At 40.4% G+C, this 144179-nt stretch overlaps 1 protein-coding gene across 4 annotated transcripts; it reads right to left on the bottom strand.

Moving 5' to 3' along the window:
• Window positions 1-54454: 54454 nt before the first annotated feature.
• On the bottom strand, window positions 54455-143282 carry dync2i1 (dynein 2 intermediate chain 1). 4 transcript variants are annotated; one of them, XM_059971883.1, is made up of 25 exons: window positions 143157-143282; window positions 139845-139898; window positions 137374-137881; window positions 132800-132888; window positions 117594-117950; window positions 110162-110232; window positions 102415-102460; window positions 99054-99125; window positions 95247-95321; window positions 92541-92745; window positions 91860-91962; window positions 90532-90661; window positions 90056-90167; window positions 88507-88598; window positions 87642-87771; window positions 86983-87155; window positions 85655-85817; window positions 83708-83818; window positions 82569-82630; window positions 73555-73606; window positions 71967-72024; window positions 65563-65662; window positions 63496-63627; window positions 57134-57357; window positions 54455-54778 (listed from the first exon to the last, which is right to left on the bottom strand). In XM_059971883.1, exons 1-25 carry the CDS (start codon window positions 143169-143171, stop codon window positions 54607-54609), a joined length of 3306 nt encoding a protein of 1101 aa, XP_059827866.1. In that variant the 5' UTR covers window positions 143172-143282; the 3' UTR covers window positions 54455-54606. The 4 variants fall into 4 exon arrangements, with proteins under 4 accessions (XP_059827866.1, XP_059827865.1, XP_059827867.1 ...); XM_059971882.1 differs by lacking the exon at window positions 143157-143282 and adding an exon at window positions 140621-140836; XM_059971884.1 differs by lacking the exon at window positions 143157-143282 and adding an exon at window positions 140514-140598.
• Window positions 143283-144179: the final 897 nt, after the last annotated feature.

Here is a 144179-nt window from a genome sequence, read left to right as displayed (position 1 = left end):
ACAAGAGAAAACCAAGAAAAAGGCCATAAGACCATAAGACATTGAAGCAGAATTAGGCCATTCAGCCCATTGTGTCTGCTCCGCCATTCCATCATGGCTGATCCTGGATCCCACTCAACCCCAAACATCTGCCTTCCCACCATATCTTTTGATGCCCTGATCAGTCAGAAGACTATCAACTTCCACCTTAATTATACCCACAGACTCGGCCTCCACTGCAGTCTGTCGCAGAGCACCCCACAGATTCACCACTCACTGGCTAAAAAAATTCCACCTTACCTCTGTTCTAAAAGGTCACCCCTCAGTTTTAAGGCTGTGCCCTCTAATTCTGGATACCCCCACCAGAGAAAAAATCCTCTCCACATCCACCCTATCAAGTCCTTTCAACATGTGGTAGGTTTCAATGAGATACCCCTGCATTCTTCTAAATTCACAGTGAGTACAGGCCCAAAGCTGCCAAACGCTCCTCGTATGTTAACCCCTTCATTCCCAGTATCATCCTTGTGAACCTCCTCTGGATTCTCTACAATGACAACACATTTTTTCTGAGATATGGGGCCCAAAACTGTTGACAATACTCCAAGTGCAGCCTGACTCATGTCTTCTAAAGCCTCAGCATTATCTCCTTGCTTTGATATACAATTCTCCTTGAAATAAATGCCAACATTGCAGTTGCCTTCTTGACCACAGACTCAACCTATAAATTAACCTTTTGGGAGTCTTGCACAAGGACTCCTAAGTCCCTCTGCACCTCTGATGTTTGAACCTTGTCCCCATTTAGATAATAGTCTGCACTTTTGTTCCTTTTACCAAAATGCATTACCATACATTTCTCGGCTCTGTAATCCATCTGCCACTTCTTTGCGCATTCTTCCAATCTGTTTAAGTCTCACTGCAATCACATTGTTTCCTCAGCACTAGCTACCCCTCCACTTAATTCCGTATTATTTGTGAACTTTGCCACAAAGCCATCAATTCCATTATCCAAATCATTGACAAGCAATGTGAAAAGTAGTGGTCCCAATACTGACTCCTGAGAAACACCACTAGTCACTGGCAGCCAACCAGAAAAGGCTCCCCTTATTCCCACTCACTGCCTCCTGCCTGTCAGCCATTCCTCTATCTATGCCACTGTCTTTCCTGAAATACCACAGGACTTTATCTTGTTAAGCAGCCTCATGTGTAGCACCTTATCAAACGGCTTCTGAAAATCCGAGTAAATGACATCCACTGCCTCTCTTTGTCCACCCTGCTTGTTATTTTCTCAAATAACTCTAACAGATTTGTCAGACAAGATTTCCCTTTCCAGAAACAATGCTGAATTTGACTTAATTTATCATTAATTTTCAAGTACTCATAGCCTCACCCTTAATAATAGACTCCAACACTTTCCCAGCCACTAAGATTAGGCTAACTGTCCTTTCTTTTGCCTTCCTCCCTTCTTAAAGAGTGGAATGACATTTGCAATCTTCCAGTCCAATCGAGCGATTCTTGAAAGATTATGACCAATGCATCCATCATCTCTTAAACAACCTCTCTCTGGGATGTAGTCTATCTGGTCCAGGTGACTTCTCCACCTTAAGACCTTTAAGTTTGCCGAGCACTTTTTCCTTTGAAATAGCAATGGCACTTGCTCCAGCTCCCTGACCTCGGGCATACAGCTAGTGTCTTCCACAGTGAACACCGATGCAAAGTACCCATTAAGTTCATCTGCCTTTTCTTGGTCCCCCATTACTACCTCACCAGCATTATTTTCCAGTGGTCCAATATCAACTCTGATCTCCATTTTACTCTTCATATAACTGAAAAAACGTTTAGTATCCTGCTTTATATTATTAGCTAGTTTGCCCTCCTGTTTCATCTTTTCCCTCCTTACAGCTTCTTTTAGTTGCCTTTTGTTTGATTGTAAAAGTTACCCAAACATTCAACTGTCCACTCACTTTTGCTACATTAAATGCCCTTTCCTTGGCTTTTATACAGTCCTTAACTTCCATTGTCAGCCACAGTTGCCTAGCCCTGGCATTTAAGAACTTCTTCTATCCTTCATCTTAACTTCTTCTATCCTTCTATCTTAACTTCATTAAGAACATGTCTATCCTCCGCTTGTGAGCTATTCCCAGAAAATCTGCCACCTTTGTTCTTCTGGCACCCCCGCCACTATCCCCCTCCACTCCACCTGAGCAAGCTCCTCTCTCAAAAGAGTGAAGAAGGGGGAGAGGAAAGGAAAGACTGTGAGTAAGAGAGAAGGAAAGAGAGAATGGTGCAAAGGAGAGGGGGCAGAAAAGCAAGAGAGGGTAATGCAAGGGAGAGAAGCACGATGTTAAAGGAGAGTTTCAAGGACGTCATCTGTCAGTGTCAGTGCAAATGACACAAAGGAACATCAGGATGTCTTAGAAAAGATGTATAGAGATCAAAGGAATTAAAAGAATGAGCTGGAATGTTAATTAATCAGCAATAAGTGGGCTAAAGTAATGAAAGCGAAAGAACAGATGAGACTAATTGGCTGAATGAATAAATGAATTCTATAATCCTGTGAGCTCTTGGTCTTAATTAGCAAAATTACAATTAATTCTGCATGTAGGCTATTACATTTTTCACATATGTGGTTCTCTAACTGTGTCGAAAAGCGGAAAAAGGGAAAAGCGACTGCAATGGTTTAACAGAAAATAAGCAGCATCGGTTTCATCAGACACAGCACTAAAGGACAGGATTTAAATAAATTTAGTAATGAAAACAATGATAACTACTACTGAGAAGGAAGAGTAGCAAGAGCTGAGAATCTTATGTAAAAAAATGAAAATAGCTGGAAACAGATTGCAGACCTATTTATGTCTAGCTTAGGATGGTTGGGCAATGTCTCATTTAGATACCCTTTGTCAAATACAAGATGGTGTATTCATCTTCAAACCAGGTATAGGAAGGTAATTAAACACGAGATTCTGCAGATACTGGAAATCCAGAATAACACACACAAAATGCTGGAGGAACTCAGCAGGTGAAGCAGCATGTATGGAGAGGAATAAAGAGTTAATGTTTCAGGACACGACAGTTCATCAGGACTCACTGCTCAGGACTAAGGTATATTAATATTTGTGTCTAGAGCAGGCTGCCAGGGGTAGAGCTGCAGGCAGATATGATAATAGAATTCAAAAGCTGTTAGATGATTGGTCCTGTTCAACATGTTGACAATACTCATTTACATAGAAGTTAAATTCACTTTCAGCTACTAATACTCTATCTGTAATCTCAATTGTTTACTTGAGAGATCAATGGTGATTGTAAGTAATGGAATTACCGAAAAATAGATGCAGCAAACAGTAGGTTGCACAATAGAACACTAGAAACTGCAGATTATGGAAATCTGGAGCGACACACAAAGGAGATGAGGAGCTCAGCAGGTCAGATAGCATCTATGGAGGGAAATGGATAGTCAATGTTTTGGAACGGGAAATAAATTTTGGAAAATAAATTTTCTCTGTACTCTTCCAATTTTAATCACATCTTTCCTGTAGATAGGTGACCAAAACTGCACACAATACTCCAAATTATGCCTCACCAACATCTCATACATATTCAACATAACATCCCAGCCCCTGAACTTAATACTTTGATTTACGAAGGCCAATATGTCAAAAGTTTTCTTTAATACCTTATCTACCCGGTGATGCCTCTTTCATAGAATTATGGACCTGTATTCCCAGATCCCTTTGTTCTACCACACTCCTCAGTGCCCTATCATTCACTGTGTAAGATCTGCTCTGGTTGGTCCTATTGAAGTGCAACACCTCGCTGTTGTTTGCATTAAATTCCATCTGTCCTTTTTCAGCCCATTTTCCCAGTTCATCCAGATCTCTCTGCAAGCCATGATAGCCTTCCTCGTTGTTGAGTCAACACCTCCCTTTGCAGCTGGATCCTTGACTTCCTGACCAATAGACCACAACCTAACGGCGACTCCTTTGCTTGCATTTTCGGAAACAGCTCTGTTTCTATCTTTAATATCTCTATTTTTCCCTTTCTGGGTTCTTTTGAAGACCCTGACCTGGAGCTACACACTGACTATGGTTCCTTATGGGAGTGGGACCCACTCGCGGGGTTGCACAGATGTCCATTATTCGGCACACCAAGGGTGCAACCTAGCTTGCCTTTGGAGAACCGAGATTCCGTGGCTCTGGAGACAGGGGATCAGAGGTTAGTGTCCAGGCAGGAGATCGGGATGTTGTGGGAGATGGAAGATCTAAGGCTGTGTGCCCAGAAACCAGAGATCTTTGGGCACAGAGTTCAGAAAAAGCGACGCATCGGGCATTTAATATTGTTAACCAGCAAGTTGGTTTGTTATGTCTCCCCTCTCGCTGTGAAACGGAGACACCTCTTTCTCCCTTATTAGGGGCAGAGAGAGCCTGTGGTATGTCAAATACTGGATGAACAAGTGCTAGAGGTATTCCTGCCTATCTTATTGATTCAAAGGTTTCAAAGGTACATTTAATGTCAGAGAAATTTATACAATATACATCCTGAAATGCTTTTTCTTCACAACCATCCACAAAAACGGAGGAGTGCCCCAAAGAATGAACGACAGTTAAATGTTAGTACCCCAAAGTCACTCCCCAGCTTCCCTCCCTCCTGTGCGTAAGCAGCAGCAAGCAACGAGCTCCCCCCCCTCCGCTCTCCGGCAAAGAAAGCATCGGCACCCACCACCGAGCACTCAAGTGTGAGCAAAGCAACTGCAAAGACACGGACTTGCAGTTACCCCAAAGACTTTGCATTTCATCCAGTACATGACATACCATACCTAATAAGGGAGAAGGATGTGTCTCGGTTTTCCCAGTGAGTGGGAAGACATAACAAACAACTTGCTGGTTTTATGATATTAAAAGTCTGTTATGTTGCTTTTTTCAAGCTCTGTGCTCGAAGGTCTCCAGGCACCCGGCCGCAGATATCCCGACTCCCCCAACGACACACGGGTCTCTTGCCGTGACACCGACCCTCGATCTGCCCGTCTCCAGAGCCCTGAGATCCTAGGCTTCCAAATTTGAGCCGGACTCTTATGCCGAGCCTTTGGCGTGCCAAACAACAGCCGGTTGTGAAACACCGAGAGCGGGTCCTATTCCCAAAAAGAACCAAAGTCAACGTGTAACTCCAAGTCAGGGTCTTCAATAGAACCCTGAAAGGGAAAAGTAGAGATATTTAAGATGGAAATAGAGCTGTTTCCAAAGACGCAAGCAAAGGAATTGCCTTTTTGCTCCATTACTCCACTCTGCCTCTTCCTAATCATTGATATATCTGACAAATGGTAGACCAAACACCAGCACCTGCTGTACACCACTGTTCGCAGGCCGCCTTCCACCAAACCAATTTCATATGCAGTTCTCTAGTTCACCCTGCATCCCATGTGATCCTATGGGAATCTTCCAGACCACCTTACCATGTCAAAGTTCTGGTAAAAATGGACTTCATCGCATGGGAACTGCAAAACAGGGAGGTACAAGTTATATTTCATTGATTCTAATACAATTTTACTTAATGCTCTGAGCACTGCTCTTCAGGAAGATTAACTCCATTCTGGAGATGGTTTAGGACAGCAATGGGGACTGAAATGGTTAAGTGTTATTGAATCATAAAACCGGATAGTCCTAGTGAAATAATTGATTAAAGGGATTTTTTTTGCAGTTGATGGACGCTATCCCTTCTGGTGATGTGACCATTGTGGACCACCAGCATCTCCACCCAAAGTTTCAGTCCAACAGTACTTGCATAAAGGGAAAGGAGGGATTTTAAAAGGCTGACAGCTATAAGCAGAGTGGCCACTTTAAGAGGTTGAAGTGTAAGTGGAATGGCTTTGACAGGGTGTGTCGGGATAAGATCTTTCCTTTTATTTCTTCCTTTTAATCCAATACTCATTTCAGAGGTAGAAATGTTAGTCAGTGATATGCTCCTCTTGTCACATGTGGGAGATCAGGGAGAGAGTAAGCTATATTTGTGGGAAATGTGCCCACCAGAAGCTTCTCTCAACCCACATGGAGCAGCTGGAATAGCAGCATGGGGAGCAAACAGGAGGCAGAAAGTGCTACAGGTAGGAGTTTCAGAGCAGTAGTCACACTGCAGATTCAACCAGTTGGACAGGTGATCACTAGGAGAGGAAGGCAGGTAGTGCGGGCTATTCCCCTCTTTCACCAAGATACTGCTTTAGACATTGTTGGAACGTGCTTCACACGGAAATAGTCAGGCTCAAGGACAGCAACATCACATATTCTGTCTCAGTAGCCAACAGCATGATCATCAATTTCTCCAACTTCCAGTAATTTATCCTTCTCTCCGTTTCCATTCCCCATTCTTGTGACCCTCTCACTGCTTCTCATCTCCTCACCTGCCCATCTCATCCACCTGCTTCTCCTATCCATGGTCCACTGTCCTCTCCTATCAGATTCCTTTACACCTATCGTTTCCCAGCTTCTCATTTCATCACCCTCACCCACCTGGTCTGACCTATCACCTGCCACCTTGTACTCCTCCCCCTCCTCTGACCTTCTTAATCTGGCTTCTGCCCCCTTCATTTCCAGTCCTGCTGAAGGGCTTAGACAAAAAATGTCAACTGTTGATATCTCTCCATAGGTATTGCCTGACTAGCTGAGTTCTTCCAGTATTTTGTGTGTGTTGATCAAGGACAACATGAGTACAAGGAACAGCAATAAGGGGATGCAGAATAAAGGGTCTGTTCAAATGAGTTGAGCCATACCTCTTACATCAACTATCTGAAGCTGAAGGTTAAGGGGCAAGAAGCAAGGTTCTCTCCTCAGCACAAATATTGCTAAGTCCAGCACCCAATGTGCTGGAGTTGAATCTCGGAGTCCACTTCCCAGTGGAATGAGTCAATGCACAGTCTCAGAATCCAGACAGGAGCTGAGTGGTGAGCAGGAGCCATGGAGACAAAGTACAGAAACAAACCCTTCAGCCAATGAGAACATTGAGTACCCATTTATACCTCTCCACCCAATGACCTACCCCTCAACTACACAATTTACGGCAGGCATTAATCAATCAACCTGCAAAACGTTGTGATGTGGGAGGACACCATGGTCCTCGGGGAGAACATGCCAATTCCAGAGCTGTGACAGCAGAGATCAGTATTGGTTCCAGGGCTGCTGGTGCATTAAGGTAGCAACTCTATCAGCTGCATCACCATATAGTCCTCAGTAGTGTAGCTAATATTGCAAATTCTCTCTCCTGCATTATAAACATGCGATTTCAAATGCTCAGTAACTTCCAACTATTAAAATCCACTCTCCTTCCTGCAATGACAACAATTATTTACAGTCCTTTAATCAGAATTTTGGGCAATATCAAAAACTTCAAAAGTACACATTTACTTTACAGATCAAATTCACAATGTAATTAGTTTACAACTTCACATGACCTCAGAAAAAGTTCGGCAATGTTTATACGTTATTCTCATTACTCAAGTGTAAAATCCTTTGAACTATAATCAAGACATGGACTCCAAATCATTCCAGAATCAACAAGATCATGTGACAGATGGAGAGAAACTTCAGATGATAAAAGTTTGGGCAGTGATGAAGAATAATGAGTGTTTCTTGATTGTCACATTATATATTATATTCTGTGAAGCTTGGGAACCAGGGTTTCTGGCTCAGCTACACATCAGACATTTTATGATTCTGGCATTGGCTGTCCCACTTATCGCTTTAGGAAGAAAAACATTCCTGGAGCTTGTCTCACGGAGTTATAAAGTTATTGTTCAGACCATCGACCGATGCAATGAAAATTGGGTAAGGAAATTTCAACTCAGTCATGGTTTTCTAAAATGTTGGCCCGAAACGACGAAAGCTGCCTGACCTGCTGAGTTCCTTTACCGTTTTGTGTGTGTTGCTGATGGTTGTCCAAAGCTCTCTAGATCAAGAAATCAGGCCTGTGTGCTGTAAATTGCAACTATTATCCCATAGAAAAAGAGTCAGATGTGCGAGAAACAGACTTAACCACTCATTCTCATGGAATACTATGTAAATGAAAGGAATGCTAGCATTCATTTCAAGAGGACTGGAATATAAAAGCAAGGATGTAATGGTGAGACTTTATGCAGTACTGGTGAGGCCTCACTTGGAGTATTGTGAATAGTGTTGGGCCCCTTAACTTTGAAAGGATGTGCTGAAACTGAAAAGGGGTCAAAGGAGATTCCACAACAATGATTCCAGGATTGAATGGCTTGTTGCTTGAAGAATGTTTGATGCCTCTGGGCCTGTATTCACCAGAATTCAGAAGGATAAAGGGTGACCTCATTGAAACCTATCGAATCATGAAAGGCCTTGATAGAGTGGAAAGGGAGTGGATGTTTCTTATGATGGGAGAGTCTAAGACTAGAGAACACAGCCTCAGAATAGAGGGGCATCTTTTCTGATGAGGAGATGAGGAGGCATTTCTTTAGCCAGAGAGTGGTGAATCTGTGGAATTCTGTGCCACAGGCAATATAGAGGCCAAGTCTTTATGTATACTTAAAGCAAAGGTTGATGGATTTTTATTGGTCAGGGCATATAGGGATATATATAGGATATAGACATATAGGAGAAGGCAGGAGATTGGGGCTGAGAGGAAAATTGGATCAGCTTCGATCAAATGGCTGAGCAGACTCGATGGGCTAAATGGCCTAATTCTGTTCCTATATGCTATGGTCTTATTGTCTTATGAACTAAGTCAATAAAGTTAGAAATAATATCCAATAAGTCAAAATCAGATTTATTATCGCTGACATATGATGACAGCTGCACAGCTCAAAGACACAAAAGTCCACTGATAAGTAACGGAATAAAAAAGAACAACAAGGTATTGTTCATTCATTCATGGACCATTCAGAAATCCATTAGTGAAGGGATTGAAGCTACTCCTAAATCACTCAATGAGCATCTTCTGGCTCCTTCACTCCCCCCTGACAGTAGTAAAAGGGAGGAATGGATATCAAATAAACTGGAATGTTGCTTTGAATGTAATTGAAAACCAAACAAAAAAACTTTTATAATTTTTCTATTTCTCAATAATACCTTTAACCCTCATGTTTCCACTCAAAGTCAGCTGAACATTAGTAAACAAAGTTTGGCTTAAGCCAATCCATTTGGGCACCAAAGTCAAAGTCAAATCATTAACAAAGTACAAATGTGTCACTATTACTATCTTGCGATTCATTTTCTTGCAGGCGTTAACAGGAAAATAAAGACGAACAATAGGATTTATGAAAAACCATACAAAAGGAAGACTTACAAACAACCATTGTGCAAAAGAAGACAGATTGTGCAAATAAATAAGTAATACTGAGAATCTGAGTTGTAAACTTTTTGAAAGTGAGTCTGTAGGGTTTGAATCTTAAGAAGTAGTTGCTTCACCAGTCTTAGTATTCTTGTGTCCAGGGGAGTGTGCAAGTGGGGAGATCAAGGATAGGACTGGTTTCCCTCAATAACAACTCTGCACATTGGGACATATTCATGATGCATCTGAAAGCAGTTGAGCTTAACTTCCTGTGCATAGCCAAATGCACCCAGTTTAGTTTTGCAGTCTACCGAAAGTCCCATGAATAAATGTAATTACTAGAAACATGCAAAAGTGATTCATTCTAATTGGGAGCAAGGTCAGTTTCTATGCACTGCTTTTCAACCTGACAAAGGGATCATGGAAAGTCCATAAGACCATAGGACATTTGAGCATAATTAGACCATTCAGTCCATTGAATCTACTTGTCATTCCATCCTGGCTGATCCCAGATCCCACTCAACCCCGTGCAGCGGCCATTTCATCCTTTGATGCCTGACCGATCAGGAAACAATCAACTTCTGCCTTAAATATACCCACGGGCTTGGACTCCTCCACAGTCTGTGGCAGAGAATTCCACAGATTCGCTACTCTCTGGGTAAAAAAAATTCTTCTTTACTTCTATTCTGAAAGGTTGCCCCTCAATTTTGAAGCTGTGCCTTCTAGTTCTTGATACCCTCCACTATAGGAAACATCTTCTCCATATCCACCCTATCAAGTCCATTCAATATTGGGTAGGTTTTGATGAGATCCTGCCCGCATTCTTCTAAGTTCCAGTGAGTACAGGCCCAAAGCTGCCAAACGCATCTAATATGTTAACCCCTTCATTCCCAGAATCATCCTCATGAACACTGTCGGACTCTCTGCAATGACAATACATTCTTTCCGATATATGGAGCCCAAAACTGTTGACAATACTCCAAGTGCGGCCTGACTAGTGACTTATAAAGGCTCAGCATTATCTCTTTGCTTTTATATTCTATTCCCCTTGAAATAAATGCCAACATTGCATTTGCCTTCTTGACCACAGATTCAACCTGTAAATTAACCTTCTGAGAGACCTGCACACAAATTCCTAAGTCCCTCTGCACCTCCAATGTTTGAACCTTCTCCACATTTAGATAATATTCCACATGATTGTTCCTTTTACCAAAATGCATTATCATACGTTTCCCAACACTGTATTTCATCTGCCACTTTTTTGCTCCTTCATCCAATTTGTCCAAGTCCTGCTGCAGCCGAGTTGTTCCCATAACACTACCTACCCCTCCACCTGTCTTCGTATCATCTGCAAACTTTGCCACAAAGCCATCAATTCCATTGTCCAAATCATTGACAAACAGTGTGAAAAGTAGCGGTCCCAATACTGACCCTGAGCAACACCACCTCTCCTGAGGTCCTTTAACATCTGCCGGACGATGCCGAGGATGTTCTACGAGTCTGTGGTGGCCAGTGCTATCATGTTTGCTGTTGTGTGCTGGGGCATCAGGCTGAGGGTAGCAGACACCAACAGAATCAACAACCTCATTCGTAAGGCCAGTGATGTTGTGGGGGTGGAACTGGACTCTCTGACGGTGGTGTCTGAAAAGAGGATGCTGTCCAAGTTGCATGCCATCTTGGACAATGACTCCCATCCAATCCATAATGTGCTGGTTAGGCACAGGAGTACCTAACCAGAGACTCATTCCACCGAGATGTAACACTGAGCATCACAGGAAGTCATTCCTACCTGTAGCCATCAAACTTTACAACTCCTCCCTCGGAGTGTCAGACACCTGAGCCAATAGGCTGGTCCTGGACTTATTTCCACTTGGCATGATTGACTTATTATTATTTAATTATTTATGGATTTATATTGCTATATTTCTTCACTATTCTTGGTTGGTGCGGCTGTAACGAAACCCAATTTCCCTCGGGATCAATAAAGTATGTCTTTTTTTTATTTATTAAATTTTTAAGAGAATTACACAAAATGAATTTAATATTAGAATAGAGAAAAATTAATATTAACCCTCCCCCTCCCCTTAACCCTTCCCCCCCTTAGATCCCTATCTGAAAAAAAAAGAAAAGGAAAAAAAAGAAAAAAGAAAGAAAGAAAGATTGCCTGGATATCGGAGGATCCCCACATGCTCCATGGAATTCAAAATAACTTTAGTTTTTATTTTCCTCAAATAACGTATAGTTTTATCTTCAAAGGACCTATATATTTAATCCTATCTTTTGTAGATAGGGGTGCTAAATTTTCAAAAATATATCATATTCATTTCTTAAATTATAAGTAATTTTTTCAAGTGGAATGCAGCTATATATTTCATTATTCCAACGGTCTGTAGTTAAATATGAATCTGATTTCCAAGTAACTGCAATAGCTTTTTTGGATACTGCCAATGCAATTTTTATAAATTTTTTCTGATATTTATTCAATTTAGGTTTCGGTATTATCCCTTCAATATCACCTAATAAAAATAATATTGGACTATGTGGAAGTTGTATTCCAATAATTTGTTCCAGTAAAAGTCTTAAATTTATTCAAAAAGGTTGAATTTTAAAACAAGACCAAGTAGAATGTAAAAAGGTACCAATTTCTTGATTACATCGAAAACACTGGTCAGATAAATTTGAATTTAATCTATTTTCTGTGGTGTTATATATAGTTGATGTAAAAAATTGTATTGTACTAATCTAAGTCAGACATTTGTTGTATTTATCAAACTATCAAGACGTAGTCTTGACCAATTTTTTTCATCAATTTTAATATTCAAATCAGTTTCCCATTTTTGTCTTGACTTATGAATTCCTGGTTGAATTGTCTGCTTTTGTATCAAATTATACATACAAGATGTAATTTTTAAAATTTTTCCTTTTTGAATTAAGATTCCTATTTCATTAGGTTTTGGCATTAACATTGTTTGACCCAGTTTATCTCGTAAATAGGCCTTTAATTGAAAATAACAGAAAAGAGTGTTATTTGATATTTTATATTTATTTTTTAATTGATCAAATGACATCAATATACCTTCTTCAAAACAGTCACCTATGTATCTGATCCCTTTTTGAAACCAGTTATATAAAAGTTGATTATCCATTGTAAAAGGAATAAGCCTATGTTGAATTAGGGTTCTGTTTGCTAATAAGGATTTCTTTATCTCATCATCCATATTTACCTTATTCCATAAATCAATCAAATGTCTTAATATAAGAGATTCTTTCTTTTCTCGTATCCATTTGGATTCCCATTTATATATAAAATCTTCTGATATATTTTCTCCTATCTTATCTAGTTCTATTCTAATCCATGCCGGTTTTTCTTCATCAAAAAAACATGCAATAAATCTTAGTTGATTTGCTTTGTAATAATTCTTAAAATTTGGAAGTTGTAACCCTCCTAAATCAAATTTACTTGTCAATGTCAATTTTCCCAACGATATTCTTGACATCTTACCTTTCCAAAGAAACTTCCTCACACATTTATTCAATTCTTGAAAATACTTCTGAGGCAGTTGTATTGGTAATGTTTGGAATAAATATAGTAATCTAGGAAATATATTCATTTTTACAGCATTAACTCTACCTATTAATGTTATTAGTAACATCATCCATTTATCAAGATCTTCTTTTATTTTTTTCAATAATGGCAAATAATTTAATTTATATAAACTCTTTATATCATTATCAACTCTTATACCTAAGTATTTTATACGATTTGTTGGCCATCTAATTTGAGTTACTAGTCGACATTGACTATAATCTCCTTTGGTAAGGGATAAAATTTCACTTTTATCCCAGTTTACTTTATACCCTGATATTTTCCCATAGTCTTCCAATCTAAAAGATAATTTATGCAACGATTGCAATGGGTTTGTTAAATAAATCAGAACATTGTCAGCAAATAAATTAACCTTATATTCTTCTTGGTTAACTCTAAAACCCACAATATCTGATTCCATTCTAATTATTTCAGCTAATGGTTCTATCGCCAATACAAATAGGGCAGATGATAATGGGCAGCCTTGTCCAGTTGACCTTGTTAAGTGAAATGATGTTGAAATTTGACCATTTGTCACTACTTTAGCTTGGGGACTAGTATTTAAGGTTTTAATCCATTTTATAAAAGATTTTCCTAACTCATATTTTTCTAATACCTTAAATAAAAAATCCCATTCCAATCTATCAAACGCTTTTCTTCATCCAAAGCAACTGCCACACTCATTTCCTCTCTCTTTTGTGCCAGATGAATTATGCTAAGTAATCAAGTTACATTATCCGTCGATTGTCTATTTTTAATAAAGCCTGTTTGATCCATATGTATTAATTTTGGTAAATATTTAGATATTCTATTAGATAAAATTTTTGCTATTATTTTATAATCTGTATTCAACAAAGAGATAGGCCTATATGATGTTGGTTTTAAAGGATCTCTATTTTTTTTTGGCAATACTATTATGATCGCTGTCGAAAATGATTGTGGGAGTTTATTCATTCTTTCCACTTGATATATTAACTCCATAAAAGGAGAGATTAATAAATCTTTAAATTTTTTATAAAATTCAGGCGGAAAACCTGGGGATTTATTACTCTGAAGTGATCCTAAAGCTTCTTCAACCTCTTTTAATGTAAAGGGCATATCTAATCCTTTCTGTTCTTCCAAAATTAATTTTGGAAGAGTTATTTGTGATAAAAAAAATTTCTATCTCAGCAATCTCATTTTGTGATTCTGATTGATATAATGCGGAGTAAATTTTTTTAAAGATTCATTAATTTCTAAAGGTTTATAAGTAATCTTATTTGCACTTGTTCTAATTGCATTTATTGTTTTGGAAGCCTGTTCTGTTTTCAACTGCCAAGCAAGAATCTTGTGTGATCTTTCACCTAATTCGTAATATCTCTGTTTAGTTCTCATAATTACTTTTTCTGTTCGATATGTCTGGAGTGTATTATATTGTAATTTTTTATTGACAAGTTGTCTTCGTTTTTCTTCTGTCGTATATCTTTGGGATTCCTTTTCTAATTTTGTAATCTCTTTTTCTAATTGGTCTATTTCTACCATATATTCCTTCTTAATTTTAGAAGTATAACTTATTATCTGACCCCTCAAATATGCTTTCATCACTTCCCATAATACAAATTTATCCACAACTGAATGTGAATTTGTATCCAAAAAAAATTGGATCTGTTTTTTCATAAAATCACAAAAGTCTTGACAATTTAATAAAATTGAATTAAATCTCCATCTATAAATCAATTCCTCTTTATCCATCATTAGCATTGTCATTATCAAAGGAGAATGATCTGACAGTATTCTTGCTTTATATTCCACACTTTTCACTCTACCCTGAATGTTCTTTGATAATAGGAAAAAATCAATCCTTGAATAAGTTTTATGTCTATTTGAATAAAATGAATAATCACTTTCTCTTGGATTAATTTTTCTCCATATATCAATCAGATTTAAGTCTTTCATTAATGATAAAGTTAACTTTATTACTTTTGATTTTGTAACAGCTTTAGTTGACCTATCTAGAACTAGGTCTAAACAAAAGTTAAAATCTCCACCTAGTAATATTTTATCATGTGCATCAGCCAAATTCAAAAAAACTTCTTGTATGAATTTTGCATCATTTTCATTTGGTGCATAAATGTTCATAAGAGTCCATAATTCTGAAAAGATTTGACAATGTATAATCACATATCTCCCTACAGAATCAATTAATACATTTTGTATTTTAATTGGTAAGGTTTTATTAACCAAAATTGCAACCCCCCTCGATTTTGAGTTAAATGAAGCTGCAATAACACTTCCAACCCAATCTCTCTTTAATTACTGATGTTCTGTCTCTGTTAAACGTGTTTCCTGCAAAAAAGCTATATCTCCTTTCATTTTCTTAATATATGTTAAAACTCTTTTTCTTTTCACAGGTCCATTAAGCCCATTAACATTAAAACTTAAAAAATTAAGTAAATTAGTCATTCATAATACCTTGGGGAATCTCTTTAAAACACTCCATGTTGCTTTGTGTCTTCTCCCCCCCACCCCCCAATCATCCAGGCAAAAAAAAAGAAAAATAGAAGATAATTGATATAGAAAAAAAATAACAAAATAACCTCCCCACTAATGCTGTGAATGAAAAGAAACACATTACCCCCCTCCGTTTTACGTGTCATGGCAATCGTCATGATTACACACGTGAATCCCGCAGCCATCAAACAGAAGCTCCTCCAGCTCCCCCGCAAATAAAAGAAAAGAGAAAAAAAAGATATGGAATATCTTTTATATGGAATATATGGAAAAAAAGATATGCTAATGGAATGTTGGCCTTTATTACAAAGGGAATTGAGTACAAGAGCAAGGAAATTCTTTTGCATTTGTACAGGGCCCTGGTGAGACCACACCTGGAGGATTGTGTACATTTTTGGTCTCCAGGGTTAAGGAAGGACATTCTGGCAATTGAGGAAGTGCAGCGTAGATTTACAAGGTTAATTCCTGGGATGTCCGAACTGTCTTATGCAGAGAGGTTAGAGAGACTGGGCTTGTACATGCTGGAAGTAAGGATTTTGAGAGGGGATCTGATTGAAACATATAAGATTATTAAGGGATTGGACAAGATAGAGGCAGGAAATATGTTCCAGATGCTGGGACAGTCCAGTACCAGAGGGCATGGTTTGAGAATAAGGGGTAGGTCATTTAGGACAGAGTTAAGGAAAAACTTCTCCCAGAGAGTTGTGGGGGTCTGGAATGCACTGCCTCGGAAGGCAGTAGAGGCCAATTCTCTGGATGCTTTCAAGAAGGAGCTAGATAGGTATCTTAAGGATAGGAGAATCAAGGGATATGGGGGCAAGGCAGGAACCGGGTATTGATAGTAGATGATCAGCCATGATCTCAGAATGGCGGTGTAGGCTCGAAGGGCCATATGGTCTACTTCTGCACCTATTGTCTATTGTCTATTGATATATACAAGTGAAGAAGAAAAAAAATTATGCCTCTACTCCCAATTAATGTTCCTCAATTATTTTTTTTCTTGTTCCCCTTCTATCATATACTTAAAGTATATTTATGTTCTTCTACTCATAAATGTCCATCAAGTCCGATCCCTATCTCAATCTTCATCTTTAATCCATTTCATTTCTGTAATTCTTTACCGCGTCTCACGAATATTAGGGAGTTCTTGTACAAATTCCTCCACTTTCTGATGATCAGTAAAAAATCTTCTTTCTTCATCATCCAGAAAAATTATCAATGTTGCTGGGTAGTTCAATATAAATTTATAACCCTTTTCCCATCAGGATTTTTTCACTGAATTAAATTCCTTATTCCTTCCGCCTCTTCAAAAGGTCATAACTTATGTCAGGATAAAAAAGAACTTTTTCCCTTCTATCATCAATGGCCCTTTTCTCTTTCTGACACCTTGAGCAGCTGCCTTCAAGATCTTTTCTTTATCTTGATATCTTAAACATTTTATCAAGATTGATCATGGATTTTGATCTTGTTGAGGCTTTGGTCTTAAAGCTCTATGAGCCCTTTCAATTTCAATTAGCTGACTTCCCTCTTCCATTTCCAAAGTTTCCGGAATCCATTTTTGAAAGAATTTTATTGAATCTTCTCCCTCTATACCTTCTTTAAGACCAACAATTTTAATATTGTTTCGTCTGCTAAAATTTTCAAGCCCATCTACTTTTTCCAACAACCGTCTTCTTTCTGATGTCCAGGCAAGAATATTATCTTCCATCTTATCCGTTCTTTCAGTGTTGTCTCCCATTTTTTTCTTCCAACTTTTTAACTTCCTCGTCCATCTTCTTTTGTTTTTCCACCACCTTATCAAGCGTAATCTTCACATTTCTAATATCTGTTTTTATTACTTTTAATTCATGCATTATTTATATCAGGACTTCTCTTATGTCTCCAGAAAGTTTTCCACCTTTAATTTCCTCCTGTTCTTCTTCTTCTTCATCTATTTCTTCATCTGTGTTTTCCAGAGAGTCTGATTCTACTTCCAGTTCACATTCATTTTCACTTCCAGTCGCAGATGGAACTTGTAGTTTTGTTTGCACTTGTTTGTGCACACTCATTTCTTCACGCGTGCGCAGCTCCAGCTATTTCTTCTTAGGGACCGTTGATAGTGCCGCAGCCTCCTGCCCTGCACCATCGGAGGGGACATGTACTTCGCCAGGAAGAGATCCAACTTGAGTACAAGGCTCCGCCAAGACGGCCGGGCCTCTTTCCCCGCCAACTCACGCTGTCTTCAAAGTAGTACTTCTCTTCTGTTTCTCTTTAGGAGGCATATCGAAAGATAATCCTGAGTTGTTTATAAGTAGTTTCTAAAAGGTACTTATTAACTCTTCTTCACTTAAGCTTTGTTTTATTACTTTTTACGGGAGAGCTGGATTCCCACGTCTCAATCCTACGTCATCGCGTGACGCCCTCCCCAATAAAGTATGTCTGTCTGTCTGTCTGTCTCTGATACTCTCACTTCCCTCTCCTGATAGTCTCTCATTTATCTGTCTCCTGTAGCCTTGGGGTGACTACCTCCCTGTAGCTCCTGTCTACTGCCTCACTTGTCCTAACAAGCCGAAGGTCATTGAGCTGCAGTTCCAGTTTCCTAATACAGCCTCTAAGGAGTTGCATCTCTATGCACCTGGCCCACATGTGGCCATCGGGGAGGTTGAAAGTCTCCTGGAAATCTCACATCTGACACCCAGAGCTGAACACTGGCCCTGTAAGCATACCCACTATTCTCTCAAGATTTAAATAAGAAATAGGGAGTGAACTTAGCTACATACCTTTCCTCTGCCTGCTCTCGCTGAGGCCTTGTTGAACCAAAGCCTTACTACACTCAGACTGCTCCGACAATGACCGCTCTGCTAGGCAGTACCTCTCTTTTATAGAGACTGGGCTTTTTAAATCTCTTTGCTGGAACTCCGCTGGAACGTTTCTGCTGCATCTGTGCACAACTCCAATCTGTGCTGAGTGTAATTTGCATTGAAAATTCTATGATTTTTTGCACCAGTTGAACAAATTTCAGAGGAGAAATGTTGCTAGAACAGGATCAAGCCTACAATATTTTGAATAAACTTTCCCAGGCAAAACTGGATGGTGATTGTCTCACAAACACATAAGATTCTGCAGTTGCTGGAGATCTTGAGAAACACACAAAAATGCTGGAAGAACTTAGCTGGCCAGGCAGTATCTATAGTGGGGAATAAAATGTCTCAGACCAAGACCTGTCAGCAGTATAATGCCTTATTCCCCTCCATAGTTGGAATTTCTGGAAGCAATTTGGAAGGCACAGTATATATCCATCACTAGGAGGAAGAAATCTTCTAAAGAAAAGATGACACAGCCATTGCTGACAAGAGAAATCAAAGCCAACATAAAAGCCAAAGAGAGGGCATATACTGGAACAAAAATTGGTGGGAAGTTTGAGGATTAAAAGCCAACAAAAGGCAACAAAAGCATATTAGAGAGGAGACCAAAAGTTTCTTCAGATACATGTAGAGTAAAATAATGGCTATTGGACCCCTGGAAAGTGATGCTTGTGAGGTAGTAATGGAGGACAAGGAAATGGCAGATAAATTGAACAAGTATTTTGCATCAGACTTCACTGTGGAAGACACTAGCAGTATGGTGGAAGTTCCAGGTGTCAGGGATCATGAAGTGTGAAGTTACCATTACTAGAGAAGAGGTTCTTGGGAAAACTGGAAGGTGTGAAGGTAGATAGGTCACCTGGACCAGATGGTGTCCACGCCAGAGTTCTAAAAGAGGTGGTTGAAGAGATCATGGAGGTATTAGTAATGATTTTACAAGAATCACTAGATTCTGAAATGGTTCCAGAAGACTGGAAAATTACAAATGTCATCCCAGTCTTCAAGAAGGGAAAGAGGCAGAAGAAAGGAAATTATAACCCAGTTAGTCTGACCTCAGTGGTTGGGAAGATGTCGGAGTTGATTACCAAGGATGAGGTTTCAGGGCACTTGGAGGCCATGATAAAGTAGGCTGTGTTCATCATGGCTTCCTCAAGGAAATATCTTGCCTGACCGATCTATCAGAATTCTTTGAAGAAATAGCAAGCTGGATAGACAAAGGAGAGTCAGCTGATGTTGTGTACTTGGATTTTCAGAAGGCCTTTGACAAGGTGCCACACATGTGGCTGCTTAACAAGCTACGAGCCCATGGTATTACAGGGAAGATTCCAGCATGGAGAAAGCAGTGGCTGAGTGGTAGGAGGCAATAAAGGGAGCATTTTCCGGCTGGCTGCCATGACTAGTGGTGTTCCATAGGGTTCTGTATTGGAGTCAATTCTTTTTACAGTGTATGTCAATGATTTGGATGATGGAATTGATAGTTTTGTTGCAAAGTTTGCAGACAATATAAAGATAGGTGGAGGGACAGGTAGTTTTGAGAAAGTTGAGTCTATGGAAGTACTAAGATTAGAAGAATGGACGAAGAGATTGCAGATGGAATATAGTGTTGGGAAGTTTATGGCTATGCACTTTGGTAGAAAAAAATAAAAGGCATGACAATTTTCTAAATGGAGAGAAAATACAAAAGAAACAGAGGCACAAAGGGACTTGGGCGTCTTTGTGCAGGATTCCCTAAAGGTTAATTTGCAGATTGAGCCTGTGGTGAGGAAGGCAAATGCTTTTCAGCATTCATTTCAAGGGGACTGGAATATAAAAGCAAGGATGTAATGTTGAGACTTTATAAAGCACTGATGAGCCCTCAAATTGAGTATTGTGAACAGTTTTGGGCCCCTTATCTTGGAAAGAATGTGCTGAAACTGGAGAGGATTCAAAAGAGGTCCACAAAAATGATTTCAGGATTGAATGGCTTGTCATATGAAGAGCATTTGATGGCTCTGGGTCTGTATTCACTGGAATTCAGAAGAATGAGGGGTGACCTCATTGAATCCTATCAAATGGTGAAAAGCCTTGATAGAGTGGATGTGGAGAGGATGTTTTCGATGGTGGGAGAGTCTAAGACCAGAGTACACAGCCTCAGAATACAGGGGTGTCCTTTTAGAACGAAGATGAGGAGGAATTTCTTTAGTCAGAGAGTGGTAAATCTGTGGAATTCTTTACCAAATGCAGCTGTAGAGGCCGTCTTTATGTATATTTAAGGAAGAGTTTGATAGATTCTCAATTGGTCAGGACATGAAGAGATACGGGCAGAAGGCAGGAGATTGGGGCTGAGTGGAAAAATGGGTCAGCTGTGATGAAATGGCAGAGGAGACTTGATGAGCCAAATCGCCTAATTCTGCTCCTATATCTTACGGTCTTATGGTTTTATAGTTGAGCCCTGACTAAGGGTCTCAGCTCAGAATGTATTATTTTTCCTTATAGGCGCTACCTGACCTGCTGAATTGCTCCAGCATTTTGTATGTTGATTGACTCTCTCTGTGAATATGAATACAACATGAACAAACAATCATATGAGGACAGGGACACAAACTGCTGCAGACGCCAGAATCTGGAGCAAAATATAACATGTCTGAAGAGCCCAGTGGGTCAGCCAGCATCTGTAGATATATGGCTGATGTTTTGGGTTGAGACTGAGAGAAAGGTAGTCAGTATATACAGAACAGATGGGGAAAGGTGAGATGGGGCTGGTAGCTGCTAGGCGGTTGAGCAGAAACAATGAGCAAACAGAGCCAGGTAGGGGAGTTTGGGACTAATGCAGAGTGAGAGGAGTGGACACATTCCAAACAGACAAAGCAATATCAGCAAATGGAAATGAAAACAGTGGCACGGTAGCATAGCACTTAGTGAAACACTCTTAGAGTGCCCGTAACCTGCATTCAATTCTCACCGCTGTCTATGAGGAGATTGCACAGTGACCTGGGTTCAATTCCCACCGCTGTCTATGAGGAGATTGCACGGTGACCTGGGTTCGATTCCCACCACAGTCTGTGAGGTGTTTGTACGGTCTGAAGTGATGGAGGAAAGGGAGGTTGGCTCACAAATAGAGAAAGCTTGGAGACAGTGCAAGAGGGAGGATAGGCAGGTGATAGAGAAGGGACATGCTCAGACCGATGGTTTGAGATGTGTCTATTTTAATGCGAGAACTATCATGAATAAAGCCGATGAGCTTAGAATGTGGATCAGAGCTATGATGTTGTGGCCATTCCAGAGACTTGAATGGTGCAGGGGTAGGAATGGCTACTCCAAGTGCCGGGCTTTCAGAAAGGACAGGGAGGGAGGCAGAAGAGGTGAGGGCATGGCGCTGTTGATCAGAGATAGTGTCACGGTTGCAGAAAAGGTGGACGTCATGGAGGGATTGTCTACAGAGTCGCTGTGGGTGGAAGCTAGGAATAGGAAGGAGTGTTTTTTATAAACCACTCAATAGTAACAGGGACATCGAGGAGCAGATAGATAGATAGATAGATAGATAGATACTTTATTCATCCCCAAGGGGAAATTCAACATTTTTCCAGTGTCCCATACACTTATTGTAGCAAAACTAATTACATACAGTATTTAACAGTATAAATATGATATGCATCTAAAATCACCCTCCCAAAAAGCATTAATAAATAGCTTTTAAAAAGTTCTTAAATAGTTTACTAAAGTGCATTGAGTGGTAACTTAAGCTCAGATAGGGAGACATATTCTGGAAAGGAGTAATAATAACAGGGTTGTTGAGATGGGGGATTTTAATTCCACAAATATTGATTGGCATCTCCTGAGAGTGAGAGGTTTAGATGGGGTGGAGTTTGTTAGGTGTGTTCAGGAAGGTTTCTTGACACAATATGTAGATAAGCCTACAAGAGGAGAGGCTGTACTTGATCTGGTATTGGGAAATGAACCTGGTCGGGTGTCAGGTCTCTCAGTGGGAGAGCATTTTGGAGATAGTGACCATAATTCTTTATCCTTTATCATAGCATTGATGAGGGATAGGAACAGACAAGTTAGGGAAATGATCAGTTGGAAAAAGGGGAAATTTGAGGTTATCAGGCAGGAATTTGGAAGCATAAATTGGAAACAGATGTTCTCAGTGAAAGGTACAGAAGAAATGTAGCAAATATTCGGGGGATATTTGCATGGGGTTCTGAGTAGGTACGTTCCAATGAGACATGGAAAGAATGGTAAGGTACAATATCCATGGTGTACAAAGGTTGTTGTAAATCTAGTCTAGAAGAAAAAAAGAGCTTAAGAAAAGTTCAAAAAACTAGGTAATGATAGGAATCTAGAAGACTATAAGGCTAGCAGGAAGGAGCTTAAGAGGGAAATTAGGAGAGCCAGAAGGGGCCATGAGAAGAGTTTGGTGGGCAGTATTAAGGAAAACCCCAAGGCATTTTACAAGTACATGAAGAGCAAGAAGGTAAGACACGAGAGAATAGGACCAGTCAAGTGTGACGGTGGAAAAATGTGTATGGAACCGGAGGAAATAGCAGAGGTACTTAATGAATACTTTGCTTCAGTATTCACTATGGAAAAGGATCTTGGAGATTGTAGGGATGACTTGCAGTGGACTGAAAAGCTTGAGTATGTAGATATTAAGAAAGAGGATGTGCTGGAGGTTTTGGAAAGCATCAAGTTGGATAAGTCACCGGAACCAGATGAGATGTACCCCAGTCTACTGTGGGAAGCAAGGGGGGAGATTGCTGAGCCTCTGGCAATGATCTTTGCATCATCAATGAGGACAGGAGTGGTTCTGGAAGAGTGGATGTTTGCGGATGTTGTTCCTTTATTCAAGAAAGGGAGTAGGGATAGCTCAGGAAATTATAGGCCAATGAGCCTTACTTCAGTGGTTGTTAAGTTGTTGGAGAAGATCCTGAGGGGCAGGATTTATGAACATTTGGAGAGGTATAATATGATTAGGAATAGTCAACATGGCTTTGTCAAAGGCAGGTCATGCCTTACGAGCCTGATTAAATTTTTTGAGGATGTGACTAAACACATTGATGAAGGTAGAGCCATAGATGTAGTGTATATGGATTTCAGCAAGGCAGTTGATAAGGTACCCCATGTAAGGCTTTTTGAAAATGTAAGGAGGCATGGGATCAAAGGGGACATTGCTTTCTGGATCTAGAACTGGCTTGCCCACAGAAGGCAAAGAGTGGTTGTTAATGGGTCATTTTCTGCATGGAGGCCAGTGACCAGTGGTGTGCCTCAGGGATCTGTTCTGGGACCCCTACACTTGGAGATTTTTATAAATGACCTGGATGAGAAAGTGGAGGGATGGGTTAGTAAATTTGCTGATGACACAAAGGTTGGGGGTGTTGTGGATAGTGTGCAGGGCTGTCAGACATTACAGTGGGACATTGATAGGATGCAAAACTGGGCTGAGAAGTGGCAGGTAAGTGTGAAGTGGTTCATTTTGGTAGGTCAAATATAATGGCAGAATATAGTATTAATGGCAAGGCTCTTGGAAGTGTGGAGGATCAGAGGGATCTTGGAGTCCGAGTTCACAGGACACTCAGAGCTACTACGCAGGTTGACTCTGGTGGTTAAGAAGGCATACAGTGCATTGGCCTTCATCAATCATTGGACTGAGTTTAAGAGCCAAGAGGTAATGTTGCAGCTATATAGGACCCTGGTCAGACCTCACTTGGAACACTGTGCTCAATTCTGGTCCCCTCACTACAGGAAGGACGTGAAAGAGAGGGTGCAGAGGAGATTTACAAGGATGTTGCCTGGATTGGGGAGCATGCCTTATGAGAATAGGTTGAGTGACAGAGCGATGAGAGGTGACCTGATAGAAGTGTACAAGATGATGAGAGTCATTGATCGTGTGGATAGTCAGAGGCTTTTCCCCAGGGTTGAAATGGCTAACACAAAAGGACATGTTTTAAGGTGCTTGGAAGTAGGTACGGAGGAGATGTCAGGGGTAAGTTTTTTACGCAGAGAGTGGTGAATGCGTGGAATGGGCTGCAGGCAGTGGTGGTGGAGACAGAAATGATAAGGTCTTTTAATAGACTCCTGGATGACTACATAGAGCTTAGAAAAATAGAGGGCTATGGGTAAAGCCTAGGTAGTTCTAAGGTAGGGCCATGTTCAGCACAGCTTGTATTTTGCTGTAGGTTTTCTATGTTTCTATGTTCTTCGCATGACCCTGTGGGTTTCCTCCAGATTTATTTAATCATTTAGCCCAAGCCACCCAGCAGTCCCCCGATTTAATCCTGACCTAATCACGGGACAATTTACAATGACCGATTAACCTTCCAACTGGCACACCTTTGGACTGTGGGAGGAATCGGAAGCATCCAGAGGAAAGATGGAGAATGTACAAATTCCTTATCGGCAGTGGTGGGAATTAAACCCAGGTTGCTGGTCCTGTGCTAAGCACTACAATACCACACCAGCCCATAACCAGTTGCTCTAGTTTCCTCCCACATTCCAAAGTCATGGGTTAGTTGGTTAATTGGTCATCTGGGTGTAATTGGTTGGTGTGGGTTCATGGGGCACAGCTGCCTGTTACCATGCTGTATCTCTTAAATACAAAATAAATCAGAATAAATCTTATTTCAGCCTCTGCCACAATCCCAGCAGTGCATTCCAGGTACCTGGGTAAAAAAAACTTACTTCTGACATCTCCTCTAAACTTTCCTCCACACACCTTAAAAGGATGTTCTTTGGTATTAGCCCCTGTGGGAAAAAGTCCACTCTATCCATTCTCTTACAATGTTATAGACAGAGTCGTGGTTAAACTCAGCCTGCTTTGAACTGATGGGAATGCCTTCTGATTGAAAACCTGGAATTGGCCCAAAATTCTTCATTCTCCTGTGAAGCCTCTGTCGTCCTGGTACTTAAAAGAAATACGAGGATGTGTTAGTGACGTGGGCAGAGGCAGTAAGAGAATGCAACATTCATCAAGATCTCAACTGAGCCAGCCAAGGGCTCAACATCAACTGTCACATCTCAACACAATGTTCCAGCCAGAAATTCTTCAAAACTCACTTTTTTATGGCATAGGACTGTTGGCAAAGGTGTTTCAGCTTTCAATTAATATCACATGAAACACTGCACTTTTGGGAACTATTCCAATCAACCTGATGTGATGAATTTTATAGACGGAGGTATTAGCTCAGGTTTGGAATCGTCTGCTTGTTGATAATTTTCCACACATGTTACACCAATGTTTTGAAGATAAGTTGTTACTTGTACTTCCTTCTCTGTGCCAAATGTTTCCTGCAGTGGATTTAACCTTTTCATCAAATACTGTAAGCAAAAATTACTTTAGTAGGAAATGTTTGTTGTTCACCAAGCCTGGAGATCAGGCTGCAAACGTTTTGTCACCAGTTGAGGTGACATCATCAGTGCGCAATTGAGTGTTGTTTCTGCCGAGTGCTCGCATTTATATTGGTCCGACTTGTTGTTCTGATTGGTTGGCTGTTGTGGCTCCACTGGGTCCCAGCCAATCAGATCGCTGAGTGATCTCCACTGGCCCGTATCCCTGGTTATCGGTCGTTGTGAACGTTGGTTCCTCGGATGTTCACTGCTCACTCTTCAGCCCTGATCCTGCAGGCACATAGGCCTGTAAATTGTGTCCAGTTTAATATGCTTGTTAACAGGGTCTTCCGTTGAGAACCAAGCCTCTAAGAATTCTCGTGATTTCTTGTTTTGTGCTTCTGTCAGGATTTTTGTAGTTCCCAGTTGAACTTTTATCCTTGGTCTTCGCGTACTGAGATGAGTGACATAACGTCTTCTTATGGCAACGTAGTCTCATAGACAGTTCTGATGTTTTTTGTCATTCATTCTTTAGGCTTCATGTTTTGTGGAGGTCTGTGAAGAACAAGAATTTCAGGTTGTATACTACATACATTCTCTGACATTAAATTGAACCATTTGAAACAACTGAAAGAGAAGTAGGTACTGTTTCAGACCTGGGGCCTTCCTTCAGAACTCAGACTACGGAATACTGACAGTAGAGAGATACAGCAGAGAGATCTGAGCATGATTCCACATCACGGGTGCGTGAAGAGAGCTACTTTTTAATCAGGGCGGCAATCCAGATTTTGAAGGCAGAGTTTCGCAGCAGTTTTTCTGATTTGAGGAGTGACCATTCGGCAAGAGGGATTCATTAGAAAGGGCCAATAAGTATCATTCAAGTGCAAGCCGAGTGGCCGTTCTATTGAATGGCTTTGACTCATCAGGCTTGGGTGAGATAGACTGGCTTACTTTCTCTCTGTCCTTAATTATTCATTCATCGTCTGTAGATTAGCGAGAATGGCTCCAGGGGCAGCGTTCTGTACCGCGTGTGGGATGTGGGGAGTCTGGGAGAGTCCGAGTTGCAGCTCCTGAGAGAACGTATTAAGGAACTGGAGCTGTAGCTCGATGACCTGCGACTCATACAGGGGTGAGGTGATAGACAGGAGCTATAGGGAGGTAGCGGGAGACAGGTAGCGGGAGACAGGTAACTGGGTGACTGTCAGGAGAAGGAGGGGAAATGAGCAGCCAGGACAGAGTACACCTGTGGTTGTTCCCCTCAATAATAAATATATAACTTTCGGTAGTAGGAAACAACCTACTGGGTGGGAGCCACAGTGACCGGGTCACTGGCACCAAGCCTGGTGCTGTGGTGCTGAAGAGCACAGAGGTGAAGAGGACAGCCGTATTGATAGGAGATCCCTTAGTCAGAGGAACAGAGATGAGCTTCTGTGGATACGATAGAGACACCGGACGATAAGCCGCCTCCCCTGGTGCCAGGATCAGGGATGTCTCGGATCGTGTCCATTGCTTTCTCAAGGACAAGAGTAGCCAGAGGTTTAGGTACATATTAGCCAGGAGGTGAGGAGGTCCTGAAGAGAAACTTTAGGGAGCTGGGTAGAAAGCTGAGAAACTGGACCTCCAGGGTAGTAATCCCTAGATTGTTGCCTGTGCCGCATGCCAGTGAGGGTAAGAATTGGATGCTTTGGCAGATGAATGCGAGGCTGAAGAATTGCTGCAGGGGGCAGAAGTTCAGATTTATGGATCATCGGAACCTCATATGGGGAAGGTGTGACCTGTACAAAAGGGATGGGTTACACCCGAACCAGAGGGGTCCAATGTCCGTGCGGGCAGGTTGGCGAGAGTTGCTCAGATGGGTTTAAACTAATTTGGTAGGGGGATAGGAAATGGAGTGATAGTGCTAAAGATGAGGTAGGTAATTTACAAGCGGGGCAATGTGTAGTGAGGCTCCTGACAAGGAGAGGCTGATAATAGGACAAAATTGCAGTCAACAGAATGAGTTGCAATGTAAATAGTGGGAAAAATCAAAAAGGTGAATATAGGACTGAAGATGTTATATTTGAACATGTGGAGTTTTTGGATTAAGGTCGATGAACTTGTAACACAGTTACAGATTGCCCAGTATGATATTGTAGACATCACTGAATCATGGCTGAAAAATGATTATAGCTGGGAGCTTAATGTCTGAGAATGCACATTGTCTCGAAAGGGCAGGCAGGAAGGCAGAGGGAGTGGTATGGCTGTGTTGGTAAAAAATGAAATCAAATCATTAGAAAGAGGTGTCATAGGGACGGAAAGTATTGAATCATTGTGGTCAGAGCTAAGGAACTGAAAGACCCTGATGTAAGTTATATGCCAATCCCCCCAAAAAGGATGTGGTCTGCAAGTTGTAATGGGAGATAGAAAATGTATGTCAAAAGGGCAATTTTACAATAGTTTTGAGGGATTTCAATATGCAGGTAGACTGGGAAAATCAGGTTGGTGCTGGATTCCAAAAGGAAGAATCTCTATAGTGTCTATGAGATGGCTTTTTAGATCAGCTTGTGGTTGAGACAACTAGTGGATCGGCTATTCTGGACTCGGTGTTGTGCAATGAAATGGAATTGATTAGAGAGCTTAAGGTAAAATAATCCTTAGGGGAAACTGACCATTATATGATTAAATTCACCCTGAAATTTGAAGAGAAGCTGAAGTCATATGTTTCAGTATTACAATGGAGTAAAGGGAATTACAGAGGCATGAGAGAGGAGTTGGCCAGAATTGATTGGAAAAGAACACTGGCAGGGATGATGGCAGAGCAGCAATGTCTGGAATTTCTGGAAGCAATTTGGAAGGCACAGGATATGTACAACCCAAAGAGGAAGAAGTATTCTAAAGGCAAGATGGCATAACCATGGCTTACAAGGGAAATCAAAGCCAACATAAAAGCTAAAGAGAGAGCATGTAATGGAGCAAACATTAGTGTCAAGTTAAGGGATTGGGAAGCTTTTAAATACCAACTGAAGGCAACTAAAAAAATTGTTAAGAAGATAAAGATGGAATACAAAAGAAAGCTAGCCAATAATATGAAAGAGGAGTGTAAAAGAGAGGCAAGAGTGGAAATTGGATTGCTGAAAAACAACACTAAAGAGGTAGCAAATGGGGAAAAGGAAATAGCAGATGAGCTGATTGAGTATTTTGCATCAGTCTTCACTATGGAAGACTCTAACAATATGGAGGAAGTTCCAGGCGTCAGAGGTCATGAAGTGTGTGAAGTTACCATTCCTAGAGAAAAGACTTGAAAATTGAAAATGTCACTCCACTCTTCAAGAAGGGAGAGAGGCAGAAGAAAGGGAATTATAGGCCAGTTAGTCTGAACTCAGTGGTTTGGAACACACACAAAACGCTGGTGGAACGCAGCAGGCCAGGCAGGTACAGGAAGAAGTACAGTCGACGTTTTGGGTCAGGTCAGTCCTGATGAAGGGTCTCAACCCGAAATGTCAACTGCACTCCTTCCTATAGATGCTGCCTGGCCTTCTGCGTTCCACCAGCATTTTGTGTGTGTTGCTTGAATTTCCAGCATCTGCGGATTTCCTTGTGTTCAGTGGTTGGGAAGATGTTTGAGTTGATTGTTAAGTATTTGGTTTTGGGGTACATGATAAAATAGGCTGTAGTCAGCATGGTCTCCTCAAGGGAGTATTTTGCCTGACCAATCTATCAGAATTCTTTAAGGAAATAACAAGCAGGATAGACAAGGGAGAGTTGGTCAATTTTGTGTAAATGGATCTTTAGAAAGTCTTTGACAAGGTGCCACAAATGAGGCGGCCTAACAACCTATGAGCTCATGGTGTTACAGGGAAGATTCTAGCATGGAGAAAGCAGCGGCTGATTGGCAGGAGGCAAAGAGTGGGAATAAAAGGAGCCTTTTCTGGTTGGCTGCTGATGACTAGTGGTGTTCCACAGGGGTCTGTGTTGGGACCGATTATTTTTACATTATATGTCAATGATTTGGATGATGGAATTGATGGCTTTGTTGAAAGGTTTGCAGATGATACAAAGATAGGTGGAGAGGCAGGTAGTTTTGAGGAAATAAAGAGGCTACAGAAGGACTTCAGCAGATTAGGGAAATGGGAAAAGAAGTGGCAGATGGAATACAATGTCAGGAAGTGTATGGTTACGCACTTTGATAGAAGAAATAAAAGAGTTGGCTATTTTCTAAATGGAGAGAAAAGGGTTGAGGTGCAAAGGATTCTGGGAGACCTTGTGCAGGATTCCCTGAAGGTTAATTTGTAGGTTGAGTCTGTGGTGAGGAAGGTAAATGCAATGTTAGCATTCATTTCAAGAGGACTAGAATATAAAATCAAGGATATAATGTTGAGACTTTATAAAGCACTGATGAGGTCTCACTTGGAGTACTCAGTGCATTTCTGGGCTGCGTATCTAAGAAAGGATGTGCTGAAACTGGAGAGGGTTCAAAGGAGGTTCACAATGTCACGTAACACAACCCTGTAGCAGTATCAGCAGCATTAGGAACACCCGGAGTCTGGTTTTGCTGTTAAAAAAAACACTATTTTATCAGTAACTACATAATATAGTAACTTAAACCAGGTAAAACACGAGTTAGCGATGTTATGCATACATAAAGTTCCTAAACTTATACAAGCTCAGGTGGCATGAGTTACAGTCTTACGATGGTATGTAAGAAAAGTTCAGTTCAGGTGCACGAGTATTGAAGTGAGAGAGAGAGATATTTGTAATCTGAGTAATCAGGTGTCGTCGATCCTCCTCAATGTCCTCCAAATCTTCCAAGTCAGCCAAACGTGACCAACTGAAGAGTGCCGTCTCCAAGTGATAATCTACCAACCCAGGCAAGGGTTAGACACACAGGTAGATTCCACAGGGTCGCCCTTTACACGCTCCGATAGTCACGGATTGATTCCTCTCAATCGATCCTCAGCCCTACTCTTTGTGGGTACTTAAAATTTCACTGGCAATTTCCACCTCCAGTCTTCGTGCATCTGCGTGTCCTGTGAAACAAGCAGTGAGGCTCGTTTAAATATCATTGTGCTGAACACCAGCTGTCCATCATGTCGCTCCTTTTCTCTCTCGCTCTCTTTCCCTCTCTCCCTCCCTTTCTCATCCTTTCTCCCTCTCCCTTTCTCCCCCTCTCTCTCCCTCTCCCTCTCTCTCTCTCTCCCTCTCTCTGTTACAAGCTGCTTGCGCTGCATCCAGTCTTCCAGGTTCACTCGTCTCTCTCTCTCTCTGTTTACTGTCAAGGCTCTTAAAGGCAGAGTTCATAATGAATAAAACTTAAGATTCCATCATAACAAAAGTGATTCTAAGATTCTTGTCATATGAAGAGTGGCTCTGGGCCTGTAGTCACTGCAATTTAGAAGAATGAGAGGTGACCTCATTGAAACCTATCGAATAGTGAAGGAGTGGATATGGAAAGGATGTTTCCTATGGTGGGAGTGCCACACAGCCTCAAAGTAGAGGGGCATTCTTTTAGAATGGAGATGATGAGGAATTGCTTTAGCCTGAGAGTGGTGAATCTGTGGAATTCTTTGCCACAGTCAGCTGTGGAGACAAAGTCTTTATATATATTTAAGACAGAGGTTAATAGATTTTTGATTGGTCAGGGCATGAAGGGATATGGGGAGAAGGCAGGAGATTGGGGCTGAGAGGAAAAATGGATCAGCCATGATGAAATGGTGGAGCAGACCCGATGGGCCAAATAGCCTAATTCTACTCCTGTATCTTATGGCTGTATGGTCTAAGAAAAAAAAACCTCAGGGTTGTATGTAGTGACATGTATGTACTCTGATAATAAAATTTACTTTGAAATTTAACTTTGAACTTTGAAGAGTAGACCAAGAGTGGCTCTGATATGAGTCAACGGGATTAGCTTGGATGGGTACAGAACAGCAGTCAACGTAGATATGACGGGGCAAAAGGCCTGCTCCTATGCTGTCTGTCTCTGCGAGCTAAATCAGGATACTCGACAGAAATTCAGTCCAGCGTGAGTGGTGTTGAGTCCTGAACTATCTTATTTTCAGATGAGTTAGTGCCAGTAGGACTGAAGGAGACGGGTTTGATTAATGCACGTTGCAGTGTAAATCAATGTCTGGAAAACCAAAGGAAATCTTTGAAAACTAGAAAAAAAAATCAATCTATCTGCAGCTCTGCAGTACACTTGGCTGCTTACTCTCCAGATTCTGGGAATTATCCAGTTGAATTCAGTTTTTCCATTAATCAGAGAAGATGCCTTGCAGAAATTTGCCAAGGTTTCTTCAATGTCAATTCCAAAACCCACGTTGGCTGTCACCGAGAAGGGTGAAGGCAGCGAGCACTGTGACGTCCAAGTTCAATCCAAGCCGCACATCATTCCAATGTGGAAATACGATCCCCCATTCCTTTCTCACTGCTGTGCCAGAATTCTGGAACATTTCAGCACCGCACCCCGCAGACTGCGCCATGCAAGATGCAAAAGCCAAGAATGAAGATTCAAGATTCAGATCTGCTATTGCCTTAGGGGTAAAGGAGAACAAAATGATTGTTACTCAAGATCTGATGCAGCATTATAAAAAACACATGATGAGCAGAAACAATACAATATAAGCACAATAAATATAAATACATATAATTAGCTGATATATGTGGACATATTGTATGTACATAAGGTGATACTGGGCACAGGAGTGTCTGTACATACACTCAGTGGCCACCTTATCAAATACACCTTTACACCTGCTCATTTATGCAAATATCTAATCAGCCAATCATGTGGCAGCAACTCAATGCATAAAAGCATGCAGACATGGTCAAGAGGTTCAGCTGTTGTTCAGACCAAACATCAGAATGGGGAAGAAATGTGATCTAAGTGACTTTGACTGTAGAATGATTGTCAGTGCCAAATGGGGCATTTGAGTATCTCAGAAACTGCTGATCTCCTGGGATTTGCACCCACAACAGTCTCTGGACTTACAGAGAATGATGCAAAAAATCAAAAGAGGTCTGTGAGCAAAAATACCTTGTAATGAGAGAGGTCAGAGGAGAATGGTTAGACTGGTTCAAGATGACAGGAAGGTGACAGTAACCACTGTTACAACAGCAGTGTGCAGAAAAGCACCTCTGAATGCACAACACGTCAAAGAGGGCGGCGTTTAGGATGCTGGCGCTAAATGGCGATTCCTTTCCCTGCATCTTTGGAAACAGCCCTATTTCTATCTTTGATATCTCTAATTTTCCCTTTTGAGGTTCTTTTGGAGACCCTGGCCTGGAGTTAAACCTTGGCTTTGGTTCCTTGCGGGAATGGGACCCGCTGTCAGGGCCTCACGACTGGCCACTTTTCGATATCCCAAAACGTGGCCTGGAGGACTAGCGCGTGTTCAAGGTGCCGGATTTTCAGGGCTCTGGAGGCGACTGACTGAGGCGTCGTGGGAGAACCAGGAAGATTGGACGCAGCGGGCCTGCTGCTGGCTGTGCGTCCAGAGGCACGGAGCTCAGAATAAAACGACCCAACAGACTTCAATGCCATAAATCAGCAAGCTATTTGTTATGTCGCCCCTCTAGCTGTGAAACAGGGACACCTCTGTTTCCCTTATTAGAGAGAGAGAGAGAGCCTGTAGTATGTTGAATTGTCAGTGAATAAGTAGTTTTTAAAGATCTGCATCTTTATTGGTGCTTCGCTGCACACTTGAGTGCCTGGTGGAGGGTGCCAATGCTTTCTTACTGGTTGGGGAGGGTGGGGGTCATTTGCTTGCAGCTGCTCCTGTGTAGGAAGCAGGAGTTGGGGAGGGGGTTCTTTGGGGTTCTAACATTTAACTGTCTTTCATTCTTTGGGATGTTTGTTGAATACATTCCTCTGACACTAAATGTATCTATTGAATCCTATTGAAACCTTGAAGTGGATGGGCTACAGAGGCAGAAGACACAAAGCTACATTCAGTGGCCACTCTATTAGGTAGGTACAAGAGTGGTGGTGGGTGGGTAAATGGGTGGGGGCATTGATCAGCCTGATGGCTTGGAGCAAGTCACAGTTTATGAGTCTGGTGTTGCTGGCAATGACCTGACACCACCATTTATCAACAGTAAACAGTGAAAAGTAACCAACAGTGGTCATGTTGGTAATGCTCAACACCTGTGAGCAAATAAAAATAGACCTGTTTGTTTGAGTTCCCAAATATTGAATCATATAGCCCAACATCATTTGTAATCACTGATTTGTTTGTATCCCTATGAAACACAAGTTAAACAGAATATTTGATCTTGATTCCAATGATGTGTGAACCTGCTTGTCTAACCTAACACTAAACCAGCACTGGTGAGGCACTGGGCATATTTTAGACCTCTTCTCTAAGGAGTTGCCTGGGACTGTCCTCGCTGGAATTCAGAAGAATGAGAGGAGATCTTATAGAAACATGTAAAATTATGAAAGGGATAGATCAGGAAAGTGGTAGGTGAGACTAGAACTAGGGGGCATAGCCTCAAGGTTCAGGGGAGTAGATTTAGGAAGGAGATGAGGAGGAACTGCTTTCCCCAAAGAATGGTAAATCTGTGGGATTCTCTGCCCAGGGAAGTAGTGGCGGCTACCTCAGTAAATATATTTAAGACAAGGTTGGATAGATTTTTGCACAGTAGGGGAATTGAGGGTTATGGGGAAAAGGCAGGTAGATGGAGATGAGTCCATGGCCAGATCAGCCATGATCTTATTGAATGGCAGAGCAGGCTCGATGGCTCAGATGGCCTAATCCTGCTCCTATTTCTTATGTTCTTTTGTTTCCTACACTACAAGATGGACAACATTTGAGAAGTACTTTGTTAGGGTCAAAAAGGTTTGGTCAGTAAAGTGCTATGTAAATATAATTTCTATCTTTTGATGTTTAATAATTGGCCAGATCTACAAGGGTAGTGCAATCATTCAAGTCATTTATGATGTTCTCCTAAGGAGTTATCTATTGGTGGTCCTCAGGTGACAGCAGAGGCCAATCTGGAATTCATATATTACTAGGGGCTTACAGATGTCACAATCCTGCCCCCTTTGCCACTTAATGATCTCCACAGGACTTAATCCGGGATGTTAGGTAAAGTAGAATTCCTACGTGTGACTTTGCTTAATATGGGGAGGCTGATGCACAGACAGCCACCATATGGTCCTTGACAGATCGGAGTCAAGGTCCAGTGGCGTGGAGTGCAAGATCATTGGGGACACTTCAATGCTGCAGCCTTCCTCCATCTTCACTGCCGTTGTGATGTGACATCATCTTCTACCAGCTCCATTGGCAATGTCTTGGTTGGATCGTTCTTTGTCTGGAACGGCCTCCTTGACCTCACCACCATGGGTGACCTTACCTTAAGCTAAGTGCCAGATGGCCAAACTCAGGCAGTATGGTATGGAGGATCTCAGGGACTCACAAGCCTCTCTGTCACACCAAGGTGACAGTCCCCAGAGATGAGGTCTAAAGTGTACCCAGCACCTTGCCCCTGCTGTTTTAGCGTCTGAAAGTACATATGAGTAGGACCAATGTAGGGAGATAAGAAAAATAAGCTTAAACGTAATGCACTATTACACAAGCTACAGATTTACATCCTTATTGTTCCTATTAATTATAATTGGATTAGTTTGCCAAGGACATATGCTTGGACGCAGCACACTGAACTCATTAAAAAACTGCTAAATGCTTTTAGGATTTTGGCACAGGGAACGAATCATTCAAGCTCTCCAAGACTGTTCCAGTGAAAGTAACGTCTGCATAAAACCACCGGGGACCCTTCAACGCTTCAGCTATTCCTCTGCCTTCACAAGATCGTAAGTCATGCAAAGGTGTTAGATCTCCACCACCAATTCACGTTCTTTTTGCACAGCACTTTCCTGCTTCAGCTCCTCAGTGAGTTTTTGGAGATTTGGACTCATTGGGCAGTTTAAGATGTTCCCAGGTTTGGTTAAAATGAACAGCAAGGCATTGTATATATAAAAGGCAGATAAAGTTCAAAATCCAGTAGTTTTATTGCATTATCAGATTAACACACATTGTGGAGGGAGAAGATAAATTTACCATCGAGCATGTCTACAAGGCGAGCTGCCACAAGGAAGAAGCATCCACCAATGAGCTAATCTGTCAAACAATTTAGTGTCAACCACTAATACCACTTACACATGTACTGGCTGAGGACACAATTCACCCATTATCCAGGCCGTGCTCTCTTCTCGCTGCTGCCATTGGGAAGGAGGTACAGGAACCTTAGGTCCCACATCACCAGGTTCAGGGAACAGCTATTCCCCTTCAACCATCAGGCTCTTGAACCAGCTTCACACTCCTCAATTCTGAACTAATTCCCTAAACTGTAGACACATTTCCAAGGACTCTGCAACTCGTGTTCTCAGTGTTATTTATTTACTTTCTTTTGTATTTGCACATCGGTTGTTTATCAGTCTTTGTGTGTAGTTGTTCATTGATTTCTTTGACTACTATGAATGTCTGAAGAAAATAAATCTCATAGTAGTATATGTTGGCATACCATATTCGAGAATAAACTACTTTGAACTTTATTTCCAGAGGCATTTAAGATGGTTTTGAGTTCCAAAGGGACAGATCAACTCCCTTTTAATTTTATAGCTATTTATGTTGGAAGAGTGAATTCCATTCTCAAAATAAAGCATGTATTCACAGCCAGCATATGTGTAAATTTCTCTTAGGAAGTGGTACTAGTGGGTTACATTAAATTGGCAGATTAATTAAAATGAATGCAAGTAAATTAACAAGAACAAGAATATAAACTAGTTGTAGCGATGTACTACATACAGAGCTAGATGCGACACGCAGTCGGTAAGTCGTTTCGAGACTAGTTTATTCAAACTTCGCGGCGCTGGCATTTAATCCCTAGCGCCCACTCTCTCTGGGCAGAAATGACGTCAGAGGTGTATTACCAAAGTCTCTCCCCACGCGCTGGCTACTTGTGAGCCAGTTCGCCTGCACAGAAAGTGGGTCACCACATAACCCCCACCCCCAGAACTGGCGATACACCCCCCAATGTCCACAGTCTGGATCAGCCTCTGTTTGGGAGGTCTGCCTCTGCGCCGCGGTGCCTGAACCTCAACCGGCTGCGCCAAGTCCACATGGGCTGGTTTCAGTCGGTCCACTGTGAAAACCTCCTCTTTCCCCCCAATGTCCAGAACGTACGTGGACCCGTTGTTGTTGATCACCTTGCAGCCCCTCGTACGGCTGCTGTAGCAGTGCCCGGTGTCTGCCCCTTCATACAAACACAAACTTACAGTTCTGCAGGTCTTTGGGTACATGGGTCGGGTTCAGTCCGTGCTGTGAAGTCGGTACGGGGTCCAGGTTGCTGAGCCTTTTGCTTAGCCTGTCCAGGACTGCAGCGGGTTCTTCCTCTTGCCCCCCTGGGGCTGGTATGAACTCTCCCGGGACGGCCAGGGGCACGCCGTACACCAACTCGGCCGACGAGGCATGCAGATCCTCTTTGGGCGCTGTGCGAATTCCAAGCAGGACCCAGGGAAGCTCGTCCACCCAGTTAGGTCCTCTCAGGCAGGCCATGAGAGCCGACTTCAAGTGACAGTGGAAGTGTTCCACTAGTCCGTTCGACTGTGGGTGGTAGGCAGTAGTGTGGTGTAGCTGCGTTCCCAACAGGCTGGCCACAGCCGACCACAGGCTGGAGGTGAACTGGGTGTCTCTGTCGGAGGTAATGTGGGCTGATTCCCTGAAGCGTGCTACCCAGGTTGCAATCAGTGCTCGGGCGCAGGAATCGGCAGATGTGTCGGTGAGCGGGACCGCCTCTGGCCACCTCGTGAACTGGTCTACCATAGTTAGGAGGTACTGCGCTCCTCAGGACACTGGTAGGGGGCCCACGATATCCACATGAATGTGGTCGAACCTCCGGTGGGTGGGTTCGAACTGCTGTGGCGGGGCTTTAGTGTGCTACTGCACCTTGGCTGTTTGGCACAGCGCGCATGTTCTGGCCCATTCACTGACCTGCTTACGAAGTCTGTGCCACGCGAATTTGCTGGAGACCAGCCGGACGGTTGTCCTGATAGATGGTTGCGCCAAACCGTGTATGGAGTCGAAAACTCGCCGCCTCCAGGCTGCCGGGACGATGGGGCAAGGTTGGCCGGTAGCCACGTCCTCTCACCTGGGCCTATGAGAAAGTCCTGCAGCTGCCAACCCGAGACTGCGGTCCTGTAACTGGGCATCTCATCGTCTGCCTGCTGCACCTCTGCCAGTGCTGCATAGTCCACCCCCAGGGACAGGGCCTGGACAGCTGGTCTGGAGAGTGCGTCCGCCACGATGTTGTCCTTTCCCGAGACGTGCTGGATGTTGGTCATGCACTCGGAGATGTAGGGCAGATGTTGCTGCTGGCGAGCCGACCAGGGATTGGGCACCTTCGTGAACGTGAAGGTCAATGGTTTGTGGTCCGTGAACGTGGTGAACAGACTGGCTTCTAAGAAGTACCTGAAATGCCGGATTGCCAGATACAGTGCCAACAGCTCCCGGTCGAAAGCACTGTACTTGAGTTCGGGTGGTCGTAGATGCTTGCTGAAGAACGCCAGGGGTTGTCAGCGCCCCTCGATGAGTTGCTCCAGCACCTTGGTGCCAGAGTAATGTTCCATTTGGTTATATTCATGGGGTTCATTTATGGTTGAATGACAATTGAACATGAACTTATGAACAAAGATTAAACAATATAGGCAAATTAGTCACAGTAAGAACCCAAGTTTAACTGCAGTTACAGAGCACCGTGGAGTAAATGCGCCCTCTGCTGACAACAATGGTTATAATTAAAAAGCAGTCACAAGTGAGAGAAAAAACCCTTAAAAATATTGTCTGGAATAATTTGTATAAAGTTAGAAAAATGGCCTTGAAAAGTGGAAGGAATTTGTTGTAGAATAGTCAGAGGTTTAAACACAATTATCCAGTGATGTAGCTTCCATAAAGCTTTCATTATACATCACAGAATTTGAATTCTTGGGTGTCACTGTCCTGGACCCATCATATAAATGTAATTGCAAGGACAGCATCTACTTCCTTAGACGTCTGTGTAGATTTAGCATGACGTCAGAAACCTTGACAAACTTCTGTAGGTCTGTAGTGGGAAGTGTATTGACCTGCTGCATTATGGCCTGGTATAGGAACACCAACGCCTTTGAACGGAAAATCCTACAAAAGGAAGTGAATTCGGCCCAGTACTGCATGGCTAAAGCCCTCAAAACCATTGAGCATATCTACATGAAATGCTCTTATAGGAAAGCAGCATCTATCATCAAAGATCCTCACCACCCAGGCCACGCTCCTTTCTCATTGCTGTCATCGCTGCACCTCCAGGTTCAAGAACAGTTACTACCCCTCAACCATCAGGCTCTTGAACAAAAGAAGATAACTACACTCATCTATTGTGATGTTCCCACTACAAATGATCTCACTTTAAAGACTCTTTATCTTGTTATTTCATGCTCTCATTATTTATTGAACAGCTTTAAGTTCCTTGGCAGACACATCACCGAGGATCTCACGTGGTCTGTAGGTACTGGCTGTGTGGTGAAAAAGGCACAACAGTGTCTCTTTCACCTCAGATGATTGACGAAGTTTGCTGTGGGCCCCCAAATCCTAAGAACTTCTACAGGGACACAATTGAGAGCATCCTAACTGTCTGCAACTCTGCCTGGTATGGGAACTGTACTTCCCTCAATTGCAGGATTCTGCAGAGAGTGGAGCGGACAGTCCAGCACGTCTACAGATGTAAACTTCCCACTATTCAGGATATTTACAAAGATAGGTGTGTAAAAAGGGCCCAAAGGATCATTGGGGACCCGAGTCACCCCAACCACGGTCTATTCCAGCTGCTACCATCCGGGAAATGGTACCGCAGCATAAAAGCCAGGACCAATGGGCTCCGGGACAGCTTCTTCCACTGATTAATTCACACTGATACATTTGCATTTCTGTGCTATATTGACTGTCCTGTTGTACATACTATTTATTAAAAATTACTATTATTAAAAATGCACATTGCTCATTTAGACGGAGACGTAAAGATTTTTACTCCTCATGTATATGAAGGATGTAAGTCATTAAGTCAATTCAATTCAGTTCAATTATTGCTATTTATTTGTATTTGTATTTGCACAGTTTGTCTTCTATGCTCTCACTCTTTCATTAATCCTGTACACAGTTACTATTCACTTGATTTGCTGAGCATGCCTGTAAGAGAAAGAATATTAGGTTTGTACGTGGTGACATGTATGTCCTCTGATAATAAATTTTACTTCGAACTTTGAACTTCAAAAAACATGAAAAATATGGAAAATTTAGGAACAGGAGCAAAGAGACCATGAAAGTCAATTCTTTGTTTTATCACAGTCCCTCTTGATCAATTTTGTTCAATGTTTTCCAATACCTTGATTCCATAGACTTTTTTTTGGTTACCTAATTCAGAATTTGAAGAAGCACGTTTTTGTAAGTAAGGTCCATAAGGTCTTTAGGTGTCAGCTTGATTCAACTTGTAACATTCTCATTAGAAGGTGCAGTAAGTTAAAATCAAAGACAAATTTATCGTCATATGCACAGGCACAATGAAAATCTCACTTGCAACAGCATCACAAGCACATAATATTCACAATAAATACATAAATTAGACACAGGTTACACATACAAGAAGACAATTAGAACAATAAAAAATGAAGTCCATTCTAATGCCTAGTGACCAGTTGTCATAATTTTGTGAAACTGAGGTGGTGATTATGGTTGTTAAGTTGGTTCACGAGCCGAATGGTTGAAGGGAAGTAACTGTTCTTGAATCTGTTGGGTGTGGGACTTCAGACATCTGTAGCTTTTCTCCATTGGTAGGAGACTTTGATGACAGATGTTACCTTCTTGAGGCAGTACCTCATGTAGATGCTACCAATAGTGGGGAGCAATATGACTGTAACGTATTGGGCTGAGTCTGCTATTCTCTGCAATATTTCTGTGCAACTGAATTGCTGTAACAGACTATGATGCAAATGGTCAGGACACTTTCAACAGTACATCTATAGTGGTTTGTTAGATGTCATGGATATGTGCTGCACTCCAGGACTTCAGCCATAAAAACAGTAAATGTTCTTTCACTAGTATGGTTGACAATTTGTTATGAAGTGCTGGTAATTCTACTTGGAGCTTCTGGCATTTCATCTCATAGGTCTGGGACCAATGCAGAGGTCTAAGATTTACAGGGTGCCTCTCACTGAGTTTCTGCCAACTGAACTCTGTTCTTGAAATTATTACTGAACTATGTGGAGATGGTCATCAGTTGTTTATGTTTTCATCATAAAGAATTCACATTTTTGTTATTACTTGTGTGTTTTAAGTGTCTGTAAATGAGTTTTAGTATTTTTTAATACATCTGGATTTATTCAGTGTCATTCAAGGTCCCAGACTGGTTTTACAGCCAGCAAAACCTGGAACCATGCTTCATAGCAGGAAAGATGGCTATCAGAAGACTTTTTATACATGGGGAAGACTTGTCCTGCCCACCACACAACTGCATTTAGTCACACGAGGCCCTGCCGCCATGCAGTGCATAATTTAGGCTCAGGATAACTTTGGGCAACAAGCTGAATGAAGCAGATGCTGAAACAGTAAGCCCACACTTGCCTCGAAAGTCAGTGGTGAATGGAGGTGGCAACAGATTCCGATCTATTGCAAGAGAATTGCACTATCAGAAATACCATCATGCAGACTACTTACTTGGATAGCTGTGTGTGTAATACCATGCAGGGTCACTCATCTAATTCTAAATATGTGGGACCTTACTATGTGTGTGAAAACTATTCACAAAAATCAAACACAACAGATACTGTAGATGCTGTGAATTCAGAGCTACACACAAAAAAATTGCTGGAGGAAGGCAACAGGCGAAGCAGCATCTATGGAAAGAAATAAACAGCCGACATTTTGGGGTGAGGCCCTTCAATTAAACCTTGTCGAAATCTGTATTTAAAACAGTCCAGACATATTTCTAGCAGTGCAATAAAATGATATATAAATGGAAGCTTTTCTATGACTTTGTATACTTAACCTAAGGTTTTGATCTTGGGGAACTATTCAAATCAGTTTGAATTAGGTAACTTCTAAGAATATTCTTTGGCCTAAAGATTAATGGCATCTCTCATTAACCTACCTTCACAAGTTAAATTCCATGCATTAGCCTGGACTGACCTCTGGCATCCCCTTGTATTGTTTATTGTAAAGGCTGGCAGAAACGTGAAGTTTATTAAGAAGCTGTACAGGCCTCAGTGATTGAATAATGCCATTAACGTTGATCTATTTTCAACCTTATATGCACTGTCAAACAGCTCTTTAATATAAAATGCTGGTTTGCATTTGTACTTTCAGCTTTTCTTTATGTTGTTGGCCCAGGATTAACCCCAGCTATAATTCATCCTTTGTCTTATATATTTGCATCACCATGGCAGAGAGAGAATATGGTGAAAAGATGCATTTGTGGAGAAATACAGCTGGCATTTTTATAAAATACTTTGGTCAGTTCCAGAACCACAATGATCTGATGATTAAAACACAAAACCCCGCTGGTTTCTTGGCTGCGTAAGTCCAGGGAATTCACACTCTGGCCCCATCAAACCCATGAGACTGAGACAGTTCTGCCACCCCATACTGTGTAATTTGTTACCCTGTTACAACTCAGTGCCGAGAAATAAGAGAGCACACTGCATATGATTAAAGGAGTTATAGTTATGAATCTTAACTGAACGGTTAGTAAAGAAAAGAAAAAAAAAACAAAAAGGACCCATTATAATTAAAAAGTCAAATGTGCTGTTGGAATTGGAGCTCAACACTTCCCAAAATCCACATTCACCAATCTTCAGTCGACTGCGGCGCCTGGCTCCATCAAATCACAGTCCCCTACCAGGTCGAATCCCATGATCGGTTCTCTCCGGCGTCTTCCCTCTTCATCTCCTGTTGAACAAAGTACCCGTTATCTCTAACCATAACCCAAGCACTGCTTCTACAGAAAGACCATCATGTTAGCAGTGAGACCTTTCCCAGGGTATTACACTTACATCACCATGGCAGAGAGAGAATATGGTGAACAGATGCATTTGTGGAGAAATACAGCTGGCATGTTTATGAAATACTTTGTTCTGTTCCAGAACCATAATGATCTGAGGATTAAAACACAAAATTGTGTTCCCATTCTACTAAGTCATAAGAAAGGCCTCATTAACCTGGGGAATACTCTTGTGTCAGTTCCACAAAAACAGTTCTTATTTGTCTGCAATATCTGTCCCTGTCCCTCACAGCTTTATCTTTAGACCCTATCAGCTGTGCACACACACACACACACACACACACACACACACACACACACACACGTATGTACATTTTGGAATTGCAGTTCTTTCCCAAATAATCAGCCCTGCTCGACTATCATCTGAAAAAGGGGTAATTAATTTTGTCTTCGTCACAGAGCAACCAAAGCTACTAAAAAAATTATTTATACTGTAGAATAAAAGGATCGCTCATGCTAAAGTTTGGAAACACACAACAGACCATTAAAAGGAAAGTCAAAGATTTCAAAGCTTTAGACACTCAAAAACTTATCATGCATTAACATACACAATTCAGATCTGAACAAAACCCTTTATAAAAGAAAGATATAAAGCAGATTACAAAAACACAAGAGAAAAAGTAGCAGTTTTCATTAAATTTGAACAGCCCGCTGCTCTTTCCAGCCTTTATTCTGATTTTGAAGTGCTATGATGTAATTAACTATCATAAAGTCATAGCACAGAAACAGGCCCTTCACCCCATCTAGTCCATGCCAAACTGTTATTCTGCCAAGTCCCATGTCCACCCGGACCATAGCCCTTTATACAGCTCCCATCCGTATACCTATCCAAATTTCCCTTAAACGTTGAAATTGAACCCGCATCCACCTCTTTGGCTGGCAGCTCATTCCACGCCCTCACTGCTTTCTAAATGAATAAGCTACCCTTCATGATCCCCTTAAAAATTTGACCATTCACCTTCAACCCTTAACCCATTACTTCGAGTTCTAATCTCACCCAACATCAGAAGAAAAAGCCTGCTTGCATTTATCCTATCTATACCCCTCATAATTTATACCTAACTGCACTAGTCAATGAATACTTCAAGGGCCTGACTGCTTTTATGAATTGAAATTCCTATATATACAAGAAGACAAAAGCAGACATTGAACCTTTGCATTTTAACCTTGTACTAGTAATGCGCGTTAGAAATCACTCTTAAACCTTTAAAGCTATAATTTCATGGTACATTTAACTGTAATTGAATCAGACCAATATTTGATTATAATGCAGAAAGAAAATGTCATCCTTATAATCAAAAGCAAAACATAAATTGAAAAGCTTTTCCATAATGGTGTTTAAAAATAATATAGTAAAACTGTAACTAAAATGAAAAACCAGAAGAACATCTAGACCATAAGACATAGGAGCAGAATTAGGCCATCTGGCCCATCAAGTCTGTTCTGCCATTCAATCATGGCTGATCCTTTTTTCTTCTCCTCCTCAACTCCAGTTCCCGGCTTTCTCCCCGTAACCTTTGATGTCATGTCCAATCAAGAACCTATCAATCTCTGCCTTAAATGCACCCAACAACCTGGCCTCCACAACTGCTTGTGGCGACAAATTCCACAAATTCACCACCATTTGTCTAAAGAAATTTCTCTGCGTCTCTGTTTTGAAAGGGCGCCCCTCAAACCTGAGGCTGTGCCCTCTTGTCCTAGCCTCCCGCACCATGGGAAACATCCTTTCCACATCTACTCTGTCTAGGCCTTTCAACAGTCGAAAGGTTTCAGTGAGATGCCCTCTCATCCTTCTGAATTCCAGCAATTACAGACCCAGAGCCATCAAACATTCCTCGTATGATAACCCTTTCATTCCTGGAAACATCCTTGTGAACCTCCTCTAGAACCTCTCCGATCCCAGCACATCTTTTCTAAGATGAGGGGCCCAAAACTGTTCACAAAACTCAAGGTGAGGCCTCACCAGTGCCTTATAAAGCCTCAGCATCACATCCTTGCTCTTGTATTCTAGATCTCTTGAAATTAATGCTAACATAGCCATTTGCCTTCCTCACCACCGACTCAACCTGCAAGTTAACCTTTACAGTGTTCTGCACAAGGACTCAAGTCTCTCTGCACCTCAGATTTCTGGATTTTCTCCCTGTTTAGAAAATAGTCCACACATTTACTTCTACTACCAAAGTGCATGACCATGCATTTTCAAACATCGTATTTCATTTACCACTTTCTTGCCCATTCTCCTAATCTGTCTAAACCTCCTGCATCCTACCTATTTCCTCAACACTACCAGCCCCTCCACCAATCTTCGCATCAAAAGTGTTGAATATCTGAGTGACTTGTACTCAAGTTGAATTTTCCTCTTTTATAGCAATGCTTGAGCTATTCCCAGTAGCTGCATTTGCTATATTATTTCTGTTTATAACACTTAAAAAACACAAAGCACTGGCAAAAGAAACCAGTATTCGGGAAGGTGGGAGCTGTTCCAATGGGATGGGCTCCACCTGAACCACGATGGGACCTGGATCCTAGAGAATCACATAACTAGGGCTGTGGCTAGGGCTTTAAACTCCCTGATGTGCTGCAGTGTTTGAAGCTCAGATTCCAGGTCACCAACTTTGAGCCTGAGTTCCTCGAGCAGCCAACACTTGCTGCAGATGTGGTCACCAGGAACCACAATGGGGTCCCCCAGCTCTCACATCATGCAGCTATGTCACCTGATCCTGCATCTTCCTTCCTTTATTGAATTAGTTGTAGTTTGGTGACTTTTTATTCAACCACTACAAAAGCTTTACCCGCTACTCATCTGTACCTCCTCACTGAAGCCTCTTGAGCCAAAGTTGATAAACTCCGCTCTCTCCACAAAGTCGACATACACTCTTTGTCATGTTGAAGACAGCCACTCCTGTAGGTGTAACAGCTCCTGTGGGGTGCATTTTAAACTTCTTGGCATCCCAAATGGCCTTTGGCCAAGTCTTCAATCTGTTTATTTATTCCCAGCCACCACACATAGCTCAGATGAGACTCTTCATCTTGACTGTACCCATGTGTCCTTCATGCAGATTTTCTAACATTCTAGTGCGCAGTTTGGAGGGACCACAACACAAGATCCACACATCAGCACTCTTTGACATACTGACAGTTGGTCTTGTCTTGCTGAGAACTCTGGAAACATAGGATTACTATGAGCTGGTCATTGTTGCATGGTGATTTCATAGACTTTTGACAATGTCGGATCATTCCCTGTTTCCCTTTATATTTCAGAATTCGTTACCAGCAACTGGTCAACACTTCTGCTGAGTCACAGTATGAGGACTTCACTTCTTCAGTTGCCAACAGTAGAAGATGTGATAAGCAAGCAGCATTGTTGTGTTGTTTGGTGCCCTTGAACTCTATGTCATAAGAATGAACTCTTAGGAATAGAGCCTAATGTTGTAACTGGGTAGCAGCATCACTGGAATTCACCTCCTGGGATTGAAAATGGACACAAGAAGCTGGTGATCTGTCACTTTGTCTGTACAGGTAGTGTTGGAGATTCTTTGTTCCCCATATAGACTAAGGGCCTCTTGGTCAATCTGGACACAGTTGCATTCTGCATTTGTTAATGATCTTGAAATAAACACAATCAGATGTTCAGATCCATCTTCCATAGTATGTGGCAAACGGCTCCAATACCATAAAGGGACGCATCTCACACCAGTCTGATGAGCAGATTGGGTCATAATTGGTGAGCAGTTCATCAGAAGTGATTACTCTCTTTGTTTCCTTGAATGCTCTTTCATATCCTACTGACCACTCCTACTTTGCTTCTGTCTGTAACAGTGCATTCAATGGATGCAGCACTGTAACAATGTTTGGGAGAAACCAGTGGTAGTAGTTTACAAGGTCCAAGTATGACCTGAGTTCTGACACATTTTCCAGTTTGGATGTCTGTAGCATCGTTTCAATCTTCTCTTGTTAATTCTGTAATCCATGCCTGTCATTGACATGTTCACAATATTAGATTTCATTCTTCAAAAATTTGTATTTCTCTCCCTTTCCCTGCAGACCATACTCACTCAGCTGGTAAGCACTTTACCAAGGTTCTGGAGGTGCTCTTCATCATTTCTATCAGTCTCAATAATGTCATTAAGGAAACATTGCGTTCCTGGGATATCTTGGAGCATTTGGTCTATCGCTCTTTACCAAATTGCTGGAGCCAAAGTTGCCGTGACACCAAAACAAGACAATTATACTGGAACAGTCCCTTGTGAGTGTTGATTGTGAGGAACTTCCTGCTTGACTCCTCAATCTCCATTTGCAGATAGGTTTGTGAGAAGGCATTCTTTGAAAACCTTCCCCTGCCCATTTGGTCAGCTCAACCTTGGCAAGAATTTCAGATGGCTCCAAGCTCTAAAGTTTAGGACATGGTATGTAAGGCACTGGACAAGCTTTATGGAATATTGGTGTTGCTGTTTCATCCAGTTCAACTCTGGCCTTCATGACTATGAGTTTCCCAATCCCCATCTCAAACACCTCATTAGCATTGAGCAGCTGTAACAGTCTCTGGTTAGTGCTACCATTTGGGCTGCAGTTGCCTGTTGATGCCACACTGAGAGCTTTGATTGAGTGCCACTCTTATTGGATTTTTCCCAACCATTCACACCCAAAAAGTGTTGGACCTTTTCAACACATAAAGCTCAAACTGCAAACAAGAGAAAATCTGCAAAAGCTGGAAATCCAAGCAACACACACAAAATTCTGGCCAGGCAGCTTCTATGGAAAAGAGTACAGCTGACGTTTCAGGCTGAGTCTCTTCATCAGGATCGGGAAAAAAAAGGTGAGGAGTCAGAGTAAGAAAGTGGGGGGGGGGGGGGAGGAAGAGCCACAAGGTGATAGGTGAAACCAGGAGGGAGGAGGGGTGAAGTAAAGAGCTGGGAAGTTAATTGGTGGAAGAGATACAGGGCTGGAGAAGAGGAAATATGATAGGAGAGGACAGAAGGCCACAGAGAAAGAAAAGGGAAAGGAGCACCAGAGAGAGGTGATAGGCGGTTAAGGAGATACAGTGAGAGAGAGAAATAGGAATGGGGAATAGTGAAGGCGGAGGCATTAGCAGAAGTTCAAGTAATTGATGTTCATGCCTTCAGATCGGAGGCTATCCTGATGGATATATAAGGTGCTGCTCCTCCAATCTGAGTGTGGCCTCGTCACAACAGTAGAAGAGGCCATGGACTGACACATTGGAATGCAAATGGGCAATAGAATTAAAATGGGTGGCCACTGGGAGATCCTGCATTTTCTGGGCCCTGAATGTTAGTGAGGGAGGAGGTGTAGGGGCTGGGTAGCATTTGTCCCTCTTGCAAGGGTAAGTGTCAAGAGGAAGATCAGTTGGGAGGGACAAAAAAAGGAGTCATGTAGGGAGTTGGGGTGTGGGGAAGATGTGCTTCATGGTGGGATACCACTGGAGACGGCAGAAGTCACAGAGAATTATGTGCTGGATGCGGAGGCTGGTGGGGAGGTAGGTGAGGACAAGAGAAATCCTGTCCCTAGTGGGGTGGCAGGAAGATGGGATGAGGCAGATGTGTACAAAATGAAAGAGAGCTCTGACTGTTGAGTTTGGCCTGCAAATGTCACATTTACTTTGGGAAACCCTTTTTCAACTGTGCAGGTCTTTAGTATCTCTGAAGTCTTCTCTAATGGTATCTTAAAAAAAAGTCTATTGTGGTCAGCCTCTGGAATCATAGACAAAGCTAACCCTGTATCCAGCTCCATTTTCAGTTTTACACCTGACATATCTATTGTGATCCATATTATATTGTAATCTACTTCTGTAATACTATGCAATTCTAGGCATGATGGATCACCTTTGTCATACTCTATGTTGTCTGATTCTGTTTTACATTCAGTAACTTTATGCATTTGTTCAGTTTTGTGTTTGAGACTTTTCACTCAGTTGTGCTTTTGGTCTGCTTTGCGCACTCTCTATGTGACCTTGTCTGTGACACTCTCTGCGGGCTTTATCTTTGAACCATGTCATTTGCATCATGGGAGCATTTGCCATATCGATAACATTTTTGGCTTTTTGTACCATTCAGGGACATCCTGTGCATTTTGCATTCTAACCTCCTTTCATGCAGTTCTGCTGCATCCTTTACTGCAGTTTCTTTTTTTTTGTAATTTATTTTTTTATTGAGGTTCATCATCAAACAAACATTTCCATAAGATGTATTTCAGACATTGTACATATAATCATATATATCACAAATCTCCACAAAGTATTTATCTGAGGTATAATGATTTTGTAATGGTCAATGCCTGTTCGAAGGTTAGGTATCTTTCTACCAGTAGCTTTGTTTAAGTGCTTTGACTATGCATGCCACATACAAGCCTGTCCCTTAATGCATTAGAAAGTCCATTTTGAAACTCACTGCAATGCATTCAGAAAGGCTATCATCTTTTGACTGATTTCTTCTGTAAAATCTAAATCTTCCTTAAGTGTAGGGGCTTTATTTTGCTCCTCCACATTGTTCATGTTACAATACAGTTCAATCCTCTCAATATGCAACTCCCAGCCTTCAATAGCACTATCAAATTTGTCAACTTTCCAGATTGAAGCCACGTTATTTTCACTTTAAATTCAGCATGGCTTTATCACTATTACTCACACATCCTTCAGATTTCTTGGGCTTTTTCACTCTGTTTTATCTCGCAACAGTTTGCAATATTTTCTGACATTCAGGTGTGTACTCGTCACCAATTTGTCACACAACTACATAGCAATTAACTCCATACCAAAGCTCTGCTATCTCCCATGTTGCTTTATTTTACTTTATAAGAAGGAAGTCCAGAATGAGGGGTCACAGTTTAAGGATAAAGGGGAAGCCTTTTAGGACCGAGATGAGGAAAAACTTCTTCACACAGAGAATGGTGGATCTGTGGAATTCTCTGCCACAGGAAACAGTTGAGGCCGGTTCATTGGCTATATTTAAGAGGAAGTTAGATATGACCCTTGTGGCTAAAGGGATCGGGGGTATGGAGAGAAAGCAGGTACAGGGTTCTGAGTTAGATGATCAGCCATGATCATACTGAATGGTGGTGCATGCTCGAAGGGCCGAATGGCCTACTCCTGCACCTATGTTCTATGTTTCTATGTAAGAGGTGATAATACTCAAGCTCTACCACAACTGCCATTGCACTGTTTGCTGTCTTGTGCATGTTGGTTGGTCGTCCGTCCTGTTGGGTGCAGTCTTTCATTGATTCTATTATGGTTCTTGGATCCACTGAATATGCCCACAAGAAAATGAATCTCATGCTTGTATGTGGTGACATATATGTAGTTTGATAATAAACTTACTTTGAACTTAATCTGCCCAGCACTTGAGTATCTTATGTTTCATTAAGATTTCTACTCATTCTTCTAAACACCACACCCAACCGACTCTACAATCCTTCTACACAAGATATCTTCTTATCTGAATTGCTTTTTATAAATTTTTTATTGAATTTTCAAATGGTTACAGAAGGAAAAAAAAATTATTAACCCTTCCCTCCTTCCCCTTAACCCCTCCCCCCAACATAACCCTGCAGAAAAAGAAAAAAAAAGGAAAAAAAAGAAAGAAAGAAAGAACGCCTGGATATTGGAAGATCCCCACATGCTCCATGGAGTTCATAATAGCTTTAGTATATATATTTATTTCTTTCCCCAAATAACCATTTTATCTTCGGAGCACCTATATATTTAATCTTATCTTTTGTAAATAAGGGAGCCAAATTTTCAGAAATATTTCATATTTATCTCTTAAATTATAAGTAATTTTTTCAAATGGAATGCAGCTAAAAGCTATATCTATTTTCATTTTCTTAATGTATGTTAAAATTCTTTTTCTTTTCACCAGTCCATTAAGCCCATTAACATTAAAACCTAAAAAATTCAGTAAATTAGTCATTATTTTTAACAGGGTTACTCCAGTCTATAGCAATACCTAACTTTTCAACTTTCGTAGTACCTTGGGGAATCTTTTTAAAATTCTCCTTGTTGCTATGTGTCTCCCTTCTGATTGTCCAGGCAAAGAAAGAAAGATTAAAGAAATATAGATTATAAAAAAAATAACAAAATACCCCCCTACTAATGTTGTGAATTAAAAAAAACACAACATTACCCCCCTCCATTGTGCGGGTCATGGCAATCACCATGATTACACACATGAATCCCATAGCAATCGATCTGAAGTTCCCCCAGCTCCCCTGTAACATAAAAAAGTATATATAAGAGAAGAAAAAATAATATCACTACTCTCGATTAATATTTCTCAAATTTTTACCTTTCTCCCCCTGTATCATATAATTAAGAATATATTTAAATATTCTTCTGTCCTTAAACATCCATCAACTCCATTCACTGTCTCTGTCTTCATCTTTAATCCGTTTCACTTTTAAATCTTTGGCTGTGATTAGCGAATATTTGGGAGTTCTTTTGCAAATTCTTCCACATCCCGATAATCAGTAAAAGATCTTCTTTTTCCGTCATCCAAAAACATTATCGGGGTTGCCGGGTGGTGCAATATAAATTTATAACCCTTTTCCCATAAAACTTCTTTCGCTGGGTTAAATTCCTTTTTTTCTCTTCAAAAGGTCATAATTTATATCAGGGTAGAAAAGAACTGTTTTCCCTTCTATCATCAATGGCCCGTTTCTCTTTCTGGCACGTTGAGCAGCCACGTTGATCTTTTCTTTATCTTGATATTTTAAGCATTTTAATCAAGATTGATCGTGGGTTTTGATCAATTTGAGGTCTTGATCTTAAGGCTCTTTCAATTTCAATTAACTGGGTTCCTTCTTCCATTTCCAAAATTTCCGGAATCCATTTTTGAAAAAAATGTATTGGATCCTCTCCCTCTATAGCTTCTTTAAGTCCAACAATCTTAATATTATTTCGTCTGCTAAAATTTTCAAGTATATCCACTTTTTCCAACAACCATTTTCTTTCTGATGTCCAGGCAGAAATATTATCTTCCATTTTATTCACTCTATCAATGGTGTCTCCCGTTGTTTCTTCCAAGTTTTTAATTTTCTTAACCATTTTGTCTTGTCTTTTCATCATTTTATCAAACATAATCTTCATATTTTAATATCTTTTTTATTACTTTTAATGCTTTTAATTCATGCATTATTTGCATCAAAGATTTTTTTATGTCTCCAATATCACCTCCAACCTCTTCCTGTTGCTCTTCTTTGTTTGTCTCTTCATCTTCATCTGATTTATCCAGAGAATCTGATTCCACCTCATATTCACTTTCACATTCAGTTGCGATCATAGCTGGGATTTGTAGTTTGGGTTGCTCATGTTTGTGCATGCCCCTTCCTTCACGCATGTGCAATTCCTGTTGCTCTTTTTTTGGAAACAGTTGATGTTGCCGCAGTTTCCTGTTCTGTATCGCTGGAGGTAAAATGCACTTGAGCCTGAGGCTCTTTCATGGCAGCCAGCTTTGATTCTTTTCCAACTTGTGTTGTCTTCAAAGTAGTAGTTTTCTTCTGCTTCTGTTTAGGAGACATATCTTAAGACAATCCTGAGTAGTTTATAAGTAATTTTTAAGAAGTATTTACTAACTTTTCTTCACTTAAACATTATTTTACTGGTTTTTTACGGGAGAGCTGGATTTCCACGTCATCACCCCTTGTCTGAATTGCTTATAATATCTTCCCTTCCATAACCAAAATTGTTAATAGATGTGACTTCAGGTGTTTTCTTCTGTGATAATAAGACTTCCCCTGAACTAAAAGCCATCATTCCATTCATTTCCCGATTATCTATTTTACCTGTATGTCACGTTTCTTCATTTCATGCATGAAAACACCTAAATCCCTCTGTAGCATTTGCTCCTTATTTAAACAATACTCTTGTTTTATCATTGTTTCTCCAAAATAAATCACTTCACATTTTCCCCACTGGCCAATGTTTTATTCATCTACTTGGCTATTAATATCTCTATAAACTTTTGATATCTTCCTCAAGGTTGCCTGCTCACTTTTGCATTATTTGCAAATCCAAACCCAGCACTGATCTTTTTGGCACCCACCTGAAAATGACCCCCTTTCTACGATCCACTGCTTCCTGATGGTTAACTAACCCTATAACTCTGTGAGCTGTTATCTTGTAAAGAAACCTTTTGTGTAGTACCTTATGGATCACCTCTTGAAAAATCCGAATGTATTTTATCTATGGGCTCCCCTTTGCCCACTGAATGATATTTCCTCATTTTGTCAGGCATGGCCTCCCTTTCACACCCTTGATCAGATTACCTTCTGAAAACTGATTCTAATATTTTTCCAAAAAAATATGTTGTACTAACCAGGTTATTGTTGCCAGCTCTGCCTGCCATTCTTTGGAATAAGGGTTCCACAGTGGTTGTTCTCCGAACCTTAGCTGCTTTTCCAGAATGAAGAATTTTTGTAAGATTGCAAGCATCACACCCGGCACTGGCAGCTATTTCTTTTGGGATGCTTGGGCGCAAATCATCACGTCCTGAGGCCTTCAGCTTTAAACATCATTAGTCTTCCCAATATTGATTCTGTCCTCGTCGTCTGAACCCTTAGTGTCACATGGGGCCTCCAGAAGGGTCTTCCGTTTCTGCTGGTCTTTCGCTCTGTTTTGTAGCTATTCTTTAATTCCATTCTTGTATTTTTTCCCCAGTCTTAATGAGACACTCATAGTTTTTTCTACCTCAGCCATTACTCTAACTCTAACCTTTAACATTCTGCCTGCTTTCTCCTTAACTTCTGGTGAAATATCATCAGAAAAAAGCCACTAAAGCTGCACCTTGGGTAGATGGCAGGAAGCGAGCAGAAACCCATATCATCATAGGGGAAAAAACGTGTAAACCCCATACAGTCAGCACCTTAGGTTAGGATTGTATCTGGTTGCTGGTGTTCTGAGGTAGCAGCACTGCCTCCTCACAACTCCAGCACCCTATCTACCTCACCCTAACACTGGTAGATAAGGTTGTAAAGATAACTTTTGCCACATTGTGTTTATTGAGGACAGGATCTCAGATATTCGTTGCTCCTAATTGTTTCTATAGTGAATGGTATCATATAGATACTGTGCATTCATAGGTGTAAAAGGCATAGCAAACTTTTTTTTAATTTTCTCTTGATGTTGACACGGAGCAGAGAAGTAATCATTTGAAAATCTGTCTGGCATGTTCAATGAGCTACAAAAAGTAGAGTGGATTCCAGTTAATTGGGACTTTGGGACCAGTACATTTTGACCCAATTATGCGGCTGCCCCAAATAGCAAAGTTTCACAGAAGTAGTTAAAAAGGTATAAAAAAGACAAGGCTAATTTTAACTGAGCATTAAATTATGTATTTTAATGATATATAGGACAACTTAGAATGCTACCAATACTACAGCAGCACTAGAAGACTCTATTGGGTCCGGTGTATTGGTAACTGTGTAAAAGTTATTGACAGAGGAATTCATCCAGTGTACGCTGCCATATTTTTTTGATTAACTGTAATAAAAACAAGACCAGCGCAGACACCTAGTACATACTTCAAATCTTCATTTTCATTGTAACATTCAAGATGATTGTTGATACTTCTAAATTCTTTGTTGTTCTAAAGTAGTGAACTAACTCCTGGCAATTTCTGGCATCTCCAAGCCTGAATGCTTGAAAATACAGTGAGCAAAATAGCTCTGAATTGTCTTACTGCTTATCTCTCACCAATTATCAGTGATAAAAATAACTGTTTTTCCAATACATACAAAATTTAAAAACTGTTACCACTAAGCATAGTGTAGTGTCTAATGGCCACACAAGTGCATGCGACTGATATAATTAGAACCTGTTCTGCAACAGTCTCCTGTCCCAATTAAGCAGCTGGCCCAATTAAGTGGAATCCAGTGTAATTTGCATTTGAATGGAAAAAGCATACAAGGCAAATTGTTTCATAAGTACTTTATAATTTTATTTGATATTTACTATAATAAAAATGTTTATAAATAACTTGTACAAAAATCTATAATTTTTACATTTACAAACCAACTGGAGAAATGCTTACCATTCAATGAAATGATATATTTCCTTCCATTGTTTGTATACAGTTATACAGTTTTCTGCAAAAGATAGTGCAACGTTTCTAATTCATTGAGATGAGGTTCTGACCATTTCTTCTGTAGGTATTGCATCTCAATTGCTCCAGACCGCTTCGCCAACATGAGACCTGAAGATGCAGTAGGTTTCTCTGGATCACCTAGGATGGCCATGGCTGCAATTCTGGGGACGGGGTGGGGGACAAACGATAAGGAAAAGGAAATGGGAATATTTAATGAAAAAGCTTATTATTAATTATAAGGATACAAATACCATCAGCATGGACATCAAAGTATCACTGACATCTAGATATTCCGTCCAGGGTGTGTTTCATTTATTTTTCAATGTAGTATTAATTCAAATGAAAAATCTCAGATTCAGAAATCTAAAAAGTATGTCATTTTTTGTTAAAGTTGCTATTTTCTTTTAAGACAATGAGTTTTATATATTGGAAGAGTGGTTCATCAAGAAAATCCTGTTTCCAAGATATTAGCAGATCACAGATAGAATAATATACCACATAGCAGCATCAGATTTAAACAAAGTGACTGATATTTATTACTGTCATAATCTTTGGTATAAACTATTTTCAGAAGGAATACCATTAACTCATTTGGCCACATTTAACAAAAGTGTTTGGGAGGTGTGGACTTGTGGACATTGGTGAAGTTCAATTCTTGTCATTATACTACTGAAAGGATGTGATTAAGCTAGAGATTTAAGCAGAAAAGATTTACAAGGATACTGCAAGGACTGGAAGGCCATAAGCTATAGGAGCAGAATTAGGCCATTTGGCCCATCGAGTCTGCTTCACCATTTCATCCTGGCTGATCCGTTTTCCCTCTCAACCCCAGTCTCCTGCCCTCTCTTTGTATCCCTTCATGCCCTGACTAATCAAGAATCTATCAACCTCTTTCTTAAATATAGCCAATGACGTGGCCTCCACAGCCACCTGTGATAATGAATCCCACAGATTTGTCATTCTCTATGGCCTTCATGTATACCATACTACTTCTATGATTCCATAGAGGAAAAAAACCAATATTGATATTGGCTGCACTGATTAAAATCTGGATTGTGTGTAGTGACATCTTACCCCAGCTGTAGCTTTCCCATTTGCCTTTCACCACTTCATTTGACCAGATCATGAGATGATGAAAATAAAACACATAGACAGTCTGTCTCCCCAAGTCATCTGCCAATTTCTCCTTCTTAAGGCATCCCATTTTATTCCATCCCTCTTGTCCCAAATTCAAAATCAGAGTCTTGAAATAAAAGGGGAGATTTCATATATTGGGATTGCTTTCTCTGGAGTGAGGTTTAGAGGGATGTGAGAGTGGCATGGCTTGAAGATTAGCAGGCTGACAAAGTGCAAGGAGCATGTTAATGTAAGACAGTATAATGGTATTGGCACTATTATGCTGTCTTACATAAACAAGCGCCTCACACGTTATGTTAATCTCCCAATCTTCAGGCCATGCCACTCAAGTACTTGTGCTGGCATTGTTTTGAGATTATATGCGGTGCGTGTGAGAATTATGTACTGTAGAGGAATTATGTTTAATTTAACTGTATACACATACATGGGTGAATGACAATAAGCCTGAACTTGATGTGGTTCCAAGATTCCAATTACTTCTCAACAAATCTATGTCAGTTCTCAGAATAATCCCTTCAGGCTCATTCCCCCTCTTAATTATTTTTTACCTACTCTCTTTCACTTGGCCATCAACTCCTTGCTGAATTTTCTGCCATGCACCTACAACATCACACTTATCATTTCCCTCCTTACTTTCCATGCTATCATTGGCATTCTTCATCAGTTCCTTCCTTTTCCCTCTCCCTGCATTTTACACTTTTTACCATAAACCTGTTCTGATAGACAGCTGTTGAATGAAACATTAACTCTATTTCTCTCTGCAAATATACTGCCTAGCATGCTGAGTTCATACATGATTTTTGTTTTTAGTTCAGATTTCCAGTAATTTTTCTTTTATTTAGTCTTGGGGAATTCCGTTCTACAAAAACATCTATCTCTGAGGACAGCCAGCGTCAGCAGGAGGTTATTACCTATTGGGGTTTTCCTTAAATAAAGTTTTGTCAACCACATTTGATCTCTTTGTAAAAGATTAGCAAAGTTTTGTTGACTTCAGGAAAATCAAGAGCTATGACAACCAGGCAAGAAAACCCAATGTCCAAATCAACCATGATCTTACTGAAAGGCAAGACAGACTTGAGAAATTATTTGGATTAATCCTATTCATAATTTTAATGCTCTTATGCAACAATATAAAGGGTAATTACTGTGCACACAAAATGCTGGTGGAACACAGCAGGCCAGGCAGCATCTATAGGAAGAAGCACTGTCGATGTTTCGGGCCAAGACCCTTCCTATAGATGCTGCCTGGCCTGCTGTGTTCCACCAGCATTTTGTGTGTGTTGTTTGAATTTCCAGCATCTGCAGATTTTCTTGTGTTTGGTAATTACCGTGCAGTAGCTACTAAGGAAACATAGTTCTGGTGAAATAATTTTACTCACCTATCATGCTGAAGATTCTCCTCTGCAACTGGTTTAGAAACGTCTTGCAACAAGTCCCACACATACACATGTGATGCTGCATCAAGGACAAAAAACATTCCAGGTCGTGTTAAAGCCCACAGCACGTTCTGGATTGGACTGGCCTGAGTACTGTCATTCCACTGCAGAATAGGGCACTCATTTGTCACCGAGTGCAGTCTAATTGTTCCATCTGAACACCCAACCTGCAAGATCGCATGACAAGTTTTTGAAACTCTAACTGTGAATAAAAATTTACACTTATCTTTTTCTGCCACTTACTGACAGTTACACTATTTGACATTTTTCAAAGGTCATGTGTCACTGAGTTTTGTTGGTGACTCTAATCAGAACTATCTCTGACACTCATAAACTACTGTTCATTAATTTCTGAATGTCAGAGTTATTAAACAGCATTAAAATCAATTATAGCTTTCACAGCTTGAAAAGATCTGCCCGTTGCTTAAAGGCAAAAGAGACAGGAAACACTGGAACTTTGAACAAAAATCAGAATATTATAATTGCAATTGTGGAGGTGAAAGGTGCCTTTCAACACTCTAGGTTGAGGCCATGTACAGGTCACGGGCCAGAAATGCATTAAGACAGAAAGAAAAGGAAAGTTTGACAGTATGAAAGGGGATGAGATGGAATCTGGTCAGTGATAGGTGGAACCAGATGGGGAGTGGATGTTTGGTAGATTGAACAAGGTGGAGAGAGTGGGCAGGAGGATGTGAACAAAGGTAGAAATAAGAAGATAGATATGTAGTTTACCTGAAACTGGAAAATCCTATGAGACATTTTCCCTCCAATTTATGTTTGGCCTCTCTATGGCAATGTAGAACACCAAGGACAGACAGGATAGTGTGGGTGTGGAAGGAAAATGAAAACCATGTATAACCAGAAGCTCAATCTGGCCACTGCAGAGAAAATGCTCTGCAGAATAGTCATCTCATAACACTTTGTTTCACTATTATAGAGAAGGCCAAGTTCAGTAGGGCATGTTGATATAGGTTCAGGTGAACCACTGTCTCCCCGCTGACCACTTTTTTGTGTCTTTCTGGTCCACTCACACTTGGCACTTCACCCCATTCATTCCACAGGCACTTTCCTGGAACTGAGGGAGGTATAATACTTGTCCCTTCACCTCTTCTCTCAACATTGTCCAGGGAACTAAGCACCCCTTCCAGATGAGGCAGAGGCTCCAATTTTCCAGTTTCACATATTCCACACCCCTGGTATTTTATTTGTACACATACCTAGTTTATTTCCTCCCTTTATTGACCTCTTCCTTTCCTCTCCTTTCACCTGATTCCATCTACCCATCAACATCTTCCCAAATGGTTCCACCTTTTACCTATCAACCTCTATTTTTGCCCTTCCCCTGTATTAGTATCATTCCTTTCAGAACACAGGAATAAGGCCTTCACAATGTCTGTGCTGACCATGATACCAATTTAAACTAATCCCATCTGCTTGCACATGGTCTATATCCCACTGTTCCCTATCTGTTCATATGCTTGTCTAAACGCCACTGGTTCTGGAAGCACTTTCCTAGCACTTACCACAGTCAATGTTAAAAAAAACACTTCCCTCGTAAATTTTCTTTAAACTTCTCCCCTCTCACCTGAAAGACATTCCCACCTTGAGAAAAGTGGTATTTACTACTCCAGGTGTCTCTTTCTTCTCGGTCCTGATGTATCATCTCAGCTGGAAACACTAACCCCTTTTCCCTCTACAAATTACTGAGTTCTTTCTCTCAGCTTTGCCAGCTATAAAAGCCAACTGGTAGAACCATGGTGTGCTATATTACTTTGTCCACATTCTAGATGCCACTCAGAGGTTTCTATTGGATTGGAGGGTGCAGAAGGCAACCTCTTCATCCAGCTCAAGATGGGACATTATTTCTGGCATCGAGCTCAGTGCAATGTGACTTGACTTAATGTTTATCCAATTATTTTTGATATTTTATTGTCATTCCCCAAACTGGAGAAAAATATGTAGCTTTATGGTATTTCCAACAGCAGAATAGCATTCATTTGTCATTAATTGAGGAAATGCACAGTCCAGTCTTTTGTTTGCACCCTGTATTGAATTATTATATATCAAGAATAGTAGATGAGCCATACTCACATTTTAGGGATAGTCAGCATGGCTTTGTGTATGGTAGGTCATGTCTAACCAATCTTATAGAGTGTTTTGAGGAAGTTACCAGGAAAGCTGATAAAAGCAAATCAGTGGATGTGATCTACATGGGCATTTGACAAGGTCCCACATGGTAAATTGGTCAAAAAGGCTCACTTGCTCAGCATTTAGGTTGAGGTAGTAAATTGGATTAGACATTGCTTTTGTGGGAGAAGCCAGAGAGTGGTAGTAAGTAGATGGTTGCCTCTCTGACTGGAGGCCTATGACTGATGGAGTTCTGCAGGGATTGGTGCTGGGTCCACTGTTGTTTGTCATCTATATCAACAATCTGGATAATAGTGTGGTTAACTGGATCAGCAAATTTACAGGTGACACCAGTGAATGTAGTGGACAGTGAGGAACACCATCATGGCTTGCAGTGGGATTTGAACCAGCTGGAAAAATGGGCTGAAAAATGGCAGATGGAATTTAATGCAGACAAGTGCAAGGTATTGCACTTCAGTAGGACCAACCAGGGTAGGTGTTACACAATGAATGGTAGGACACTGAGGAGTGTGGTAGAACAAAGAGATCTGGGAATACAGGTCCATAACTCATTGAAAGTGGCATCACAGATAGATAGCGTTGTAAAGAAAATTTTTGGCATATTGGCCTTCATAAATCAAAGTACCGAGTACAGGAAACAACAGACGCAAAATGCTGGAGGAACTCAGCAGACCAGGCAGCATCTATGGAAAAGAGTACAGTTGATATTTTGGGCCGAGACTCTTCGGCAGGACTGGAGAGAAAAAGCTGAGGAGTAGATTTAAAAGGTGGGGTGGGAGGGGAAAGAGAGACACAAGGTGATAGGAGAAACCTGAAGGGGGAGGGATGAAGTAAAGAGCTGGGAACTTGATTGGTTAAAGAGGTACAGGGCTGGAGAGGGGAAATCTAATTGAAGAGGACAGAAGGCCATGGAAGAAAGAAAAGGGAAGACGAGCACCAGAAGGAGATGATGGGCGGGCAAGGAGATGAGGTGAGAGAGGGTAAAGGGGATGGGGTATGGTCAGGATAAGGAGTGGGGGATGGCATTATCGGAAGTTTGAGAAATCAAAGTTCATGCCTCAGGTTGGAGGCTACCCAGATAGGATATAAGGTTGGAGGAACAACACCTAAAAGTGGCCTCATCATGACATTGGAGGAGGCCATGGATAGACGTATTGGTATGGGAATGGGAAGTGGATTTAAAATGGGTGGCCACTGGGAGAACCCATTTTTTTTCTAGCAGACGGAGCGTAGGTGCTCAGTGAAGTGGTCTCCCAGTCTACGTTGGATCTCACCAATATACAGGAGCCCACACCAGGAGCACTAGGTACAGTATGTGACCCCAACAGACTCACAGGTGAAGTGCTGTCTCACCTGGAAGGACTTTTTGGGGCCCTGAATGGTAGGGAGGGAAGAGGTATAGCACTCGTTCCGCTTGCAAGGATAAGTGCCAAGGGGAGATCAGTGAGGAGAGATGAATGGACAAGGGAGACATGTAGGGAGCGATTCCCGCAGAAAGCAGAAAGTTGGGGGGAGGGAAAGATGTGCTTGGTGATGGGATCCCGTTGAAGACATCTTGGCCCAAAACATCAACTATACAATACTCTTTTCCATAGATGATGCCTGGCCTGCTGAGTTCCTCCAGCATTTTGTGTGCGTTGCTTGGATTTCCAGCAACTGCAGATTCTCTCGTTATGGAATACAGGAGATGGGATGTTATGTTGAAGCTGTATACGATGTTGGTGAGGCCAAATTTGGAGAAGTGTGTGCAGTTTTGGTCACCTCCTTGCTGGAAAGATGTTAATAGGGTTGAAAGAGTACACAGAAAATTACAAGAATATTGCCAGGTCTGGAGGACCTGAGTTGTATGGAAAGATTGAATAGGTTAGAACTTCACTCCTTAGAATGTAGAAAACTGAGAGGAGATTTGATAGAAATATTCAAAATTATGAGAGGTATAGATAGGGTAAATGCAAGCAGGTTTTTTCCACTGAGGTTTCGTGAGACTACAACTAGAGGTCAGGGTAAAGGGTGAAAGGTGAAAATTTAACGGGGAACATGAAGGGAAACTGAATGAGCTGCCAGTGAAAGTGGTGCATGCAAGCTCAATTTCAACGTTTAGTTAAGGTATAAGGATGGTAGGGCTATGGTCCCAGTGCAGGTCAGTGAGAGTATGTAGTTTAAATGGCTGAAGGGCCTGTTTTTAACTCTATAAATTGCACAGAAACTACTATATCAACTTCTGTGAAATTCTCTCTCATTGCTCCCCCTCTATGTTCTCTGTTGCTCTCCAGCTCTTCACTGCTAGCTCTCCCTACACTCTTTTATTCTGGCCCTTTTCCTCTTCTTTTTCAGTCCAAAGCATCAACTGTTCATTTTCCTTCATAGATGCTACCTGACCTGCTGAGTTCCTCCAGCATCCTGAGTATGTTGCTGCAGATTTCTAGCATCTCCATTCTCTCTTGTGACCCCATTATAAAAATGTTGAGATTTATCTGTGTTGTGAAACTTGTAACTGAACCCGTGTTAGAAGTGTATTAAGCAAGCAAAACTGGAATTACAAAAGGGATATCCTGTGAACCAAGTTTCTATTCAGCAAATACCAGATCATCCCTCCAGTCGATGGTAATACTACATACTTCTAACATAAATCTTTCAACAGAATGGAGAATGAAAAGTATTATCTTTCCTGCCAGGCACTGTTGAAAAATTCTTAGATCGACTGTTTGTTATATGTAGTTTATCACTTAATTATCTGCTTGTATTTTAAGTAGTTCTTATATGTATATAACAGTTTAATATGCTCCTAAAGGATATACAAAGTATAATTCTGGAAAGCTCTGGAAGCTTCTTTTCTCTGCATTATTTAAATAAGTGCTTTCACATTGGCTGACATTGGTTTATTCCAGCTTGAAATGGTGCCAGTAAGCCCCAGCAATTTCTGGCTGGTGATGAACAAGGAAAACCACTACTTTGTTAATCACACTTTTTCTGGCAAAAGATCATTGTAAGTAATAGTCTGTAACTTCCCTTTGCACTTGGGAGGCAATTCAGTGTGGTGAGACAGTGGGCCTGTCCACCAAGAGCAAAGAAGACCCGCGGTTCGATTGGTATGAGCGCTAGGCTAAATTGGAAAAGTCAGGTACAAGCCAAATCGAGGAGGCAGGGTCCAGGCACCAGAGTATCAAAGTGATTAAACACGATGGTTAGATGATGATTTTAGCGCTGGGCCAAATTGGAAAGAGTGGGTACAGGCCGAACCGAGGCAGTGAGGTCTAGGCCCCACAGCTATCAAGGCAAATGAACCCAATATTTGGACGTTGATCTAGGCACCGGGCCAGATTGGTAAAGTCAGGGTATCGGGGCCTGAGGTTCAGCTCGCTGCTCTGCAACATTTACTCGGCTCTGTGCTAAAGTATGGGTCTCCATCTCTCTTTGTGGACTTCAGTTCAGAATGCTATTTGCTTGTGTTTATTGTTTGCATGATTTGTTTTTTTCTCTCTACACACTGGGTGTTCGATTGTTCTTTTTTATGGGTTCATTGGGGTTTCTTTATTTCGCAGCTGTCTGTTAGGAGATATATCTCATGGTTGAATAATATATACATACTTCCATAATAAATGTTATTTGAACTTTGAATTCTGAATTTTTGATCTCAAAATGTTAATGAAATTTTCCTTATATCTATGGGTATAAAATAGCTAACCACAAAGCATCTTAGCTTTCCAGTCATTTTGTAGATCTGTATCACTGTCTGTTCAACTTTCCCTTGTTCTACTAGCATTTAATAATGGTTTTGTGCCTCCTTCCTGACTTCTGAAAGAACTTTGGATTAAGACACCAGAATCTAACCGCACCAAATTGACTGCGGGCAGCTGAGACCAGAATGTTACAACTGAAATCTCGGAAGAGCTGAAAATCAAAGTTCCTACTGTATTTCTAATCACTTTTCCTACTAGAACTACAGCTATAGAAGTCAAGTAATGACAAGACTATACTCCTGTATGACATTATTAATGTCAAAAGACTGCTAGCTATTAGCTCAGACAATGAGCTAATGCATGCCAACAAAAAGACAATGCTATGGGAAAGGGGGCAATAAAAACAAGGGGAAAATCCTTGTAGACTATAAAGTTAAAGACAAATAATTCATTTGATAAAATCAAACCAACTCTTACCAAGAACAGTGTTTTTCCAAAGTGACACAAGTCAATACAGGTGACTTGAGCAAATCTGGCATTATTAGTCTGAGGTTTGTATAGTCTAGGAGATGCTGGAAGGCCGTGACGTGTACCATGGCCCACAAGACCCTGTTAACAAAGTAGAAATGATTACATTAATAGTGTTATAATTTGTACCGATAAGAGATTTATTAAAACATTTTATTTAGTACAACAAAATTTCCCTTTTCACAGAGTGCCAGATTTTGTTATTACCAAACCAATACTGTCTTTTACCAAGAGAAATGGTCAGGGAGGGTATCTGAGTTAGACTAGAACAAAGAACACACCTCACAGCCAACAGAAAAGGAAGACATAGATATGATTTGTGTGAAATTTCTCACTGACCGGAGTGAAATTAAGAAATTAGTTTAATTCAGTTTTACCCAAAGGTCTGTAATGGCTCAAGAAAGCCATTCTTGACATTGCTTTCTATAGTGCAGTTATGGCCAGGGATTAAAATACATGCCTCTTGGCTAAAGCAGGGCAAGGGTGAAGCCAAGATTGTTCCTGAGGACAGCATAAAGAAAAATGGGAAAGAACTAAAATTGTACTAAGGCGTTAAGTCAGAAACAGAATAGCAAGATTAATGAGGAGTGGCAACCAATCATCAAAGTTTATGATCCTTGTCACCTTTTAAAAATACTAGATATGAAAAAAAGACAAATCGGAATAGCAAATTAGGGCATTTATGAAATAATTGGTGCTATTGAGGAAGAACAAAACTACTCAATATCATCAAGATCACTGTAGATTTGATGAAGGAAATGTGAAAACTAAACCAAACCCCCACGAGGCAGAGACAATTGTTGAGAAAAGAAGAGTCACTTCAGAAGGAGAATTAGCAAATAAATTATCAAACCAACACAACACAAAAATGAGGAAACCTGCATGATGAATTGATTTTTTTATTATTCTTGTCTATTTTACTACATAGAGAGGAAGATCTCACTGAAAAGGCCTAGGTTTTAATTCCCATCTCTCATTGCTGTTGAGAAGGTGAAACACTGCTATCTTTCTGATGAAGATGCTCCCCTAGTATTATTGGATAGAGTTTCAGATTTTCCAGTGATAATATCTGATCAGAAACATTGAACATGCCTTCAGATTTGCAAATGTAGGTAACAGAGTTATGGGTTCTTAGTGCCATAGTGTCAAATGCAGCTACTTTCACTAAAGCTTTTTGACCTTGCTTGGACTAAGGTTATAAGGGAATCAGGGGACGCGTGTCCCCTGAAGTATCCAAATTATGTTTGAATGAATAGGTTATTGAAGGCACAGCTTTGACAGCATAGTCAATAATGCCTTCAAATGCTTTCCAAATGATTATGTAGACAGAATGGAAATTGACCAAATCAAATCTTTTTTGATTTTTGTGGACAGATTCATCTGGATAACTTCCCACATTGGAGATAAAGCTTGCACTGCTTGTCTGTTCAGCCAGTCAGGGCAGAGATCTCCAACAATATAGGCTTGCAGACTTAGTTTCAATGCTCTCAATTACTTTTTGTTTAAACAAAGAATGGAGTGAGACCATTAACTAATGGCTATGAACTGTGATGAACATTAGGAGGAGGCCAGAATGGATCATCCACTTGGCATTGGGACTGAATGTGTTTGCTAACATTCCCGGCTCATCTTGGGCACTTGTGCTGACTTCGGCATTAATTGAGAAAGGGAATGTTTCCTGCACCTTACTTAGATATTGATTAGCATTCATGACAGGGCAACAGAACTTTGAAGTCAAATTGATGCAAAATCTGTTTCCCTGTTCACAGATGCTGCCAGCATGTTGTGTATTTCCAGTATTTTCTGTTTCTAGCATGTTGCTTCTTCTATTCAACAAGCTTACGGCTGCGTATTATAGCTTCATCAAGTAGCCTTATTTGGGCCTGCTGCTGCACCTGGAATATTTTAAACTTGTCTATCTTATTTTAACATGAACTCAACCAGATGGAACATGATGACTAGGCTTGCATTTCTATATTTTTTGATTTGTTTCAAAACAAAAGAATCAATACTCACAATATCAGTTCCAATAAAGAAGTGATTAGGATCTGATGGCAGAAACTTGATATTCAGAGTCCGAGGACGTCCTAATTGTATGAAATTTCTTGGGAAAAAGCTGAAAATCCCAACAGAAAAGTAGAAACATCAAAAACATTACATATCAACATATCAGAAGATCTATCCTGGGCCTAGTGCATTGATGCAATCACGAAGAACAATTGCCAGCATCTTACAAGGAAACTCAGCATGTCATCATTGATTCTGACAAAAGACTTCAGAGGTACAATGGAAAACATTCACAGTGGCTATGGAAACTCCAATGCACAAAAAATGCAAGAGGCTGCAGAGAGTAAAGGACTCAGCCAATCCCATCAAGAGTACAGCTTTCCCCATCATATACAAGAGGCAATGTCTCTGGAAGGCAGCATCTTTCATCAGGATCCTCCATGAACCAAGCTATGTACTATTCTCGATGCTGCTATCAGCATGAGGTACAGGAGCCTGAAGACCTCAAAGTTTAACACCAGCTTCTCCCCCACAGCAATCAGGTTCTTGAACAATATGAAAAACTAACGCTACCTCAGACTACATTTTTTCACTCTCTCTTTCTTGCCTCATGTTTTGTTTATTTTTGTGCACAGTAATGCATAATTTATGATAATTTAAGTTTGTTATCTTATGTTTATCATGTTTGTTTTGGACTGTCCTGCTGCCGTAAAAACTAATTTTCATGGCATTTATATCCTATATTTGTATGCCTAAGAAATCAAGTTTACATTTCGTGTTTTTGTACAAATTAGGTTATAGGTCTACTGAATGGTACAAAAGCAGACCAAAAGGATGTTATCAAAATGCCATTAAATCAACTCAGTGAACCACATGATCCAAATCCAAGGAACTAAAAGCATGAAGGTATGTAGCCATTGTTAAGTCAAACTCTCAACAGTCATCCAAGAAGTTAAAAGATAATCTTTTGAAATTATCTGTTTCATTTTTAAGTGAAATTATGTCTGCACTGCACATTAACGTGGGAAGTAAATAATCAATCACAAAAGGACTGCAGGATTATAGATCCCAAAGTAGCTTAGAAAAACTACAAGAAAAGAATGACAAAGAAGAATCAAGTGCCTTTCAATAGATAAGGGGAATTCAACAGGAAAACAAAGAAATTAAGCAGATGAAACATCTGTGAGTTCAACAAAATGCTAACAACAGTCAAAGTGTTCAGGTACATAAGGAGCAAGCACTTGATAAAATGAAGTACTGGTATAATTAGAGAGTAGTCAATTACCGAGTAATTATCTTCCATCTGTCTTTTTACTCAGCAAAGTAAAAACTGTTTTAGGAATGACACAGCAGGTAATGGCAAAAAGATTCCACGCTCTTAAATAGAGTCAGTTAGTTCAGACCATTTGTGTAAAAAGGCAGATAACCTATAAGTAGTATAACTTCAAGTAAAAGACAATAAAATTTACATCATAGAAAGAGTAATTTGGTTCATCAAGTCTTTGCGAGCTCCATAATAGAATAATATGGACCACAAATAGCCCAAGTAAAGTCACATCAGCCCAATTTAGCAATTCCAATTATGGCTTAATTATAAAAATAAAAACAGTACTGGGTATATTATCTAAATGGCTGAGTATCTACAGAGCTGCAGATGGATTGGGTGTCTCACTGCACGATTCGGAGAGCTATTATGCAGGTAAAAGTAATTAAGAAAGCTCACAGAATGACATCATTCATTGCTAGGGAATCTAAATACAAACATAGGAAAGTTGAGTTTCATCGAAAAAGAGTATTGATGAGACCTCATTTAGATTATCATTAGAGTCTCATCGTACAGCACTTGTCTCCTCATTTAAGGAAGGATTTAAATGCAGTACAGGCAGCTCAAAGAAGATTTACTTAGTTTATGTCCACATTAGACCGGATAATTTTGAAAACACCAGTTTCGCGTAAAAATGATAAGCGTCCACACTAGGCGTTTTTTAAAAAAATCTCTATCCACATTGAAACTGACTCTCTTGCATTAATAAAGCACCTTGTATAAAACATGTCTGCATCAGTATTATCTTGTATTTCCATACTATGTTACATTAGGCTGTTACACATCTATTGTCAGAGAAGTACTTGCATAAATAGGTAAACCACCTTCATATGAGCAAGGACAGAAAACAGGGCAAAGTGAGTATACTTATTCATTCAGTAAGTTATGGGTCAAAGTATTTGGTGAATACATTTCTAACTCCTCTGGCGTCAGTTTCGTTGCCGTCTGTTCTGAAATTGTTAGGTTGTGTTCAAGAAAACAATGAAATAGCACGCTGCTGTCTGACAGTGCAGATCCACACTGATCTGCCCGAGCAGTGTTTTCAAAAATACACACTTTGGAGAGCGTTTCTGAAAAGCTCCTGTTTCGGGGGATGAAAACGTCGTTTTAGTGTGGACGAAGGATAAAAGCGAAGAGAAAAAGCATCAGTTACGGATTTATCCGGTCTAGTGTGGACGTAGCCTTAGTTAATACCCGAATTGGGCTGGTTGTCTTGTGAGAACAGGCTAGCCTTTTGCTAAGAAGTCTTAAATTAAATGTAAAATCCTTAGGGGTCTTAACAGTCTAAGTATGGAAAGGATGCCTCCTTTAGTGGGAGATTTTTTTCTCTCGCAATAGGTCATGAACCTTTAAGTCTCTCTTGTTCGGAATGCAATGTAAGTATGATCTTCGAATATTTTTTAACAGCAAAGTGAAATAGACATTTGATAAGCTAGAGGGTGAAAGTGACCACAGGTGGAAAGGAATACAGAGTCAAGGTAACAGTCAGATCTTCCAGAGTCAAGGTAACAGTCAGATCTTCCATGACCATACTAAATGGCAGAGCAAGCATGAGAGGCCTATTCCTAATTTTAATGAATATATATGTTTTAAGTAAAAGTGAAATCATCACCAAACACATCTTCCCCATCCCTCTCCTTTCAGCATTCAGAAGGGACCATTCCCTGAGAAATGATCCTGTTGATTTTTCCAGATCAATCAATCCCTTACTCAATGCACTTCAACTTAAGATATTCAGTATCTAGCCTTTACATCCTTTCTTCCTTCTACCCAGGGACTCAAACTTTCCTTTCACATCTTTTGAATGCTTTTCATGCATCGTACCAGAGGTACCTCACTTAGCATTCAGGAAGCTTTACCAGGAAATAGAGGACAAATGGAATCAGCACTAAAAAGGACCAATTGTATACATCTTTATGGTTACAAGAAATTCAAGCGGTTGCAGGCTATTGAGCTTGTTACCATATTGCCATAATGCCTGGCTAGGGAGAGCTGTTCAGCTAAAATAAAAGTATAGACAGACAACAGCTTTCATCAGATACAAGAGGCAATGAGAGTGACTGCAGAGTGCAGGAAATCTGTTAACACATGAAGCAGGTACTATCAGTCTCCAGCAACATTTATCTAAGCCTTAATTATGCCCAAAGGACTTTTCCTCCGCAGCTGTTTGTGGATGGAATTTCAAAGACTCACAACCCTGAGAAAAGAAATTTTTCCTCATCTCAGACTTAAATGGTTGCCCTCTGCTTCTGGATGGAGACATCCTATTGGGATTTATCCCATCTCACCTCAAAGAATCTTATACATTTCAATGAAATCACTCTCTCATTCTACACTCTACTGAGCACACTATTCAATGTCTCTCCCTTCAGAAAACCACTCCATACCTTGATCATCCTACTAAAAGTTCCTCAAATAAGAAAACAAAATTGTTCACTCTAGATGTGATCTCACTCGTGCCCTGTACAGTAGCAACACACAGCACACTGCCCATAGCTCAAATAGCACATATGGTTACAATAGCAGACCAACACACAGTCACAAAGAAAAAAAATAAAACTATCATCTAATTCATTGAGTGGCATAGCCTGTAGAATGATGGTAATTGTCTTGGTCTAGCTTGCTCTTCCATTGAGCAAACAATGGAGAGCAGCGCCAATGGGAGGGGCCAGTCCCCAATGCAGAATGAATTCCAGCTTCCCCACAGAAACCTCTGCTCTCTCCCACACCCCCTTGGTGTCCCTTCCCCTGGGTGGCTGCAACAGGTGATTCTGTGGTCCAAGGGCCTAGTCCTCACGACAACTGAGGTGATGCAGCTCACCCAGCGTATGTCTCGCCGATGAACCAGTGAACCAGGCTTGCAGTATACTAGATAACCAATGTCCAACAGGGTCTTACATCCAAGACAAAAACTCACACCATCTCTGCACAACAACTGTATGCAACAAGCCCAGGTGACAACATAACAATGGTATGCAATAAGTCCAGCTCCATCATTATCAGTCAATAAAGGTGAATGAGCAAGTCCAACAGGCAGTGAAGAGGGCAAATGGAATGTTGGCCTTTATTACAAGGGGAATTGAGTACAAGAGCAAGGATGTACTTTTGCATTTGTACAGGGCCCTGGTGAGACCACACCTGGAATATTGTGTGCAGTTTTGGTCTCCAGGTTTAAGGAAGGACATTCTGGCAATTGAGGAAGTGCAGCATAGATTCACTAGGTTGATTCCTGGGATGGCAGGGCTGTCTTATGCAGAGAGATTGGAGAGATTGGGCTTGTACACACTGGAATTGAGGAGATTGAGAGGGGATCTGATTGAAACATTTAAGATAATTAAAGGATTTGATAGGATTGAGGCAGGAAATATGTTCCAGATGTTGGGAGAGTCCAGTACCAGAGGGCATGGATTGAGAATAAGAGGTCAGTTATTTAAAACAGAGTTGAGGAAGAACTTCTTCTCCCAGAGAGTTGTGGAGGTGTGGAATGCACTGCCTCGGAAGACGGCGGAGGCCAATTCTCTGGATGCTTTCAAGAAGGAGCTAGATAGATATCTGATGGATAGGGAAATCAAGGGATATGGGGACAAGGCAGGGACTGGGTATTGATAGTGAATGATCAGCCATGATCTCAGAATGGCGGTGCAGACTCGAGGGGCCAAATGGTCTACTTCTGCACCTATTGTCTATTGTCTATTATCCTGTAAGTAGCTGATGGCATAGATCCTGCAGTACTTGATGTTCTTAGCATCCAACTGTGATGGTAAAAATGGCATAAAGGATGAACAATTACACCTTTGATTGGGCTCAGAGTGGTCACTGCATCTGAGCATGCCACCATTCTACCAGAATGTGAGATTCATTTGGCTCTTCCTACTTATTCTACCTGAAGGATACTCTTCATTATTCATTTGCCATTACCATGTGGTTTCAGCTCACAATAACACTATTGTATTACGCACTCTCTATTGATCTACAATGCATCACAAATCTTTCCTTTATTTTCTCGCTTCCTGTCTCCACTTCCTCTGTAATTTTGAACATGTTTTATCTCCAACATTTGCCAGTTCTAATGATAGATCATCAACCTGAAACACTTGCAGCTCTCTGGTCTGCTCTTTCGTCTCTATCAACCACTCCCATTCTTAAGATATTTTCCCATGCAACAGTTGGAAATGCAATGCCTTCCTTTTCCATCACATGGGGGAGACAGAGTTCTCCAGGTGATGCAGCAAACCATTTGTACTTCTTCCAATCTATTGTACCACATTTGGAATTCATGATTCTTCTATAATGGAGGAACCAACAGCACATCAGGAGACTTGGAGCACCTACATTTAACTGAGCTTTGTTGCCGTCAGCACTGGCCAGTCCATCCGTAAGATTGGCTCAGTTTTAATTTTTCCATTAGCACTGTGTGATTGGCTGGGCATAATTCGCACTTCAATGTTTTAGCTCCTTTAGCCAATATTTCATAGCTTTTATATTCCTCCTTTTAGGCTTTCTCTCTCACCCTCCATGAATCGACTAGATGACCTCATTTATAATTTAACCCCATGACAACCCTGGCTTCCCTTTGTCCCCAACCCATCCTCTCTGCAACTACAAGTCAAATTATTTTCTTCTTTTTTCTCCCATTCTGACAAAAGGTCTTCAAACCTAATGCTTGATCTAATGATTCTTTTCCCACAATCATTGTCTGATCGTCTCAGTGCTTCCAGATTTTGCTATTTTTATTCCAGATTTTCAACATCTACAGATTTAAAAAAAATTCAACATGAATGTTTTGTTTGTTTCCTGCTCCATACAAGATACTTGACCTTCTGGGTACTTGCTGCATTTTCTCTTTTTATTTCATATCTTTACAGTACTTCTTGTTGGATTACTATTTAAATCACCATTAAGAACACAGAAATATTATAAATAGAATCAGGAAACCTAATGTAGGGTTTCAACCCAAACTGTTGAAAATTTCTTCTCCCTCCCTGCGTCCCAATGTAGATTCTCTTCAATCGCAGAATTCCTCCAGTAGATGGTAGGCTGCTCCAGATTCCAGCATCTGCAGCCTCTTGTATCTCCCATACAATCTTACCTGATAACATCAATAGAAGAGCTGTGGATCAACTTCATCTTCCCACCAGGGATCAGTCCTGCAAAAAAGATAAGATTAACTTAACACAACCATCAACCATTTAAGTATAGAGGTATTAATGTATCAAGCTAAAACCATCCACATCTCTCCTAAGATTTCCAAGAGAGCTTAGATTAAACTTGACTTATTTTCTTCACCATCACTTAATTTGTTAAGTTCTTCTCTTTGATTCCTCTGCCTTAATTGAATAGTAAATAATTTTGCAATCTTCCATTCTACTTTTTACCCTACTAATTTCCACTTAACTTTTGCCAGCAGTATAGACTAAATGCTATCGTTGTACTATACAACATCAAGATCTCGATTTCATAGAGCCTATTATCAGTAAGATTGAAGCAATCTCTTTGCTTTAAAATTGAATTTAGATCCTCCTGTACTAAATTCAGCTGAACAGGTGGAGACTATATCTTCATTTGCATTATAATGTTTCACACTCTCCGTATGCATATGATTGCCTAGATTGAACCAAAGAATCTCATCCCTCATATCAAGTTCTTCCAAGACCTCACCTTACTACTTTATATTCCAGTTTTTCCTATTTTAAAGATATTTGTCGCATGTATATTGAAATGTCAAAATATACAGTAAAATGTCATTTTATCTGTTTTTTTTTAAATTTTCAACATGAACTGTTAATCTGTTCCTCACTCTTAAGATGCTGCCTAACCTGCTGAGCATTTTAGAATTTTCTGTTTTCACTTCAGACCTCCATTTAGCTTGTGTAGTGCTTATTCTTTAATCCTCTAACCACAGATTCCTTGTTCTTTACTCCACTGTGTGTTCAGCCAGTATTCTATAGCTTTACATTTCCAACACCTCAGCACCTTTCTCCCCTTTATTTCACAATATCATCTTCAAATCCCCTTTTTGAATGATCTTTGTTTCACTTCCCACATCCTTGTTTCTTTTTTGCTTTCTCATGTAGCAGTTCATGTCTTAAGACATGAATGAACATACTTAAACACGTTTGCTCAAACCTTGTTAAGGGCTTCAATGTTTACAGGGAGAAAGCAGGAGAATCAGTTGAGAGGGGAAATCTATCTGCCATGATCAAATGGTAGAGCAGACTCGATCGGCAGAATTGCCTATTTCTGCTCCTATTTCTTATAGTCTATGGTTTACAGCCAACTAATTAATGTCAAAGTATTTCATCCCCCAAATACTCTGCAACTAATTTCTACCAAACAAGGTCCCACAAACAAAATAATAACAATTATTGTGTCACTTCAAGGATAAATGCTGATCATGGATGAGGAGTAACTGTCCTTCTCTATTTGGTATGGTTCTTTGGAATTTTTTTTAGTCCCCTGTAACAGCAGATGGAGTTATATATTAACATCTTATGTTCAAGATGAGCTTGTTCTTCAACTGCATAAATTTAGATTTTGTGCTCACATCTCAAGGTTGGCCTTGGACCTGACTTCTTAACTCAAGGGACAAGAACTCTATCAAAACAGAAAGGTGGTATTTTAATCTAGTTTTCTGTTCAATTAGTTTTCCTATTGCATTATACATATGCCAAACGTACCTAAATCAGTCAGAGAGCCAGCAACATCTGCCTTTTGTAGTTCAACCACAACCTGAAAGAAAGAATCTGCATTTAAAAAGCACATTTCACTTCCTCAAAGCAATACTTTGCATTTATACAGCGTCTTAATATAAATGAAGTATTGTACAGGAATATTACCAAACCATGTGGAGATACAAGCTCATACACAAAAGCTAGATGGCAGCACAGGCTGTATGAATGTAAAAAGGTTTTAAGGGACATACAGGCTAAGTGAACAGGCAAAGACATGGCAGATGAAATATAAAGTGAACAAACAAGAAACCAACTTCAGCAAAATGGGGAATGGACAAAGAGTGAAGGGGGAACGAACTGGAAGTTAGAGAAATCAGGTTGGAGGCTAGCCAGACACAATATGTTGTGTTGCACCTCCAACCTGCAAATGGTTTCATCATAGCACACCTCATAGCCCTCAATCTCTCCCCATAAGACATGCTCTCCAATCCAGGCAGTATCCTGGTAAATTGGTTTGGACTTTATTTCCTGGCATGTGGGAGAATGAAAAGAGATCTTATAGAGGTATCAAAAGTATGAAAGCAAATAGTTAGGGTGCACACATGCAGGTTTTCCCCTCAGGCTGGAGAAGACTAGAACCACAAGTGTTTGGAGGGATATGTTTTGTACTGGTGCAGGTAGATACGACCAAGCTGACGATTAAGTCAGTTAGATGGGCCACAGGACCTATTCATGATTCTATGAGAATGCACTCCCAATGCACTGGGTAAAGAATCTGCTCATGTTTACAAATCAAAACGCTGTTCATGTCAATATAGCGTATACTTAGTAGAAAGTGTAAAGATACCCACTGCAGAGGCTGCAGGAGTGACAGCAACTGTTGAAATTACCCTAGTGAGTTTCTAGAAAGTTGTAGAAATGATAGCCAATGCTGCCACAGTGTGCAAGTAACATTTGTCATGAATGGTTATAGAGTCAGAGTTAAACAGCACAGAAACTTAGGGGCATGGTAGCATAGTGGTTATCACATTGCTTTACAGTACAGGCGACCAGGGTTCAATTCCCACCACTGCCTGCAGGTTCTCCCCGTGACCATGGGGGTTTCCTCTGGGTGCTCCAATTTACTCCCACAGTCCAAAGACCTACCGGTTGGTAGGTTAATTGGTCATTATAAATTGTCCTGTGATTAGTCTAGAATGAAATAAGCTGTAAGACCCTACTCCATGCTGTATCTCAATAAAATAAAAATAGATAAAAACAGGTCCCTCAGCCTAACTGAGATGACCCACAAAAATGCCCATTTGCCAGTGCCCAATCTATAAACCTCCAAACCATTATAATCCATCCACCTGTCCAGGTGTCCTCCAAAAGCTGTCACTGCATCTTCCCTATCAACACACTTCACAAAGACATCATCTCTGTGTAATAAAAAAAGTTGACCCTCAAGTTAGTATCAAATCTTGCCACTCTCACCCCAGACCCATGCCTTCCATTTCCCAAATCTCAACTGAGTGTATCCATCCTACCTATGACCCATTTAAGGGGGATGTAGGGTGATAATATTTAACTTAATGACTTGGAATGGTGAAAATCATTCAGGGTTTACTCCCTGACCAGCACCAGTGATTTTGACTGCAAACATATTAGACAATGTGATCAATGTTCCCATGATCAGAAAGTCTTTTTACATTTGCTGACAGCTTGTAAAATGAGATTGGCTACTTCAGCTATGTACTGAAAATTGCTGGCTCATCTGAAATCAGAATCAATGAGTGGCAGTAAAATTGTTGGCACAGTAAGATGAATTAGATGGTCTTGCTATCTGTGTGCAATTTTATATTCCACTTGTTCAAACAATTATCTAATTCCTTTTTCATATTTAATGTAACAACTCATCTTGCATAAGTGGATTCTATTAGATAATACTCATATTTTTTAAATATTTTTCCTTCCAACAGAAAAGAGACCATTGGTCCCATTGAGTTCAGTCATAGCCCAGGCCCGGCTCAAGCCCAAGAATGGGGAACGAGCCAATGTCTAGCCATTGCTGGAGCGGACTTGGAGTTACTCGAAGTGGCAAAACCAAGGCAAGGCAGAATCAAGACAGTCCTGCCTGGGCTTTGAGAGCAAGGAATGACCTGCTGTTTAGCTGATTTAAGCACCGGGCCAGATTGGAAAGGTCAAGTATGGGCCGAATCAAAGCAGCAGAGAGTGAGGAACAACCTGAGGTTTGGCCTATCTAAGCTCCAGGCAAGATTGAAAAGGTTAGGGTGTTGGGGCCAGAGGCGAGGGATGGATCAGTGTTTCAGCTCACTGCTCCGGAAGGTGTATTCTTCTCTGCACTGAATTGAGGCCGTTGGCTGCAAATAACAGGCTCCAGGACCAGCTGCCGCAGTGGTGGCTGGCTTTTATGAACTTCAGTTCTGAATGTTATTGGATTACTTTCATTGTTTGAATGATTTGTCTTATTTTCTGCACATTGAGTGCTGGACTGTCTTCTTTTTTTAATGGGTTCTATTGGGTTTCTTTGCTTTATAGCTGCCTGTAAGGAGATGAATTTCAAGGTTTACATGGCATACATACTTTGATAATAAATGCTCTTTGAGCTTTAAGCAAGCAATGGCGAGTTTAGCCCTCTGTGTCCATGCCAGCCATTAAGTACATATCTACACCAATCCTATTTTCTAGCACTTGGCCCTAGCCTCCCACATCAATTAGATACTTCAGTGTTGTGCGTGTACTCGAATCAACTATCACTTCACCCACTGCTTCCATATTTCCAGCATCCTGTGTGAAGAAAAAGTCAAATCCCCTCTCAATGCCACCTCACGAAAGCAAGCTCCTCAATCTCCTCTCCCTCATTATTTCTCTGTGACCAATCTTCATGCTCATGTATCCCTATTTCTCACCTACCCCTGCAAAACGAACAATTTATAGTGGCAATTGACCTACCATGACTTCAGGACATGGGAAGAAACTGGAACACCAAAGGGAACCACATAGTCACAAGGCAAATCTGCAAACTCCACACAGATATCACTGGAAGTCAAAATTGAATCCATGTCACTAGTGATGTGAGGCACAACATGTTGCACCACAGTGCTCCCTTACATTTCATGACCTGAAAAATTGTTCTTTAAAATTATATGCTTCCTCAACTAAAATTAAATGAGGTTTGTGTAAACACTTTCCAAAATATAAATAACAATGGAGTTTATCCAGAGTGTGATTGCCATAACCACATTCCAAACATCACCGTCTAAGTCAGTGGTTCCCAAAGTGGGCGACATCAGCTCACTGCAGGTGGTAGGGGTTTCTAAGGGGCCGATAAAGAAGGCAGAGGGGGTGCATGGTAGCAAGGGGGGGCAGTGGTGGGACAACAGGTTTCATTTAGGAAATTAATTACTTATTGAAAGCACTTAATGTTCATGCCTCATAACTGATTACAATGATCACATAATCACCTCATCTCTCGCTAGCCCACCGTTCTCTTGGACTTTGCTTGAAGCACATTATGTTTGTTAAAAAGCAATGTTAATCTTCTGTATTTGGCATATTGGGAGAAATCTGGACTAAAGAAGTCATATTATTTATGGGCCTGATGCCCCCATTATTGTTGTTCACTACTGTATAGTGTTAACTATAATGATTCCCATATTCTAGTTGCAGAGACTCATTTCCTGTGAATTACAGCATCATCTTCAATAGGGTATAAAGTTCAGAATCTACCCTTTCAAATGATCTTGACCACATTTCTCTAGCCCACGGCTAGAGATATTGCTGCCCCACTTTATGTACCTCCAGGCAGAGCGTCCAGTTTTGCCTGAGTTAGGATGATGTCATAACTTTCTCCTTTATTGATCAAAGTGCTTGAGAGACAACTTAAACAACAGGCGATTAGCTGTGGACAATAATCCATAAAGAAAATGGCAGAGGCAGACCAAAAAATGTGCATAGTATCTGCAGGGTATGGAATTATAGCTGCACCAAACAACCAACAACAACCAATGTGTCTGTTGTGAAAAAAAGTTACTTTCAAATGAGACAATGAAACCATCCAGGCTCCTTGAACATTTGAAAAGAATTAAAGCAAACTTGGCTTATTTTCAGTCACTTTGAAAATTTGCAGAAACAGAAAGCACTGTAAAAACACACTAATTTCTGCAGATGCTGGAAATCCAGGGCAACACACACAAAATGCTGGAGAAACTCAGTAGGTCAGGCAGTATCTATGGAAATAAATGTTTTGAGTCGAGACTTTTCATCAGGACTGGAAAGGAAGGGGGAAGACATCAGAGTTAAAGGTGGGGGGAAAAGGGCTGGAGAAGGAGGAATCTGATAGGACAGGAGAGTGGACCATGAGAGAAAGGGAAAAGGAAGGATCATAGCAGGAGGTGACAGGCTAATGAGAAGAAAGGGAAAGCAGACAGAGTGGGGAATAGACGAAGAGAGAAGGAGGAGATGAAATGGAAAAAAAGAAAGATAAAGATTACCAAAACAAGAAATCAATGTCATGCCATTAGGCCAGAGGCCGCTCAGACTAAACATGAAGTGCCGCTCCTCCACCCCAAAAGTGGCCCCAAAGTGGCAGAACAGAAGACCATGGAGTGACACATTAGAGCGGGAATGGGGATAGGTTGGTAAAATGGTTGGCCACTGGAAATTTGAGTTTTGGCAGATGGAGTGAAGGTGCTTTGCTTCTTGGTTATGTTCATTTCATTAAGCATGAAGGCTTGGTTCAGGAGTTCTTATTTGCAAAGGGATTACAAATAAATACATAGTAGGAGTAAATATTTTGGGTTATTGAGCAATTTTTCTAAGACAAGGATATTCCACTCACCCACATTGTTGCATGTACAACAGATGGGGCACCATCAAAGTCAGGACACCATCATGCAGTTATGACTATCCTGAGCAAAGCTATACCTAACATATTTACCATTCCCTGTGCAATTTAGACAACATCTTGTCACAAGATACCTAAGTGCACAAATCATTAAATACAGTTATCACTATGTTAAATAAAATCATTTCTGCCCAAGTTAACCCTATTTAAGTTCAACATTGGCTGTCACGATGTTTTTCAGTTTCTGAGGATCTCTGAATTAAAAGAGAAAGCAATATATCAGATGGTGCTTTTCAAGAATACTGTACCCATCTGGGTGAGCTGCATAAAGACAAGTCACAAAGAAACTGTAGGATCAGAAATTCCAGATTGGGTAATAAATCCATTCCTGAACACGTAATGAGGAATTAACAGGAAGGATGGATAAAGAACTGATCTCACTACAAAATGATTTTGAGCTGAGGTTCAAAAGAATCATATCAAGACTTTTGGTTGCAGAAGGAAATCTATGAACACTATACTGCACTGTGGAAAAAGCTCAAGATGTTCTTTATTGCTTTTAAATAGATTTGAATATGTTTTGCAATTATTTCTCACTGCTTTGAATTTGTAGTCCTTATTTTCTTTCATTCAATTCAGAGATTAGTCAAGATGGCACTAAACACAAACTCCTTTGCTTGCAGCTTCAGAAACAGCTCTATTTCCATCATTAATATATTTATTTTTCCCTTTCAGGGCTCTTTTGAAGACCCTGACCTGGAGTTACACACTGACTTCAGTTCTTTGCGGGAATGGGGCCTGCTCTCGGGTTTTCACAACTGGCAGTTATTCAACATGCCAAGGACATGGCTAAGAGCTTAGCTCACCTTTGGAGGTCCGAGATATTGTGGCACTGGAGAAGGGCGGATCAAAGGTCAGTGTCCCAGCAGCAGATTGGTGTGTTGTGGGAGTCAGAAGATCTATGTCTGTGTGCCCAGAGACCTGAGATCTTTGAGCTTGGAGAAGTGATGCAACAGACTTTTCATTGTAAACCAGCGAGTTGTTTGTTGTCTCCTCTCTTGCTGTGGAATGGAGACACCTCTTTCTCCCTTATTAGGGAGAGAGAGTGTCACAACCACAGATTCGGCAGTGCAGTAGATACGGCAATTGCACTTGTGAATTTGCACGTGTCAGCTAATTATTATTCAATCGTGTTAGTATTTAACTCCATATTTGTTATCGTAGTGCTTGTTGAGACTTGGACAGAGCATAGCAATGCTTTGCTGCTGTTTTGCAATTGGCCTTCCCTGAGATATTGGACTTTCAAGTTAACTGACTCTGAAGACTAGCGGTATTCGTTTAATGTTTAGATGTTCTTCTCAGCCGCAGTATCGGCTTCATTTTCCTTTTGAGAGTTTTAGTTAATGGCCCTGTTTGGCCTAGCATTTATTGTTTTATTTTCCCTTTAGCACCATTTGTATTAAAGTTTGTGAACTATTGACCTGCTTCAGTTCCAATCATTCCGCACTTGGGTGATATCCAAACCTGGTAACAGACAGAGCCTGTGGTATGTTGAATATCGAGTGAACGATAAGTCTTTGGGGTATTGCAAGTCTCTGTCTTTGCTGTTGCTTTGCCACACGCTTTGGTGCTCAGTGGTGGGTGCCAATGTTATTTTTTGTTGGTGGGGGGACAGGGGATCATTGCTTGCTGCCACTTACGCATGCAAGAGGGAAGCTGGGGGGGGGCGATTTTGGGGTTCTAATATTTAACTGTCATTCATTCTTTGGGGGCATTCCTGTGTTTTCGTGGATGGTTGCAAAGAAAAACCATTTCAGGATATATATTGTATACATTTCTCTGACATTAAAAGTACCTTTGAAACCTTTGACTGCTCATCATATATCAAAATTCTTTATAGCTATCATGTAATAGCCAGAAAGAGAGAGGCAGACACTGGAGATGTGGTCTGGGAACCAAGGGGGAGGTAACCCAGAAAAATTTTGGAACCACTGGCTTAAAGAACACCTGTTTTCTTTTTACCAATGTAAAAGCATACAATGCCTATAAAAAGTATTCACCCCTTGGAAGTTTTCATGTTTTATTGTTTTACAACATTGAATCACAGTGGACTTAATTTGGCTTTTTTGACACTGATCAACGGAAAAAGACTCTTTCATGTCAAAGTGAAAACAGATCTTTACAAAGTGATCGAAATTAATTACAAATATAAATCACAAAATAATTGATTGCATAAGTTTTCACCCCCTTCAAGTCAGTATTTAGTAGATCCACCTTTGGCAGCAATTACAGTCTTGAGTCTGCGTGGAGAGGTCTCTACCAGTTTTACACACCTGGGTAATGCAATTTTTCCCCATTCTTCTTTACAAAACTGCTCAAACTCTGTCAGATTGAATGAGGATTGTGAGTGAACAGAACCTTTCAAATCCAGCCACCAATTCATAATTGGATTGAGGTCTAGACTCTGAATTGGCCACTCTGGAAATTAACTTTGTTGTTTTTAAGTATTCCTGTGTAGCTTTTGCTTTATGCTTTAGGTTATTGTCTTGCTGGGAAACAAATCTTCTTCCAAGTCGCAGTTCTCTTGCAGACTGCATCAGGTGTTCCAGGGCCTGCTACAGTGAAGCATCCCCACAGCTTGATGTAGCCACCACATGCTTCACTGTAGGGATGATATCTTTTTGATGATGCGTGGTGTTTGGCTTATGCCAAGCATAGCATTTAGTCTGATGGCCAAAAAGCTCAATTTTGGCTTCATCAGACCATAGAATCTTCTTCCAGGTGACCACATGCCTTCTGGCAAACTCTCGCCAAGATTTCATGTGAGTTTTTTTAAAACAGTGGCTGTCTTTTTGCACTCTTCCATAAAGCTACAGCTGGCGAAGCACCCAGGAAACTGTTGTATGCGCAGTCACTCCCATCTCAGCCATTGAAACTTGTAATTTCTCCAGAGATGTCATAGGTCTCTTGGTGGTCTCCCTCACTAGTCCTCTTCTTGCATGGTTACTCAGTTTTTGAGTATGGGTTGCTCTAGGCAGATTTACAGCTGTGCCATATTCTTTCCATTTCTTGGTGATTGACTTAACGATACTCCAAGGCATATTCAGTCATTTGGATATCTTCTTATATCCAGCTCCTGACTTGTGCTTTTCAATCATCTTTTTGCAGAGTTGCTTGGAGTGTTCTTTTATCTTCATTGCGTAGTTTTTGCCAGGATACTGACTCACCAGCAGCTGAACCTTCTGGATTCAGGTATATTTTTACTACAATCATTTTAAACATCTTGACTTCACATGGTGATCTCTGTTTAACAAACTATGTGACTCCTAAAACCAATTGGCTATACTAGTGATGATTTAGTATGTCATATTAAAGGGGGTGAATACTAAAGCAATCAATTGTTTTGTGTTTTATATTTGTAATTCATTGAGATAACTTTGTAAAGATCTGTTTTCACTTTTGACATGAAAGAGTCTTTTTCTGTTGGTCAGTGTCAAAAAAGCCAAACTAAATCCACTGTGATTCAATGTTGTAAAACAATAGAACATGAAAACTTCAAAGGTGGTAAATACTTCTTATATCTAATGTAAATGCAAGGCCAACCATTTATTTAAGAATATAAATATCATACACAATTTAGAGTGCAGCACATGTACCAGCAAAGAATCAAGGTAATAAATGAGAAATTTTGGAGGGTAAACTTAGGATATCAATTCTGAAAGTTTATGTCCCAAAAATCAGATTTGAATTTGCACACATTACAATAGTTTGAAAAATTAAAAACGTATTTTAATAAAATATTAAATTGCAAAAAATACAATTCAAATATGAATAGCATGGAATAACTTTAAAATGATAAAAACATCTTTCATAATAATAGTAATATTCTTGGCATCATAGATATGTTGTATATTTTATGTACTGGGCAAAGAATAAATGCTCTTCTGAACTCTGAGATTTGCATTAATTTCTATATGATTGCAATATACAAGTTTAATTTCCTCTTTATGTTTCTTCATAAGTCTTCTGATAATGAACAGAAGAGGTCTCAGCACATAGTTCTTATGTTAGACACATAGAAACATGCAACTTCACTGTGAATGGACTTATGTACGCAATTATTTCAATATAAAATACAAAACACTCAAAAATTTATGTAAAGTCTTAAGCTTACCCACAGATTAACCAAACCACTTTCATCCAGTGATGCCAACTGAAATGTTAGTCCAGAACTTCCTGCGATAGATAATAAAGAAAATCTTCATTTAATCCAGAGAAACAAGAAAGAAACTATCCAGGAAGTTCATAATTTTCAAAATGTAATAAACTGAATTCCTCCAGTATTTTATGTGTGTTGCTCTGGCCTTTACTCACTGTCTACCAATGCATACTCTGAGTTGATAGCATTTTGGTAATGTTTGTATGAGACCATTTTCTTGGAAATGGGCATCATTTAGACAGTTTAATCTTGACACTGGGATCATGGTAAGTTTTATAAGTTCTTTCTTATCTTGGAAAGTTTTGCCGCCATATTAATGTAATTTCAATACAGAGAGCATGTAATTTGCTATTCATGAATATTTGGATTACCATAGAACCCCTATGTGAAAATGATACATGCGATTGCTTGGGTATTGATAATCTACTTTATCAATTTTCTAATACAGATCTACAAGTTAATTGTGAAGCTCTTCTTACGAACCCCAGCTGTGATTAATTCAGCACAAATCAGGGATTAAAAGCACGCATCTCAGTAACCTTTTTAGACAAAATGGCAAATTAAAAAGTTTCTCATCAATTTCAGCCTTGCCATGGAAAAATAACAACGTGTCAAGTTGAGACTCAGCCATACTGTCAAAGGGTTCAATCTAAAGAAAACAGAATAATGTAAGAGCAGTCATTTTGCATTTCCTTCTGTAACTCCAAACAGGATTCATTTCTGGGCAGAGATAAATTGTCAGCTATGTTGCCCATGAATGCTGAAATTGGCAAGATGAAAATGGAGGTAGAACATTTTTAGCTGGCACTATATTAAATGCTTGGAATGGAGTAATCTAATTACATCATTGCAAGTGGTGATGGCCATTATTAAATAGCCAGTATAAGTCTGACATGATGTTCATATGGCAAAGACTGGGGAAGATCATAAAGTACCATTAACAGATAACGATTTGAATTCTTAGAAATATTTAAAAAATATTCAAATATATTATATTATACTCTGTATAAATAAATTATAACTGTCAGGTAAAACATAAGAAAACACCCAACACAAAAAAAAGGATAAGATTACATTGCTAAGTGAAAGCCTACCTTGCTGGGATGTCAAAAGTGAAAGCCCAACATAATCATCATAGGAAGCCGATGATACTGGATCAATAGCCTTAACTGCACATGCGTGATTTGTAGCTGTCAGAATTCCATCTGAAAGGAAAGTTCACTTAAATAACAGTCTAAGATTTTTTTTCCACAGTTCCTTCATGACATAATGACATAACATCACCTGTACCATTTTAATGTTTTGGCTGATTGCACATTATTATGTCATATGGGCCAGGTTTTATCAAAGCTGCATGCCATATGAACTTTTCCCCTGTTATATCTCTGAATATGAACTCAGCAATACACACTTGCAAAACCTAATTTCTGTTCTCATCTTGGCTTTAGCTACTAATCTGCTTATTTTTAAACTTTAGTGTCTGGAGGAGAAATACGCAGGGGGCAGCATGTTGGCTCTTGTTAAAATCCATTCATCATCAGGAAATATACATTACATTAAGTCTATACTACAGAAGCAGGAGATCTGGTTCACACCACTGTTCATCTTCTATGTGAGCCTCCTCCCAACTTTCCCATTTTGAGAACAAAGCAAAAATAATTAACCTTCATGAGAAGTCTGACATCTTTAACAAGTATCATAATGGAGAGTGATTGTTATCTCTACAATTTTCACTGTTAACATATTGCCAAATTTATTTATGCTTCGTTTAATTCTATGACAATGATTGGAAATAGATACACACAAGACTTGTATCTCAGAAATACAATTCAGGCTTAGGTTTCACTAAGCTGCCATACTACCTTAATTTTTTCTGACAGATTTGAACATCATTCAACAGCAAGTAGTTCTGCAGTATTTCAGCAACATTCTCCTGATCTTCCACCATAAATTTGGAAGAAACCTTGCTGTAATACCCATTTACACCGTTTCAGGTGAGTTTTCACTTATATTATGGTGAGATATTGAGAGGTCCTCACAAAAATTACAAGCATGTTACAAGCATGGCAGCAGTATTTTTAATAACTATCCTTAAATCAATTGTAGACTGGCCCAAGCATATTCTGGATTTTTCTTTATACAGCGTTGTATTTATATTTTATACTACAGATTGTAAGGGATAGTGAGTGGTAGAAACAGATATAACAGCTTAAGAGGTTTTTAGATAGACATATGAATTTGCAAGAAATGGAGGGATATGGATCATGTGCAGGCAGAAGAGATTCAGTTTAATTTGGCATCATGCTCATTATAACTATTGCAGGCCAAAAGGCTGGTTTCAGTGCTGCATTTTTCCATATTTGATTACTAGTTGACTCTGAGCTAGGCTACACCAGACTTCAGATTTACTTTGCAAACTTGAAAACACTTTGCACTGATACTATAGGTGAGTGTCCATCACATCTCTTTTTCATGTTGATTCTGTGAACAACATTGTACATAACTTTCTGATTACATTTGGTACATTTAAAATATATTTTAGCAAGATCTACATATTGATTAAAATCCTGCACATCTTTTTCTATAAAGCTTTGCTGAGAAACAAACCCTTCAACCTCCCAGACTGCAGCAACCATTAAGCACCTAATTAACTTTGTTCATTCACTTAACATACTGTTTCCTTGTGATTTTATAGCCCCATCTACCCTTTTTTCTCCAATTTTTTCCCAATTGCTTAAGCACCAATTGTGCTGATATTTCTGAAGAACAGTCAAAATTTTAGCTCATTCAGGAAATCACTGGTCCGTTCTTTCCAATTTGAATATATATCTACGACACCAATTTCCTTGCTAGTTCATAATCCAGTTATTTGACTTCAGATCCATGACCATTAATTTTAGCTACCAGTCTTTCATATGGAATCTTAACAAAGAAACATTCATGTAATCTATATTACATTCATGTAACCTTATTTCTCTACCAATTTTTTTTTTTTACCTTCCATTAGCCCTATTTTAATCTCTGTTGGATATTTGACTTACCAGTGGTGAAAGTTGGTAATCTGAGTGTCCATTCCTGTCCTCCAATCTGAAGATTGTGGTGGATACTGGAACATTCCCGAAGATCCCAAGCCACTACTGAACCATCTGCTGTTCCAGCAAACACAGATAACACATTACCTGGGCCAAAGCAACAAGATTGCACCTGTTGTGGAATGGTATACGTCAGCATTTCCTTTATTCAACAGCTATCAATATGGTCACTTTGGTTTAAAACATTAGAAAACAGAGAGTAAGTAAACTGTAATTGGGATAGTGACAAGCAGAATAACCTTGCAGAATGTAATATCTGTCAATGCTGGAACATTTGCTGATTTTTTTCAAGGATTTCATTTTTCAAACTGAGCAGGAAGTGAACAACTTAAGCCTTGTTAAAAGTAAGTAAGGATTTCATTTTTTTAAGGATTCATTTGTAAATGTAAGCATTGCTGGCCCATCCTTAATTACCCTTTGAAGTTGATGATGAAGTGTATTACTCAGCTGCTGCAGTCCACATGGTGAAATTACTCTATGCCCATGATAACTGTGACTTCACTAACTTCCCCTTCAAGTTACACAATATTCTAACTTGGAAATATTGTGCTGAAACTTCATTGCAACTAAATAAACGAACTCACTACAGTATCATGGAATCAAACAACACAGAAACAGGTCTTCAGCCCATCATTTCTATGCCACCCAATCAACTACACATATATACTAACAGCATGTGGTGCATAGCTGTTCACACCTTGACAATCCAAGCACTCAGAAATAGGAAGCTAAAATCAAATACTGATAAAAATTTTAATGATTGTCTGGATAAGACATAATATGATATAAAAATGAATTTATTTGTCTCCAACTATTTGCCAGAATTTGCTGGAGAAGGGTTTTTCATGCCCAGTTAATTGAGACGTTTCGCCCGACTGCACTACCTCAAAAATGTCTGGTAAATTTCAGGAAGGACAACTAAATAACAAAGAAGCTTGAATAATAGAGCATCTGGGACAATGATTGATAGAAAAATAGATAATGGAATGGTGGGTAATTCAGAATGGTGAATTTAATGACAATTCAATTTAATGTCAAATGGAGAAGGGAAAATATGTACTAAGGAAGAGAGTAAAAGAGATAAACTGAGAAAAATGTATTTTATATATTTAACATCTCTGATAATTCACTGCTTAAAGAAATGAGAATCCACGTAGCTCAGAAAAACTTCATACTGGTCTGAATGTGGGCTTCTATTTGCCTCATAAATTGTGTAAAATGTCAATGAATCAGTTACAGAAAATTATCCAAATAAAAGCAATTAAGTTTTCACAAACCTCTGATTCACAGATAAGGACTTTCTGAGGAAATGATGGTTCCCAAATATTCCAAACACAGATTATGCAACAGTTGGCGACTTGAACCATTGCAGACTCTTTAGGAAGACTGTGAACTGAAAGCAGTGTTTGCCTTTGAACCCGTGAGAAATATAAGGATAACACCTCTCGACCTACAAAAACACAAATACATATGCTAACCACTGAAACTATAATATTGCCATATTTGTAGAACGGCTGTACATAATCTATAAAATTTTAGTGATGTAGCTCTTTCAGGAGACTTGGCCCCAACAGATTATTTTTAATAATTCAATGCAAGGTAAAATGCGATATTGTTGCTTGAGGACTGAACACTTGCCAGGCATAAAACTGGAAAGACTTTGTGACATGGACAGTGTTACCAGACAAGCTTAATGTGAAACTGACAATTGAATAATAACAACAACTCGGCAAGGACTTGTATTGGAGCATGAGCGCCAAAGCAAGATTCAAATGAATAATATATACATGCATTTCAAAGTCAAGGTATTGTACTGAAAAAGATTGCAAAGCAAAATTTCTAGGAAAATAAGTTGCACTGATAAGCAAAGTGTGCAGCAAAGTCAATGAATATGTTAATACAATATATACTGTAACATTTTCAAATTATTTATTACCATGTAAAAAAGGCAAGTTTGTATTCAGCTGAGAGCATCTGTCACTGACTGACAAACTGGCTGCTTTTGATTGAATGTTACTGCTGGCTTGGTCCTCTGCTTGATCTTCTTCAAGCAACACCGCAATTACCTGCCATAGTGTTAGAGTGATTAGTCATCCCAGTCACATAAAAATGATAACTTTTTCATTAGTAGGTCTATATAGTAATAATTTGAACTCAGAATTCATTTCAGTAGTACTTGGGCCTGTGTTCAAGCATTACACATAAGAACCCATGACAGATCTTTATAGAGCACTGAATCAGCCACAACTGGAGCACAGCGTCCAGTTCCAGACATCACAATTTAGGAGAGATATAGAGGCTTTGGAAGGGTACAATAAAAACTTCACACAATTATTTCAAAAGAAGGGAAATTAATGGAGAATCTAAGGTTGTTCTACCCAGACCCAGAGAGGGAACCACAACAATATGAGAGGTATTTAAACTCATAAAGAGTATAGATAGAAGGTCAGTAGATAAGAGACAAAGCTTTGCACAGGTAATGTTCTTTTTAAAATGAAGAACTATTGTTAGTTTAAGAAGTCTGCAATCATCTGGGATTTCAGTGGAAGATTGTAAAATGGTTTATTTTGCAATCACAAGCATGACTAAACAACGCCACATTTAAACTATTTCATATATGTGTGTAAAGCACTACATGAAAGTCATACTGAAGACTTATGTTTCAAATTTTGATCAACCATTGCTAACTAAAATATACACAAGCAATAAAAAGGAATAGATGGGTGGGCATCTTGCAAAACCTCCACAGCAAATAAATACAACTTTATTTTGCACAGTTTTAGTGAAGTGAAATACAACACCTGACAAGCTGATCTTAGGAAATTGATCAGTCTCCGAGAGTCAATATTCTTAATTGATGAATCAGAGGAAAAGGCATCACCAACATTTGCCCCTGTTCAAAGAAAGAAAATTGCATTAACATAAGATTAAGTTGAAAAAGTTTCAGTTTGTATTTGGGTTGATTTAACTTAATTTAATGCAATCAATGGAGTAGAACATGAACTAGTAAAGAAAGTGAATATACCCACCAGGTTTATGAAGTCCTGAAGAAGAAGCATGAAAGTAGCAAACAATTAAAATCAAATACAGTTCTTTGCTTTTCTTACAGAATGTTGTTAGCAGCAAAAAAGAGTACTTCAATATATACACTGTGACATCCTAAAATACTTTATGTTCAGTGGAAGGTAATTTATTCCAAATATAACAAATGTTATTAAAGCATGCATGCAGTATGCAACCCAGAGATTTGTCTTCCCACAGACAGCCACAAAACAAAGAAACACCATGGAACCTGTTCAAAAAAAATGTCAAAAATCCAAAGCTCAAAAAAAGAACAAATTGTGCAAATGGCAAAAAACTAACAAAACACACAAAATATAAAACTTCAACCATTGAAACGGTCTAGGAATGTTCAGTTTTGTACTTTATGTTAGTATATGCTAATATACTAATTATACAAAGGGCAGCTTAGTGGCTAGTGTAACACTTTACTCTGCCAGTGATCGCAAGATTGGCATACAATTCCCGCTACTGTCTGTAAGGAGTTTGTACATCCTCCCCATGACTGCATTGGTTCTTTCCCGGTGCTCCAGTTTCCTTCCACATTCCAAAAAAGTCAGGGTTTGTAAGTTGTGAGCATATGCTGGAAGCATGACGACATTTGCGGGCTGCCCCAGCACACCTTTGGGTTGTGATGGTTTTCAATGCAAATGATGCAGTTGGATAGTTGCACTTCTATCTCAGTCACTGATTTAATAAGGTTGCTTCTGTGATATAACTCAAGACGTGCAATTATCACTGCCCCTTATCACTGCAATTATTAGGATCTCAGAGTGTTGAATGTTAGATGCTACTAAATGAATAATTCTATTTCTCAAATTATTAAAAACATTTGGGTTAACATTTCAGATTTCTAATCTTTCATCAGTACTGAAAAAGTAATTTGAGGTAGACTCTGGTATCATTCAGATAATCCTAGATCCCAGGAACTCTGAATGACACCAGAATCTTTTGCAAATTATGCCTCTATTCCCATGATATTTGATAAACTTAATAAGTGACAAGTACAGCACTTGGTTAATAACTAAACTACAAATGCATATTTTTTACATATGCTAAGTAAGAGTGCTTATGGGATAAAATGCACATTCCTGACCAATCACAGAAAAGTGGATGTTCATAAGGAGCAGATACAAGAAAAATGAAAAACATAATATAACAAGGCCAAGATATGAACATCAAGTTCTCTAGTCATTGTCATGGTTTATGTGGTTAAACACACAGATGCAAATTCCTTTATAAAGTTAGAGTTTTATAACTTAAACCATCAAGATTTTAAGAGTTGCTGACCTCCACACACCAGGACACCCTCTCCAGGATGCTGCGTCCATTTATCAACTGTTTCAATCTCGTCTGTTTGGACATCTCGGTCTACATCATCCTCATTGCTCTGAACAAAGGCCTACAAGTTAAAAAAAAACACAAGTAAAACTACAAAAATACAATACTGCTTTTTTGGATGAAAAACAGGAACCCCACCTAAATAAGTATCTAAAATTCCAGACAATTTTTGGTAGAGTTTATACTGTATACTCAAAGAATAAGTGGTTTGCTTAACAAGACAAATAAGTTCTTCCTAAATTAAGACAATAAACAAACTGCAAGAGGAACTCAGCAGGTCAAGCAGCACCTGTGGCGGTAAGAGGTTGTATGATGTTTCAAGTCTTGATCCTGCATCAACATCCACTGAAATAATGGGCTTTCCTGCTCAGTCTTGAAGCTTATTTAATAACATATTATGTGATACACAAAGCTAATCCACAGACCTGTTTAGTGTTACTGCGCCCAAAGCTTTTGATGTATACATCATACTCATTCAATGGAGGTAGATCAAACATTGAAAAATGAACCGAGAAATCCAAGTCAATCAATCTGAGAAGCTCGGAACTGCGCTTTCTGCAAAACACATCAAACAGATCTTTTAATAACTGCATTAACAAGAGAAAAGCAGGCCTAATTCTAAACATTTAATGATGAAAAGATATGCAGAAAGAGCCATTATTAATTTTTTAGCTGCAACAGATGAGATGAAGTGCAGAAATATCTATTAGTTATTTGTGAATTTTTGATGAGTAGGTCATACCTTATGGGGATGTTTAAGTTTTTCAAAATGATGAAAAAATCATGGACAAAAAATGACTGTCTATTTATGACAATTACAATGACTTCCATTAAGCAATTAGTAAAGTCCCTCATCACATTCCATCAACTGAAGTTGAAATTTATTAAATTAAAAGCAAAACAAAGAAGCAAACATTCTAATAATAATCCGTATATATAACCAAATGATGATGATGATGATGACTTTGACTCAGGCCTGAGAGGCCAGTGTCGGGCATTTTCATGCCTTACAAGGTGCGGAACGAAAGACTGTGTGGCGTGCCACTCCTCACACAGACAATTCGCAGTATTTTTCTTTATCATACGAGGTCGAGTTGCGAGCTCAACGCTCAACCCAGCATGGATGGAAGGCATATTTGGGAACGGACCGACTGGATTCGAACCCAGGAACCTCTGTTCCGGAGTCCGGCGCTGATGTCACTGCGCCACCAGCCGACCATATAACCAAAAGTGACTGTAGGCCTTGGGTAGGGAAGCAGGTAAAAGTTGTGACGGGTTTGAAGAAAGGCCAGAGGAAGAAGGAGCATCAAGATCAAAATAACATTTGGTGACATGTAAAATTGTGAGTGATAATCACTGATGTGGAAGTTATGAACAGATTTAAGGAACAACTCAAGAAGAAAAGAATTGGAGTTTTTACAAAGAGCAGTACACTACTCAAAACCACAACCAATCACTTGCATAAAGCCCAAAAAAACTTTCATATTCAAGAATTATAATTATCTTTGCAACATGCATTAATCTGCTGCCATTTAACTATTCTATTTGTAATAATTTCAATGCATCCATATTCTCTGTAATCATTCTAAAACAGTTTGCAAAATCTGTCCAAATACTTCAAATCTTCCATGACAGCACTCCCAAATACCTATTCTTTAATCATTTAGTATATAATTATTCCATCAGTGAAATTATTCCTACAAAATGTATTATTCTGAATGTAAACTATAAAGTTATATTTTCAGTTACTCACTTTTGCTTATAGGCCACCTTAGAACTGATCTCTCGCTGCTTTGCTGCCACAAAATCAATGCATGTTCCACGAACAGGCACTCTAGACTTTGGTTCTTCAAAACCTAAATCAACAATTGACATTAAACAAAATAATCAGCATTGTAAAAGCAAAAAGTATTTGATAAAATCATGTGTAAATTTGTCAAGAATGTTCTTTCCATAAAATACAGGAAAATCTGAATCACTCTCTTTATCAATCATTAGCAAGGAGATTATGCTATTAATTACTTCATCAGTAACCTGTATGCCCATATCAGGCTAGCTTTGGCCAAGAATACTCAGATCCAGAATTACTATACCTTTGGTCCAAGCATCGGCAGAGTCTGAATTCCAGAGACAGGGTGAGTGATTGACATGAATATCACAGCAACATTTGCCAAAGAGTGCTATCAAGGGGCCATGGTTAAACTAAAGTCAATGTGCATCAAGTATAAAGTAAGATGGTTGCAATTGTTGGAGATCAATCATCCCTACCCTACAGAATTCCTGGGCACATAATTATTTTCAAGTTTCATCACTGACCTTTCCTCATCAGATGTGGGAATGCACACTGATGATTGTACAAAGTTTAATTCTATTCACAACTCCTTTAACAAATAAATCCATTCTTAGAGTACAGTAATTTAACTATTGGTAATACCTTTTTTTGGTTCTTCCTCATATGCCTTTTGATTGCTTCTAATCAATGTTGAACTGATCTTTTCATTTTCTGCAGTAATTGCTTTTTGAATTGCTTCAATTTCAGCTCGCTGTTGTGCTGGAATTACCTCCTTTTCCTGTCCTTCTTCCTCACCTTCCTCTTCCTCCTCCTCACATTCCCCTTCCTCAAAGTCATCTTCATAGTCCTTAAGGTGGAGGAGCATAAAAGCTTTGTACTTTATAATGAAGCTTCAAAGTACTCTTCATTTGGAACATTCATTTAATTTTCCCTATTGTACAACTTCCAATTACTTGTCTTGCTTTAATACAACACATTTAGATCAGAAATTCACTCTGTATAAAGATAGTCATGTACAACTCTAGTAAATGCTGAAAGATTTATATGTACAATCAATTGCTGTTACAAAATACTTGAGCTTAAAGTTTCTTTCTTAAATAAAGAAAAATCAAGAGCATTTTATTTTGTTTCCTTATTTAAAAGCTTATTGCCCTGTGTTATTAAATGAATGCAATAGGAACACAGAACACTACAAATAGAGGAACAGGCCCTTTAGCCCACAAGGTATGTAATCTCATCCGTCTGCACACAGTTTATATCTCTCTATTTCCTGCCTGTTTATCTACCTGCCTTAATGCCCCTTAAGTCCTTCATAATGGGAAAAATAATTGCAGGAAATTAAACACTTTCTGGGAAAAAAATGAACAATTAGAAGACACACTACAATATTCTCCAAGAATCATTGGATAGGTAATAAGGAGCTTAAAAATGGTCCTGAGAATTAAAACGCAAACTCATGAATTTAACAACAGCCACACATAAGGTCTCAATTCATCATACTGATGATCTCCCTCTTTCTATGCTTTCTATGCGAATCTTTGTCCACTTGTTCCTCCCCACTGATCTCCCTCCCTGGTGTTTATCCCTCCTACCATGATAGGTGCTACACCTGCCCCCTCACCACCAAAGGGGACCCAAACCAGTTCCTCTTGGTGAAATGGCACTTTACCCGCATGTCCTTATATGTCATCTATTGTACCCATTGCTTTAGTGGGTCCCGACCCAGATAGGGGAACAACTTTGTTGAGTACCTTCACTCTGCCTGCTGCAAAAGGAAGGATCTCCTGTGGCTATCTATTTCAGTTTGGCTTACCAATCCCATTTTGACACATCTGTCCATGGCCACCTCTACTGCTATGATGAGGCCAAACACAGCAGCATCTTTTGCCTGGGTAACCTCCAAGCTGATGAGTTAAGAGATAAATACTTAATATGACATTTCCTCTAATTTAATATTATTATTTTAATTTAAACTTTTTAAACCTCCTTCAACAGTAAAGCAGTAATTGTCTATAAAGATCACTGCAGCACTTGGACTGCTAACTACCTCAGAATAGAAATTGAACCATCCACACACAAACACACATCTACTCTCTGCACCCCAAGTTTTGATTAAAATCTCATTACTTGTATTCACGTTTTTACAGGGACGATGCAGGAATGCTTCTAACAACTTACTTCTTCCCTTTTTAACCTTAATCATACCATGCAGCATTTTCCACCAGTTAGTGAATAGAGGATATGTAAAAATAGCTCACCTAACATTTCTATTCTTTATCCCCTGCCAGAGGATTTGTAAAAACAGCTCAAGGCCAGTGTGAGCACTGATAAGCCCACTGTGTTCAATTACCAACCATTTACAATGCAGCATATTGGTACATACAATTCAGAAAGCCTGCTTTACATTACCTTTTCCTGTACATCAGAGTTGATCAGCAAAAAGCAAGTGAAATGACATGAGAAAATGAAACTGGCATGCAATGTTAGAAGAGCAAAAAAAAAGTTAATAAGTCCAAGAGTATGCAGTAAAAGTAACTCAAAATTAATAATAAATGAACAAACTTCATCAACTGTAACAAAGTCACACTTTCTTGACATTACAACTGTTATGTTCTGCATTTTTTTTACATTAATGTAGAAATGATATACCTATGCCCCTACTGGTTGTTTGCAGTTACATAAATGTTAATAGAAGAATAATACATTGGAATAAATTTAATTTCAGTTTAATGTTCCCTATTCCAATCTTATTTCCATTTCTCATCTGTCAGCAGCATAGAGATAGGTACACACATAAAGTTTTAAATAAGCTTTGGCCTTCTTCTTTCACCTGTTCTCAGCACTGTTGTCATCCTCTATCAAATAGTTCAGTGTCTTACAAAACCACAAAAAATTTCAGAATTAATTAACATGAAGTTTTGGACTTTATGGTTAAACAGCCCACATTTCAGTTTCCACAAATTACAGTTACACTAAAATAGACATTCCTTTCCTATATTGGCACATGAGTGAATCTTGTGAATTAAGGTACTCCACTCCTAAATGCCAAAACCCTGCAGATCACAAAATTTATTTAAACTGTCCAGTAGTGGTTGTATCAACGCATACTTCCTGTGAAAACCTGTTTTGACTAACTGACTAGAATAATTCAGATGTGATTGCTTTCTTTAAAATAAATTAAAAGGAATATTTATTGCGCATGACTTGGCTAAATGTGATACTATTTAAACAAATTGCTACTCTAGCTACTAAAATAAATACATGTACAATAAAATTTCTTGCTGTGCATTTCAAATCAGTCATGCATATTATCTTTATATTGTAACGTTATTGGCTAAAGAATAATACCTCAAAGTCATCTTCGTAGTTTGATGATTCAAAAGTGGTTCTGCTTTCTGCTACAATTTCCTCTCCTTCAACCAACTGTAAGAAATGCAAAGTCACTTAACATACAACTCCAAAAGAAAACTACTTTTGCATTTCAAGCATTAAGCAAAGCAGTTACAGATTAATTCATAGGCATTGCCACCAATAGAGGCGAAAGATAAATCTGCTTTGATACTTGATTCACTTAATTCTGCCAAGGACAAGGATGAGTGAATCAAATAACTGTGTCTGTAGGTAAAGCTTTAAACTAAATGCTATTACCTTGTCAATACTTCTACCATGGGAAAAATACCCTGATTACTTCTTTAAAAGAGATGTCTTCCTTGAAACAATGGGGTTTCCCTTCCACCATCATTGATGCTGCCCTCAAAAGGATTTCCTCCATTACCACACATCTGCCCTCACTCCACTTCTTAACAGGGATAGGGATTTCCTTGTCCTTACCTACCAACCCGACATCTCACCTCTCCCAGAAGTTCCGAGAGTCATCTGCATATTAACAGTGACCCCTTGACGCCCGCAAATTATATACAATATCCCAGAAATCAATTTTTTGAGAGTGAGCAAGCAAAGGGGGGGGGGGGGGGGGAGGGGAGAGAGAGAGAGAGAGCGAGAGGGTGAGAGGGGAAGGGGGAGCATCCTGATTGGTCTCTCTTTGTGCTGAGTAGACCTATCAGTTTTCTCTGTGGGCAGGCTTTACAGTCAACCTCTCTCTCTTTCATTGTCCATCAGTTCAGTTTAGTATCCTGCAGCGCCATGGCAGAGTGTTCCAAAAAATATATAAAATGTACCTCACCCCAGACTATACTAAAGTGTACCCCTGCCTAATAGGGGCCTAAAATATTAACAGTGTTGCTCGCTACACTGTTTGCAACAGTGACTTTTCTATTGCCCATGGTGGGTTAAATGACTGTAAAAGACATGTTGAGGTGAGTTTAACAGGTATCATTTGTTTATTAGCATAGCTAATGTTATTTAAACTAGCTGGCCAGCTGCTAAGGAACTACTCTATTGATGTCCTATGTGATGAGGCCAAACTCCCTGTAGACTTGCTTAAAGCTGTAACAGAATAAAAAAAGACTCCATGATAATATAAGTACATTAAGACAGAATTCAGAAGTCAGCTGTCTCACAAAACACTTGTGAATCTGATGTCTTGCAAAATTAACAAATTCATTGACACAGTCTGCTATGAGTTTGAGACTTCCAGCAAAATGGTCAAATCTGCCAAGCAAGCCACATCACAGTACAAGGAAAGGTTGCAAAAGAAATAGAAAAGCTATTAGCATTAGCATTTAGCTATTAGCATTGAGACTGCCAACAAAATACTCAACAAGCAATGTGTGTGTGTGTAAATAGTTTCAATATGTGATCAAATAAATTGTGTTGCTTCATAATCAAATATCTTGTATACATACAACCTTGGAGGTCGACTGGGGGGGGGGGATATGGGGCTCCGGGGGGTGGAGGTGGTGGTGCTACCTCCCTCAAATGAGTTTTTGCAGGGTGGGATGTCTGCAACCCTCAAACCTCCATGTCCAACACATCTTTCTCCATAACTTCCATCATGTCCAAAAGGGTTGTATCACTAAGCACAACACTGTGCTTTCTATTGAGAATGCTTTCTATGCGAATCTTTGTCCACTTGTTCCTCTCCACTGATCTCCCTCCCTGGTGTTTATCCCTCCTACCATGATAGGTGCTACACCTGCCCCCTCACCACCAAAGGGGACCCAAACCAGTTCCTCTTGGTGAAATGGCACTTTACCCGCATGTCCTTATATGTCATCTATTGTACCCATTGCTTTAGTGGGTCCCGACCCAGATGGGGGAACAACTTTGTTGAGTACCTTCACTCTGCCTGCTGCAAAAGGAAGGATCTCCTGTGGCTATCTATTTCAGTTTGGCTTACCAATCCCATTTTGACACATCTGTCCATGGCCACCTCTACTGCTATGATGAGGCCAAACACAGCAGCATCTTTTGCCTGGGTAACCTCCAAGCTGATGAGTTTTCACGGATTTCTCCAATTTGCAGTAGCTTCTTCCCCCACCTCTTTTTTTCTATCCCCTATTTTAGTCATGCTGTCACCATTTCTTTTCTCACCTGCCAATCATGTCCCTCCGAATCTCCTCCTTCTCTTTCTTCATGGTCTACTGTCCTCTCCTACTAGATTTTTTCTTCTTTAGCCCTTTACCTTTTCCATCAGTGATTTGGAGCAGGAGATCAAGAGTAGTGATGTAAACTTACAGCTGACATAAAGCTAGCTAGCTATGTGAGAAAAATGCATGGAGGTTTCTAAGGAATACATAAAGAGTAAGTGGATCGACCAGCGTCTGTCAAATGAAATATAATCTGGAAGAATATGAAGTCTTCCACTTTAGCAGGTGAGTAATTGAAGGGTGGTGGTGTTCTGAGGGATTGCCTTGTACAAATAGCCCTGATAATTAACATGGAGGCTCAGCATGAAATTGGGAAGGCAAACAGAACAATGTCCTTTATTACAAGACAACTCATGTAAAAAGAGTGGAGTTGTCTTGTTCCAATAATATTAGGCACAGAGGGATACCCAAGAGAAAATATTGTGTACATCTGATTTTTCCACCGAAGAAAGGATATATTTGCAGTAGAACATGCACAAAACTATGCAAATTTTGAGGAACAACCAGAGGGTAGTAAATATATGGAACAAGCTGCCAGAGGAAATGGTTGAGGCAACTAAAATAATTTTTAAAAGATAGTTGGGCAGGTACATGGATTGGACAGGTTTATAAGGTTAAGGGCCAAAAACTGGCTAATGGGACTATTTTAGACAGGGAATGTTGGTCAGCATAGATGGATTGAAAGCCGTTTCCATGCTGTATAACTCTGAAAAGGAGTTCAGCAGGGTTCACCAGGTTGTTTCATGGGATGGAAGACATATTTTATGAGGAGAAACTAAACAGCCTGAAACTATATTCTCTTGAACGTATAAGAACAAGAAATAATTTCACTGATGTAGGGCTGTTGTTTCCCTGGGCTTTGTATCTAAATCAGAGCATCAAAAAATGGTATCAGCCTTCCAGGACAAAGATGAAAGAAATTTATTCACCCAGAATGTCAATACTCTTTGGAGTCCTCTACCCAAGAGGACTTTGAAGGTTCACTCGCTCAATTTACTCAAGATAAAAAATGCAAATTTTTTTAGATATTAAAGGAGTCAGAGGTTATGGTGTCATGACAAGCGAGACTGAGGTAGGTCATCCACAAATTCAAGGTTAAGCAAATAAAGGGGGATCGATTGCCTGCTTGATTTCTGTTCTTATAACATTGATGATATTTGTATTCAACTTTCATGATGTAATGAATTTCAAATGGAATTTTGAAAATTTATTTAGTTTAACAAGCTGCTGAAAGAAAGGAAGGGAAATAACATTTTAAATCTTGGGATTCAACTCAGGTAATAAAACCTTTTTGTACATTTTGAAACAAACAAATTATCCTTTTTGCTTTCAAGTCTACTGCTTAGTATCTAGTTTTCTCTATGCCAGTGGGTTACAGAAGTTCAACGTTTCAAGTAATTTCAAAGCTGACATCCAGAAGGACCAGGGGAATCAAGGGGAATGGAAAACAAATGAGGTACTGCAATTAAGGTCAAAGGTCAGCCATGACATAGAATGGCAAAGCAGATTCAAGAGGCTATTTACTTCTATTTATCATGTATGCATTCTAATAAAAAATCTAAATATTAACTTAAATCAACTACTTTACCAAGGATCAAATTCTTACATCATCATCGCTTAATGTGACCTGACTGGACCGCCATGTTGATTGAAGTCTACCTGTACCCTGAGATTGTGTCTGAGATGGTGTTGAGCAGACAGATAAGAAGCATTATCATCAAACATTAAAGAGGAAAATGTGATAGTACTGCAGACAAACTTCGATAAAAACATTTAAAAGAAAGCGGGTATAAATTTGAGAGAATAGCCTACCACTCAGAATATGCCCCTTCACCTAACTTACCTCTTACTGGCCTGAAGCCTCCTGGCTGTAGGAACCCAAGAGGTATTGGGGTTTCAAACAACATAATGCAGTGATAACGACTCTCAAGGAATGACCCACTCCTGAAGTTCCTCAGCAAATCTTTCTTAGCTGGCATAACCCTGCCCTAGATGTGGCAACTACCAAATGTGTCTCAGATATTCAGATACATTTAAAAACTGTTAAAAGTGGAAAAAGAAAGCTAACAATTAATTTTAGAAGTGTAAATGATAAAACAAAAACAATGAAAAACACTTCTAAATAATAAACTACAATAAATTAACCATAAATGTAAAAGCAACTTACTTTTATTTCCTCCCATTCTTAAAATCCCTATTGAAGGTAATGGGCACAGAGATCTAACCTCATGTATGATCCCAGAGTTGATTTTCAAGAATATGTACTGTGGAATATTAGAGCTCCATTGATGGATTGTATAATGATTCCAGCAATGAGGTACTACTGAGAATTGATGAAATGGATCTTCACTAGTAAGTCTGGGCCAAGCACATTCCCTTAATCTTATTGGTAATTAAATTTGGGCCAAACCCTAGACCAGGGGTGGGCAAACTTTTTGACTTGAGGGCCACAAAGGGTTCTAAAATTTGACAGGGGGGCCGGACCAGGAGCAGATGGACGGAGTGTTTTGGTAATACACCTCATAAGAGAAAATAAAATATCATGGGATATGTAGAAAACATGTGCTTTAATTTCAATTGAAAATGAACAAATGCATTACAACAAAATATCTGTCTTTGAAGCCCCATGGTATTTAGCTATTTATTGAAATGACTTTTAAAACACTGAAAATTAAATGAATAAAATACGGCTTTTTTTAATAGTAACAGTTATTATTTTAAAGCACTGAAAATTCTGTTATCCTTCAAGATATTATCATCATCACTCTCCTCCTGACTGTCTTTATTTCAAAAACGGTAGGAGATGCAGGTCTACTTGTCCTGCTCCTTCTTATTCAATTGTCCCCTGTGCCAAAACTCAACAACGACCCGCACAATGACAGAACAGTGAGAGCGCGCCAATATGCAGAGCTCTGTGCTCGCAAATCCCCGCAGGCTATCTCCCTTAGCCGGAACGCTGGCTAATTGTGAGCCGGTTCGGATGTGCCAGGAAATGGGTCGCCACAAGGTCACAAAGTAAAGCGCAAATGTGGAGTAATACGCTGCACCTCAACAAAGGTCAATGTATATAGAGTGCGTCATCTATTGGGAAGACGCCAGAATTGCGAGGAAAAAATGTTAACAAGGTTTATTAATATAATTTCATCAAGTTCTGTGAGCCGGATTAAAAAGCTTAACCGGCCGCATATGGCCCGCGGGCTGTAGTTTGCCCATGCCTGCCCTAGACCAATGATTAGATTTAATTTCACCTACCACCCCACCAGCCTCTGGGTCCAACATATAATTCTCCGTAACTTCTGCCATCTCCAACTGGATCCCACTACCAAGCACATCTTTCCCTCCCCCCCCCCCTTTCTGCTTTCCGCAGGGATTGCTCCCTATGCAACTCCCTTGTCCATTCGTCCCCCGCCATCCCTTCCCACCGATCTCCCTCCTGGCACTTATCCTTGTAAGCGGAACAAGTGCTACACCTGCCCTTACACTTCCTCCCTCACCACCATTCAGGGTCCCGGACAGTCCTTCCGAGTGAGGCGACACTTCACCTGTGAGTCGGCTGGTGTGGTATACTGCATCCGGTGTGGCCTTTTATATATTGGTGATACCCGACACAGACTGGGAGACCATTTCGCTAAACACCTACGCTCTGTCCACCAGAGAAAGCAGGATTTCCCAGTGACCACACATTTTAATTCCACGTCCCATTCCCATTCTGATATGTCTATCTATGGCCTCCTCTACTGTCAACATGAAGCCACACTGAGGTTGGAGGAACAACATCTTATATTCTGTCTGGGTAGCCTCCAACCTGATGGCATGAACATTGATTTCTTTAACTTCTGTTAATGCCCCTCCTCCAATTCTTATCCCATCCCTGATTTATTTATTCCCCCCCCTCCTTTTTCTTTCTCTCTCTGCCCATCAGTCTTTGCCTGTTCTCCATCTCCCTCTGGTGCTCCCCTCCCCCTTTCTTTCTCCCTAGGCCTCCCGTCCCATGATCCTTTCCCTTCTCCAGCTCTGTATCCCTTTTGCCAATCACCTTTCCAGCTCTTAGCTTCACCCCACCCCCTCCTGTCTTCTCCTATCATTTCAGATTTCTTCTCCCCCTCCTACTTTCAAATCTCTTACTATCTTTTCTTTCAGTCTCAGCCCAAAACGTCAACTGTGCTTCTTCCTATAGATGCTGCCAGGTCTGCTGCGTTCTCAGACCAGTTGTGTTTGCTAAACCAAGGCTCAGTTAGATAAGAGATCAGAGAAGATTAACTTTATTTATCACATGTACATCAAAACGTAAAATGAAATGCGTTGTTTGTCAATGAAGAACACAGTCCGAGATGTGCTGGGGAAAGCCTGCAAGCATTGCTATGCTTCTGGCACCAACATAGCATGCCCACAAAAATGACTCACTGAGTTTACATGTTCATTATATGCATTGGATTATGAAGCGACAAATTTTTTCAGTGTTATAATAGTCAAATTTAATGCAAAATAAAGATTTTATGATTTTCTTTCTGAGTTCTCTGTGCATTGCATGCAATAATGCAGTTCTCAGTCATATGCAGTGGCATCCAGTGCATGTCTGAATAGTGAGAAAGAGAGAGAAAATTTCCTTAATGTCCAAATGTAGTAGTGTGATATGTTCATGGCTTAGTCAGATGGGTAATCTTGCTAAAGAATACTGGTTGTAGAGGCAAGATGGGTGGTAGAGCAGTAGATGTTGGTGGATGCAGATAAATATAAAAGTTGACATAAGGGGCAGGTTTGATAAAGCTGTGGTCTTTAATTACCAGTTTTGGTAGAAAGGTTAAAACATATTACTATATTGAAGAGTTTAACTAGCTGATTCTTCATGTGAAGAATCAAAATAATATACAGGTATATGTATTAGAAATGGCAATAACCTTATAAGTAAGCTCAAACACTTCATAACCAATAAACATTTAGAAAATTAACATATCATGGAAAGTTACCTTTTCTGCGCGAGTTACTGCAAGTTTTTCTTGATCCCCTGTAATCCTGAAAAAGAATACATAGTTCAAATGTAAATTTAGAATTACAAACGTTAATGAAGAAATATCACAAAGTCTTTTTTTTTAAATAATTATAATTATAGACTTCATTTTTACAATTTAACACAGCACCATGTTCTTAATAATTTGAAGACAGGTACTGGAAATGAATTGACTGAAATTATAACTTCTTCACAGACATCGTTCTTTACCATATTCAGGAAATAAATTTCTCATATTTTCTTCTGATATTTGACACATTAAATCAAAATTAACCCCCACAGCAATTCCATGAATCATATTTTCAGAAATACTTCACTCTGAAGCAATTTTCTAATACTTGCCCCTTAACACCCCATGATTCTTCTACTACTCCCTTATACTAGTCACAATTTACAATTGCCTACCAATCTAACAACCATGGCAGATTTCAATCCCTACTTAATGCCCTACTTTGAACAACAATGTTCAAAGTACAAAGTACAGGTATGTCACCATTTACAACCCTGAGATTTATTTCCTGCAAGCATCCAAGAAACATAATACAGTCGATGATTGATTGCACCCAACAGGAAGGGCAAACAACCAGTATGAAAAACGGAAACAAAATAACAATAATAAATAATTAAGCAATCAGTATTGAGCACATAAGATGAAGATTCCTTGAAAATTAGTCCATAGGTTATGGAATAGTTCAGTGATGGGGTGAGTGAAGATGAATTACCTCCACTGGTTCAACAGCATGATGGTTGAGGGGCAATAACTATTTCCGAACCTGGTGGCGTGGATCCTGAGGATCATGTACCTTAGTCCTGATGGCAGCAGCGAGAGGAGAGCATGGCCTTATGGTGGGGGCCCTTGATGATGGATGCTGCTTTCCTGTGTCAATACTCAATGGGGAGGGGGGGGGAAGAGGTGGCTTTACCCATGGCGGACTGAGCCATATCCACTACTTTTTGTACGATCTTCTATACAAGGGCATTGATAGTTTTGTAGCAGGCTGTGATGCAGCCAGTCAATATACTCTCCACCACACATGCTATAGACATTTGTCTAAGTTTTAGATGTCATACTGAATCTTTGGAAACTTCTAAGGAGGTAGAGTTACTGCCAAGTATTTTTCATAATAGCACTTGTGTGCTGGGCCCAAGATTGGTCCTCTGAAATAATAACACTGAGAAATTTAAAGTTGCTCAAACTCTCATCCCCTGATGAGGACTGGCTCATGAACCTCCGGTTTCCTCCTCCTGAAGGCAATAATCAGCTCCTTGGTCTTGCTGACATTGAATGAGAGGTTGTTGTTATGACACTACTCAGCCAGGTTTTCAATCTCCCTCCTATGAGCTGATTCAACACAACCTTTGATTCAGCCAATGACAGTGGTGTCATTAGCAAACTTAAATATAGTTTTGGTGCTGTGCTTACCCTCACAAACATAAATAAAAAGCATGTAGAGTAGGAGCTCAGTATACAGCCTAGTGGTGCACATACGCTAATGAAGATTGTGGAAGAGATGCTATTCCCAATCCGATCTGACTGGGATCTGCAAGTGAGGAAATCAAGGATCCAATTACACAAAGACATATTGATGCCAAGGTCTTGCAGCTCATTGATTAGTTTTGAAGAGGTGATGGTATTCAATACCAATCTGTAGTCAATAAAGAGCATCCTGATGTATGCACTGTTGCTGTCCTGATGTTCCAGGGTTGAGTGAAGAGCCAATGAAATGGCATCTGTTGTGGACCTGTTGCGGTGCCAGGCAAATTGGAGTGGATCCAAGTTGCTTCTCAGGCAGGAGTTAGTATACTTCATCACCAACCTCTCAAAGCACTTCATCACAGTGGATGCAAGTGCTTCTGGACAACTGTCATTGAGGCAGGTTACCAAGTTCTTTTAGGCACTGGTGTAACTGAAGTCTGCTTGAAGCAGGACGGTACCTCAGACTGCCAAAGCAAGAGGTTAAAGATATTGGTAAACACTCCAGCCAGTTGAACAGCACAGGCCTTTAGCAGGCTGAGGTACCCCATCTATGCTGGATGCTTTCTGTGGGTTCACGCTCCAGAAGGATATTTTCACGTTGGCTGCAGAGACTGAAACCACAGCATCACTGGGGGCTGTGGGAGTTCATAAAAGTTCCTCCATGTTTTAATGGTCAAAGCAAGTAAAGAAGGCATTGAGCTATTTAGGAGTAAGCCTTGATGATGTCTATGTATGTCGCCTGGTTACACTTTGTAGGAGGTAATAGCATTCAAGCCCTGCCACAGCTGTTGAGCATCAAGTTTGGTCCAGATTTGACACTTTGCACATGAAATGGCTTTCTGGAGATCATAACTGGACCTCTTGTATCTTACTTGTTTGCCAGACCTGAACACTACTGATTTGTCCTCAGCAGACTGCTGATCCAGGGCAAACGCTGAATGATTTTTAATGAGGTCCACAACCACTGTGGTGTATTCATTCAGATCCTTTAATGAATCCTAGAGCACAGCCCAGTCCACCGATTCGAAGCAATCCTGTAGCCACCTCTCTGCTTCCTGCAACCACACTTTGTTGTCCTCATTTTTGGAGCCTTACTTTTCAGCCTCTGCCTATATGCAGGTAGAAGGACAGCCAAGTGATCAGATTTCCCAAAATGTAGTCTAGGCATGGAGCGTCAGGCATTCGTTATTGTATTATAGCAGTTTTCGAGTGTTGGAATTCCTGGTGCTGCATGCTATATGTTGAAGATAATTAGGCAAAGATTTCTTCAAATAAGCTTGATTGAAGTCCCTGACTATGATTTCAAATGCGTAAGAGCAGGCTGTTTCTTGTTCGGTGATGGCAGCATTCAATATCCTGAGGGCCTGATTATCTTTTGCTTTGGGCAGTCTGTAAACTGTAGTCAGGATCATGGGGGAGAACTCTCATGGTAAGTAAAACAGTCCGAACTTAATTGCTAGATGTTCCAGGTTGGAGGGACTTGAGTACGACAAAGCCAGCACATTGGAGCACCACAAAGTTTATCATGAAACACAGACCCCACCTTTTGCCTTCTCCAAATCAGCAGTTTGGTCTATCCTGTGAATTGAGACTTCTTCAGGTCTTACTAACACATCCAGCAGGTCCGGAGTGAGCCACGTCTCCATGAAACACAGAACTCAGCAATTCATTTCCCTCCAATACAGCCACCTTGCCCTTGTTAACAAGATGCTGGGTAGAGGGAGTTTCATCCCTCTGTGTCTCAGCTTGGTTTGGAGTGAGAGTAATTCAGAAGAGATATATTTAGAAGTTTTATAAGCAGCCCGCAACATGTCGCCATGGTTCTTAGTGGCATAACCAAGAACATCAGAAAATACAGTGAAATGTCCTATCTGCATTAACAACCAACACACCCAAGATGTGTTGGGAGCAGCTCGCAAGTGTCACCACACATTTTGGTGCCAACATAATATGCCCACTATGTTCAGCAGAACACAAGCAGCAACAGCAGCAAACCAAGCTCCTTTCCCAACATCCACCCACCCACATACACTGACATACCCCCAACCCCAGGATAGGCTACCTCTGTGCCTCCTGCCCTTGACCCCAGACTTTCAGACATGGGGCCTCCAAATTTGGACTTCAGAAAGAAGTTGGAGTTATTCCCCAATTCTCATATCCCTTGGTTCACTTACTATTCAAGCATTTGTTCAAGTTGCTTTTATTGTCATTCCGACCATAAACTGCTGGTACAGTACACAGTAAAAATGAAACAACATTCCTTCAGGACCCTGGTGCTACATGAAACAACACAAAACTACACTAAACTACGTAAAACAACATAAAAACTGCACTAGACTACATACCTGCACAGGACTACATAAAGTGCACAGAACAGTGGAGGGCAGCACAATAATTAATAAACAAGACGAAAGGCACAGTAGGGGACAAATTACAAAGTCAGTCTAGAGTCTGAGTATTGAGGAGCCTGATGGCTTGGGGGAAGAAACTGTTGCACAATCTGGTCATGAGAGCCCGAATGCTTTGGTACCTTTTGCCAGATGGCAGGAGAGAGAAGAGTTTGTGTGAGGGATGTGTGGGGTCCTTCACAATGCTGTTAGCTTCGCGGGTGCAGTGTGTGGTGTAAATGTCTGTAACGGCGGGAAGAGAGACCTCGATGATCTTTTCAACTGACCTCATTATCCGCTGCAGAGTCTTACGATCCGAGACAGTGCAATTCCCGAACCAGGCAGTGATGCAGCTGCTCAGGATGCTCTTGATACATCCTCTGTAGAATGTGGTGAGGATGGGGGGTGGGAGATGGAATTTTCTCAGCCTTCGCAGAAAGTAGAGACACTGCTGGGCTTTCTTGGCTATGAAGCTGGTGTTGAGGGACCAGGTGAGATTCTCTGCCAGGTGAACACCAAGAAATTTGGTGCTCTTAACGATCTCTACCGAGGAGCCATCGATGTTCAACGGAGAGTGGTCATTCCGTGCCCTCCTGAAGTCAAAAACCATCTCTTTTGTTTTGTTCACATTCACAGACAGGTTGTTGGTTCTGCACGAGTCTGTTAGCCATTGCAACTCCTCTCTGTAAGTTGACTTGTCATTGCTGATGAGACCCACCATGGTCGTGTCATCGGCCAACTTGATGACGTGATTCGAGCTGTGTGTTGCAGCACAGTCATGAGTCAGCAGAGTGAATAGCAGTGGACTGAGCACACAGCCCTGGAGGGTCCCCATGCTCAGTGTGATGGTGTTGAAGATGCTGCTCCCGATCCGGGCTGACTGAGGTCTTCCAGTCAGGAAGTCTAGGATCCAGTTGCAGAGGGAGGTGTTCAGGCCCAGCAGTTTCATCTTTCCAATCAGGTGCTGAGGAGTGATTGTGTTGAATGCTGAACTGAAGTCTATGAGCAGCATTCGAATGTATGTGTCTGTTTTGTCCAGGTGGGTGAGGGCCAGGTGGAGGGTGATGGCGATGATGTCGTCTGTTGAGCAGTTGGGACAATACGTGAACTGCAGGGGGTCCAGTGAGGGGGGCAGCAGGGTCTTGATATGCCTCATGACGAGCCTCTCCAAGCACTTCATGATGATGGATATGAGTGGAACGGGACAGTAGTCGTTGAGGCAGGACACTGAAGACTTCTTCGGCATGGGGTCGATGGTGGCAGCCTTGAAGCACGATGGAACGATAGTGCTGCTCAGGGAGATGTTGAAGATGTCAGTGAGAACATCTGCCAGCTGGTCTGTATGTCCTCTGAGCACTCTGCCAGGAATATTGTCTGGTCCAGCAGCCTTCCATGGGTTGACCCTGCATAGAGTTTTCCTCACACTGGGCATGGTAAGACACAGCACCTGGTCATTGGGAGGAGGAGTGGTCTTCCTCGCCACCACTTCATTTTCCGCCTCGAAACAAGCGTAGAAGTTGTTCAACGCATCTGGGAGGGAGGCATGACCAGCACAGGCAGGTGATATTGTCCTGTACTTGGTGATGTTTTGAATATAGATTTCCTTGACATCTAAGCCCAGCGAGGAAATAGAATTCCTAAGATCTGCAAAACTCTGACCAAAAAAAATTCTTATGACTGGCCTAATTGGGCATTTGCTTATTCTGAGACTACATAATCACCTGCTATTCCACTGTGCAACAAAGCAGCCTCTAAGGAACTGCCCAGACAATCAATTTCTAAATTGTTTCTGCTTCAGTGGAACTACCTCTCATATTTCTACACTTCAGTGAGTGCAGACCAACCTCTTCTCAAAGGAAAGCACTCATCCCTATACAATTGAATCTTTATCCAATAGTACAAACACTCACAGCTGCATACACCTCAAACACAGCCACTGCATACTGATGTGCTGAGAACCTGATGCATTCCCTTGCCCACTGAAGCTTGTTCAGTGAAAAGGTGATGAATTTTTCATCCCACAGCTATGTGCAGAATTAACTATGGAGCCAATGTCCAGAGACTCGCAACAAGTTGTCAGCTGAACAGTGCTGAGGGAAGGATTGATGCAGGATTCCATGCACAACACAATTGTCAGTAACCTATAGCAACTCCTCTTAAGCTGATTCTATTTGTGCACTCAGTCCTGGGAATGTTTCCTGAGTGTTTAGCATTCTGAATTGTTTTTACTGCACATTAATTTTAGGAGTTTCATGAGCTATAATACTAAAAACATAACACTTATGAGTTTCTTACTACTTACAAACTAATCTGTCTTTCTGTTCAGACCAAGTCATTGGGTATATTTAAAGTGGAGTTTGAAAGGTTCTTAATTAGTAAGGGTGTCAAAGATTACAGGGAGAAAGCAGGAGAATGGGGTTGTGATGATGGAGGAGACTTGATGGGGCAAAAAGCCTAATTTTGCTCCTATGTACTATGAGTTATGTGTACTATGACTAAACATAGTATTGTAGTATGAAAATAAGTATACCAAAACAGAATTGTTTTCCATTTATCATTTTCTCTCTTCTTGTTTGGCAATGGCTTTATTTGCTGAAGAACACTTCCAATACTTCATTCAAGAAATAATAATTGAACTGAGCCTTAACAAAAAAATATATTTCATTCTGTGACCAGATAGGACTGCAGCGTAACAAATTAATTCCATTTTCTTGTTTCAATTCCAACATAGGTCATTGGACAATAATTAGGAAAAGCTTTATATAATTCCTCCCTAACCCAATGGTGCCAGAGCTCTTTTTAGTGTTCCTGGATGCGTTAGCTAATTTACCACTGACTATGGATCAACTGATATGAACAACACAATCGCACGACACATTAACCAAATCATCTACAACTGAATGATTCACAATTCTCCCTTTTAAACACAATTCTGCAATAATTACTTAGAATGTATAATTCTACTACAAACAAAAAAGTGTTTTCAAAATTCAAAGAAATTAAATTATCAAAGTATAAATTAGAAACAAATGCATAATTCACAATGTGAAGAGTCTCCTGATAGTTAGCTATAGTCATTTCACAACAAGCTAAAAACAAAAATGACAAATGGGTCAGTGCTAACAACTGGATCATGACATTGACTGAAAAATATCTTCAGTTCAGAAACAAACTGGTTCAGACAAAAGGACCATGCTTTTTATTTACTCCTCTTGTGCCTCCTTTCACCTTTCTTCATTTTCCTCAAGTTTTCCTGCTGTTGAAAGGTAGCCCAGCTGAAGCATTAACTTTACTTTAAGCAGACTTACATTTGTTAAAGTTTAACAAACTCTATATTATTTTGTTCATGCTGATCCAAAATGTTTCTCCTTAAAAGTACCTGTGCTAGCTGTCTCAACCATTTCAAGAATCACTCAAATGGCCATACAGCATTTAATACCATGGAAGTCCAAATGGAATACAACTGAAATTCCCTATCATGAAGGTAACATTGGACAATATAGTTTTCATTTATTAAGATTCTAATCACAATCGCTATCTCCAAAATGAATGAGAAAAGCAAGGATAACAGGTTCATGGGAATACCACCTGTAGGTTCCTCTCCAAGTTGCAAAAGATCCCAAGTCAGAAATGCATCGTCCTTCCATCATTTATCACAGTCACAATCTTGGCAAAAACAGTGTTACAGATGTCCCTTCACTAAGAGGTGACAACATTTCAAGAAGGCTCACCACCAGTTACTCAAGGACAAATAATGAGCATGTTATCACTAATGATCAGTTCCCACAATATGAATAAAAATAAATTAAATTATCAAGTGGATCAAAGGTGTACAATTTTACCCCTTTAATATGCTTTCAACTGTAGATTCAGGCACAGATCTTTGTTCCCTTTTCCTCCTTCCAGAATGTTCCTGGAATTAAAAATAACACAGAGTCTAGGTTAATAACATAAATGCATTCTACGTAATTTCTCATGAGCCGAAGAATGACATCTATAACAGACAGATTTTTGTCTGTACACTAACAAATTTCCTCAAGCAGCCAAGCCTGCATAGAAACAACCATGAAGCATAGAGGATCCAAACGTTTATGGGACTGTGGGAAGAGAATGTGCACTGGTCAGATAGGGAACACCAAAAGGCTGGGTACACATTTGGCCTGCCGAACTTAATGCCAGGACTTCATTTGAATTTTATCCCCTAGTAACAAGCTTGATTGAAGGTTTTGGACTGGAGCCTAGAGAATGTGGAGTGAGGACCCCTGGAGGACTTAAGGGTGGGGGTCCCTAATATAGAGTAATTGAGTTGTAAAGCACAAAAATGGACCCTTTGACTCACCATGTCCCCATCGACACTAATCCTATTTGCCACATATCCTTCTATGCCCCATCTATCCAGGTACCTGATTAAATTTCCCTTAAACAGAATGATTATAACTGATTCCATTCCTTTCTCTAGCAACAAGTTCCAAATATTAATCTCTCTCTAGTAAAAAGCATTCCCCTCTTATCCCTTTAAAATTCCTTCCTTTTACCTCAAACCTATATACATTTGATTTTGATACTCTCACTTCAGGAAAAAGATTCTAAAGGTTTATCTTAACTATGCTGCTTAAAATTCTCCTTCTATCAGATCACTCCTTCAGAATCAGAATAGGGATTTAATAACACTGTTAAGTCTTGTAATTCTTTGTTCTTTGGCAGAAGTAGCCAAAGAACTACCATAAAAAATATAAATAAAAAGTACTATAAATTACAATTTAGAAATATATATCTGATTAAATAAGTAGTGCAAAATGAGAACAACAATAATGAGGTAGTGTTCATAGGCTGGTTCATTGATTGTTCAGAAATCTGATGCTGAAGGGAACGAAGCTGTTCCTAAAGTGTTCAGTGTGTGTCTTCAAGCTCCTGCATCTCCTCTCTAATGGTAGTGTTTGTGGGGAATTGCCTTTTGAAGATTTCCTGGATGCTGGGGAAGCTAGTGCCCATGATGAGTTTAAAACCATTTTTCCGATCTTGTGCAGTGACCCCTCCATACTAGACAGTGATGCAACCAGTTGGAATACTTTCTACAGTACATCGATATGTAATGCCCTGGTTTATCTTTTTACTGTTATGCTGTATGTATTTCATTTTGGCAGTTCTGTATGAGCAGTCTGTTCCGTTTCCATGCTTGTTTGGGTTTTGGTTGAAGATAAGAGAGAGGAGAAATGTGTGCCATCCAATTAGGATGGTCAGATTAAGGGGAGGTTTCTCTGGCAAGGGACATTTAGGTTGGGCTTGGGGCTTTTGTTTGAAAGGAAATGAAGAGAGAAGATGCTGGGGAGAACTGGTGGGAGACTCATTTGTTCGAGGTGGATTGCGAGCAACGTTCATCAGGTGGTGTGTGCTTTCACATTACACTGCTGGCAAGAAGGGCTATCTTATTAAAATGGAAAGATATTTCTTCCCTACATTAATTGAATGACCTGAAAATATTGCAAAAAATGTGTATGAGCGAGAGAATATTTGTTAATTAACTCCTCAAAAGTCATCAATCGACCAACACAAAATAAATCTGTAAAAGAATGAATTCTTTTACTTTTCCATAGAAGGAAAATGGGATCAGTTGTTGAAGGTTTAAATGAGAAGTTTTGATATAAAACAGTAGATAACTTAAATTGTTTAAAATTTTAAAAATTGCAAAACTGAACCCAAATCCGTAAAGATTGTTTAATAACCGGATAAAGATTTAAATTTGGAGTTTTAGAGAGCTATAAAGGTAATGGAGCTCCTAAAACTGCATATTTTTCGATTAAATTGGCTGCACTGGGCTGGATGATGAGCATGAATGAGGAACTGTGTGGTTCACCCAGTCAAAACCAGACATGTTATGGCCTGGGGAAGTAGCGATGGGAAACCTCAAATTTCCAGGAATGCCTGAGGCCAACACCCTCTTGGTGGATACTCTGGAAGACCATGAGGAGGAGTCAGGCTTACCTGCTGGGGTACTGGTGAGGCCCGAACTGCAGAAGTCTTCAGTTGTACAAGATAACAGGATGACAGTGAGCATCTAGAACATTTCGGAACGGGAGGTCACCCTCAGGCGGGGGATGCCAATGGTGCACCTCTTCCCGGTGACGGTAATGTCTAGTATCCCTGGGAGACAAGCCGGGGAGAAACTCTCTCCGAAAAGAGGAAAGATGACTGCTGAGTTATTCAAATTTGGGGACTCCCCAGTACCTGGCGGTTGGTAAAAGAGGTTGATAGAGAAAATGTTGAAGCTGGAGGATGTCTTTTCTATTGACAGGTTTGATTTGGGTTGTTCCTAGAGCACTCGTCACACCCATCCAGGTGGCAGAAGACACTCCATTCAGAGAAAGGTCACGGCGACTGACACCTGCAGAGGTAGAGGACGTTTGGTAGCATCTGTGGAAGCTGAAGGAAGTTGGGACTATCATTGAGTACAGAAACCCTTACACATCTCCACTATTAGTGGCCAGGAAGAAGAAAGAGAAGGTACAGATGTATGTCGACTATTGGACTCTGAACAAGTGCACAGTTCCTGACCTGTATACAGTCCCAAGAATCGAGGATGCATTGGCCTGCCTGAATGGTGCAATGTGGTTCAGTGTGCTGAACTTGAGGAGTGGGTATTACCAGATACCCATGAGTGAGGCTGATAAAGAGGCTCATTTGAAGTATGTGTCTGATATGAGAAGGGAGCTGAAAAATGCTTATGAATTAGCTGAGGTCTCAGCAGCCAAGCAGAATCAAGGAAATAAGAGGATCAAAAAGTTAGGTTCTCCTAACTCATGCCTGGAGACCGAGTCCTCATAAAGAATTTGGGATTACCTGGGAAGCATAAGTTGGCTGACTGCTGGGCGCCTACGCCCTATGTAGTGGAGAGTCGGATGCTAAATGTACCAGTTTTCTGGTTGAAACCAGAGGATGGGAGTGGGCCTGTCAAGATTCTCCATCGGAACCACCTTCTACCTCTTGGACAAGAGATGCATGTTGACCCAGAACCTAAATTGGACGCTACACTTAGTAAGAGGACTCTGCGGCGACGTGGAGAGACTGAAGGAAAGATTAGACCTGCCCTCGTCCCTGAATGGGATACGGATTCCGAGGATGAGGAAATGGGGATGTGGTATATGCTGCCTTTTGCTAATTCCCCACTAACTGAGGAAGAGATTCCCAACCTTTCTCACGCTGAAGCAGGTGAAATCGGGGGTACTATCTGTGCACAGATTTGCAGCTGGACTACGAAGGGGGTTGGGCTCTAAAGTAACTGGGAATGACGCTAAGCTCAGCCAAGTGGCAAAGGGAGCTGAGTTGCCATAAGACACAAGTAATAGACACGGGGAGGCCTCGACATGTAGACTAGAAGTATCCCAAGGAATGGCTGAAACTAAAGACGTAGATGATGGGATACAAGGTATCAAAGAGACAGGAGACCCCAAATAGACTGGCCTTTGTAGCACCGGGGGAACAGAGGGTTGCTACTATCCCCCTAGTGAGATATGTCACTAATATTTACAAATGGATTGGAGGTTCTGACATCACGAAGTTCCTTTGAAAACAGTGTTATTAATAATAGGATGACAAATTATTTCAAAAGTCATGAGGACATGACTATTTCAGTGGGTGGGGAGAGTATAATGCTTTGGTTCATATTTTTATTGTTATGTTGTATGTATTTCATTTTGGCAGTTCTGTACGAGCAGTCTGTTCTGTTTTCATGTTTGTTTGGGTTACAGTTGAAGATAAGAGAGAGGAGAAATGTGTGCCATCCAATTAGGATGGTCAGATTAGAGGGAGGTTTCTCCGGTGATGGACACTAAGGTTGGGCTTGGGACTTTTGTTTGAGAGGAGATGAAGACAGAGACGCTGAGGAGAACCGGTCATTGGATATGATCCTGTGGGAGACCAGTTTGTTCGAGAAAATTTGTGAGCGATGTTTGGAAAGTGCTTTTTGCTTTCACGTTGACGGAGGGCCCAGTGCATGAGTGACAGAGAAGTTCAAGATGAGCTCCAACTTGTGCACATTTGACTGTTTAGTTAGAATGGGTCCTACTCTTTTTGTTATTCTTTACTAAATAAATACAATTTCTTTAATTGTGTGAAGTGCACTGTCTGTTATTTCGTGGCATTAATTTGTAAAAGGGTAGCAAATGGCACAGCATCCACACAAACCTGGGTTTGGGGTGGGATCGAGGGTGTCTCAATTTCATGAGTTTGGTAAGGCTGAGGTTGTCTTCCCTAGACTTCTGCAGCCAAGGAAACCAGGGTGTTTCATGTAAAAATATCAAATTTCCTCAAACTCCAAATGAAATACAGCTGTTGACATGCCTTCTTCATAATTGCATCAATATGTTGGGCCCAGAATAGATCTTCAGAGATTTTGAAACTTGGAACTGCCCACCTTTTCCACTACTGATCCCTCAATGAGAATTGCTGTATGTTCCCTCAACTTCCCCTTCCTGAATCAAGTCCTTAGTCTTACTGACATTGAGTGCAATGTTGTTGTTGTGACACTACTCAACCATCAACCGTAACTGCTACATGCCTCCTCATCACCACATGAGATTCTGTCATCAGTAAATTTAAAGAAAGCATTTGAGCTGTGCATCGCCATGCAGTCATAGGTGTAGAATGAATACAGCAGCTTGCTAAGCACACACCCTGGAGGTGTTCAGGTGTTGATTGTTAGCGAAGAAGAGACATCCTTTGCAACAAATTTCTTTCATAACATACCGATTTTTATATTCCATCACCCAACCTATGAAAGCAAGCATAGCTTCTTCAACATCTTATCTAACTGTTGCTGGTTACAAGGAAACATGAACTTGATCCCTGAGATATTGTATTTTGTGGCCTTGCCAATTTCTTTCTTCAGTTCCCTTCTGCACACAATATTCGCAAAGAGACTATCTTGCTTCCAGTTGCCTACATCTGTCATCTTTTCCTTTTCAATACCCCTTGTCATCCAAGATTCGCTAATCATGCCATCATTGCTTTTCACCATGATTGGGATATACTGATCTTAAACACTTTTATTCAGCTGTTGTTTGACCCACAAGCATCTGCTCGGTTTCTCCATTGTATTGAGTATTTTCTGTATTTTTATTTGTCTCAAGATTCAGTACCCAAATACAGTGGGTAATTGTTAACAGGGGCACCAGAATCCTTCCCATCCTCCAGAAGCTTAGGCTCTCACCCAAAGAAAAATTATGTTGTGTTTACTTTCTCAGTTGCAATTCTCCACAATAAATTGAATGGAATTGATTTTATTTTTTGTATCCTTCACATACATGAGTAAAAATCTTTACATTACATCTCTATCTAAATGTGCAATGTGCAATCATAGTAATTTATAATAAATAGAACAGTCAATCTAATGTGGAGTATACTCAAATCAGCATAAGTTCATCAGTTCATCTGGTGGAAGAAGCTGTCCCAGAGTTTGTTGGTCTTGGCTTTTATGCCATAATTTTCACCATAATTTTCAAATAAGACCTAAGACCATAAGACATAGGAGTAGAATTCGTCCATTCATCACATCGAGTCTACTCTGCCATAAGATCACAGTTCATTAATGATCCTTCTCACAGCATTTTCCTGCCTTCTTCTCATAATCTTTGACATCTTTACTAATCAAGAACCTTATCAACTGACACTTTAAATATATATAATGACTTGGCCTCTACAGCCGTTTGTGCCAATGAGTTCCACAGATTCACCACCTTCTGGCAAAATAAATTCTTTCTCATCACTGTTCCAAATGGACGTCCTTCTATTCTGAGGCTGTGCCCTCTGGTCCTAAACTTCCCCACTATAGGGAACATCCTTTTCATGCCCACTGTAACTTGTCTACCAAACTTTCTATAACTTGCTGCTTCCACCAACAGAACTTAATGTTCTGTCTGACAATATCATCTAGAAGTACATATACAATTCTCTAAACCTTCATCCAATTCATTAATATATTTGATAAGAGCTACACGTTGTTCAGATTTCTAGGAAACGTTACCTGAGATTACAAAGAAACTCCTTTTTTCATCTCCCACTGAATTATATCCATGTTCAAAAATTACTTCCACATTGAAGGTGATTCAATCTCATACAAAAAATCCCTCATGAATTAATGAATATCATTCATCCAAAGGACTCTAAAAATTCAACTCAATTAGTCAGATAAGTTCTGTGCTTATCAATGTACGCTCTCATTTTCTGATACTTATTTCATGGACTCAGTCTTTCATGGAGCCTTAGAAAAGTACAGCATGGAAACAGGCCCTTTGGCCTATTTATTCTATGCTGAGTCATTTAAACTGCCAAGTTCCAAGACCTGCACCCAGTCCATAGCCCTCTATATCCCTCCGATCCAAATTATATCCAAACTTCCCTTCCACGTTGAAACCAATCTCGCATGCGCCATTTGCACCGACAACTTACTCCACTCACGACGTTCTGAGTGAAGAAGTTTCCCCACATGCTCCCCTTAAACATTTAAACTTTCACCCTTAACCCATGACCTCTAGTTGTAGTCCCACCCAACCTCAATGGATAAAATCTGCTTGCATTTACTTTATCTATACTCCTCATAATTTTGTATGCCTCTGTCAAATCTCCCTCCAGTCTTCTATGTTCTAGGGAATAAAGTTCTAACCTATACAAACATTCCTTCTAACTCAGGTCCTCTAGTCCCTGCAACATCCTTGCAAATTTTCTCTGTACTCTTTCAACCTTATTCACACCTTTCCTGTAGGAAGGTGGTCAAAACTGCACACAATACTCCAAATTAGGCCTCACCAATGTCTTATACAACGTCAACATAATATCCCATATCCTGTATTCCATACTTTGATTTCTGAAGGCTCACCAGCCAGCTTTCCTTAGGACCCCATCTACCGTCAGGAATAAAGTCCTAACTTACTCAGTCTTTTCGTATAACTCAGGTCTTGCAGTCCTGGCAACATCCTTGCAAATTTTCTCTTATAACTTCTGGAATTGACCCTAAATTTATCACTTTAAAATCTGGTAAACACCCACAATAGAAAAATTAATTAAAGAATGGGTACTAGAATGCTAAATGAAATAGTATATTGAAACAAATAGGCTTGGTTTCTATCAAAATAAGGCGTAGGTCATTTCTAATCATTGCTTCCCGCAGGATATTTGTTTGATGTATTTGCTAATTCTATATAAAACACACAAATTCTGCCAAGTCTTGTTTTATACTTCAAATAGCAATTTTTAGTAAACAATATCAATAACATGACTAACCTTAATATATTTTCCATGACTTTCTTGTTCATCCTTTCCTTTTTTTAATTTATGTTTTCGCTCTCCATCTTCCCTTCTTTCCAAATCTCTCTCCTCGTGCTCTCTATCAAGGTCCTTAATATCTTTATAATGATGCTTTCTCTTATCATCTTTGGATTCCTTGACTTTTCTCTCTCTGTGTTTCCTTTCCATTTCTTCAACTCTGGCTTCTGAACCGGGCTCTTGTTTGTCCTTGTGTCTCTTTTCCCGATGTCTGTCATGAAGACCATGCTCTTTGCGTTCTCTGTGTCGCCATTCATAATCATCATCTTTAAAATCAGAAGATCTTCTTTTCTTCTCTTTGCCATCTTCGTTACCCTGTCAATACAAGCATGATGCACCTTATTTGCTAGAAAACCTGCTAATTTAATCCTAAGGTTTCACCTTTGCAAACCTAACCTACTATTTAAACTGTGACAAAATATTTTAGTTTATACACAGTGCTTTGGTTTATATACAGCACTGCATTTTCATGTTTTGATGCCATGACAGTTTACTCCTTTTAGATGGCACTGTGTACGGCAGCTGTGTTGTGTACTGTGCTGGCATTGTAATTTACTGCTCATCTCTCTACTTCTTTCTGCACTTCTCTTACAAGAAGCTGAAAGTCACATCAGGTATGATTGATTGACTATTTTGAACACTGGAAAGAAGGCATTCAATCATAACGTGCTGCCCTTCTACCACTGGGACCCCTGCTCACATGAACCATGGGAGGTTCATTCACAACCCTGGTATTGCTGAGCAAGCATTGCTGGGGGGCGAGGAAGAACAGCAGGCATCTTGGTTAGGTTAAGATGGTTCACAAATCGGCCGCTGCTCCTTAGCATACTCCTGGCCAACATACAGTCCCTGGACAACAAGCTGTGTGAGCTGAGAGCCAGAATGTCCTACCAATGGGAAACGAAGTGCTGTAACGTTGTATACTTTACTGAAACCTGGTTGTTGGAGGAAAATTCCAGACCAAACCATCAAACTCACTGGGTTCTCTGTAATCTGAGTGGGCAGGTCTAAAGACCCCTCTGGGAAAAGTAAGGTGGGGGGGAGTAGGTTTCATGGTGAACAATGCTTGGTGCGACCCAGGTAGCGTGCACACCCTCAAATTCTTTTGCTTCCTGGATCTGGAGTACATAAGCTGCCGCATCAACTTATCTGGCTGCCTAGAGAATTCACATCTGTTATTATTGCAGCTGTGTACATCCCACCACAGGCCGATATCAACTTGACTCTCAATGAACTGTGAAACCAACAATATCCATGAAACCACTCACCCAGAGGCTACTTTCATCTTTGCTGGAGATTTTAACCAAGCTTTGCTGACCAGAGTTTGTCCGAAGTTCTGGCAACACATTGAGGTGAGCACAAGGAAGGAAACATACTTGACAATTTTTACTCTCCTTTCTGCAATGCCTACAAAGAACTTCTCCGCTCTCCATTTGGAAAGACTGATTATTCCTCCATCTTGCTCCTACCTGCCTACAGGCACAAGTTGAAGCAGGATGCAGTCATAGTGAAAACTAGTCGGCCCTCCTTATCCGCGAATTCCACATGCGCAAATTCAACCAACCACGAATCGCGAAAACCCAGAAGTGCTCTTCCAGCACTTGTTGTTCAAGCATGTGCAGACTTTTTTTTTTGTCATTATTCCCTAAACAATACAGTATAACAACTATCTTATATAGTATTTGCATTGTATTAGGTATTATAAGTAATCTAGAGATGATTTAAAGTATACGGGAGGATGTGCGTGGGTTATCGTGGATAAGGATCGAAAAAATCGGAATTTCTCTTACTAAGTAAGTCCGAACAGGTACATCTGGTATTATTTAGCGTCAGTTAGTCAAACGTTTGTCTTAGTATATAGTATATCTTTTACCTTTCTATGCATATAAAACACTTAACAATGTATGTTTCAGCGCCGGGCTCAGGAACGAAAGTTCTTGTTACTCGGGACAGTCTGCTCCCGTGTGCGCTCTCCACCGTGCCAGGTTGATGTGGAGGATCAAAAACCCAAAACCCAATAATTAAACCACTGCACTGCTCAGTAATAATTGTAGCTTTCATTGGGGCAGAGCCTTTCTCACTTTATCCTTTAAAATTGTTCCGATCGTTGACTGACGTAGACAAATGCTTTTCCAATGACCGATGGTGTTTCACCTCCTTCCGATCACTTTATTATTTCCACTTTATTTTCAATTGTGTTCGTGATTATTTTCGCGAACAGAAAACTGCAGATTCAGATCTCTACCACCTGGTCCTAATGTCCACTGCACTGAGATAGGTTAAATATGGTCTCTGGTTCCACTGGGTCATAAGGTCCACTGCATTGAGACAGGTTGAATAAGGGACTTGAGCATCCATGAATCTTGGTATCCGCGAGGGGTCCCAGAACCAATCCCCCGTGGGTAAGGACAGCCGACTGTATTCACTGCTGGTCCAACCAATCAGACCCAATGTTACAAGACTGTTTTGACAGTGTCACCTTCGAGCTGAGAACATCTCCAAATACACAGAGTTGGTCACAAGCTACATTTGGAAGTGCACTGAAGACACTGTTCCCCAAAATCAGTCTGGGTCTACCCAAACCAGAAGCCTTGGAAAATAGTTCAGTGCATGTTGCTCTCAGTGCAAGGGATAAAGCCTTCGCCTCTGGAAACCAACAAGAGCTCAAGAGATGCCACTATGATTTATGTGGAGTCATCCAGGTGGCAAAACGGCAACACAGGGACAAAAATCCAGTCACAACTCTGCGACAATGGCATACACAGAGTATGGCAAAGAGTATACTGCACACCATTGCAGACTTCAAGAGAAAACACAGCAGTAAAGCCAACATTGCCGCCTCACTCCTGGACGAGCTATATGTTTTTTTTACACTCGATTCTAGGTTGATAGGACTGAACCCCTGAGGATAGCTGCCACCAAAACCTGTTGCAATGAAAGAGGCGAACCCAAGCGCAGGACACAGGCATGGACATTGCGTTAGGATGTAGACACGGGCATGAGCATTGAATGGCAAACAGGAGAGAGTGCAGGAAGGCAGGAGACAGGCAGAACTGATCTTGACACGGACTGTAGAAAAGAAAGCGACAGACAAAATGCTTCTTAGCTCAGAGAGATGGAGTTACACAAGTAAACCTTGGTGCTGAAGTAAAACTTAAAAGACTCAGCTCGACACGGAGAAACCGAGTTTCACAGGTAATTCTCGGTACTGAAGCAAAACTTAGAACACACAGTCCTAAGCAGCCAGGAAATATTAATTACCACACTGACAAAACCAATGATCTAGCAACTAGTGGATGCAAAGCCGGGGTTGTTATGCTCCAGGTCTTGATGAAAACTAGGTGTGTCGCTATCAAAGGAAATTAGGAGAAAATGGGGAATTGACAGTCGGGACCATGACAAAACCTTGGTCATCTTGGTCATCTCTGAGGTTGAGATATGTAGAACATTCCAAAACGTCAACAGCCACAAGGCAGCAGGGCTGGACGGCATCCAAAGGCACGTCCTTGAATTGTGTTCTGAACAGCTGGCTGGGGTATTTATGGACATTTTTAATCTCACCCTCACCGAGTGTGCAGTGCCCTCCTGTTTCAAATCATCCATCATTGTCCCTGTACTTAAGAAAACCAATGTAGCATACCTGAATGATTGGCATCCTGTCGCACTCATCTTAATTATAAGCAAATACTTTGAGAGGCTGATTAAAGACTACATCTGCAGCTTGCTACCACCCACACTGGACCCCCTACAATTCGCCTACCAACGGAACAGGTCTACCAATTATGCCATAGCCACAGCACTATACACCATCCTCGCTCACCTGAAGAAGAGGGATACATATGTTAGAATGTTGTTCTTGGACTACAGTTCAGCATTCAACACCGTAATTCCCTCCAGACTTGACAGGAACCTCAGGGACCTCGGCCTGCACCCCACCATGTGTAGTTGAATCCTACACTTCCTATCGGATTGTCGACAGGTGGTAAGGATGGGCTCCCTCACCTCTGTCCCGCAACACAGGTGCCTCCCTAGTTGTCTTCTGAATCCCCTTCGCTACTCCCTTTACACTCACAACTGTACAGCACACACAGCTCCAATCTGCTGATCAAATTCGCAGATGACATGACTTTGATGGGCCTTATTTTTAATGGTGACAGAGGAGAGGTTGACACCCTGACACAATGGTGCCAGGAAAACAACTTCTCCCTCAATGTCCAAAAAACAAAAGAGCTGATTGTGGATTACAGGAGGAACAGAGACAGGCTCAGCCCAATCAACATCATCAGGTGTGCAGTTTAGTTTCAAGTTCCGCAGTATTCACATCACCGATGATCTCACCTGGACTATTCACACTGGCTTTGTGGTTTAAAAAAAGCACAACAGCATCTCTTCCACCTCAAGCAACTGAAGAAGTTCAGCATGGGCCCCCAGATCCTCAAGACCTTCAACAGGGGCACCATTGAGAATCTTCTGACTGGCTGTATCACTGCCTGGTAGAGGAACTACACCAACCTTGAGAGAGTTGTGGATCTATGGAATGCTCTGCCTCAGAAGGCAGTGGAGGCCAATTCTCTGGATGCTTTCAAGAAAGAGTTCGATAGAGCTCTTAAAGATAGCGGAGTCGAAGGATATGGGGAGAAGTCAGGAACTGGGTACTGATTGTGGATGATCAGCTATGATCACATTGAATGGCAGTGCTGGCTCGAAGGGCTGAATGGCCTACTCCTGTACCTATTGTCTATTGTCTACTGATTACCGGGCACTGCAGAGAGTGGTATGGATAGCCCATAACTCATCTGTGGATGTGAACTTTCCTTCACTGAGGACATTAATAGGAAGAAGGCCTGGAAGATTATCAGGAACACCAATCACCCCAACCATAAACTGTTTCAACTGCTTCCATCTGGCATTAAAGCATTAAAGCCAGGACCAACAGGCTATGGGACAGCTTCTTTCTACAAGCCATTAGACTTATAAATTCACATGTCTGTACATTGCAACAGAGTCAGAACGCAAAGATTTTTACTCCCTCACGGTGTGGGTGGAGGTAAGATTTAAATAAATTCTAATTCTAACATTATTATCATAATAGACCTTTGATATATTGCGAGGGATTGGAGTAAAAATGCTATTTCCAATGAACCCCAATCATTACAAGATCTCAAAAATTCAATTACAGAATTAAGCAAAATCAGAGACAAAGAAAATTGCAGAACAAGTATCTGCTGTCAGAATAAAGGTCAATCTATAATAAATATTCATTTATTACATATACCAATGACTTGGCTATTTGTAACATATATGAATGACTTGTATGTGGATGTGGGAGGCATGATTAGATGCCACAAATAACAACAAGGTTGCTAATACACTCAGACCCTGCTTAACACTGAGGATGTGTTCCTCAGAGCTGGAGTGCTATGCAAATCAGTGCTATGTGGGGTCACTATAATATTACATAAACGGACATGTGTGCCTGATAAAGAAATCAAACCCAATAAATATATTATTTTTGCATACACAATAACCTGTGGAGTAACAACCATGCAAGTAACCTGTACATCTGTGGAGCAGTGACACATTGCAGCAGCAGGGGAGGGAAATGGGTGGTGGTTACATCTTAGAGGAGGGGCCAGGCTGTGGGTACTCCTCTAACTTTGGCTTCTTCTTCAAGTAGGCATCAAGATTTGACTGCCTTTTCTTAAGTTTCCTCTCACAAAGCAGTTCTCAGTAGCAGGAAATCATGTCAAGTACACCTCCCATTGCCTTATTGCTTCGGTCCCAGTTGGTTATTATCGATGAACAGGTCCATGATACGTGTGATCGTGGTGAGGCTAGTGCTAAATTTTTACAGTGAGGTTTCTTGCTGGCGTCTCCTCTTCTCAACACATGTCCTCAGATTCACCCAGGATGCGTTGCTCTGCCAATTCTCGAAGCTCTTTGTTATTAAGGCTCACACAACGAGAATGTAGTAACTCTTCAACATCGCCATGATAAACATCCTCTAATACTGCTTCATTAGCCAGTTCAGCAATGTTTTGGATGACTGATTCTGCCTGAAAACCTAGGATGTCGTTGCATGCTTCTGGCCATTGCTTTTTCCACACTCTGTTCATGCAGTCTGAATTTGCAGGCCATTTTCCAGACATTATGGGTGAAAGCAATTGAATAAATTGGCCAGAGAGCAAAAAGATTTACACACAGGGGATGCAGAGACGTGATTGGCTGTGAGTGGCTCAGAGCGCATATAAAGTGTCCTCGTTGGCTGCTTGAATGTTTACTGTAATGGCGGCCACTTGGGAAGCTTTAAGTGTTGTTTAGAAAGATTTTTTTTAAATTTCAATGAAAAATTAAATACCAACTGTAATGAATCAGCGCTATATGGGGCAGTGTTATGCAGGGTCTGAGTGTAGTATGGAAGGTAGACAGGTTCAGCGATGTATCAATCAATGAATTAATCAATTAATTTATTTATTGAGATACAGCGTTGAACAGGCATTCCAGCCCTTTGAGCCACACCACCTAATATCTAACCCTAGCCTAATCACAGGACGGATTACAATGACTTACCAACCAGTAATTTACCAACCAGTATGTATTTGGAATGTGAGTGGGAACTGGAGAACCCAGAGGAAACCCACATGTTCATGAGGAGAACGTACAAACTCTTTGCAGGCAACGCTGGTTAATGAACCTGGGCCACGAGTATTGTAAAGCATTCTGTAAACCACTACACTATGATGCCTGACAGATGGCAGATGTAGCTTGATCCAGCCAATGTGAGCTGATGTATTTTACAAGTACTAATGAGGCAGGTATATACCTGTTGTGGTATTAGGAAGTATTGAGGAACACAGGGAACCAGGAGTACAAGTGCACAGAATCTTTAAGGTAGGAATACAGCATCAACACCTTGATTATAAAAATGTCTACATCAGGGTGCTCTTCATTGACTACAGCTAGGTATTCAACATTATCCCCTCAAAGCTCATCACTAGTCTCCCTGTGCAACTAGATCCTCAATTTCCTCACTGGCAACATCTTCACCACGCTCACCTTCAGCACAGGTGCATCACAGGGCAGTGTTCTTAATTCCCTTCTTTACTCACTTTATACCTATCATTGTGTGGCTAGGTACAGCTGCAATGCTATTTTGCAGTTTGCTGATAACACCACTGTTATTGGCCAAATTAAACCTGATGACAAATTCACATACTCAAGATCAAGATTGGGATTCAAGATTGTTTATTGTCATTCCTCAGTACAGAAGAATGATATAATTGTTATTCTGGATCCGAAGTAGCATTAAAAAAATAACATAATAAGCATAAAGAACACAATAAAATACAAAAATAAAGCAATCCTATAAAGCACAATATACAAGTATCTGTCATACACAGACTGATTACATGTACATAAAGTGACACTAGGTGATGAGTATGTTGGGGTGGTGGTATGGGAGGAAGACTGAAAATTCGGTTGAGTCATGAATGCTTTGGTAAACAATAACCTCGATAAATCTTCCTCAACTATATCAAGCTCTCAAGAATCTGCTTCCAAAGCACTTAACCTCCTTCTAACGGATTTAAATTTTACTGATGTGTGGAGGGTGCATAATCCATCTGCTGAAGACTATACCTTCTTCCCCACAAGACATAACACTTTCTCTCGGATAGATGACATTCTTATATTCTCTGGTTTGCTGCCTCTGGTACACTCACTCAATAGAATTTTTGCCCAGACATCTATCTGACCACTACCCAGTTATATCTACTTTTAATTATGGTAGAATTAAAAATAAGGCTACTAGGTGGAGGTTTATCTCCACCCTTCTAAAATACAACAAATTTCTAACACAACCGAGAACAAAACTAACGGAATTTATAAATTTAAATAAAAATAGTGTCTCAGATGTGACAGTGATTTGGGCCACCATCAAGGTTTTCTTAAGAAATAACACCATATGGTTCAGTTCTCACCTACATAAAAACTGGCTTCAAAAGATTTCCACCCTAGAAGAACAATGTAAGGTTTTGGAGAATGATCTCAAAAGGAGATACGCCATAACAAAAGAAAATCAGCTCAAAACAAAACAAGCAGTATTAAATGATTTATTAAGAAGCAGGGCAGAATATATGATCCATATAACCAAACATAAGTATTACGCAGAAGGAAGCAGACCGAGCCATCAACGCTCAAACAACAGGAAGCTAAAAGGTCTACACCAGCGATTAGATGTGCTAAACATGGAGTCGTATCTTCAACAGAGGAAATAAATGAGACATTTAAGAATTACAGTGAAGAACTGTATACAAGTGGCTCAGTTCCTTCTGAGAATGACTACAAGTTTTTAGTGGATTAGATCTCCCTATGTTGTCATTAGAGGACAGCAAAACTATTACACTGGATGAGCTACTCAAAGCAGTCAAAGCTACAAATAAAGGCCATATGCCAGGTATAGATGGCATACCTGTGGAACTTTACCTACCACTTTGAGATATTCTTGGACCAGTATGGCTAGAAACATTAAATTAAGCTATTGGAAATGGCGCTTTCCATAAAGATCTAAAAGTCCTGATCACAGTTATACCTAAGCCTGGTAAGGACCCCTTGGAGTGTGCAAATCACCGTCCAATCTCCTTGATAAATGTTGACCTCAAGATATTTTCCAAAGACTTAGTCAGTAGACTTAAAACAGTAGTTGGGAAAATAATTAGCCCAGATCAAATGGGCTTTATCAGGGGCCGTCTCGCATCTGATAATATTCACTGAAAAGCGTTCGATTGCCTTGAATGGCCATATCTTTGGAGAGTTCTAAAAGAATTTAAGTTTGGTGATAAATTTATCAATATGATTCAAACACGGTATGCTAATCCTTCACCCTGGGTATGTGTGGGAGGAGGTTTCTCAGAGTTATTTGACATAGGATGGGGCGCACAACAAGGGGACACTCTGTCTCCTTTAATTTTTACTATATCTATTGAACTGCTTGCACATTTAATTAGAAACTCTCCTCAGATCTCTCCTATTACAATAGGTACAACATCACATTCGATATCACTTTACACACACAACACATTAGCTTATATGGCAAATGTTCAACAAACTCTCCCCTATGTTTTAAAAACACTGGAGCAATTTGGATTTCTTTCAGGATACAAAGATAACCTGTCAAAATCAGCACTGATGCCAATTAATACAGAAAAAAGTAGGGTGTCTCTCCCTCCCCAGATTGATGTTACAAATGAGGTCCTCTACTTGGGTATTAAAGTTAATACTTCCCTATCGTCTGCGGCTAAAACAAATTACTCTTTAATTTTGAAAAAAATAGAAGATATTAATAGACGGAGACACCTGCCAGCATCAGTCCCAACCCGTATATCAGTCATTAAAATGAACATCTTACCCTGCATTAATTTTATCAGCTCAATGATCCCACTTGCACCTCCAGCAGGATATTGGCAAAAACTGGACTCCTTAGCTATTGGATGCAGGAGGATAAAGCTTCACCATGGAAAAATATAGAACAACTCTTGCAAACATGAGGAAATCTGCAGATGCTGGAAATTCAAACAACAACACACACAAAATGCTGGTGGAACACAGCAGGCCAGGCAGCATCTATAAGGAGAAGCACTATTGATGTTTTGGGCCGAGACCCTTTGTCAGGACTAACTGAAAGGAAAGATAGTAAGAGATTTGAAAGTAGTGGGGGGAGGGGGAAATGCAAAATGATAGGAGAAGACTGGATGGGGGTGGAATGAAGCTAAGAGCTGGAAAGGTGATTGGTGAAAGTGATACCGAGCTGGAGAAGGGAAAGGATCATGGGACGGGAGGCCTCGGGAGAAAGAAAGGGGGAGGGGGGGAGCACCAGAGGGAGATGGAGAACAGGCAAACAATTGAATATGTCAGGAATGGGGTAAGAAGGGGAGGAGGGTCATTAACGGAAGTTAGAGAAGTCAATGTTCATGCCATCAGGTTGGAGGCTACCCAGCCGGTATATAAGGTGTTGTTCCTCCAACCTGAGTTTGGATTCATTTTGACAGTAGAGGAGGTCATGGTTAAACATATCAGAATGGGAATGGGACGTGGAATTAAAATGTGTGGCCACTGGGAGATCCTGCTTTCTCTGGCGGACCGAGTGTAGGTGTTCAGTGAAACGGTCTCCCAGTCTGCGTCGGGTCTCACCAATATATAAAAGGCCACACCGGGAGCACCGGACGCAGTATACCACACCAGCCGACTCACAGGTGAAGTGTCGCCTCATCTGGAAGGAATGTCTGGGGCCCTGAATGGTGGTGAGGGAGGAAGTGTAAGGGCAGGTGTAGCACTTGTTCCGTTTACAAGGATAAGTGCCAGGAGGGAGATCGGTGGGAAGGGATGGGGGGGACGAGTGGACAAGGGAATCGCGTAGGGAGCGATCCCTGCGGAAAGCAGAAGTGGGATCCCGTTGGAGGTGGCGGAAGTTACGGAGAATTATACGTTGGACGTGGAGGCTGGTGGGGTGGTAAGTGAGGACAAGGGTAACCCTATTCCAAGTGGGGTGGCGGGCAGATGGGATGAGGACAGATGTGCGGGAAATGGGAGAGATGCGTTTGAGAGCAGAGTTGATGGTGGAAGAAGGGAATCCCCTTCATTTAAAAAAGGACGATATCTCCTTCGTCCTGGAATGAAAAGCCTCATCCTGAGTGCAGATGCAGAGTGCAGATTTGCTATCCCCTTCTCACAATTCCTCCGTCTCCACCGCACCTTATATACCGGCAGGGTAGCCTCCAACCTGATGTCATGAACACTGACTTTTCTAACTTCCGTTAATGACCCTCCTCCCCTTCTTACCCCATCCCTGACATATATAGTTGTTTGCCCGTTCTCCATCTCCCTCTGGTGCTCCTCCCCTCCCCCTTTCCTTCTCCCAAGGCCTCCCGTCCCATGATCCTTTTCCTTCTCCAGCTCGGTATCACTTTCACCAATCACCTTTCCAGCTCTTAGCTTCATTCCACCCCCATCCGGTCTTCTCCTATCATTTTGCATTACCCCCTCCCCCCACTACTTTCAAATCTCTTACTATCTTTCCTTTCAGTTAGTCCTGACAAAGGGTCTCGGCCCAAAACATCAATAGTGCTTCTCCTTATAGATGCTGCCTGGCCTGCTGTGTTCCATCAGCATTTTGTGTGTGTTGTTGTTTGAACAACTCTTGCTTCGATTTTTTTTTAAACGAAGCAAGAGGCTGAGAGTGAAGGAGTAGAGGAATCTCAGACAGAAGTCATTTTTTTTTACACTGCTCAGGGAAAAGAGGCTAGACTGCGCAGGCACATGATGTAGAGCGCCAAAGGTTTAAAAAAAAGTCCACCATATACAGCAGACAGCATTGAGAGCAGGCAGTGGAGTGGGAGGGAGCAGAGTGGCTCAACAGGCTTCGGCGTGAACAGGCAGAGGTGAGGGTATGTTCCGGTAAGTTTTGCTTTGTTTGTTTAGAGTAGAGAGAATGCCAGGCAGGATTTTGGAATGCTCCTCTTGCAGGATGTGGGAAGTCAGGGAGACCTCCGGTGTCTCCAACTACAATACCTGCAATAAGTGCATCCAGCTGCAGCTCCTAACAAACCACATTAGGGAACTGAAGCAGGAGCTGGATGACCTCCGGATCATTCAGGAGAATGAGGAGTTTATAGATAGTAGTTTTAGGAAGGTAGTTACGCCAAAGGAGCAGCGCACAGGTAATTGGGTTACTGTTAGGCAAGGAAAGGGAAAAGGGCAAGCAGAGCAGGGCTCCCCTGTGGCCATTCCCCTCAACAACAAGTATACTGATTTGGATACTTTGGGGTGGGGGGGGGGGGAGATGGAATGACTTACCTGGGACAAGCTGTGACAGCCGGCTCTCTGGCACTAAGTCTGGTTCTGCAGTGCAGAAGGGAGAGTGGAAGAAGAGGAGAGCAGTAGTGATAAGGGACTCGATAGTTAGAGGTACAGACAGGAGGTTCTGTGGCCGTGACAGAGACTCCCGGATGGTTTGTTGCCTCCCGGGTGCCAGGGTCAGGGATATCTCTGATTGCATGCATGGAATTCTGAAGTGGGAGTGTGATCAGCCAGATGTCATGGTACACATCAGTACCAATGACATAGGAAGAAAGAGTGAGTATGGAGAGCTTGGTAGGAAGTTAAAAAGCAGGACCTCGAGGGTGATAATATCAGGATTGCTACCTGTGCCACACGCCAGTGAGGGTAAGAGTAGGATGCTCTGGCGGATGAACAAGTGGCTGAGGAACTGGCGTAGGGGGCAGGGTTTCAGATTTCAGGATCATTGGGACCTCTTCTGGGGCAGGTGGGACCTGTACAAGAGAGACAGGTTACACCTGAACTACAGGGGGACCAATATCTTTGCAGGGAGGTTTGTTAGTGCTATTGATGGGGGGGGGGGGGGTTTAAACTAGATTTGCAGGGTGATGGGAACCAGAGTGCCAGAGCAGATAGTGGAGCAGGGGTGAAAATAAATTATGTTAAAAGTTCATGCAAAGTCACAAATAGAAGGGTTGTGTGTGGTAATAATCTTCTAAGCTGTGTCTATTTCAATGCAAGGAGTATTGTGGTGAAGGCTGACGCGCTGAGGGCATGGATTGACACATGGAATTATGATATTATAGCCATTAGTGAAACTTGGCTACAGGAGGGGCAGGACTGGTAGCTTAATGTTCCAGGGTTCCAATGTTTCAAATGTGATAGAGGCAGAGGAATGAAGGGTGGGGGCTGGCATTGCTAGTCAGGGAAGATGTTACAGCGGTGCTCAGGCAGGACAGATTAGAGGGTTTGTCTACCGAGGACATATGGGTGGAGCTGAAAAACAGGAAAGGTATGACCACATTAATGGGGTTGTATTATAGACCACCCAATTGTCAGTGAGAATTGGAGGAGCAAATCTGCAGGGAGATACCAGACAACTGCAGGAAACATAAAGTTGTGATAGTAGGGGATTTTAATTTCCCACATATTGATTGGGACTCCCATACTGTTAAAGGTCTAGACGGGTTAGAGTTTGTAAAATGTGTTCAGGAAAGTTTTCTAGATCAATATATAGATGTACTGACTAGAGAGGATGCAATATTAGATCTCCTATTAGAAAACGAGTTAGGACAAGTGACAGAAGTATGTGTAGGGGAACACTTTGGTTCCGGTGATCATAACACTTCAACTTGATCATGGATAAAGATAGATCTGATCCTTAGGTTGAGGTTCTAAACTGGAAAAAGGCCAAATTTGAAGAAATAAGAAAGGATCTAAAAAGAGTGGATTGGGACAGGTTGTTCTCTGGCAAAGATGTGATTGTTAAGTGGGAGGCCTTCAAAGGAGAAATTTTGAGAGTGCAGAGTTTGTATGTTACTGTCAGGATTAAAGGTAAAGTGATTAAGAATAAGGAACCTTGGTTCTCAAGGGATATTGGAACTCTGATAAAGAAGAAGAAAGAGATGTATGACATGTATAGAAAACAGGGAGCAAATAAGGTACTTGAAGAGTATAAAAAGTGCAAAAAAACTTAAGAAAGAGGGCTAAAAGAAGACATGAGGTTGCTTTGGCAGTCAAGGTGAAAGATAATCCAAAGAGCTTCTACAGGTATATTAAGAGCAAGAGGATAGTAAGGGACAAAATTGGTCCTCTTGAAGATCAGAGTGGTCCGCTATGTAAGGAACCAAAAGAAATAGGGGAGATCTTAAATGGGTTTTTGCAACTGTATTTACTAAGGAAACTAGCATGGAGTCAATGGAAATAAGGCAAACAGGTAATGAGGTCATGGGACCTATACAGATTGAAGAGGAGGAGGTGCTTGCTACCTTGAGGCAAATCAGAGTAGATAAATCCCCAGGACCTGACAGGGTATTCCCTCAGACTTTGAAGGGGACGAGTGTTGAAATCGCAGGGGCCCTGGCAGATATATTTAAAATGTCAGTATCTACAGGTGAGGTGCTGGAGGATTGGAGGACAGCTTATGTTGTTCCGTTGTTTAAAAAAGGCTCTAAAAGTAATCCAGAAAATTATAGGCCAGTAAGTTTGACGTCGGTAGTAGGTAAATTATTGGAAGGAGTACTAAGAGATAGGGTCTACAAGTATTTGGATGGACAGGGACTAATTAGGGAGAGTCAACACGGCTTTGTGCGTGGTAGGTCATGTTTAACAAATCTATTAGAGTTTTTGAGGAGGTTACCAGGAAAGTGGATGAAGGGAAGGCAGTGGATGTTGTCTACATGGACTTCAGTAAGGCCTTTGACAAGGTCGCACATGAGAGGTTAGTTAGGAATGATTCCGCGGTGCAAAAAAGGTTGGTGATCACTGCAATAAGCACCTTCTAACTCCTTAAAGCCTATTCACCATCTATAGTTTAAATTCAAGAGTCTGGCAAAATATTCTTCACTTGCTTAGAAACAGTGCAGCTTCATCAGCACCCTAGAACTTAAACATCATGCAGCACACAGCAGCCCAATTCATAAGCACTCCATCCACAGCCATTCACTCACTACAACACCAAAGCAGAGCAGCAGCAGTTTGTATCACCTATGGGACTGACAGCTGCAACTCACCAATACTCCTTTGACAATGCCTTCCAAGCCCATGACCGCTACCAAGTAACGGGTAAAGCAGCAAATCATGGATGTACTACCATCTGGAAGTTGCCATCCATAACACAAATGATCTTGACTCCTTCACTGTCACTTAATCAAAATCCTGGAACTCCCTTCCTGACAGCATTGTGGGTACACCCACATCTCGAGCATTGCAGTGGTTCAAGAAATCAGGTCACTACCATATTCTCAAGGCCAGCAAGGAACAGGCCATTAAATGCTGGCTCAGACTACGAAGCCCACATCCCTTATATGTATTACAAACAGAACAACTGCAGTGAACCTGTGGGAAGATAACTAAACAGCGTGGGTATAAATTGAGGGCAGGCTGACCCAGTATACGTTCCCAGTTTTACCTCCACCACCAGGGGACTTGCCAAATCTAACTAGGAAATAGTAAAAGTGGAATTTTAATGCTTTCTCTTACGTGATGGTAACTTTAGCCAAGGGTGAAAATAGTCTGATAATTAAGGAACGTCTGATACACTGTGAAGGCAGAATAGCAAATCTAATAGAGCTAAGAAATAAATTATAAACATATAAAAAAAAAGAGCTCACTTCAATTGTTCTCCCTTCCTTTTCTTTTCGCTCCCTGTGTCTTCTCTCATTTTCTTCATATCTATCATGTTTTGACAATTCCAAATTCCCTGAAACACAGATGGACATAGTTGTACACATTTCAACAACTGATCACCATTTTAGTTATGACTTTAAAGGATAAAGGTAATGCTATACTGATGTAATAACAGCCACAAATTCAAACCATTCCAACAATCTTGACAGTAAGACAGTGCCAACTAAATTCATGTGGCATATAACAAAAAGAATTTATCATTGCAAAAATAAACACAACATTTTAATTTGATCAGATGATAGGGCCAATTTTAGCTTAAAAAGCACAATATGCATTGAAGATAGTGAGATTAAAGATGGAGTATGCTGATTCTAAGACATGTTGATATCAAGGAGGAAGCATTTGGTCTCCTGAAGAACATTAAGGATGATGTCCCCAGGGCCAGATGGCATCTATCCCAGGTTATTGAAAGAGGCAAGGTTGCTGGGGCCTTGACAGAGATTTGTATGCTCTTTATCCACATGCAAGATTCCAGAGGACTGGAGAATAGCCAATGTTGTTTCCCTTGTTTAAGAAGGGCAAAATGAACAACCCATGACAGTGTAAACCAGTGAATCTTACATCATTATTAAGGAAATTATTCATGAGGATTTACTCACAACTGGAAAACCATGGATATATTAGTGATCAACATGTACAAAATGCTGCAGGAACTCAGTAAGTTAGGCTTGACCTATGGAGGGGAATAAGTGGTTGTCAGGACTAGACGAAGGGTCTCGGCCCGAAACGTCGACAGTGCTTCTCCCTATAGAAGCTGCCTGACCTGCTGCGTTCCACCAGCATTTTGTGTGTATAGTTTATTTTTTTGCTCATTTTTGACTAATTCATAGACACTAATTCAATGACACAGAAATGGTAAGAGTTGTGGATAGTGAGGAAGGTTATCAAAGGATACATCAATATTTCAATCAGTTGGAAATAGGGGCAGAGAAGCTGTAGGTGGAGATTAACTTTACAAGAGAGTGAGGTGTTCAAACTACAATTAATATCAAAGTATGTTTTCTATACACAACATTGAGATTTGTCCTCTTGCAGCATCCACAAAACAAACACATTAGAACCCATTAAAAACACACACACAACAGAGAGCATCAAAGACCCAATTTGTGGCAATCAATAAAAAAGTACACAAATAACACACGTAACATGAATCGCGGAGCCCCTGAAAGCGAATCCATAGCTAAAGAGCCAGTTCAGCACTGAGGCGAGTGGCAATACAATACAAGCCACAGAGACATAGCCAGTTCAGCACTGAATTGAGTAAACCTCGCAGAGTAGTGAGCTAAACACTGGTTCATTCTTCGCCCTCAGCCCTGACACCTTGATCGTTTCAGTTTGCCTCAGCATTTAACTTGGCCAAACATCGGTTTGTTTTTCGTTCTCAGGCCCACCACTTCAATCTGACACCAAGTTCACTCCAGCATTGGCCAAACATCAGTTCATTACTTGTTCCTGAGTCCATTTCGATCCAGCTAATTCCACTCCAGCAATGGCCACCATCGCCATACCTGCATTTTCGAGAGTCCAGTTCATTAAATCCTTCAGGATACTGCAAAATACCAGGTCATACAGGTGGTTCAAAAGCACAACACCCAAAGGGAAATTACAGATTGTGGATGGCAGGGATCGTAGTCCAGAAAAGTGTGATTAACAGAAGAGTTGGAGGTTTTACTTGCTGCCTGTAAACTGTTGCCATGTCTTGCCAGTGCTATTGCTGCATTTTTAGTAGTTAAAAGCAGAAAATGACAGGAACCTTAGAAGCACTTGTGTCCTGAAGGACCTTAAGAGAATGTCCATAGCTTCCTAAAAGTGGCAACACAATAGGTAGGATGGTCACACACATACACACACACACACACACACACACACACACACACACACCCCACCCCCCACCCCCCCCCCCCGAGAAACCCAGCAGGCCGGGCAGCTTCTATGGAAAAGAGTAAACAGTCCACATTTTGAGTCAGAACCCTTCACCAAGACTGAGAGAGAAGGATGACAAATCAGAGTAAGACGGTGGGGGGTGGGGAGGAAGAAATACAAGGTGATAGGTGAATCTGAGGGGAGGAGGAAGGGTGAAGTAAAGAGCTGGGAGGTCAATAGGTGAGAGATAAAGGGCTGGAGAAGGGGGAACCTGATAGGACAGGACAGACAGCCATGGAAGAAAGGGAAGGGGGAGGAGCACCAGAGGGAGGTGATGGGCAGTTAAGGAGTTAAGGTGAGAGAAGGAAATGAGAATAGGGAATGGTGAAGGGTGGGGGGGGTAATATACTATCCCCTTTATCAAAGAATGATAGGTACCTGGACTGCACTGGCAAGGAAAGTCGTGGGAGCAGATACAGTAGCAATAGTTAAAAGGCACATAGACAGGCACATGAATAGGCAGGGAATAGAGAGATGCGGACTATGTGCAGACAGATGGGATTAGTTTAAATTGGCATTAAGAAACTTAGCTGTGATCGCAGTCAAGAAAATAGAGCCATAAGAAGAAAAGCTGGACTTCTAAGCCATAATGGTAAGAAATTGTCTTAAAAGTAAAAGGGCAAAGAACTTAAAATTATAAAAAATGCAACCAGTTTCAAAACAAAGGACCAACACAAATGAGTCCTACATCACCACATATATCAGCCTTGCTCAATTATTTTCAAGCAAATGGAGGACCAAGATAACTTAATTCATGCAACACAGTATTACTTAAAAAGATTTGATCTTTGGGGACCAAGAAATGGTAAGAGAAGAATGGACAGTTATTAAGTACCACATGAATCAAGTTTATGCAATTTCATTCTGATGGCTATTGGAGCATTTGATATGATACAGTCTTGGTACTGAGGAAACAGGTCCATATTTTCATCATGAATGTCAGATCATTTTTCTTCAATCTACGTAAATCAAAGTAGCAAAATAAAATGAAAGCCTCTTTAAGTAATAAATGTTAGTCTGCCACCAGAAGAGTGTCGTGGAATCTCTCACATCTATCTCAGGAGTCAAACAGCGCTTTACATGAACATGAACGAAAAGATTACAGATATAAATAATAAATGGAGCACCAGCATTAGTACAGATTTTATGCTCCATTCTTTACAGCGTGACCAACTCTCATGGTGTCTTTGAAGGAACACCATGTCAAAGTGATAATCTGTAGAATTTCTCTCACCTAGAATACCAGAAGGCATTTGGGAAAGTTGTTTATTAAATTCAGAGCTGTGATTATTCAGTGCAAATGAATAAGAAGTTAATTGAAAGTTTGAAAAGAGAGAGATATTGGTCTTAGGAAGCTAATTAATGCTATTCTTCAGGGTCAGTGCATTCAATTCAAATTTACATCAGTGATTTGGTTAAGAAATTCAGTTAAATGGCCAAAATTTACAAATGACCTCATATTTGAACAGACAATGAATTTGGAGTGGGCAGCTCAGAATCATAACATAAACCAGTAATTTAATGTAATTTAAAAGAATCCAGCATTTTTTGTTTTGTAAAAGCAAGCATAAAGAAGTACTCATTTGTAAGATGAACATACAACATACATTTTGCAAATAGTTCAATTTATAGCTATTCATCCTTGGAATGGTGTTCCTGGAAAATCATTATGCAGAGTACAAATAGTATGAGAAAAAAATTACAGCAAGCCAGCACTTGCAACAGGAAAACTGTTCAGTGATTTAAATCAACATCAATAAAATTTCAAGCTAATGCTGGGAAGATAGTCTTTCCAGAGTATTCAGCACTTGGATTGATTTAGACATATAATGGAAGACACAACCTTGTCAAAAATAAACAGAATGCTGCAGTGGGCAACCTGACAATAGTTCTGGATAAACAAGCTGGAAAAAAGCTGAATTAACTACTTAATCAAAGAATAGGTGAACCAAACACAAAACAGGTAGTTAGAATTCCCCCATTTTTATTCTTAATTTGGATAAATTCCCCCCCCCATTCCACAATCTGACCTTTTATCTCTTCTCACCTGCCTATTACTTCCTCCTGGATCCCCTCCTCCTTCCCTTTCTCCTATGGTCTACTCTCTTCTACTATCAGATTCCTTCTTCTCCAGCCCTTGACCTTTTCCACCCACCTGGCTTCACCTTTCACCTTGCAGCTAGCCTTCCTTCCCTCCTCCCCCTTCTTTTTATTCTGGCATCTTCACTCTTCCTTCTCAATCCTGAAGAAGGATTTTGACCCGAAACATTGACTATCTATCCATTTCCATAGATGCTGTCTGACCTGCTTAGTTCCTCCAGCATTTTTTGTGTGTTGCTTCGGATTTCCAGCATCTGCAGACTTTCTCATAGTTATAGGTTGTTAGAAGGTTAGGACAACTCTAAAAATAACTAAACAAATGATTTTTTTTCAAATAACAAGTTGGCTCAAAATATAACAGTTGCACAGTTGCTTTATGGCATTCAAAGGCATTCATTAAAAATTGATTATTTTTGTAATGAAAAGTGTAGTTTCTTAAATTTCCATTAACTTTCCACATTAAACATAAAAGTACCTTTATCTTTTTTCTGCCTATGTTTAGATCGTTGTTCTCCATTTCCATCATTTTCTCTCCCAGTTTCCCGGTGTTTGTCTTGTTCTTTTTTCCGATCTCTTTCTTTATCTCTGTGCCTCTCAGGTTCATGTCCCTGCTTTGTAGATCTCTCTATATTAAGATCCCATTCCTTACCCTCGTCACGAACTCTACGCCCTGAATGTTTCTCTCCTTCTTGATAAGTGTCTTTATCCCTGTGTTTATGTTTCTCACTTTCCTTTTCTTTTTTCTTTCTCCTGTCTTTATCTCGTTCCTCATCATGAACTCTTTTCCGTACTTTTTCATGTTCCAGGTCTTTATGTTGGTCCCAATCACTCTCTTTCTCTTTGCTTCGCACTTTGTCAATATGGCGTTCCTTTTGCCTGTCTCGGTCCCTATCCCTATGTCGAAGCTCCTCTGGCTCCTCCTCGTGTCTTTTCCTTGCTCTGGACTTTTTATCACCATCATCCAGATGATCTCCTTGGGCAGCCTGGAAAGAGGAATTAATAGTCAAAATTATAAATGAAAAGGCTTGTGAAGGCAGACTGCATTTTCTATTAATTTTACACATATTGCATAAGTGAATGGTCAAATAATCAAAAGTAAACTCTACTCTGAATTTACAATTGATTGAAAAACTAAGTGTCAGTCTAAATGAATAAAAACATTATATAACACACCTTCCACATCCCAGTAACTGACCCCTGTGCACATAATGGTTTCCACTGAAAGGAACTTGAGAATTACAAATCATGCTGATGACTAGCAGTGATTCTGTGGAGGAGCGGAATCGGTTACAGCATGTCAGCTTTCCACACCTTCATACCATTAGGTGGAATTTAGAAGCCTGCTAAATGATGCCAAAGCATCTGAACTTTTACTGAAGCACTGGAGCTCAATTCTGTGGAGCTATTACACCACAGGTGTAACCGTTGCAAGTGTTGGTCGTTTTTTAACTTTCATTCTACTGATCAACAACTTTCAAAATTAATTTCTATAATTTAAATGTTTGAAGTAAACAAATGATATTCCAGCATTAGTTGTGTTTATTAACTAAATCCATTTCAGTTGGTTTTAAAGGTCTTCTATTATTTAGAAACTGAATAAATCTTCAGCAAACTACCTGGAACCCAGTTGCCACAAGCAGATCATTCTACTTCATCAAAAAGCCTAGCAGTAAGACCTGTATTTCAATTTGAACGTGCTGTAAGCATAAGCATAGTTAAGGGAGTTACACAGCAGATGAAGTGCAAGGAGCAGTACAGTAAAGCATAGTCTTGCCCAATCAGTTATGTTCAGCTTTGCTGGATAAGCAATAAATATTGCCCAGGACACTAGGTCACAACTTTCAATCAACATTCACTATGAGGATAAGTAACCAGAGGACCACAGCCTGAACGGAACATTAATGCAAAATAAAATCCCAATTGCAAACATAAAATTGAAACAAATATAACAACAGAATACCAAAATCTCAAGTTGTACTCACTTATTTTTGGAATCTTTTATCCCTTAATTTTTCATTGCTTTGGAGAATTAAGTTTAGATTAGAATTAACTTAAATTAAATTAGAATTAACTTTCACATATCTTATCCGTCTACAGAAAATGAAAAATTTCCAGAGATATTCACTACTATCACATTGTTACAGTAACTCCACCACGGATGTTCCAAGCTCAGCTAAGAAAGAGCCAGTAAGCCCCTCTTGTAAAAACCTAAAGCTACAGAAACCTAGCTCTAAAGACCTCATGCCTGGATCTTCAATGGGCTGCACATGGGAATAACTTGAAAGACCGGCCCAGGACAGAGGACTGTGGCGAACTGCTGTCGGCAGCCTATGTCCCAATAGCAGTGATGGGCTTAACAACAAGATTGATAGCAGCTTCAGAAACAACTGTGCACTTCTCATCATTTAGCAGATCTTTGTTCCTCTCTTAGTGAAATCATATAAATTAACATGGACTTGGGCCACTTGTGAAATATTCTGAATATGTTACACAAATGTTCCATGAGGTCTAATGAGTTTTAAATGCTGTACTGCTCAATGGATATCATCATCCAAAATACAAATATTTATTCACTGGGATGAGTATTTTGAAATAATGGAATTTAAAGATATCTTCTAAAAAATGTAAACTATATTTCATCTTCAACCTTAACTTACAGTCCTTATATAGCCTTCTGTAAAATGCTTAAAGTGTAACTAAAGATTATATTTGTCTTCCTAATATATTGACAGCTTGAAACTGCAACGGGATACTACAATTTCACTTAACCTGACATCAGCTTCAAAAAGTGGAGGGCTACATAAAGATAGCAACATACTTAAGCTTCTACAGAAATCTCTTCCAAATATGGACCCTACATCATCCAACATGAAAATGGCTAAAATTCAACGATTTCTACTTTTGATAATGTTCTATGCAGTATATTTTGCAAATAAAATAAATTACTTTAATATGCTTCAGCAATTCTTCTGTTCTCCAGGTATCTTCTTTGGTTTTCCCCTAAAGTAAAAGTAAAATTGAACAAGTCTGAGACAATGAAACCTACAAATTCCAAAAAGGAATACTCCACCAAATTAATTTTCTAATGAATGATACACAGGATATCACACACTCTCAGTCCACTCATCAAGATCCCAGTTCCCATACTCCCTTCAATTCACCAGAGCCCCAGTTCCTTTGTTCCATTTACCTGGTTCTGTTGGACATACTCTCCTTAAAACTACTCATTCACTGGGAAAATTATTATTTTACTGTATAACATCTAAGAAAAGACTATTAAAAGTATATTGGAATATAAATGGCAAAACACCTGCTCATCCAATACCACCAAAACCCCAAGTGTGGCAGAGTGACGGAGTTTTATTGCATTTTCCAATCAGTCACCTGCCTTAGCCATTCAATCACCATTGTCGTTCCTAGGTTCAAATATTTCAATGTTCAGCCATTCCATCAAGCATCCATTGTAGACATCAATTCATTCAACATCCTGCTATCCATCTCTCACCCCCAAAGCAATCGCCATTACATTGAATTGACAAAGCCACACGTTTAAGTTTTGCATTTTCCTTTAAAACTTTTTAAAGATTAGACCAATGTACTATATTCATCACATACCATATATATAGTAAATTACACCATATCTTTATCCTCTCACAAATTTGCATTCCTCTCATTTCAGAACGTAAGCAGCACGTGCAGAATCAGCATTTTTAACTTCTTACCCTTCGCCCATTTATTTCCTCCTTCCCTTCCATTGCCAACAAAATCTTGAACTGATCTCCTGAAATCTTTCTACAAGTTCCTCTGCTGTTTAATCCTCCTCCCAGATGATCCTTTCATTAAGTCCAAAATATCTCCTCCACAGCCTTAGCATGACTTCCAATTTGCAAATGCACCTGGATGATTTACTGCATAAACTTAAGCTAATGTGAAAAGGAAATAAATACAGTATACAGCCTGTTGCTACATTCCACAAGTATTCCATTAAGTTAGAGAATGAATTGCAAACCATTCCATTCACAGTAGATGCTACATTTTATTATTGCTCAGGCAACACAATCAAACAGTGCTTCATTGGCTAAGCAGGGGTCAAACCACCAGAATGCATTTGGCAATTGGAATTCTTGGCTTTGCATGTGGTAACTACAGCAAGAATACTACCCGACATTTGGTTAACGTTTAATAATACCATTTACTTAGTTTTCACTGTGGCGAATCATTTATTTGTAAGTCTGCATAAACATATCTTACACACTATACTACACTATACATCTACCTGCAAGACTGCCTTAATTATTGATCCTGAATATTTAAAAATTTGAACCTCCACTTATGTTTGTCTTTTTAAACAAAGTCACCATCTCACCCTGTTTCCAAGTATTGCAAAATCAAACATTCCATTTTCAAAAGTTGCCAATGCATAAGATAGTAAGAAAGGCATCACCTTCACTTCCTTAGGAATTTGCAAAGATTTGGCATAACTTCTAAAACCTTGACAAACTTCTATAGATGGTCGGTGGAGAGTATATTGACTGGCTGCATCACTGACTGGTATGGGAACACTAATGCCCTTGAACAGAAAATCCTACAAAAAGTAATGAATGTGTCCCAGTCCATTAAGGGTAAAAGTCCTCCCCAGCAATGAGCAAAATACATGGAGTGCAGTCACAGGAAAGCAGCATGCATCATCAGGGACCCCCACCACTAAGGTCATGCTCTCTTCTCACTGCACCCAACAGGAAGAAGGTACAAAAGGCTCAGGACTCACTCTACTAGGTTCAGGAAATAGCTATGATACCTCTTGAACCAACGGGGATAGCTTCACCTACACCACCACTAAACTGTTCCCATAATTTATGAACTCACTTTCAAGGACTCCTCATCTCACGTTCTCGATATTTATTGCTTATTGACTTGTAATTATTATTTCTTTTTCCTTCTTTCTGTATATGCAATTTTTTGTCTTTTGTCTTTTGTACATTACCTGTATGTGATTCAATCATGGTTAGTGGATTTATTAATAATGCCCACAAGAAAATGAATCTCAGGGTGACATTTATGTACCTGGATAACACATTTACTCAGAACTTTGAAGACCTTCAATTGCTGACTTAAACCATATGCATTATCATGCATCTTGTTTTCTAGTTGGGGGATGGATTCGGATTTATTTATCACATGCACGTTGAAACATACTGAAATGCACCAGTTGCATCAACAACCAACATGTGTTGGGAGCAAAATGCAAGAGTTGCTACACATTCTGGCAGCAACGTAGCATGCCATAATGTAGTTGCAGCTTCTGTTGTTCACCCACTCACACACACAGACCTCTTCTGACTTGGTGCATTGCAGATCAATGTTCAGCACCAAATTTGAGAATTTCACATAAACAATGAAAAATAACCAGTTTTAAAGAAGGTGAACATCTTGTTTTCTCTCATCCACAGATACCATCTGAGGTGCAGATTATTTCCATTTAAAATTTCACATTATTTTCCACTTTACAACATCTGAAACATAATCGATCAGATCCTTGATCAGTTTCAGAATCAGAAATCATTAACTGTACATCTTACAGAGTCCACAGAGATTCATCTGAAGGTTCAGACATACTGTCAGGTAACCTGGAACAAACAACCTGCTGGATGAACTCAGCGGGTAGATGAAGAATATGTTGACATTTCTGGTGAAAACCTTGCATCAAGGATTGTCGGACGGAGGAGAACTTATTCCAAGTCAGCAGTGACTTAGTAGTGAAGTACTACAATAAAATGACACAAGAGACTGCAGATTCAGGGTTTTGACCTGAAACGTCGAAACATCCATCCCTTCCGCCCCACACAGATGCTGCTCGACTCGCTGAGATCCTCCAGCAGATTGTTAAGTCTTTTCGATTAGTTAAAGAGACCGGTTATTAATCCTAGTGGATTCACTCAGCGGGACTGCGAGAAATCGTGAATCAAAACTCTTTCAAAATAACTGGGCTTAGGAAAACTCCCATTACTGACAGAGACGGAACAAGATAGCAACTACTGGGCAACTATTCAGGGAAAAAAGATTGCAGACAGAGATGAAACGGGGTGGCAGCTACTAAGCTTTTATTCGGGAAGGAAGGGCTGAAATTAGGCTGCCAACCAAATATAGCTCCGGCCTGCTCCCCGGCAGCGACTCTCCCTCCACCCGACGCTCACTGCAGCTGCAAAACTCGCCGCTCAGACTCGCTGGCTTCTACCTATTGATTGGACTCCTTTTTACCTTACTCGGCTTCATAGTACCAGCCACGGCCGACGTTACTATGGCGCCAAAGCGGCACCCTTAGTTACCAGCTGGCCGCCATCTTGGTAGGGTCGCGATTTTTTTTTTCAAAGGCGCATGCGTCAAGTGAAGAGGCAACTCTGGCAACTGCGTCAGGTGGGGTACCCATGACAACTGAGATGAAAGAGTTTGCAACCATGGCAACTCCGCGTTCTGGCCTCCCTCCCACCCAGACATAAATGACGTCGACGGGGCTAAGCCTGCGCGTCTCTGGGTATCGTATCGAGTTCCGCTGTGTGGCGCTGGAAACATAAAGTTATGCTTCAGATGTGAGTCATCCTGTCCGGATACATTAAGTAAAGGTAAAGTGCACATTTAGAGTCAACTAAAACCTAGGCATTTAAAAATAACCCAGAAACTGTGCATATTGTCAAAATGCAAATTTTAAAAATCCATCAATATGAAGGCAAACTTAGGAAGCGACAAATATACCAAAATAAAATTAACATTACTTATACATCCTTTTATACAGTAAATTAGTGAAACTGTTGTTCATTAAGTATCTGATTTGTCATTATCCAAAATAAGTCTGCTTTTCAGAATATGGTTTATTATTACTGACGTATATTGTGAAATTTGTACAGCGCAGGACCTAAAACGTTAATAAATGGTGCTAAAAAAAAATGATTGATTTATGTTCATGGGTGCATAGATAGTTCAGAAATCTGATGCCGAGGGGAAGAAACTAAAGCATTCAGTGTGTGCCTTCAGTCTCCTGTACCTCCTCCCTGGTGGTGGCTAAGAGAAGAGGGCATGTCCCAGATGGTGAGCACCCTTAATAATGGATGCCCCCTTTTGATGATGGCTTTATGGTGGGGAGGGCTATGCCGATGGTCGTGCTAGCTGAACCTACAATCCTCTGCAGCCTCTTTTGATCCGTTTAAGTAAGGATGACCTTCTTAGATAGCTTTTCAATAATGTTCTTCAGTTGCTATTTAGTGGGCTCTGTGGTGGCTGACAAAG

The sequence above is a fragment of the Hypanus sabinus genome, chromosome 6 (genome assembly GCF_030144855.1).
Source record: "Hypanus sabinus isolate sHypSab1 chromosome 6, sHypSab1.hap1, whole genome shotgun sequence".
Classification (NCBI taxonomy): domain Eukaryota; kingdom Metazoa; phylum Chordata; class Chondrichthyes; order Myliobatiformes; family Dasyatidae; genus Hypanus; species Hypanus sabinus.
Note: the sequence above shows the minus strand (reverse complement) of the source record. Positions and strands in the feature narration are given on the sequence as shown.

Excerpts from the sequence above, each read along its gene's own strand:
- dync2i1 (XM_059971882.1), bottom strand. The coding sequence starts at position 140,653 with ATGGAAGGGAAGGAGGAAATAAATGGGCGAAGG. Across the intron at positions 102,461-110,161 it reads GTTGAAAGCATATTAAAGGG|GATTACAGGGGATCAAGAAA; the intron begins GTAAAATTGTAC and ends ATTCTTTTTCAG. Across the intron at positions 83,819-85,654 it reads ATTACCAACTTTCACCACTG|ATGGAATTCTGACAGCTACA; the intron begins GTAAGTCAAATA and ends CTTTCCTTTCAG.